At 42.5% G+C, this 144,179-nt stretch overlaps 2 protein-coding genes and 1 long non-coding RNA gene across 10 annotated transcripts; 1 reads left to right on the top strand and 2 right to left on the bottom strand.

The window, feature by feature from the left end:
- Nucleotides 1–18,168: 18,168 nt before the first annotated feature.
- Actr3 (actin related protein 3) lies at nucleotides 18,169–60,473 on the bottom strand. The gene is made up of 12 exons (XM_052201033.1): nucleotides 60,274–60,473; nucleotides 43,527–43,582; nucleotides 41,782–41,906; nucleotides 36,678–36,788; nucleotides 34,019–34,114; nucleotides 32,652–32,759; nucleotides 31,226–31,369; nucleotides 28,827–29,000; nucleotides 22,610–22,702; nucleotides 22,265–22,390; nucleotides 20,374–20,457; nucleotides 18,169–19,345 (listed from the first exon to the last, which is right to left on the bottom strand). The coding sequence occupies exons 1-12, from the start codon at nucleotides 60,315–60,317 to the stop codon at nucleotides 19,250–19,252; spliced, it is 1,257 nt and encodes a 418-aa protein (XP_052056993.1). The 5' UTR covers nucleotides 60,318–60,473; the 3' UTR covers nucleotides 18,169–19,249.
- On the bottom strand, nucleotides 60,271–97,813 carry LOC127697741 (uncharacterized). 7 transcript variants are annotated; one of them, XM_052201036.1, is made up of 7 exons: nucleotides 96,985–97,679; nucleotides 95,505–95,603; nucleotides 83,415–83,483; nucleotides 67,040–67,139; nucleotides 66,128–66,195; nucleotides 61,292–61,417; nucleotides 60,271–60,967 (listed from the first exon to the last, which is right to left on the bottom strand). In XM_052201036.1, the coding sequence occupies exons 4-7, from the start codon at nucleotides 67,099–67,101 to the stop codon at nucleotides 60,606–60,608; spliced, it is 618 nt and encodes a 205-aa protein (XP_052056996.1). In that variant the 5' UTR covers nucleotides 67,102–67,139; nucleotides 83,415–83,483; nucleotides 95,505–95,603; nucleotides 96,985–97,679; the 3' UTR covers nucleotides 60,271–60,605. The 7 variants fall into 7 exon arrangements, 6 of the variants coding, with proteins under 6 accessions (XP_052056996.1, XP_052056995.1, XP_052056994.1 ...); XM_052201035.1 differs by lacking the exon at nucleotides 66,128–66,195 and adding an exon at nucleotides 90,842–90,962; XR_007980522.1 differs by lacking the exon at nucleotides 66,128–66,195 and adding an exon at nucleotides 78,212–78,385 and having other exon boundaries at nucleotides 60,873–60,967.
- On the top strand, nucleotides 60,964–67,093 carry LOC127697742 (uncharacterized). 2 transcript variants are annotated; one of them, XR_007980523.1, is made up of 3 exons: nucleotides 60,964–61,131; nucleotides 64,336–64,467; nucleotides 64,671–67,093. It is a non-coding gene; the product is annotated as an uncharacterized LOC127697742 (long non-coding RNA). The 2 variants fall into 2 exon arrangements; XR_007980524.1 differs by lacking the exon at nucleotides 60,964–61,131 and adding an exon at nucleotides 61,274–61,364.
- Nucleotides 97,814–144,179: the final 46,366 nt, after the last annotated feature.

Here is a 144,179-nt window from a genome sequence, read left to right on the forward strand (position 1 = left end):
CTGAATGAACTTAATCTGGTAATTCCCTCACAGGCCTTCCCAGAGGCCTGTCCCTTCTGGGACGCTAGACCCTGTCAAGTGGTCAACCAAGATTAGAGCCACCCCAGACTCCACTCTCTAAACAACTTCTCCACCTGACAGTAAGAAGAAGACAACCTGCAACAAGCGTGCTTGAAGGTTCTGGTAAGGAAGAGTGCTAAGCCTCTGCCCAAGGGGAAGAACAAACTTTCTCAGATGGAAAGACGTCCCATGAGGCAGTGTCTGTAGGTCAGTCAGCAAGCTCTCAGTTAGCTCTGAGTATCTCCCTGGGACAGGATCTGTGGGGGGGGCAGACTCAGAAATGCAGATGCAGTAAAAGCACAGGCAGGGGCTGGGCATCACACCAACAGTTATATGGTAGGGAAAGAGAGGAAGCAGAGGGGGAAGAATGGCATGTGAAGGAAGCCAGTTGGCAGGAAGATTGGAGACTCCTTGAGGGCTCCCTTCAAGCGACATGTGTGAGAAAAGACAACAGTATACAAATTAGAAAGAAGGTGGGTGCTGTGTCAGTGACCCCAGAGGCTCACAAACCTCCTGGCTCAAGGCTTTGTAGCTCCTCGTCTTTCCCACCTCCCCATTTCACTTCCATTTTGGAATCACTCTGATAATTATCTCTAGTTCTTCCATTCTCCATATGTCCCTGGTGCAATTCTGTGTTTCCAGACAAGATAACCTGGAAATCCTGATGGGTGCTCTCATGCTGACAACCCTGGGACTCCAGGTTCACGCCCACTGCCTCCCTAATAAGTCACATTTTCCTCGGGGCTCCAATTCCTGTCCACTGCTATTTGTCCTCGAATTGGCAGCAAGGGAGCAAGGAGATACTTCAATTTCTTAACAAAGGGACTTGCACAAATTAGATGATACGTTTGGCATGTCTTTGGTGTCCAGGACAGACCAGAGGAGAAACGGAGCAAAGATGGCAGGCAGAATGCCATCTAAATTCAGCTGTGACAAGCAACTGGGGCTAAGCTGGGATGAAGATGAGTCGGTAGCACTGGGCTGGAATAATTAGTTAATAATAATTTATAGTATGAATTACTGTTTTCTATAATTAAGCAGCATGTATCTGTTTCTTGTCAAAGAATAGGAATGCACTATTTGAACAAACAGGGACTAGAAAGAGGGTTTAAATAAGAAAGAAGAGGAAGAGGAAATAAAGGTGTTACCGGGGAGGTGGTGTTCCCATCTCTGGATTAGTAGTCTTGCTAAACAGGGAATTTTAGAACAAACTAAGCTCAAGGATCATTTCGTTAAGAGTTTGAGAGAAAAACAACACCAGGGTAGCTGAGGAAAGGGAAGAGGAAGGAGTCGGATTCATGCCTTTTGAGTTCAACAAGCTGCTGCGAAAGTGCGTGTGTGCATGCTTGCATACGTGCGTATGTGCATGCGTGCGTACGCACAATTGGAGCAGGGATGTCAGTCAGAGAAACAGTGAGAAAGCCCCACACTGTCAGGGAAGATATAGTGGTTTGAATTAGAATGCCCCCATAGGCCCGTATGTTTGAATACTTGGTCCCCAACAAGGGGAACTCCTTGGGACCGATCAGGGGGTATGATCTTGTTGGAGGACGTGTGCCATGGAGGAGGTCTTAAAGGAATTTTACCATTCCCACTGGCTAGTGCTCTGTTCTCTCTCTCTCTCTCTCTCTCTCTCTCTCTCTCTCTCTCTCTCTCTCCAACCCCTGACTCCTTCCTGTGTGCATATGCAATGTGATCATTAGCTTCCTCCTCCTGCTCCCACCTCTTCTCTGCCAGTCGCCATATTTCACACCCGCAATGGAAACCATTCCTCTGAAGTAAACATTTTTCTTCCTTAAATGGTGTGGTGGTTTGAATTAGAATGGCCGCTAGAGGCTCCTGTTTGAACATTTGGTTCTCAGGCAGTTGCCCTACTTGAGAAGGAATAGGAGGTGTGGCCTAGTTGAAGTGGGCGTGGTCTTGTTGGAGGAAGTAACACACCTTCTCCACAAAGGGAGTAGGTTTTGGGCTTTTAGAATCTCAAGCCAGGCCCAGTGTCTCTCACTTCCTGCTGCTTGCCGATCTGCATGTAGAACTCTCAGCTATTTCTCCAAAACCATGTCTGCCTGCAGGCTGCTATGCTTCTTATTGTGATGAATGAAATCAGATTAAACCTCGGAAACTGTAAGCAATCCCCAGTTAAATGCTTTCTTTTATAAAAGTTGCCGTGGTCCCGGAGTCCTTTCACAACAGTAGTACGGTGACTAAGACAACCTCCTTTTGGTCATGGTGACTTGTCACAGCCACATAAAGGTGATTTATCATGGGACATCTGCAACAACACCTTGCCCACCAAACTCCGCTTGGAGTCCTCTGCCTCAGCTTCCCATTTGAAAACACCATGCTGAGAGCATGAGATTGTGGGATGTGAATATTCCTAGTGTCTCGGCAGCGAGCTGAGTAAGGGCTGGATCTCCTCTCCTCCTAGGAGCTCTTCATCCTGGTACCTACCCCACCTGAGTGAGCCCACCATGGACAACAGGCTGCCGTTGATGGAAGTTAGAAGCAAAAATAAAGTTAAGACCTCACAGAATCCACGGCCCAGGCATACTGCAGGCCAGGGGCAAACCCAGACAAGCTGGGGCCTTCTCAAGGTTGTTAGAATAGCAGGATGGTCCTCCCAAAGTCGTTAAGACATTCCAGAAACTAGCCGGCCAAAAAGATAAAAAGTAGCCTAAACAACCTCCGCTGAGTCATGGGCCATCTGGGCTCCCTCCCCTCACCCTTTCTTTTCTCCAGTAGTTTAATGTTAACTAGGCCCTCTGCTAACAAGATAAGTCTCCCACTCCCCTACGTTCTACTCTCCTACATTGCTGACGCACCTACTACCCGCTGAAGTAATTGTATGCCAATTACTCCCTTAATGTATAAATTGACTAATTATGTAAAGCGCGCGCACGCATGAAACCCCCTTGCCTTTTCCCATATAAACCCCTAGCTTTTGAGCCTCGGGCGGACCACTTTGTCTCTTGCACGAGACGTGTCGGGGTGTCGGCCCGGAGCTCTGCAATTAAACTGCCTCCTGTTTTTGCATCAAGCCGGTCTCTCACGTTTCCTTGGGTGTGCGCCGACCCGAGACTCGAGTGGGGTCTCCCCATTGGGGGGTCCTACACAGTCACATCTTGTCATCTTCTCTTTGTTTTCTTGCTCTCATGTATCTCAGGATGGCCTTGAACTTACTATGTAGCTAAGGTGACCTTGATTAATTGAATTTAGTAGTAGTAGTAATAGTAGTGGTGGTGGTGGTGGTGGTGATGTGTATATGCTTGTGGTTGAGAGACCGTGCACATGCCAGAGAGCACAAAAAAATGTCAGCAGACACTTTGGGGGACTCTGTTCTCTCCTTTGGCTGTGTGTCTCAGGGCATAAACTCAGGCATGCTCAGAAAGTGCCTTTATCTGCTGAGCCATCTTGCGAGCCTGAGGATAGGGTCAAACTCCCGGTCCTCCTGCCTCCACGCACCAAGTGATGGAATTACAGGCACCTATCATCACATCCAGTTGATGTGGTGCAAGAGATGGAATCTATGGCTTTATGCACGCTAGGAAAACAAGTCTCATCTTCATACGAAGGGACTGGGCAGGAAAAGGCACTTGTCACCAAGCCTAACAAACTGAATTCAGTTCCTGGGGTCCACATGCTAAAGGGAGAGAACTGACTCCCATGAGTTAATTGTCTTCTAACTTCCACATGTGTGTTGTGGTATGCACATAACCTAAGACACATGCACACACACACACACAAAGACACATATGCACACACACACATACACATATACACACCACACCACACACCATAAACACACGTGCCCACACAATAAACATAAATAAATAACCTTAATTGGGTGACACATACCAGGGATGCACAGTGAGACCCTCACTCAAAACTTTTTTAAAAGAGAGCATGGGTAGTTAAATTGCACCATGGCTAAAGGAACCTGTTGCTAAGGCTGGTGATGAGTTCAATTCCTGAGAGCCACTCGATGGAAGGAAGAGCTGACTCCGCAAGTTGTCTTCTGACCTCCCCGCCACACACACACACACACAGAATAATCCCACCCATCCCAGGGGCGCTCACCCATCCCAGCTTTCTGCCCCCCTGTCTATATCATGTCACTTAAGGCCCAGTCATTCCCACACATTCCAACACCATGGAAAGACAGTGTAACTAGGGGACCACCCTCAGATAAGCCTTTGTCCTATTCCTGCCCAGCCTAAAGCTGACCCTGGACACCGCTCACACTATCAGTCTCCTTGATATGAAATAAGTCACTTTCTCTCATGCCCCCCTCTTCTGCATAGGTGCTCTGGAAGTGTTTGCCGGTGTGTGGGGCTGCCTCCCCGCTCCCTGTCTTCCCCTCTTCTGCATAAGTGTTCTGCTGGTGTGTGGGGCTACCTTCCAGCTCCTCATCTTCCCCTCTGGAGTGACTCCTGTGGCACAGGCCCTGGAAACCCTCTGGTTTTTTCAATTGCCAGTTTAATTTGCCACCATCTGTCATTCTGTTTGCAGTTCTTGGAGACCGGGCATGTGACTCCTCCCAGGAGCTCAGCAGTGGACGGGTCCAACTGCAGCCAGATGCAGTCACATATTGTCGCCTACAGGGAGAAGGAAGGCTGAAGGTGGGAGGCCAGCAGAGGACCTCCGGTCTGCTCCATTTGTCCTGATGAGATTTCAGAAATGTATCTGTGAACATTTAGAGAAATGAGTAGCTTCCAGTGCAGCAAGCTCCCCAGAAGAAAATAGTCTCTAAGATGGACAGGACAGCTAAAGATGCTTGCTGACAAACCTGAGAGTCTGGGTTAGATCCCTGGGTCCCACTGTAGAAAGGGAGAACCAATCGCTGAAAGTTATCTGTTGACCTTCATACACATGCCATGGCGTGTGTGTGTGTGTGTGTGTGTTTATGTGTGCATGTGTGTGTATGTGTGTGTGTGCACACGTGCTCCTGTTTGAGATAAATGAGACTCCATCCAAAAGAACGAAATCTGAATTAAAACAACAAAAACTACCTGCCATACCATATTATGAGGGAGGAGAGAAGTCTCAGACCAATGGTTCCTACCTAAACTGTCAACAAACACATTCACGTGTCTATACTCCATGTGAATCTATCTAGGTCTGGGGCACTAGGAATAATGAGGACAGCTGCTCTTTAAGAGCTATGCGGACATCTATGTCTGCTTGTTAATTGCCATCACAAGAGTACGCCAACAAGACCAGTCACTATTCCATAAGGCAGAGCTTAAGTGGATTCAGGGGGTTATCAGAAAATTTTAAAAGGAGAGGACATGAAGGTGAGAATGGGGATACTTTGCCCACTTTGCAGGGAGGAATAGCAGAGTGGGAGAGGGAGCTGAGGATGTGTGTGTTTAAAATAAGTTGTATATGGGGCAAGGCATGAAATCGTCAAAAATAAATAAAACGTAAGAGAGAGGGGGGAGGGAGGGAGAGAGAGAAGGAGAAAGGGGGAGAGAGGGAGAGAGAGGGAGGGAGGGAGAGGGAGGGAAAGGGATGGGGGGAGGGGGATTGATTTCTAGTAATTCCAACTTTTCTGAACACCACTAGAACCTTGGACTACAGGCAATAAAAACACCGCAGTTTCACTGCCTCCCAACCGTGGTGCCTCCAAAAGTCACAGCCTAATTCTAGCACGGCATGCTTGCAAGCATCACGCTGACCATGAAGCCAACGTGATCTGCTGGGAGCTCCCTCTGCACTAAAGATGTAATTCTGAAAATGGATGCAAACAAGAATGCATTCAAAGCCTGGCATTTCCCAGTCTCTCTTCCCAAACAACCCAGCCAATGCTGATCTTAATTGTTAATGCCTTGTTCGGTCCCAAATTAATCTGATCAAAGGACTTGTCCCCAGTGTTTCTTATTAAAGTGGCTTAGTTTGATTCCTAACCTGGGGCTTGCTGCCAGTTGCCACAAAGGCAGTGTTGAGGTTACAGATTGAGTCCTGGCTCTTATAGAATGCTTTTGGCTGGAGGGTGGTGAGGACAGAGGCACAACTGGGTGCTGTCACCCACAGTAGCTTAAGAATTTCCTTCACCGGTTTTAAAGTATATTTTTGCTTATTTTAGTGTGCATGTGTATCTCAGGGAGTGATTAGAAGCCAGCTGTTAACTTGCAGGAGTCAATTCTCTCCTTTTACTTGGGTCTTAGTGATAGGATTCAGGTGGTCAGTTGTTGTGTTAGTTGGGGTTCTCTAGGGTAACAAAAATTATATAATATATATGGAATATATTATTCAGGCAGAACTTAATTATATGTAACTCTTGTTGTGGCCTTGTTAAAGTAGGTGTGTCACTGTGGGTGAGGGCTTAAGACCCTCATTCTAGCTGCCCAGAAGTCAGTATTCTGCTAGCAGCCTTCAGATGAAGATGTAAACCCTCAGCTCCTCCTGCACCGTGTCTGCTGGGACACTGCCATGCTGCCACCTTGATGACAATGGACTGAACCTCTGAACCTGTAAGCCAGCCCCATTTAAATGTTATCTTTGTAAGACTTGCATTGGTCATGGTGTCTATTCATAGCAGTAAAACCCTAATTAAAACAATTCTATATATATATGTCATATATATATATGATATATATGAAAGATTGTGTATATACAGTTTATATGTATGGCATATATTATTTATAAATGATATATACGTATATATCAGCTCTCCAGACTTCTTTGCATCCTTAGTTTTGACATAGAAAACAAATTAGAGGGCTGGAGAGATGGCTCAGGGGTTAAGAGCACTGACTGCTCTTCCAAAGGTCCTGAGTTCAAATCCCAGCAACCACATGGTGGCTCACAACCATCTGAAATGACACCTGATGCCCTCTTCTGGAGTGTCTGAAGACAGCTACAGTGTACTTATTATATATAATAAATAAATCTTTAAAAAACTGTTTTTCTGAAGGAGCTTTAAATAAAAGGAAAACAAATTAGATAACAAATATTGGATATATATATATATATATATATATATATATATATATATATATATATAAATGATTTACAGGTTATGGTCCAGCTAGTCCAACAATGGCTGCCTATGAAAGGAAGGTCCAAGAATCTAGGAGTCTTTCAGTCTATGAGGCTGGATGTCTCCACTGATCATCAGTATATACTGGAATCCCAAAGAAGCAGACTCTACTGTCAGTAAAGTAATGAACTCGCTAGTGAGGGCAAGCAGGCAAAGTACTAGGCTTCCTTCTTCCATATCCTTATACAGGTCCATCAGAAGATGTGGCCCAAATTAGATGTCTGTGTGGATTAAAGATGTGTCTTGTCAACACAAAGATCCAGATTAGAAGTAGGTCTTCCCGCTTCAATTTATTTAATTAAGCAAAAATCCCTCACAGGTGTGCCCAGCCATTTTGGGGTTTTCATTCCCTCCAGATGCAGTCAAGTTGACAGCTAAAGTATCCATCACCCTCTTGGTAGCACTTGCCCTGACCCACTGAGCCACCCCATGAGCCCATTTTTTTAAACATGTATTATCATTGCAGCGAACATCGGCACCCATGCCACGGTGTGCATGTGGAAATTAGAGGACGGACGTCTTGGGGTCAGCTTCTCCTTGCACCTTTACATCAGTTCCAGGGGTCGAACTCAAATCAAGAGGCTTAGTCCTTGCCCATCCCCCATAGTCATAGGCGCTTAAATATTTGGTCTCCAGTTCTCCAGTAGGTGGCGCTGTTTGAGAAGGCTTTAGGGGGTAACCTTGATGGCGAAAATATGTCACGGAGAGCAATCTTTTTAAATTAAATTTATTTATTCACTTTACATCCCAATATCATTCCCCCTCCTCCCAGTAACCCCCTCACACAAGTTCTTCCCCAAATCGAGACCCACTCCCCACCCAACCTCACCCCACCCCTGCCCCAGCACATCCAGTCCCTGCAGGACTAAATGCATCCTCGACTGAGAGCCATTTCTAGTTCACTCTCTACAGTTAGGATGTGAGCTCTCAGCTGCCTGCTCCTGCCACCACGCCTTCGCCCCTCCCTCCATCACGGACTCTAACGCTCTGGAACAAAAAATACAAACTTTTTCTTCTGTAAGTTTCTTCGGTCACAGTGTCTTATCACTGGAACAGAAAGAAACTAATTCCCATGGCAAGCACATTACTGCCTGAGCATCTGGCTCTCTCCCTTAACCTCTTAGGGACTTTGACTCAAATAAAACAGGCTGCTTGGGTTTTTAAATTTTTTTATAGAATTTTTTTTTAATTATGTGTATGAATGTGGGTCTGTGTGCAGTTCTACACACCAGAGTGTTGGTGGCAGTGGAATTTCAAGGAATCGGTGAGCCAGTTGACCTAAGTGCTGGGAATCGAACCTCGACCCTGCACAAGAGCAGCAGAGAAGTGCGTACCTTGAACCGTCTCTCCAGCCTCCTTTGCATTCTTGGTTTTTGATTCAGAAAACAAATTCAGTACAAGGCAGAATAAAACAGAGGTGGGGAGAGTTACATAGTATAGATTTTAAGCACGAGTGTTAGGACAAAGAAGACGCTTGGGAAGAAAAGATACACAGGAGAGCATGGTATGGGCTTCTCCCGGAGAGCCGGGCTTCTCCCGGAGAGCCGGGCTTCCTTAGCTTTACAACAGCTGTATGCAGGAGTTGGGGAGGACTTTCTTTCTGAGTTTGGCTTTTATTGCTTAACGTGATCACCTCCAGTGTCACTAATTCTCCTACAATGAGTCACTCTGTTCTCTATGAGTGCAAACAACTCCCTCGTGCATAGACACCACATTTTCTTTATCCACCCATCTGTTTGTGGGCATTTAAGCTTGTTCCGAGATCTCCCTGTTTGTGACTAGTGCTGAATTAAACTGGGAGGTGTAGGCATCTGTGTAGAAGCTTAGATTTCTTTGGGTGTATCATCAGGTTATATAGCTGGATCAGTAGCAGTTTTACCTTCTGTGGGATTATTTACCTTTTTATTTGTAGTGTATCATTCCATGCTTTCTTGCCCTTTACTGTTCTAATAAGAAATCCTATGCTATTCTGATATGCTTTAATTTTTTGTTTACTTGTGCATGTATACGTTCATGGTGTGTGTATGCATGTGCGTGGCGTAGTATGTATGTGTGTGACCAATGCCATGCATGTGGAGATGAGAGGACAACTTTCAGGAGCTGGTTCGCTCCTTTGGTTTACATGGTCAGTCAGTGAGTGCCCTTACTTGCCGAGCAATGATGTCACCAGCCCTTGATGACTTTACCCTGATGGATGAATTGGTGTTCCTAAAAATCTTTGATTTCTATTTTAGCGATCTCCATCATGATGTGTCCTGGACAGGCTCTTGTCTGGCCATGTCTACTTTGTGGCTTTAACGCCTCTTGGGTATGGAGTCAGCCTAGTTTTATTTGACATTAATCCTCTTGGTGAGTCATCTTCATCTGAGTTCGTGTTCCCACTATCCCTTGGGAAGGGAAGCTGACTGCAGTATCAGACTCAAGGATTTGATGGCAGTGCTGGCATTATCTGCAGCAGAGGACACCCGGGTACATCCCTGTGTCCTCAGTAAGGCTCAGACCGGTGGTAAACAGTGAAGCTTGGGGCTAAGGAGATGTCTCTAGGGTTAAGAACACTTGCTGCTCTTACAGAGGACCCAAGTTTGGTTCCCAGCGCCGACCCATGTAAGGTGTCTCACAACTACATATCACATATAACCAAAAAGATAATAAATATAATATAATATAATATAATAACTGATAATAATAAATATATGCATATAATAATATAATAGCTCCATAAAACTACATATAACACTAGCTCTAGAGAGGTGGTTCAACCTGTGGGTCACAATCCGTACGACAACCCACTATTTCTAAAAAATACTTATATTACAATGCATTAACAATACCAAAATTACAGTTTTGAAGCAGCATTGAAAACAATTTTATGGTTACGGTCACCATACTAGGAGGAACTGTATTAAAGGCTCACAGAGTTAAGAAGGTTGAGGACCAGTGATGTAGAGGGATCTGACAATTTCTCCTGGCCTCCACAGGCACATAACAAACTCACACACAGATGAACACCTGCATACACAGGAATAAACATACAAAAATCAGCCTTTAAAATGAGGTTTGTGGGGATACTTAAGCTAAAGGAATTAATAATTAAGTAGTAAACAAGAAGAACATGAAATGTCTAAGAGAGGTTAGAGGTGTGAGAAATAAGTGAGAAGGGATTATGGTTGTTAGGAGAGGAGAAAAAAGATAGTCATAAAAGCCGGCCCCGCCATCCCAGTTAGTGAGATGCTGGAGAAGATTCCCAGGGCTGGTGCGCACTAGGTCAGCACTCTGCCTACGGAGCTACCGCCCCAGTGCCAAAGGCTTACATTTAAAAACAAGTGAGTAGGGGCCTGGAGAGATGGCTCAGCAGTTAAGAGCATTCACTGACTGCTCTTCCAGAGGACCTGAGTTCAATTCCCAGTGACCACATGGTGGCTCACAACCATCTGCAGTGGGATCCTATGCCCTCTTCTGGTGTGTCTGAGGATAGTGACAGTCTACTCACATACGTTAAATAAATGAATCTTTTAAAAAAAATTAAAAAAAAAAAAAAGCAAGTAGATCTAAGAAATAAACTGGATATAAGACGGGATTCAGGCTCCAGAGACAGCTCGGTGGGCACAGCAGAGCTATGTGCACATGAGGACAGATCCTCAGCACCCGCATAAAACACCAGATGTGGCAGCATGTGCTTGTTAACACCAGCCTTGGCCATGACAACTGAGATGGCAACTGGGGGCTTGCCTGGCCAACTATTCTAGCCGAAACGGTCAGCCCTGGTTCAACAAGAGCCTCTGCCTCAAAAATTATGATGGACTTGAAAGAATTAACTCAGAAACTTAAAAAGGGTCAGGGGCTGGATTGCATTCCTCAGACCACAAGGGGGAAGGAGAGACTGACCTAGGGGTGAGGACACATTCCAAAGGACTGCCCATACTGACCACTGGCCATTTACCTCATCCCCAATCTGTTTAAAGATATTACAGTTCTGCCAATCACATTGTGCCTCATGGAGTCTGCCCTGGGGTCTGTATAAAAAGTCCTTGGCACGGATAATGGGGGTCACTCACTCTTCATATGCAGGGCGACCCTAGCATGCTAGTGTTTTTAATAAAAATCCTCATGCGTTTTGCATCGATTTTCCATCTCTGCATGGTCCACTTGGGGATCCGGTAGGTAAGACTGGCTGAGTCTTACAGACTCACTTGTGGTGGTGCTGGTAGGGTATGCTGAAGAGCTGGAGGCAGGGGGATCACAAGTTTGAGGCCAGCCTGGGGTATACATTTTTGCTAAGCATTGGGATACAAGTCTTTAATCCCAACACTCAAGAAGCAGAAGCAGGAGGCCAGCCTGGGCAACATGACAAGTTCCAGGCCAGTTACATAGGCCAGCTTCACAGGGAGACCCTGGCTTTAAAGATAATCACGGTGGAGAGCAGAGTCACTTAACATTGGCTCTTGACCTCCACATTCAAGCACAGGCAAACACACACACACACACACACACACACACACAAACACACATGCATGTACACACATATATAACCATGCACAAAACTTTTAAAAAGGTACAACCTCAGCAGCATTTCTTCCAAGTTGGGCTGTATTTCTCCCTTGGGTGTCTTTTTAGGCATCTAATTCAAGCAAGTACAAAGTACATATGTCCTTCCTGCTGAAGGGAGTTTCAGCATGGGGCTCTACTTTATAATAGTATTATTTATTTATGTATTTACATAACCAATTATAAAATAAGTGTCAATAGTATTATCGTTATTAATATAATTACTTTTACTTTGCTTACTGGGGGGAGGAGGGCACATCTGTGGAAATCAGAGGACAACTTACAGGAGTCAGTATTTGCCTTCCACTCGGTGGATTCCAGGGATTGAATTTCGGTTGCCAGCCTTGGTCATCGGGTTTGGTGCTATCTTTACAGGCTGAGCCAGCTCACTGGCCCTGGGATCCACTCTCCAGTGGAATCCCCGCCCCGCCCCCATCAGACACTGACTACCAACCCGTTAACTTTTGTCTCTTGAGTTTTGTGTTTTGCACTTTTTGTATGTCAATCTCTATGTGCCCCAGGCTCTAGTGAAGGGGTGTGGAAGGCCTGCCTGATTGCATTCACCTTTGCCCTAGACAGTGTTTCTGCAGCAGCTGGATTTGTGATGTTTCTGTTTTGTTTCCCGGTTTGGTTTTTGTTTGTTTGTTTGTTTGTTTGTTTGTCCATCCCCCACCCCTGCCACTCATTATGTGCTCACAATTCTGTGCAGTCTCTCACCCAGGCAGCAGGGGGAGCTGTTTCCCTGGCTAATCTCTCCAGGTGCTAGTGAACTGTCAAGCCTTATTCCTGGTTCACCTGCATAGCCTGCCCTGATCCACCAGCCTCCCCAACCACGGTGCAACTGGGATATTTTACATGCTTCCCTTGGGCTAAACTCAGTGGGTAAAGGCCTTTGCCCCAAAGCCTGGTAACCTGCTAGGGTCAGGGCGTGTATGCCACAGTGCACATGCGGAGGTCATGTAGAGGTCAGAGGGCAGCCTGCAGGACAGTTGTCTTCCTATTTTCGTGGGTTTAAGATGGACTCCTAGCCCTCAAACTTGCTCAGCACGGGACTTTACCTGCTGAGACATCTTGCTGGTACTACTTTTTTTTTTTTTCTTAAATGAGATCTTTCATTGAATCTGGAGTTCACTGGCTACACTGGCTGACCAGCAAACCCTTGGGATCCTCCTGTCTCTGCCTTCCCCAAGCTGGGGTTACAAGCATGGGCAGCAGTGCCCAGCTATTAAAAAATTCCTCGTGCGTTTTGCATCGATTTTCCATGTCTGCGTGGTCCACTGAGGTGTGGGGAGGTCCGGTAGGTAAGACTGGCCGAGTCTTACACTGTAACCGGTGTGCAGAGGATCAAAGCTGGGTCTTCACACTTGTATGGCAAGCACTTTACATACTGAGCCAGCATCTGAAACACTGTTAATTGATAATTAACCACTTTTTTTCCCACACTGAAAACCAAATGTAAACATACAGAAGTTTGAAAGACAAATTAAGATGGGATGAACGATGGCTTATTCACTTCCATATACTTTCAACTGCAGATGACACACTGTGTTTCCTTGAGGTGTGATCTGATGGTTTACAACCTCCTATGTTCATCTATAGAAATGCTACCGATGGAGACTCATAAGCACTTAGCACATATCAGAATGAACATATCTATCCATTGACATTCAGGTGACTGCAGACAGTGGAGCTATCAAGAGTTTGGATTGTACAGAGCCTCATTGCCTAAGGGTGATGTGTGCTTTATTAGACAGAGGTGGGATTCCAATGAAAAGGGTACCACACACCATCTGTCACCATCCAAGCTTGGAGACAGTGCCAGGAAAATAACTAAAGCAAATGCTTCTTGGGGCCAATGTAGGAAGTTATTTTTTCAACCTCTGTCTGCCCTATGCCCAACGCAGGCCAAGACCTAGACAAGAATTAAGTGGCAGGTATTTTTTTTACAGGAGAAAAGTGTCTACACACAAAACAGTGAAAGTGGAAAATAGCTTACAGGATAGGGAAAGCGTGTGTGTGTGTGTGTGTGTGTGTGTGTGTGTGTGTGTGCACGCGCGCGCGCACACATGTGTGTTATGCTACAAATATACACACCAGTATATTTAATGCTAAGTTTCCTATTTACCAAAATAGGAAAAAAAATGTTCATTGATCTCACACGTACAACTATGAAATAGTTTTTTAAAATAGTGGTTATTAATGTGAATGAGTTCTTGAAGTATTTCTGCAGGTTTAGTTAAGGGACAGGAGAGATGGCTCAGTGTTTAAGAGCACTGACTGCTCTTCCGAAGGTCCTGAGTTCAAGTCCCAGCAACCACATGGTGGCTCACAACCATTCATAATGAGATCTGACATCTCTCCTGGAGTGTCTGAAGACAGCTACAGAGTACTCACATATAATAAATAAATAAATAATAAATCTTTTTTAAAAAAGGAACTGGAGAGATGACTCAGCAATAAAGAGCTCCTATTCTTTTTGGGGGTGGGGAGGTAAGAGGGTGAATCTAATTACAAGAAAGAAGTAACACTATTTCAACGGCATCAAAGCAAGTACACCATGCCCCGAAAACTCAAGGTTAGAGAGCTGCCACATAGTACTGCCTACACTCCACGAAGGCAGGGTGCTTCCCCAAGTGGAACTAACATTTACCAGGCTTCCATTAGGAACTCACTCAGTAGAGTCATTGCTTATACAAAGGTGAATTTTCTTTTAATTATTTTTAATTACATATTGCATGCATGGACAACTCTAAGGACTTAGCTCCCCTCTTCTGCCAGGTTATGAGAGGGTCTCTCTGGTCAGTGCAGCTTCGCCACTCCCTCCAGGCTAGTTGGCAGACGGTCTTGATGGGGGAAGCTGAGTGGACAGACAACCCCCCTCAAGCAGTGCTTGTTGTTAATGTGGGTTCTGGAGATCACACTAGGACCATCATGCCTTCACACACACAAGCTCTTAACCACTGAGTCTTCTCTTTAGCCCTGACAAGGGGGGATTTTCCCCAAAGGAAAACAGACAACTACCACATGTGGCTTTCTCTGTAAATCCAATTTATAGAAAAGAACACTTTCAAACCAGCATCTTTCCGATTTTGTCTTTGTGTGGTTGGGGCTACTGAGGGCCTTTTATATTTATACTGGGGCTACTGAGGGTCTGGTCCTAGTCTAAGCATATTTTTGTGTTTCCTGCTCAATATTTTTTATTGCTTAAATGTGTATTCAAACATTTCGGCTCTAACATGTCAGCATTAAACAATCAGTCATTATAGAAAACGGAAAGGAAGCGTTGGGAGGGAGCCCTGTGCTTAACCCGCAGTGCCCCCTCAAGCAAAGGCCCTTTGTACCTCAGAACAAACAAAACGTTTTAATATTAACACACTGCAAGGGTCTGTTTGTGTTGGTCTGGAGGGGTCTAAACCAGAACAGAGAGCACAAGAGACAGCTATTCACAGAACTCAGCACGACTCTGGAATGTGTAGCTCATGATTCTGGGTAGGATAGGATTTTGTGAACAGTGTATAGTACTCATCAACATTCAGATGAAAAAAATTCTTCTAAGCATTATGTGTATGTTTTGAGCCTCCGTGTACATGAAATTAGAGGACCACTAACACGAGTTGGTTGTCTTCTTCAAACCAGGCTTGACACCAAGAGCCTTTTACTAGCTGAGCCATCTAAATAGTCCTAAATAGAAAATGTGCTTGGGCTGGAGAAGATGGCTCAGCAGTTAAAATACACAGGCCTTGCAGAGGAGCAGCTTGGTACCTAGCACCACGTCATATAACTTAAAAAACCAGAACACTTTAACACCAGCCACAGGGGCTTTGATACTTTTGGCTTTCATGGACACACACACACACACACACACACAACGAGGGAGAACCTTCTTAACAATCTTTAAATTGCAGATGGAAAATCCACATTGCTTTGTTCACTATCATGCATCCAGCATCTGGAAGAATGTCTGTCACCTTAGACATTCCAAATGCTAACCAATAAATCTCACTGTGTGTGACAAGAGTCTAACAACACTTTCATTTTCTCTGAAATCTTATATCCTTCAGGTAAGAGACATTACTCAGGTAACTGTGATTTCACTTGCTTTTGGGAACACAGTGGCTGGTAGAGGGAGGACTAGGCCCACCAGCTGGCAGAGGGAGGACTAGGCTCCCCACCAGCTGGCAGAGGGAGGACTAGGCTCACCAGCTGGCAGAGGGAGGACTAGGCTCACCAGCTGGCAGAGGGAGGACTAGGCTCAGCAGCAACAGCTGCCACTCCTACCTCCTGGCAGACTGTGAAGAAATTTCTTGTGAAATGGGTTGAAGCTACCCCAATGTAAAAACAAAATCCGAGTCACAGAGACAATGCAGTGAGTACGGGTGCTTGCCATCAGACGCAGGACAAGTTTGAATCCCTGGAGCACACATACAGCCAGATGCAGCAGTATCAGTACCAACAACACTCATTTGGAGTGGTGGGAAACAGTCCCTGGAAAAAGCTCTTGAGCTAGCCCAGAGTGGCAAAGATAGGTATTTGCCACTCTGGGCAAACTAGGTGAGGTTTCAAACTAGGTGAAGAGTGAGGATTAACATCTGAAGTTGTCCTCTGACCTCTTTGTGTGTACGTGCACACACAGAGGCCCTTGCACAGGCACCCCAGACTCATGCACACACACACAAACACGTATACATTATATAGACGGGAAATAAGAGTGCCAGAATCCTAACGGTTGAATGAAAAAGCAATGGGCTTACAAAGTAATTTATTTCCCACTCAGGCAAGACAAAAAGCATTTAACTCCATTTACTCACGCTTCCAGTTCCCCCAAGCAACGGCCAGCTTCAGTTTTATGGGAGGTAAGTACAAAAAGAAAGTGCTGCTCAGACCAAACGTCAACAAAAGATCTGTGGTGCTTCAGTGTTCGACAGTCATATAATTAAGAATCAATGGTGCCACAGCCTACGAAGCACGCATGTGTGTGAGCACGCCTTTGGTCCTCCTGGCTGGACAGAATGTGACCAGCTTCCTTGGATTCCTGCAGGTGGCCCTGCAGCCCCGCAACAGCGCCACGGACCTGTGAGCCAAACACTGTTCTGTCCTATACGTGCATTTTCCAGGGCATTTTATGAGTCTGACAGGAAATGAAGACAAGAGCTGAACTGTTTTCACCTGATAGTCTTGAAAAGGATAAAATTCAAGGCAGATTTTAAGAACATAAAGTACCAAATATGTGACCTATTTAAGGGCAGATATAACACAGAGAAGTTTTCTTAAAAAAAGGCTAGAAAGTGATACGTCAGAGATAACTTCTGAACAGGACTATTCTGCTATAGCCTCTAAGGTGAGGTCAGAACTCTTCCTAAGTCTTCATGCACAAAGCTTGGACCACAGTAGGGAGTCAAAATAGGCCTGTGGGAGCTGGTGAGATGATCAGGAAAGAAAAGCATCCACCGAAAGGCTGGTCCATCTGTAACCCCACCTTCAAGAAGGGCAAAGTGGAGACGGAACTGTTAGGGCTTGTTGGTGCTCAGGCTCAGAGAGAGACCCCGTTCAAAAAGAAGGGGTACAGAGTGCTTAGAGGCTAGCTAACGCCTCCTGGCATTCCTGCATGCAAACGGGCACAGGCGCTCATTCCGACGCACCTCAACCATGGCATAGCTTACTCCTCCAGACACAGACCCAAATGCATACTGGGAAACAACAGAGCCCCGATCTTCCTGTGTTCTCCAACAAGCCTAGGCCTGAAGCTTCTGAAAAGCTTTCTCATAAAGGGTTAATGGACATGATTTTTTAAATTTGTCATTCTAGATTATGCCCCCGCCACCCAAAGAGAGGATATGTAATTGTAAAGTTGGATTATTTTTGTATGTGACTAGTTTGCCTCAAAGTACTGTGTACACCCCTGCAGGTGTTCTGCCTGTTGTCCTCAAAGGCCAAGAGAGGGTGCCATGCTCCCTAGAACTGGCTGCTGGCCATCCAGCATGGGTGCGGGCAACTGCAAGACAAGTGCTCCTTGACTACACATTATTAGGCCAGAAATGATGACACCAGAGGGCAAGGGTGAGGAAGAAACCCACGCTCATACTTTTGGAATATGCTCATGAAACTCATAATCCAACTTCTTACAACCTGCCATTCTTAGATAAATAATAAAATTATAAATATCCTGATATACTCTACATAAGAATTAATGTTCAGTCCCCAAGTTTGTCTCTGTAGATTTATTGCAACAGGCCACAAAAGCTCTTTAAGGGCATGTAATGAAGGCATTCCTAATTCTATTGTGTTTTGTATATTATGGTGTTATTCCCGACAGTGCTGTTTCAAATGTTTCACAGTAATAATATATATCTCATTTGCTATTCTATAACTAACTGGAAAATCTTATGTTCACAAGAAATTCTCTACCACACACATGCCAGAGACTTAAACAAATGCCACTGTTTCTCCAGAAACAAGGATCCTATTGAACATGTAGACAGCCAATTGAACTCCACTGCATGAAGAAAAACCATCCGGAAGGGTAATTCAATTTTAATTTATTGTCATCACTTTTCTTCATGATCCAGATATTTGAAAATGCAAAGAAAACCAACTTTTCATGATATGTCAGGGACTGGCACTAAAAAAAATTCAGACTGCAAATGAGTTATACAAATGAAATATCAAATGGAGATCCAGTTATCAAAATGAAAGCACTCAACATATTAAAAGTTCACAATTATTTGTACAGAGCACATAAAAAAGTCAGCTTGCTATCCAACCGCTGTGCTTTTAAAGAGCTACTGCAGAATTTGAAGAAAATAGATGTATTAGTTAACTTATAAAGAGATCAAAGAGCCTGAAACAAGTAGTAAAAAGAAATTTTTGCCTTTATTAGAATGGCATTAGGCCTTAAATATGCCAATTTTGGTAATCACATTATTGTTTTAATAAGAAACGACTCTACAGAATTGCAATACTGGTCCAACAGTCTTGTCTTTCTTTTAAAGCAAGAAACAGAATGTAAGTAACCAGAAAGCAGGGCAGGCATCGGCTAACCCAGGAGACTAGCTTCTTAGATCCAAGCGTTTGCAGAGAGAACCATTGGGCTGGGGAGGGTGGAGCAGCTCGAGATAACTGGAACCCAGAGTGTGCGCCAAGTCCCAAGAGACTGCTGTTGAATTCATCTTTTCCTTGGTCACATTGTTTCCCTCCAATACTACAGTTTTTCTTTGACTTTTTTTTCCTCAAAGTATAAAAAAGTATGAAATATAAACACGCTCCGGCACGGCCCACTCGGCAGTGCCCATCAGGCATTACAGAGCTCTCTACACACCCACAGAGCCCAGCACACTGGGTAAGTCAATAATATACAAAATATCAGGGCACAGAAAGAACTAAAACCCATTTCTTTTTTGATACACATAAGATTCAAATACTCAACCTAAAGGAAAACAATCGTCTTGGCTCTCTTCTACATCTGCATGTTGACACATTCATTAAATATTCCTGTATGATCGTGTTTGGTTAAAAACCTCAGAACCATCCATTCAGACAAAAACAGGTCATCAGAAAGATTATCTCGTTTCCATCTCCCTAACCCCAATAAACAAGAAGTCAACTTTAGGACATGACTCCAAACACTGGATTGTGACGACAAATGCTAGGTCCAATTTCTTCATAATCCTTTTTGGTGTGGCATACTTGGTAGAACTCAGGCTGAAAGCAAAACAAACAATGCATTTTAGAGGTCAAATTCTATTTTGCGAAAGTCTGTAAAAGAGATACTTTAAAATGGGTGTTAAATAATACAATATTTATCAGTCAATTCATGGCTTTTAGACAAAGCTCAGAACTCTAGGAACGAAGATTAAAGTCTAGGATAGATAAATCTGCTGGAACTCCAGACCATTAATTCACATCCCACTGCTCACTGGACACCTGTCACTACGGAGTTATGACAGGCAGTCTGCTCTGCTGGGCATTTCCACTCGGGAAATCTAGCTTTAGATTGGGACAGGAATCTGAAGTATAGCAAGAACCTAAGGAAGCAGAAGGTCACACTATAAGTATGCCTGCGCCTGCCCTTTTTACCTGATGTATGACTACATTCTAAAGGGCAAATCTCTCTCTCTCTCTCTCTCTCTCTCTCTCTCTCTCTCTCTAACACACACACACACACCACCCCTACCCCTAATAACGCATTGCACCACAGCTGCAGATGACTAAATTGAGAGAAAAAACAATCTTTACTTGTTTTAAATGGTTTTATAACCAATGTTGCTAATCTAGTAATTTATATAAAAAGATTCTTTATTTTAATAGCCCATGCCCTAATACAACAGCATAAATATTTACTATACTAATTATATTAGAACATGTTCTAAGGGAGATCTAGAAAGAAGATTCTAGAATAATTCTCTTTATTCTGTTTCAAACACTATTCTTCCTATGCAATGAAACCTAATGTTTTCCTTGATATTTTTAGATATTTAAACAGAAATACCAATAGCCTTCTGGTGAATATTGTCTCTGCACATTTAAAGGAATTTTCTCTATAATAAATGTTAAAACACAGTATAATAAGCTCACTCTGAAGTATATAATGTCTAGTAAAGAAAAAGTAAAAAGAACAATAAAGTGAAATGACTTCCAAATATAAATACTATCTATGTGTACACACACACACACACTTTTCAGTTTTTTATTCTTCTAAAACATAAAAGTTCACAGGTAAATTTACGTACCGTGGAAGCCAGCATTGACCCGCCAAACCAGACTGCATACCGCTGCATGTGGTGTGTAATAACTTGTACATCAATAGGCTTGGGCTAAAAAGTGACAAAGTAACATCATTTCAACTGTAAATTCAAGTACCAATTTCTCAATCAATTAAGCTTAAATGCACATACACAAAAATAATAATTATAAAGTCCAAGGGACATGACTCAGAACCTGAGATTATAGTGGACGTGGACCACTGAGGAAGCAGAAGGAAGCAGATGACCACACTTCTCAGTACACACAGCATAGCACAGTTATTTGCCCTACCACACAGGAGTTGAGAGGCTCCAGACACAATGATACTTGTTTAAAGAAACAGAACCGCTATTACTTTGCCTTAATCTTACAATTTGAACACATGTATCAAATTATCACAGTGTACCCCATAAACCATGTATACTTAAATACTAAACATGCAAATCAAATACATAAAAGGAGACATGCATGGGGCAAAACTAGGGAAGGCAGAAACAAACTAACCATACTTCTGGCAACTATTCAGTGACAAACAGAAACAAGTTAACTAACTATACTTTTGGCAAAGACCTCAGCCACAACTATTTCAGGAAAACAAGAATGAATGTTAAAACTGCTGGTTGAAAAGTTTGATGAAGAACAGAACAGCTACACAGCCAACAGCTACACAGCCTGACAGGCCTCCACTAAGTTTCTACACAAGGGAATGCAAAGTTACCCGCTACACAGGAGAAAGTTGGCAGGAAGCACTACACCAAGTGGTTAAAGTTAATGCATCCTCTGATAAAACACAGTAAAACTGATATGATACCGCTTCTGTGATGTGACCGTCAAAGCACAAACTACACCCACCCACAAGGAACACCAAATAGACCCAAACCAAGACAAAGTACAGAAAATAAATAGCCTGCATTTTCAAATATGTTCAGGCTAGGTAGCACTGAGCAAACCGAAGCTTCCTAGAGTTCCTTAACTGGAGTAGGCAGGGCCACCAAGACAGCTCAGGTGTAAAAGGCATTTGTTATCAATCTGTGTTTGCCCGTAAGACCCACATGGTAAAAGGATCAAACCAACTCATTCAAGTTATCCTTTGATCTCAACATGTGGATGGATGCACATAGGCGCATGTATGTGTGCGTGCACACCAACCCAAATTATTACAAAAAAGAAGAGGACTGTATGTTCTTTGACTGAATAATATGCCATTGTTTTTTTATTTAATTCTGTTTTCCTTTGGCTTGACAGATCATTGTTAAATCAACTGGTGAACAATGTCTCAGGTCAACAGCCACACCTTGTTTGTATAATCAATGTATGAATTTCTCAAACCCAGAATTTAAACTTAGAAGTTATTTATTGTGTGTGTGGACAGTGTGTCGTGGTGTGCTTGAGGAGTTCAGAGGATAACTCCAAGAGCTGCTTCTCTCCTTTCACCTTTCCATGGATTTCAGGGATCAACCTCAAGTCACTCGGTGTGTACAACAAGCATCTTACCAGGCCCTAATACACAGATTTAAAACTAGGTCTGTGAAACACGAATCAGCTTTTCACATGGTGGAGTTATGTGTGTGTCAGGAGAAGTGGTTGGTTGAGGAGGAAAGCAAACATAAAAACCTATTGCATAAGCAGTCTGCCTGAGCTGTGAAGTTTCGTCATTACTCAACAGAGCTCAAAACAGATCAAAGTACCAAACAACAGACTGCATCCGTGATTCTCAGACAGTAGCCATCGTCCAGCAGAACACCTTGCATGTGTCTTAATGCTAAGTTGAGACGCTGGCAAAAATTCCGGTCTACACTGCAGTAACAGGGGGCCTCAGTCTACACTGCAGTAACAGGGAGCCTTCCACATTCCCTGTCAATGGTTGAGAAAACCAACCTTCAATCTACCACCGCTCAGCTCCTCGCTTAACTTCAGCCTGGCGTCTACAGTTCTCTTCAAATCTCTTTGCAAACGGCGTCCAAAGTCTCTGAACATGGTTGAACCACCAGAGAGGACAATGTTCTGTGTTGGTAGAAAAACAAAAAACAAGAAACCAAAAATTATGACCTTTATTTTAAAAGAGAAGCAATCTAAAGACAAATACACAAGAATTCAATTGTGTCCTTTCTAAGACACAATTCTCTAATATTCAACAATGAACAAGAATAAAGGCTTTAAAATATGCTATTAAGTATTATGAAAAGAAAACTTAAAACTCCAGTTTTTGTTGTAAACACTAACCTTGTAGAGAGGACGCCGGACATCAATGGGGCAATTCTGAATGACTTCATCTACAACTTCTGAGATAGGCTGTGTGAAATCTGGATTAGCAAACTGAAAAATAAGTAAATTTTATACATGAGATAAAGAATTGTTGTGCTAATATTTTGTAAGTGTATTGTTCAAGCTAGTAACAATCCAGCTGAGGAGTGAAGGGACCCTGGTGGTCAACATACTGGAGCTACTGAGGATAGCAGTCAGGTAAGATTCAATTAAAATAAGAAAGCCATGCCTGTACTCTGAGACAGTAGACCACACAATAAGAACTTCTGTGCACAGCTAAGAGAATACCTGAACAGGAAAACAATCTGGCAAGAAAGATTCAGAGAGCCACACACCGAAGATTCCCAAAGGGTCTATATATTTTATGAAAACTTCACCACAGTGAGAATGTGCTAGAGAGATGGATTAACAATATAAAGCATCTATTGTTTTTGCAGAGGACCTGGGTCTGTTTCCAAAACATACATGCTGGCTCCCGCCTTTAATTCCAGTTCTAGGGTATCCAATGCCCTCTTCTGAACTCCACAGACAATAGGCACATATGTGATACAGACATATATGCTTACAAAACACACAGAAAAGACCTATAAAAAGGTGAAAATAATGACCAACGGTCCACCAGTAATATGTTGCACACCCTGTCATAGATTCTGCATCTGCAAACTGACTTGTAACCCCCGTGTGAACAGGTGACACTTATTTCCACATACACAGGGCAGCAGCACTTTCAATCCAAGTGCACACATTCCTGGTTGAAGCTGAACAAGGTGGTACTATGACTATTTAGCTATCACATTATAAACAAATACATGTCCTTTTCAGTCATTTATGGTTAGTATTTTTCCTACTATGACTGGTGATCCTGATCACCATCTAAGGCACAGTGCTGATGTGCCTAGGAAGAAGTCTGGGGTGTGTGTATTAACCAACAAAGTGCCAGTTAGACAGCATCCTTCAGATCTAGATAGTGGTATGGATGGCAATTAGTTCAAACAGATGAACACATAGACCAGAGGTATGCAGACAGGATAGAAAACATAATGAGGAACTGATAGAAAGCTAACCTTTTTCTTCCCTTGGAGCAATAGTTCAGTATTCAGCACTTTATAATTTTCTCAAGAACTTTATCAACAGATGATCATAAAGAGTCAGTGATGTATTTAATATGACATATCATAGCCAAAGTAAAGCTATCTCTCTCTAATATGTGATGCTCAAAAGCAAACCCACACGCCCCATGTTTTCCCTGGAGAGCAGTCCCCAACAGTGCATTATAGGGAACAGAGAACAGAGCTCAGCTTGCCTAGCTCTAGACCTCATTTAAAGACAAGCTCACAGGCAGTCAGGGGCAGGCTGACTGTGAAAGAAACCAAAACAGAGCTTGAGGCCTACTATCCATGAAGGCATTTGTGACTACATACAATCTCTGTGGGCTTTAGACTGCAAACCCGGAAAAGGCCCTAGTTCTCAAAGCACTGTGCTTTAATAAGCCCCTGGCAATCCTCTAACTTCAGAACCTGGAACTGTTCTTAAGTTTTTTGTTTTTTTGTTTTGTTTTGTTTGTTCCTTTTTTTGTTTTGTTTTTTGGTTTTGGGGTTTTTTTTAAAAGCAAAATTTAATTTTCCCAAATCTATAAAGAAAGTAACAATATGACAGAAAAATCTTTTTTATTGCATTGATTTCTACAAAACCCTTCCACTGTTAAGGCAGAACTAATAAAGTCTTCATTGCCCTTTGTCTTCTCTAATATGTACCTAAAACAGTCTCTCTCTCTCTCTCCCCCCTTCCTCCCCCTCCCCCCATGCATATAGTTAACCTTTCCAATAACCCTGCTCATCTCATCTGCCGTACTGTGAGAGCCGTACTGTGAGAGAAGGCCAGAGCAGGGCTGTGCCCGCCACAGCTGTGTCTGCAGCCTTTGCACGGCACTCGCTCTCCTCACATCTGATTTTACTGAAGCACAATCTTTCTATGAAGCCTAGGCTGGCCCAGAATTTTCAGTAATCCTTCTACCTTCACCTACTGAGTGTTGGGATTACAGGTATGGACACAACTTCCGGTTTTCAGTTTTTAATCAGGCACAAAAGCAAAACTTTACAAAACTCTACATGTTCCTTCCTATACTCTATCCACCATGGAAACTGTGATACAGAAAGAAATGAAGTTTAACTTGGGCCTATCTGTTGGAATACAGGGCTTATCCAGTGCAATGCAGAATCCCCAAATGAAAATCAGAATAGTGGCCAAGTGGTTAAAGGTGTGTGTTGCTCTTGCAGAGGACCTGAGTTCAGTTCCCAGCACCTATGTTGGGAAGCTCACAATTGCCTTTAACTAGCTCCAGGAAGATTCAACCTCTAGAAGATCCAATTCTGCCCTTGGCAAGTACCTGCATTCAAGTGTACCCGCATACATCCATAAATATAAATTTAAAAAATTTAAGTATCTTGAGCTGAAGAGATAGCTCAACAGTTATGAGCGCTGGCTGTTCTTCCAGAGGAACCCCAGGACCCACATGCACAGCAGTTGACAAGCATCCGTGACTCCAGGTCTGGGTGGTCAAGGCCTCCTGCTTCCCATGGGCACAGAGCAGGGAAGTGGTACATAGACATGCATGCAGGCAAACACCCATATGCATAAGTAATAATGCAATTAAGGAAAAGGAAAACCAGGTTAATATAATAAGCAATGAATATTTTATAAAGAACAAACAAAACACTATTAAATAGGTTAGAAAAAAATATTACAAGTTCCTCAAAACTTGTTAATAAACTTAACAGTGGGTCCCCAATCAGCCCTTCCTTCGATTTCTTATTAGTCTACCTCTTCCCTGGTCAGGTATCAGCAGCACGCAGCTGTGGAGAATGTTCTCAGAGGTTATTAAAGGAGCTAGACTGAGCATATCAAATACATACAACACCCCATATCTGTCTCATAGTTAGAAATATATTCTAAATTTAAAGTATAAAATGGCTTTGAATTTTCCTTTAAAAAATTCAAAATTCCAAATACACTCCTTCAAAAAGAAACCAGTTCTTTCTAATATTTGTGGTGAACTTAGTTGTTGAAAAATAAACTTTCAACAGGATTTCTGCATCACACCCCGCCCTCAAAGCTCAGGGAACTATGGGAAAAAGAGGAGGCTGAAAGAGCAGGAGCCAGACGTGCTGACTGACTCCAAGGAAGCAGTGTCTTCCAGACATGACAGGAACAATACACAGGCAAAACCTAGAGACTGCGCAGCATACAAAAGATGCTCACAAGCTCAAATCGGACAAACAGCAGCACTGAGGAGGGTACACACCTTCCCACCCCTTAGCGAGGAACAGCAGTAACTGGTACCCACTGGGAAAATCAGCTGAGTTCCTGGGTATAGGGCAGGTTCCATGCCCAGGAGGTCAACCTAAAACTGACTTTAGACTTTTGTTTACTTTGTGCCTCACTGGTCTTGCTTTTTTTTTTTTTTTTTTTTTTTTGAGAGAAACACAGAGACACAGACAGAGAGGGAGGAGAGAGAGGGAGAGGGAGACGGGGAGGGAGACAGGAAGAGGGAGACGGAGAGAGGGAGACGGGAAGGGGGATAGGAAGAGGGAGACGGGAAGGGGGATAGGAAGAGGGAGAGGGAGGGGGATAGGAAGAGGGAGAGGGAGGGGGATAGGAAGAGGGAGACAGGGAGGGAGAGGGAGAGGGAGAGAACAGCTCCAGCATGAGGTTGAGCTGGTAGGAAGCTGGGGAGGGGAGGGAAAAGAATTATGATCAAAATATTCTGTAAAAATTCCTTAATAAAAAAAACAAAGTAAATCCTCTCATCTTTCAGATATTTTATCATCAGTATTCAAATCTTGGATAGGTTAAACATTCAATCATTCATCTAGTCCAAATTAGAAAAATGAATGAATACTTCAATTGACAGGGAAACTAGAACACAGAATCTCAAATATTCACTTGGGAAGTGGCACACTTTCTACAAAACACACACACATACACACATACACACACACACACACACACACACACACAAAAGCAAGCTCTATTCTGGGAAACTACTGTGAACTAACTAACTACACTCATCTAATTTTCTCTCACCATATTAAAACCACTGTAAAGAGAGTTTTTGATTGAAAAAAACAGAGACAACCCAAAGCTACGGCAGCTAAAGAATGTGCAGACCCTCCTTACACTTACGTCACCAGTGACGTCAAACAAGAATGACACTGATAATGAACCTTTCCCACAAAGAACTAACTACAGCTGGGAGCTTAAAACTAAGGCAGGAGGAGACAGGGCACACAGTCCCATAGTCAGCCCCAAGTCTCCATAGGAGCCCATCAAATGCTCTCTCCTCATCAAGACTTCTAGTTAATGTATTCTTAAGAATCAACTCTTCGTCAAAAAACAGCTTTCTGAGCTATTTTTATCCTCCCTAAAAATAATGAAGGCCCACAACGGGTGTCAGAAGTTCCTAAATGAACTGTTACAGGGTGGGCACACAGCTCAAGAGCACAGAAGAACTGACTGACTGACTCACATGCTAGAACTATCAGGGTAGAGGGAGTGCACAGGGACAAGAGCAGGAAAGAGGCAGTTCTCTTCCACAGCTCAAAGTCAATTCAAAAATGCCTAAAACATTTTTGTGTCTGTGGGAGGGCACGGGGTGGAGTAAGAGAGGGCAATGGATCAAGGTTGCAAATCCCTAGAACTCCAGCTCTGCTGTTTGCTTTGGTTTGGTGGAACCCAAGATGGCCTCAAATTCTTGAGCCTTAGCATCAGGAGTGACAAGGTCACGGAACTGCAGCACCATGGGCCGTGGGCAGAGGCTCATCTGCTCTGGTCTCATTACTTATTCTGACTGCCACTCCACTTTCCCTTGACAGAATCTAAATTACTCAAGTTACTGATTCCTCATATTCTTATCCCTCTCACATCTACATATTTACCAAATCATAAAACCCTCATTTTGCTTCTCCTCCTTTCTCCATGACAGACATTTATTCACCTGAAAAACTACAACAAACTCATCTGCTTCCAACCCAATGCATATCACTGTTCTGATACAAAACCACAGGTGTATGTGTTACATCCACATTTCCATGCTACATTTCCACATACTTTGAATTCTTGAACATGTAAGATAGTTACCCACCCAACTTTTGGGCTGACTGCATATGTTAATCCCTCTCAGAAGTGTCCTGGTTCTCCCATGAAGACTTGTGCTGTTTCTCTAAACTCAACAGATATGTCCAACTGTTAAAGCAAACTACTCTCATTTAACTACTTTTCTTATTCTCTAAACTCAAAAGAATAAGATTAAATATTCTTTCAGTTTTTGATAGTCAATACTTAATCTGAAACCATGAAAGTCATAGCCAATATTAAGTGTAAAAAAAAAAAAGCAATTATTGAAAATAACTGTTCTTGATGCTGAATAACCACTGCAGGCACTGAATATTAAAATTCTAGTAAAGTTAAATTCTTACTTTCAAGTTACCTGAAGAATGTGTTTTAAAGATTGCCAAAGCATCTATTGTATTATGCTATGGCAGTCTTTGTGCTCATTAGATTCAGTAGAGGCAGGAGCTTTCTGGAATCATTCCCAGGGTTAGCTGTTATAAACTTGAAAAGCTGCCCTCTGCCTTGCTCTTTAGGACCTCGGCTCTCCCAAGTGCATAAAGATTAAAGAGGCAAGATATGTACAGATAAATCGGGCAGTGGTGGCGCACGCTTTTGATCCCAGCACTTGGGCGGCAGAGGCAGGTGGATTTCTGAGTTGAGGCCAGCCTAGTCTACAGAGTGAGTTCCAGGACAGCCAGGGCTATACAGAGAAACCCTGTCTCGAAAAAACAAATCCAAAAATCAAATAAACAAACAAACAAACAAATAAAAGGATGCTTTAGCAGAAGCCTTTTCTGGGGGGAAGGGGGGCAGGGGGGCGTGGAGTCAGGAGGTAGGTTACAAATCATGCACTATGGTGCTTTAGGGCACTAAAGAAAGTTTCTCAAAGTGATTCTCTCTGAATTTCTTCTGACTTTCTACTGCATATTTCAAAGTGATCCGTTTAAAATAAAACAAAAAATAAAAACAACAACAACAACAAAAAATACCAAAAAAAAACCCCACCAAACCCCAAACTACAAACAAAAAACAAACAAAAAAAAAAACACCAACTACCAAGCATTACCTCTGGATGGAAAAAAATCTCGGGTCCCAGGAATCGCTCGTAGCCAACGTCAATGGAGAACTCTTTCTTTGAGATGGCGTTGACTCCGGTGTACTGTTTGATCCACTTTGACCCATCCGTGTCATACTTGTTAAACTCTTTTACTAAATCTGGGCAGACATAACTGTAACGTTCCTGAAAAGCAAATAAATAAAAGTATTTTTTCCTCTTTTTAGGTAAAGTTAAAAAAGAAAAAACTGCATAGTGTATCAGTCAAACAATCAAATGAAAAAGATAAAATTAAGTAATTTTGATAGATGAAATTTTAATACTAGAATATCATATTGTGTGGTACAAATTTTTGACCCCATCTATCAATACAGCTAAATTTGGTCCTAACTATTTTAATGTTATTTTATAAAAACATGTACTAAAGTCTTTAACATCTACCAACATCTACAATCTCAGTAACAGAATAGAATATTCTAGAAAGGAAAAATCAGAAACCACAAATACAAAAAGAATATCTATTCCAACACAAATTAACACAGATCCCTTATGCCTATTTAGAACAAAACTAATTCTGATCAAGGAAATGAGTAAAGAAATAAATATAGAAATGTAAAATACTCTACTCTTGCCTGAAAGTCTGAATTAACACCCATGATTACCTGTATGCCACTGTTTCTCTCTATCAATTTTTGAGTAATATGCACAATGTCCTGTAATTCTGAATAGCAAGGACCCTTTTCAAAGTAGCCACAATTATTATTACACATAACAAAAATACATATATTTATATATAATGCTGTCATGATGTGGCATTATGGTGTTTTACACATTTTAATCCAGAGCACTGGGGAGGCAGAGGTAGGAGGATCTTCTGTGAGTTGGAGGCCAGCCAGTGCTACATAGTGAGACCCTGTTTCAATACCCCTGCCTTTAAAGGGAAGATGTAAAAAAAAGGACAATCTCATTATCTTACACACTGTCTTTTAGGGTTTTACTGCTGTGAACAGACACCATGACCAAGGCAACTCTTATAAGGACAACATTTAATTGGGGCTGGCTTACAGGTTCAGGGGTTCAGTCTATTATTATCAAAGCAGGAGCATGGTAGCATCCAGGCAGGCATGGTGCAGGAGGGGCTCAATGTTCTACATCTTCATCTGAAGGCTGCTAGCAGAAGACTCTCTTACAGGCAGCTGGGATGAGGGTATTAAAGCCCACACTGACAGTGACTCACTTGAACAAGGATACACCTTCTAATCGTGCCATTCCCTGGGCCAAGCATATACAAACCATCACACACATCAATTTCCAAATCTTGGGGGTGGAAATTTCATTAAGAGAAGTTTTTTAAAGATCTTCAGCCTGAGCAGTCTTCGTTGGAATAAATCTAAATTCTCAGTGGCCTTTTGTTTGCTTTGTTTTAATGTTATAGATCTCCCAGAGAAATTAAAATAGCATTAATTAAATTTTTATGTATTTAGTAGTTTGGACGGGTGTTTTGTGGTTGTTTTTGTCTATATGAGATCGAGAATCTCTCTATAGCACTGGCTATCCTAGAACTTACTATGTAAACTAAGCTGTCCTCAAAATCAGAGCTCTGCCTCTGTTCCCAAGTGCTGGGATAAAGGTGTAAGCCTGGCTCCATATATTTAGTTTTTAGATTATCAACTTAAGATAAAGTTCGGAAAGCATTTAGTAGTTTCTTTAATATACAGTAAATAGTCAATGCATCTTCATGCCTAAGCTTGAAAGAACAAAGACATCTCCACAAATGCCATACAAAGAGATGCAAATAAACGAGTTATTTTTGCAAAGGCAGATTTACATATTCAAAGCATGAAAAACACAGAAATTTTTCAGCTTTGTTGATAAATAACAAATTCCAAAAGCAATATAAAAATAAGGAAAATATTTTGACTGCATACATCACACAAATGATATAAGAGAAAGCATATATTGTCAAAACCTAATCAAATACCTCACATACCTATCACTGTTTCTGTCATGTTCCACATCACTTGAGTAACATCCTCCATCTATATTGCAGAGTTCAACAAGCCAATTATGTCAAAACAATTTTAGCAACAGAAAACAATTCGGATTAAGATAAGGACTTCAGAGTAAACTGAGATGTACTAATTTCTGGGTAAAATAAATCTTTACTTCTAATAAAAGGAGTAATCACAAAAGTGTATGCTTAAACACTCCGAGGCTACTAGCCCTCTCAATGTGAGAGAACTGACAGAACATGCAAAAGGCAGGTGACCACCAACCATTATTTGTGAGAAATAGAAAACAACCTACAGGGATAGCTCTGCTGAGAGGATTTGGGTGTGGAGCCTTCCTCGCCATCACAGTTAAGCATGTGAGAACCTGCAGATGGCCCGCCCACAGTGGGTGCAGCTTACCTTCACTGCTTTCGCAGTTTCCAAGGACTGCTCAGGAGGGATTCCTACTTCTCGGTCTCGCAGCAGTTGCTGAATAAAATATGTTATATCTCTTCCTGCGATTGGAATGTGTTTAATACAGCTGCCAATAACATATCCTTCAGCCTAGACACAAGGAGAAAGGTGTCAAATTTACTTTAGTATTCCCAGGATAGTAAGATGCTTAGTGGGGAAAGCACTTGCTTTGAGTCCTGAAAACCAGAGTTTAATCCCTATAATCTATAAAGGTGGAAGGAGAGAACCAACTCCACTCACATGCTCAGGCACAAGCATTCTCACCTCATTCCCATATAATAATGTTTTAATATTATATTTCTAAAAAATAATTGACTAAAAAAAATTAAGATCCATTTCTTAGTCAGACATGACACGATAGCTAAAGTCCCAGCATCTAAAAGGCTGTGGCAGGTTTCGAGGTGTCCTCATCTACTATTGCCTCGAGACAGTGCCTCTAACTGAACCAGCAACTTGCTGTTTTTTAGCTAGGCCACTGAGTTCTTAAAACTACACCATGTCTCTGCTTCTCACTGCTGTGATTAGGCATGTACAGCTATGACCTGCTTTTCATGTGCGTACTAGAAATCTGAATACAGATATTCATACAGAAGAGAGCAAACTCTCTTACCCACCAAGTCTTCTTCAGCCCCACAACAATTATTTTAGATACCACAAAGGGGAAAAAAAAAAAGAGCTATCAAGTAAATTACACTAAGCTATAAAATGCTAGGAAGATATTAAAGACACCCAAAGGCTAAACAAAGGAGGATATATCTACACAGTAAACTAGGACTTGGCAATACAAAGAAGCATATATGCTATAATATGGACAATTTCAAAAACATAAGTCTAAGTGAATACAGCCTATCACAAAGACCAGAGTATATAATTCCCATTTTTATGAAGTTGCTGGACAGGCAAACCATTCACACAGAAAGCCTCTAGCTGATAGATTTCATGTACACCATACTTGGAAGCTGTCATGTGCTATTTGAGCTCACTAAAAACTTTCCTTCTGTGTGTCATTTTCCTCCTACATGACCCATGATGCCACTGAGATTGCCAGCACAGATTATTCTGCCCCTTTCCTAGGTCTTTAAGTGAAGTCAAACTGAGGTTGATTACGCCTTATGTACTGCTCTCAGCTCTGTGACCTTTACCGGTTACAAACATAACTATTATTTGGGGCATAGCATGATAAGGAGCTGGCATTTGCCTCCCTTTAGCACTGTTGATGCTCTTTAAGATTTTCGAGATCCTCATGCAGCCCATGGCCCATGATGGTAGCCCAGGAAGAGCTAGAGTCTTGTAAAGGTCTCTCTCATCAGTTCCTACCATTTACCTCCCGGTGTACTAGTTCACATTCTCTTTAGCAATTTTCTCTACTTACGACAGGAATGACATGAGTGACACCGTCTCCACTGTCTATTACTGTACCCGTCAGCGTCCGCTCTCCTACTTGTCTTGAGGTCCAGGATGCAGCTAAAGCAAGAACAGCCTAAAAGGTAAGATAGATAAAAATAAACTGTTAAAGAATTACTAGGAGTAAACGTCTATAGAAGTAACCTGCAATGAAACTACACACTTTCTACGGTTCATGGGTTTCTTACTGCATCAGGATACTTAGAAAGTTCAGAGTTTAAAAGGAACATTCTGCTCCTAGAGCCACAAGCAGGAGTGATACAAACATATATGTAACATGCATGACACTACCTACCCAAGCTTAAATATCATTACCCAGGCAACCACAAACTACCAAGATGTCCTATCATCACTATGAGCAGCAGGCACTACTCTTAAAAACTCAAAACTCAAAAGGTAAAGTTCCTAAATGCAATCTGCAGTCAGCACTGGATACAAGTACCTTAACTGAAAAGGCCATACACACTTCCAGATACCACGAGTTAACTAGAAAACCGGTAACAGACAATACCGCTTTCCTAGCAAGAATCTCACCATGGCTAATTCAAAACAAACCTTTCCAGGGTGGGGGTGGGGGTGAGGGTAGGAGTAACTTTTGTAAACTAAATATAATTTTTTAAAAAAGCTAATTTCTTAAAATCAAAATATACGCGTAACTAAAAACTGATGATAAAACTGACTTTGTCCACTTGCAATGTAACACTAAAAGGAACCACGGGGTATTTAGTCTACCATCCTCCTTTAAAAAAACACAAAACAAAAATCCCCCAACAATCATGTGGCTTCAGCCTCCTGAGAGTGCAGCCATGGCTCATCACCCGTTTTAACAGCAATGACCAAAACAGAAAAAAGAAAAAGGAAACAACCATCATTTCAATAATATAGTAACTGTTTACCACCACACAATATTTTTTAAAGGTTTTACAATGAAGAGTTTTAATGTTAAAAGAAAAAAAAAAAGAAAGAAGAAATTCTTTTTGAGATTTCATTTTAAAATGTACTCTCTGGTAAAAACTGTCTTGTGATCATTTTCTACAAGTCTTTTATAAACAATTAGGATTCCAAACTAGAACATGTATATATTAATATACCAGGTTACAGAAATCTTACTGACTGCTGCACACAGGAAAGAACAGATACTAAACGAGCGAATGAGAAGCACCGAGGAAGTCAGGCAAAGCACAGCATGACTGTGTCTAAGTTACCACCTCAGGAAGCATGGTATGATCTGAATTATGCTAAAGCTCTCTAAGCAAAGAGCTCTGCATGGCTTAGGAGAAAACGAAGCCTGGATAGAATGTAAACGTCACGCGTAACTACGCATAAGACACTCACCTGCACAGCAATGTACAAGCCTGGAACATTGAAGGACTCAAACATTATCTCAGCAGTGTATTCCCTGTTTTCTGGAGTATTCAGCGGAGGTTCAGTCTATTGAATTGAATGATAATTTAAATTGGCAATATTAGATCACTTCAAACTTTATAGGCAATTTCTAAAGGGGAAATAATTTATAAAATAATTTGAAAGGCACTAAAATTTATAGGTAGAAAGCCACAAAGACTATAGGAAAACTATAGAGTAAAAACAGACCACATATATAAAAATAACATGTTCTCAGTGTCTGTATGTGCGTCTGTTTTTGCTTTTCGCTCCCTGTTTGTTTTGTCCCATGCTGGCTTGTTTATATTATAATGAGAGAGAAATGAATGGGTATGGATTTGGGTGGGAAAGTCATGAAGATCTGTGAGGAACTGGGGGGGGGGGGAAAGGAACTGTAATCAGAACACATTTATTATAATTTTTAGTATAATTGAAATTTTTATTTAATGGATACAAAAATGTGGTATATATACACAAAGGAGTACTATTCAGCCATTAGAAACAATGAATTCATGAAATTCTTAGACAAATGGATGGAGTTGGAGAACATCATACTAAGTGAGGTAACCCAGTCTCAAAAGATCAATCATGGTATGCACTCACTGATAAGTGGATATTAACCTAGAAACTTGGAATACCCAAGACATAGTCCACATATTAAATGATGTCCAAAAAGAACGGAGGAGTGGCCCCTGGTTCTGGAAAGTCTCAGTGCAGCAGTATAGGGGAATACCAGAACAGGGAAGTGGGAAGGACTAGATGGAGGAACAGGGGGAAGGGAAAAGGGCTTATGGGACTTTCGGGGAGTGGGGACCCAGAAAAGGGGAAATCATTTGAAATGTAAATAAAGAATACACCGAATTAAAAAAAAAAGTGTTCAATATCATTACAAGTCACCAGGAAATGCAAATTAAGACCAAATCAAGAACCATAATGACTAAAATTAAAAAAGAGTAACAGGCTAGAATGCAGGAGCAATTCGATTACAATGTTGGATGAAGAGTCACTGTAGGCCAGAGTTCTACACCAATTAAGCATTTGCCCTGCAGCAGAGCAAGCCCACAAAAGAGATGAGATTACTTGTCTCTAAATAAATGAATGTTCAAAGAGCCAGACTGCCATATGCAACTTCACGTTATCAATTTTACTCCAGCACATCTTGTATGAATTCATCAGTGTAAAACAACTATAGGCAAGATTAATCTCATTTGTGAAAATAAAATAGAATGAAACATTGGTTACTTGTAGGGAATGAGGAGCATAAATTGACTAGAAAAGGTATAGAGAATGTGTTATTTACACAACTACAACTGTTAAAACTAAAGGTGGGCCAATCACCTAATTCTGAAAAACTACTTTACAGGGACACATCTATACTTACTCACTACATTATGCATGGTCTCTGGCTATTTCTCCTCTACAGCAGAGCTGGATAACTCTAACAGAGCCTGCTATGCTCTCATTTGGCTTCCTTAGTGTCTGCCTGTCTGTCTACCTAGGTAGTTAGCTATCTAAACTATCTATCCCACCTACCTACTGGCCTACCTACCTACCTACCACTATCTGGCCCTTTCTCTTTTGTCACACCTGGTCAAAATACATAGAATGATTTAGCTTTTTGATTTTTTTTTATAATAAATAAACTTTATATGAAAAAGAATATGAACAAATAATGAAATGTTTGATGAAGGACATACTAAGTATTTAGGCATGAACTGATTCTCATCTCTACATAGATCATTTTGATGTGACTAAAAAACAAAATAGATTAACAGATGGATAAACCAATATATGCCAAAACAATTATGCTAAATGTAATTATACTGAAATGTTAATTATTACACTTAGGTTTTGGCATATAGGTGTCCACAGTAAGGTTCTTTTCACTTTACAGTCCAGCTACAAATGGTATTCACAATGTGCCACAATGAAACACTGAACACTAGGGTAGCAAAAACTCATACTCAAGTAAAAAAGAAGACATAAAAGACAGTCAATTTTTGTTGTGAGAAGATAAAAATGGAAAAAATAGGAAATGTTCACTTATTCTACTAAGAAGTTAGAAGTCCTTATCAAATAGTTTTAAAAAACAAGTAAGAGATGTCACTTCCCAGAGATGCTCTATCTCACTAGGCATAGGCTCAGAAGCAACAGAGCCAAAAAACTGTAGATGTACGCCTCAGAAATTTAGCTGAAACAAAACTTTCTTCCCTCACATTATTTTGTCAGTGACAAAATAAAACCCATTATTTACAGGTGTCAGCTTAACGATTACATATTAATTATCAAAAGCATTTACGAGATTACACTTTAGTGCTTGGCCACATTGCTACTCTACCTGCAGGCAGCCTTTAGAATGACCTAGTTTTATAGAACAAAGTCTTTTGGACAAGACAACTTAAATGATAAAATATGCTTGCTAATTATACCAGAAACATTAAAATGTTCTTCAAAAATTTTCCTAGTAGGCTGGGCATCGAGGCATAGGCCTGCTAACCCAGCATTTGGGAAGGTAAGAGAGAATGATACTGAGTTTAAAGCTATCCTGGGCTTGCTTACAAATGCCATCTAGAAAAGGGAGAGTCCCCAATAAATCATAATGTATACTTACCAAAAGAAAGTAATGATCTTCAGGTTCTGCCCTTAAATACTTAAAAATCACTTGCTCCATAAACCTTTCCATTAAGTCCCAGTCTTCAACTATACCATGGCGGATTGGCCACTATTAAAACAAAATTCACAAATTAACTCTTATTAACGTCAAAAATTTGAACCAGAGATACAAAACCAGCTCATTAGTAGCTTAGTGTATTTCTTCGTGACACAAGGTCATTCTCAGGCTACACATGCTTAAGTAGAAATATACACATACTTAGAAGAATGAAATTGTTACAATGTATATTCAGGTGGTTGAAACATAAGATGAATATGTTAAATGTTAAGCTTTATCCTAATTTCGTTAATCTTTAATTATTAGCTCATTAACTGATATCTGATGTATATCTAACATAATACACACTTGGTATGCAGATATGGTGGCACACACTCACTGTTTTAGATGCTGAGGAGGCTGAAGCAGGAGGACTGCTTGAGCTCACAACTTTGAGGGTACTCTGGGCAACAGTGAAATGTCACCTCAAAATAGTAATAACAGCAAATCAGTAAGTAAAACATTGTTAAATATACAATATTTAATGTTTAATATCTAGAATAATAATTGAAGATTTAGGATTTAATTTAGAAGACTATATAGGTTTGTGTTGAATCAAGGAATTCTGGGTTATTAGTAAATCCACAAGTAGTCTGTGAGGCTTACAATTCACAAGGATTGTGATACAATGATACACACCACACTATGTGCTAGCCTATATCTAATTTTCAACATCAGAGTGTGCTGCACTCCTTCGTGACAATATTTCTTTGAAAAATTGGATTGCCAGCTATTGCTATGTAAAAACCAAAGACTGTACACACACTCCCAAATCCACTTTTAAAGGAAAACATGGAAATAGCAATATCTAACCCAAGGTACTGTTACCAGCTGTGCAGGCAAAGCACACGAATGGGAGCTGTTAGCCATGAAGGAAAAGTAATTCCCTTCCAGTTGCTGACTTCCATGTGGCTACTATGGTGCCTGGACCTTGCTAGCTACCTACTTAATAAACAACTGTCACATACATTCTTTCTCAAAACTTAGGTGTCACTGTGAAAATGTTACTAAAATTATATGAAAGGCATCAAGAAAGCTCCTGATTCTCTGTGACAGATTACCTTTCACACATTCAACACCTAAGCAGCAATGAAGGGATAACTTGTCCACAGTGAGTAAGCTGAGTACCCTCGGTTGCAATACTTTTAGAAGGCATGTGCAGTGGTTTCAATATTCTTGACCCATAGGAAGTGACACTATTAGGGCACGTGAGCTTTTTGGAATAGGTATGGTCTTGTTGGAGGACACATGTTGAGGAGTTTTGAGGGCTCCTAGTGCTCAGGCTCCACCCAGTGTGGAATCAGCCTCCTCCTGGTTCCCTTTGGATCAAGATGTAGAACTCTTGGCTCCTCCAGTACCTTGTCTACTGCATGCTGCCATGCTTCCCACAGTGATGATAATGGACTGAATGTCTGAAAGTGTTTGTCTTTAGAAGAGACAGTTGCCTTGGTCATGGAGTATCCTCATAGCAATAGAAACCCAACCTAAGACAGCACATTATTGTGTTTTGCAAAAGAACCTCACCTTGTCTAGGCCATCAACACTAACCACTCTGCTCATGTGACACTCCATAGTGCTGACTCTTCAATGTTCTGACCACACCAATCTCAGCTTTCCCTGGGTGCCCTTCCCTTGGGCAGCAGGCAATGCCCAGTATCTTTTACAGATAAAGGTGAACTCAAAAGAGGAACTGAATCTACTTCACCAAATCTGTAAACTTCTACTATAAGTGTTAGGAATACTCCCTGTATTTATGTATACATAGTTATTTCTCAGTGTGATATGTGCATGTGAATGCAGTGCCTGAGAGTTCAGGAAAAAAAGTATCTTGTTCCCTGGGGCTGGAGTGCCAGGCAGTCATGAGCAGAGGGCCCTATGAAAGAACCAACCATGTGCACTCATAGCCACCGACCCATTTCTCTATTCTCTAGCTCCCACGCCCTCCAATCTGTCATCTACAATGCACTCCTCCAGCTTTCTCCAAGACCATGTTATATGCCCCTTTCAGTTTCCTTTCCTTTCGTTTCCTTTCCTTCTCTTTCTCTTTCTCTCTTTCTCTCTCTCTCTTTCTCTCTCTCTCTCTCTCTTTTTATTTTATTTTATTTTATTTTATTTTATTTTATTTTATTTTATTTTATTTTATTTTATTTTAGACAGAAAACTCATTCTGTAGACCAGGCTGGTCTCAAACTTAGAAATCCACCTGCCTCTGCCTCCCAAGTGCTGGTATTAAAGGTGTGCACCACCACCGCCTGGCTCCCTTTCAGTTTTCTAAGCAGAATTTAGCAGTAAATGTCTCTTCCATCTTATTCTGTCTCTTATCCTTTCATCTCTCCCTCCCCAAGTCACAGGCTAGCCTCAAGAAATAGGATCCTGTGTGTTACTCTTTCCTGATCTACCATTCACAAAGCTACATTCATCCAGCTCCACTATACTTCTAAAATAGTGCCTCAGCAGATAACTTATTGGATATCCCATGCAGTGTACCTCTGTTCCTCTTCACTCAAGCCTCATTAGTGCACCTGCCAGGTCTCTCTCCCGCTCTAGACTCCCCTAGGTGACAGCATTCACTGCCCAAAGTAACTGATACCTCCTTTATCTCTTCCTTATCCATCTTGTTTTCTGAGCTCCAAAGCCTGCAAACTAGACTGTCTGGCAGCATGTGAGCTGCCTCATAGGTACTTCAAATTTACTATATATTCTCAAAGAATAAACTTTAGCATACTTCTGACTTAGATTTTTACATTTCTATGACAATAAAAAATAAACAAGAAATGGTGCATCATGGCAAATGTATAATAAAAATGCAATCAAGAGATCAGAATATAGGAAATGTAATAGTTAATTTTCCCCCATAAGTAAATAACCAAGAAAGCAGGATAAAATACATACACAGAAAGCAGGAAGCTATAGGGCAGAAGACTAAATGAGACTTAACTACTAAATCCAGTGCAAAGTCCTTATTTTAACCATGACCCAAACATTTACCAATTAGCAAACACTCAGAGAAATGTACTAAGCTCTGACAAAAACCACAAGATGCTGTTTAACAGGCAAGTACTTTTAAGCAAATGACTAGAAAATAATTGGGGAATGGAATAACAACGTAAGGTTAGTTATAAGTTTGTAATTGCCAAAGCTGAGTGACAGGCATGTGTGGGGTCAATAGATTTTTCCTCTATTTTTATTCATTTATTTTATTGTTGTTTTGAGACAAAGTCTCACTATGCAATCCTGACGGGCCTGGTACTTGCTATATACACTAGGATGGCTTCAAACTCATAAAGATCCTGTGCCTCTGCCTCTGCCTCTGGCTTTACACACCTTTAATCCTAGCCCTTTACTCTACTTTTAGCTTTGAATTTTTCTGTAACATTTCAATGTACACATGTGAATGAACACACACATACACACACACACACACACACACACACACACACACACACACACTCACTCACTCACTCACTCACATACACTTTTTGACTCTCTTTATCCCTACTAGCATTTACCTTAGTCTAGTGGTTCTCAGGCTATCAATTATTAATCCCTTGGGGGTTGAGTATCAGATATCCTGCATATTAGGTATTTACATTACAATTCCTAACCGTAGAAACGAATTATAAGGTTGGGTATCATCACAACATGAGGAACTGTATCAAAGGGTCTTAGCATTAAAAAGGTTGAGAACTTCAGTCTTGGCCCAAATCACAAACATCCCCTTGCTATGTATCATTATTTCAGAAATATACATGCCTCCCTCAAATAATTTCTCTTCACTATTTGAGTAATACAACAATTTCTTCATAGCCATTCTCTAAACAAGGTCCACAATAATCCTTAAGTATTAATAGCTCCACTGTATCCATAAATAACTAAATTACAGAAAGTTACACCACTGAGTAATACCACAGAACTAAGAAGAAGCACAGCCAAACTTCAAGTGCAAGCAGAACTTATTAACACTGTTGACCCAGGGTACCCACGAATGTTACCTGTGGGTAGAATGGCTCTCATGAAGCCCCTGGACTTCAGACATACAAGCTATGCTGCTCCCTGTCTTTCATAAGCCTTATGTACTGGCTTCTGCCTAATGGCTGTCTGCACATCTTGCCTAATTCTAGACTCAGCTCAAGAATTTATCCCTCAAAGACTGCTAAATCCCCAACTAGACTAACAACTTCTGTGGCATACAACTACAACATTCTGCCCTGCTTTCTTTTCCTTTTACTCACTTTATAATGTATCTCTGGGAAAGAAGTTGTTTCTTGCTACTTTCTTTTCAGAACAAAGCAAAACTGCAATGTTTTATTTTTACATATTATTCATTTAAAATTACAAAGGAAGAAAAGAAAGGAGGAAATGAAAGCTTAGAAGTGTTTATTATCCAAGAAGGCTAGAGCAGTGGCTGTGAGCAGACTCAGGAAGACCTGTGTTCCGATTCGCCCTTACCTGGTGCAATCAGCCACATAGATTCCCAGTTGCACAAGGAAGACTGCTTGCTTTCCTGCATAAGTTGTATTTCAATGAAGAGACAGACAGAAAGGCCAGGAAGGAAAGAGAAAGAACAATATTCCCACGTAGCTTAGAAGAAATGAAAATCTGATCAAAGAAGGAAATCTCTCTAGATGTAGCAATGTGGAGATGAAAGAACACTCAATCCCTACTGAGGGCCCTGAGAGGCAATGGGCGCACTGAAAATGAAATCCACCCACTTCAATGTGTTAAAGCTGGAGGGAAAGGAAAAATGTTTATGGTTAGGAAGATGAGAGCAGAGTGAGATATGATTTAATCCTGGCTTTAAGCACCTTTAATCCTAGCGCTCGAGAGGCAGAAGCAGGCAAATCTCTGAGTTCAAGATCAGCCTGGTCTACACAGCCAGTTCCAGGTGAGTACCTGTCTCAAACATTTTAAAGCAAAAAAACAGAAAACTCAATGCGAGAGAGCAACAAGTCCACAACAGAGTGAAACAGGCCACCGACTGACTGGAGCCCTCTTAGAAACATACCTTTGTTGCATATGTGGGCTTTTCTATTGCTTCGTCACCAATGAAGAAGTCTAGGTCATCCACGCCTTTCATCACCCTCCTCTGGGCCTGATCACCCACTTTTGCGGACTCTTTAATGGCAATACCTTTGAAGTAAGTTAATAGGACATCTTAAAAGTTTCAGCTCTGCGAATGGAACAACTTTTAACTTGCCTTCTTCAATTGTAAAATATTACTACAAACAACAAATAAGCATGATCCAGAACACTTAAACTGCCAACTAATGAACAAAAGCTGAAGACAAATGCCTTCCATACACTGTCACCTCAGCTTCATCTCAGGGACAGGGCCTCAAGTATAAATCCCCAAAAATGTATTACTATGGGATTGTTTCAGCTCTATTTCCAAAAACTATTAAGTCCATTTTGATTCTAATTATGTGGATGCATGTGTGTTACTAGGGTCTCACGTGTATCAGGTATACACTTCAAGCAAGCTACATGCCCAGCCTTTTTACATTTTTTACTTTTGAGACACAACTCACTAAGTTATCCAGCCAGTCTCAAACTTGGAACCTGCCTCCCTTAGCGTCCCAAGCAATAAGAATTGCAGTCTTTTGCTACCAACCCTTAGCTTAGCTCCAAATCCTGTATTGCCAGAATGATGGCTCAGTGGGTAAAAGCACTTGGTCCACGAGTCTCCTATTCCCAGAACCCACATGATGGAAGGAGAGAGCTGACTTGTAAGAAAGTCATTCTGACTTCTACATGCATGTTATGATAACCATGCAACCATACTCAGTATAGACACAATAAGTTAAAAATAAAGTTGTAATCTTATAAAGTCAATATAAAGTTTGATGGATAATCATGAGAGTATACAGTTCACCCAGAGAACTCACATTTGGTTCTCAACACACTGATTAGTTTACAACTGCAGTAACTCCAGCTCTAGGGGATTGGATACTCTCCTGTGTCTCATACACCCATATGGTACTCATATATACACATGGCAGATACTCTCATACATACATGGATAAAAGTAAAAACATTGTTTAAAAAAAACTACTATGTAGTCTAAATAGGTTTTAATTCTGTGAATTCAAGTTAAGCATCTTCACTCATTATAATTATGTAAACAGCCTTAAGATGATAGAAATCAAAAATACAAAAATAATACATCTTTACTAATAAAAATACCTCTAACATAAATCTACTAAAACTGTTACAACCAGCAGAAGGTTAAGAGAAGCAGAAAAGAACAAAAGTTACCAAAGACAATGTTACAAGCGCAGTATGCTTATAAGGATATCAGACAACAGTGAGGCTACTGAGTCAAGGACCACCGCTCTTCACTGTGAGATATTGGAATTTGCATCAGATGTCTCTAGGCTAGGTCTTGCCAACAGTAATGGCATCCTCCAGCCAAAGGATGGTCACATTAACTGAATTACAGGTACTATAGTTGAGCTACTTAATAACCAGTTACAGACACACACAGGTCAGCAATATCCTCAAAGCAGAAACTATTTAATTATCAATTCACTACTGGGTTTTGTTTTGTTTTCCTTCAAGAGATATTTAGCAGATTTGGTAAAGATCTGAAATGGATAGTTAAGAGTTGGAAATAAGGTTTCATTTACAGGCAATCATGTTTCTAAATGTCTGATTCTGATATAATAGCATGCTTGATGACTTATTTTACTTTGATAGTGAAATGAGGAAGACCTTTATATCAGTTCATCCATGGAGTAAAAAAATACTTACATGATGGGATGATAAACTGTGGTTCTGTATTTCCAGCATATCCTAGTTTTGTATATCTGCAAAATAAAAATTTCATAAAATTTCACTAATCTCAATATGTATTCTGCAATTTTTGTTAAAAAGTTAGAGTTTGTTGTACATACATATTGAAAAGTTTAGTTCATTCAGCATCTCTGCCTTGAAAACTATCAAAATCACTTGCTAGGCAATGGTGGCGCACACCTTTAATCCCAGCACTCAAGAGGCAGAGGCAGGCAGATCTCTGTGAGTTTGAGGCCAGCCTGACTACAGAGCAAGTTGAAGGAATGCCAGGGCTGTAACACAGAGAAACTATCAAAATCCCATATGTCAATAGTTCTGTTCCTGCTGTATTGTAGACCAAACCGTGGGGCTCTGCAAAAACTAGGCAAATGCTCCATTACTAAGCTACAAATGCCCACAACTGTCTAAAAAAATATATATTATGTATGTATGAATGCATGTATACATGCATAAGTGTACACCATATGCATAGAAGCACCATAAGTATGGAAGTCAGGGGATATCTTTCGAGAGTTGGGTCTCTTTTCTATCATGTAGGTGTCAAAGATCATGATGCTTGACAGCAAGAGCCTTTACTCACACACTCTGCCTTTGTAAGTTTACTCATTTACTGTGTGTACACAAGCCACTCCATGCACGTGGAGGCCAGAGAATAACCTTTGGCGCTAGGCTCTCTCTCTTTCACCATATGGATTTAGAGATAGAAGTCTACAGGTAATCAGGTTTGGCAGCAAGCACCTGTACTCATTGAGCCATCCCACTAACCACTACTACTTCAATCAACTAATAATACAGGACTATTCTACATGTGTGAAACAACATGCAAGAAAACCTCTATAACCTTGTTTGTAATGGTAAGAGAGTGGAAATGTCCAAAGGGAAACTAGCAAAATACACTCAGTTTACACGATGACTGCTGTGGCCCTTTTACATACTGATTGGAACACTTTCAGATGCACTAGGGTAACTGAACAAAGCAAGGTAGAGAACAACAAGCAAAGTGTACTAGATCTACACAAAAGTGAAATAAACACAAGGGAGAAGAATAAAAATATATGAATTACATTTGATAACCTAGACACAAATTATTTCTAAAATGTATGACGTAAGGAATTTTGGTTGCATATATGGGAGTAAAGCAAGTAGGATATAGAAGTGAGATGATTTTTTTAAAATTATATATCATGTCACATCACTTGAGTGTTAAACTATTAAAGTGATTTTTTTAATGTCTTGATTCAGTATATTCACCTATACTACTAAAACGATAAAAACTATTAAAATATTAGTAAAAATTCTAATAATAAGAAATAGTAATGAAGCTTTGACAACATGCTAAGAGCTACTTATAAGACAGATGTGCACACTGTTAACTACAAGTAAGCTTTAGAGAGTCAGTCACAACACTGTATTATTCCATATGCAAACTTACTAAAATACATAGAAGATAATTTGCTATGATATTACTAGACTCTGATAACATCTGCAGAAAACTTTTCAAATATGAAAAAAGCATTTCTTTTGGGATGGTCCACCCCAAGACTAAGTTCAAAAACCTGAGTATGCCAAACACATCCAACCAATAACTATTACAAGAAACACAGACAGTCCAAAATATGATTTTGCTGTCACCTAAACCTTCAAATATTTCCCGCTGTTTATGCATTTCTTTTTTTAAAAGTAAAACTCTCAAACACAATATTGTTCCTTTAAGGAGATGTCTAAGAACCCCTCCCAGCTGCTCTGATGCAGTTAGCCTCTGGAGCCAAAGAATGCTGACAGCTTCTGAAGAGCTCAGCTCAGTTCATGCCACTAGCCTGCCTCTATCAACCCTGCTTTGACCACATATGCTGACTGACCTCCAGCTCTCAACACAACCGCTACATCCCTACTCATCCTGCAAACTTCAGGTTATGTCCCAACTGCCTCTGGCGAAACTTAGACAACTTCTCCAGACAACCAATTGCCTCTATCTTTTTAATAATCTCTGACTGTAAGAAAGTTAACTTGGGCTCTCACAAGGGTTAAACAAGATAGCATGGTAAAGTATTTATTTACCACAGTACCTGAACAGCACACACAGAATCCCTGAAAATTCTACTTTCACACATTCTCTCTCCACCCTGTCCACTCCTTACACCATCTTAAATCACATATGGACCTTAGGTTTTAAATGTATACAATTATGACAAACCTACCATTTTATAAGCCAACTGAAACTCTTTATATTTGATACACTTTCACAACAAAGTAGTATTTTATTCTTCCAATTCAAAATGTATTACTAATATCAAATCTTTATGTGGGGGGGGGGGGGAGGGTGCAGGGAGATCCGGAGTAAAACAAAACTGCCAAAATAGCTGGAAGTGAGCATTTCTGAACTGCCCACAGGTCTGCACACAGTAATCTGAAGTGCTCACGTACATAAAAAGCACCACAGACTGATGAACATGTTCCTCCCACGGGGATCCCATCAGAAATAAGATTACAACATTAAATTTGAACATTACCATAAGAATCCAGGTTATTAATAAGTTGCCTAATGCAATGGCTCTCAACCTTCCTAATGCTGTGATCCTTTGATACAGTTTTTCATGTTGTGCTGACCTCAACCATAAAATTATCTTTGCTGATATTCATAAGTGTAACTTTGTTGCTGTTACGGATCGTAATGAGTATCTGACGTGCAGGATATCTGGTCTGCGATCCAGTGAGAGTCAGCAGCACCGGTTGAAAAGCACTGCACTAATGGAAGAGGGCAATGGAATGGAGTTCATGGTATGGCATGGACAACCTGTGTAACACAGATAGCCTCATATTGGATGGGCCTGAAACCCTCAAACAGGATGTCCTTCCTTCAAGTTTGGACAGGTTTCCTGATTCTTTATTCTGGATACTCCTACAAAGTAGAAGAGAAGAATCTCTACAAATCACTGCCTAACCCAAAATCTTCAAGTGATAATCTACTGCCTACAAGGTAAGAATACGAATTTGTTTCGATTTCTCTCAGATTACTCAATTGTAAAATGGTTAATAAAAAAAGTAGGGGCTGAAGAGATGAGTCAACTGTTGAGAGCACAGGCTGTTCTTCTAGTGACCTGGGTTTGCTTCTCAGCAACCATGTGGCAACTTACAAGTATCCAACTTCTCTTTGGGCCTTGGAGGGCACCAGGCTCACATGTGGTACATAGACATACATACAGACAAAATACCCATAACGATAGATAGATAGATAGATAGATAGATAGATAGATAGATAGATAGATAGATAGATAGATAGATACGTTTTTAAAAACCAGATTGAGAGCCGGGCGGTGGTGGCGCACGCCTGTAATCCCAGCACTCTGGGAGGCAGAGGCAGGCGGATTTCTGAGTTCAAGGCCAGCCTGGTCTACAGAGTGAGTTCCAGGACAGCCAGGGCTATAGTCTCGAAAAACCCTGTCTCAAAAAAACCAAATCCAAAAAAACAAAAAATAACAATAACAACAAAAACAGGAAAAAAAAAAAAAAAAACCCCGGATTGAATCCTCTCATTCCTTGAGCTGAGCAGTATATATAATCAGCTGTACATTCAGTCCTGTGCAAACTCCTCATAGGAAAAACCAAGAGACAATCCCAAAGTATGATAAAGACTGGCCACAAACCTTGCTTTTATGAAGTAAAAAATACTCTTGTATCTTGTAACAAGAATCACCAGAAACATGAAAATTCCAAGGACATGTTGAAACTGGTTAGGCATTTTTTTTTTTAAAAAAAGTATCATATATATATATATATATAAAGACCACTGAAGAAACATAACAGCACAATGACATTGATAAAGAATCAGGAAACCTGAATGGAATTGGGGGAAGGGGGGTGGTATTAGAAAAAGAGAAAGATTTGAGCCTAGTTAACCAACTTTTAGCATGTTCACTAGGTAATACAATCACCAGCCAGTTGGGGGTATTTTCCTCACTCCGAACTCACTAGCAATTTTATTTAATATAGTAGTTTGTGCTTTTTTTGCTTTCAAAAGCATCTCATAACAAATAACATACTTGAAAATACCAATAGATTTTAAATATGAAACCACTTAAAGGAGTATGGATCACACTTTAAAACAAACTGGATAAAATGAGCTGTGTTAAAAGCCAAACAATAATAAACATATTAATACTCTGAACACAGCAGATGACTCAGAAGGACAGAGCGTAAGTGGTGGGATGGGCATTCGACCCCTGCTCCACTTATCCCCACATAAACTTGTGAAGGCTGAGAATGAACCTCAGTGGTAGTGGATTTATACAATATGAACCACACCTTGAGTTCAATCTCCAGTATTACAGAGAGGGTTAGGAAAGGAGTCTAAGATGACACTAGTTTTCTTTCAGCATTCTCCAACTTTAAAGCAGACTGCACAACACAACAAACACAAGGTCATAGTACCTTAGAATAGAATGTATTCACCCCACTGAGTCTGTGAAACCCATTTTCTAAAATTTCTTAGCAGCTAAAAGCCTACAAAAAACCTGCTTCTATCCTTACATAGCAAGATATATTGTACACAATTTTACAATATGGTTATCCAGCTGAAGTCAAAGATGCCTCCAGATTAATCGCAATATACCCTGCTGTTAAAAAGATCATCTTTCACTTTCTCTTTATTCTATAACCAAACTCAAAAAGTAGAATCCACAGTTAAGAACTTGAGAGTAGGTCCTTGGTCAGGTAAAGGCTCAACAGAGGCCTCAACAAAGAAAAAGTGAGGGGGGAAGGGGCAGTGTATTGGGTGGAAAGGCATATACGTGGAGGCAGGGGATGGGAGGAGGGGTTGGGGGTCTTTGGGAGGGGGAAATTGGGAAAAAGTTTACCATGGCAATGTAAATGAACATGATATTCAATCAAAAAAAAAAAAAAGATACCCCAGTGTGGGGAAATCGAGGCCGGTAGGTGGGAGTGGGTTAGGTGGAGGGGCAGGGGGTGGGAGGATGGGTTGGGGGTTTTCTAGGAGGGGGGAAACCAGGAATGGGTGTAGCATTTGAAATGTAAATGTAGAATATATTCAAAAAAAAAAGAACTTTAGAGTAAGAATGCCATAGCTAATTCACAGGAGAGTTTGAAGCAAATGTTAGCTGGAAAAATAAATTACAACTACTTTAGCAAGCTCTTCTAATTCTACAACTCCAAGCCTTTTCTCTCCGCAAGTAAATGTTCAACCTTACACAAAAAAACCTGGTAGAACTTAGGATCAAAAGGACACTGTGACAGGAGAACAATGGCCCACTCCTGGAAGCTTAGTGTGGGGAGGCTGGTGCAGAAGGTTCTTAAATTGAGGCCAACTTGACGATCAGAACTAGTCTCAGGCTAACCCATATTACCCTAGCAAGGACCCTGCCACCAAATTAAATAAATAAATAGGTAGGTAGGTAGGTAGGTAGGTAGGTAGGTAGATAGATAGATAGAGATAGATAGATAGATAGATAGATAGATAGATAGATAGATAAGAGGTGCTTCTACCATTTGAAGTCTAGATCCTGATCCTACACACATGAATAATGATTGACTATAAGATCACAGAAACAGACTTCTAATCTTCTAATATCTAAGTTCACAAGGCTCCATAAAATTAAAAATAACAACAGACTTCACTTCACTTTCTAAGAATTAGTGAATTTCCTTCCCAAATGACTTGTCCTCTGTAGACCTCCTTACATGCTATTAGGACCTAGGCCTTAATATTTTACCCACATGCCTCTATCCATTCCTGAAATAATCTCTTCCAAATTCCCAATCCATAAGGCAATTCTTGTCCATCATCATAAACATCACAGATCACATTAGTAAATACTTCCTCCATGAAAACCAATCACAAAAGACCACAAATTTTATGCTTCTATTTTTTGTGAAATCCCAAAGTTTGACAAATCCATAAAGTCAGAAAGTGAATCAGAAAGACTCTGCCAAGTGTTGAGGGAAGAAAGAATGAACTGTTAGTGAGCCTAGAATGAGGAAAATGCTCCCAACTGACTGATGACTGTATTACCTGGTGAACATGCTAAAAACTACTCAAGTGTTTTTACACATCACACCTAACATGTCTGATCTCTGCTAAGAAGTTTATACTGGAGATGAGCCTGGGTATATGATGAGTTAGCATATGGAAAGCTACAACAGTGCCTGGCACACAAAATGCACTGTATGTTTACTCTTATTTCCTTATCTTTTCTGCTGTAGGGAGTGTTATAATTTTTTTTTCCTTCCAGAAAAAGTTCTAATTTCCAATCTTAGTTGGCAGGAACCACTTGTGAGAATTAAGTCTTGGTAGCAGAGGAAAGGGATACTAACTCACCACACATCAGGTGCAAACTCTACAATCCACGCTCTAACTCCAGCTAGTCTGATCAGAACTTGGCATCCTGAGTGCAGCAAGGGCTCAGCTTAGGTCTCATGCTGTTTCTGCAGCACATCTTTGTCTGGACTCTCCTGTGTTCCTGCACTCAATAATCTCTTTTCTTTCACAGTTCTTGGAGTAATTTTGTTAATGTTACTGTATCCAAAATGCCTACAGGAAATATACTAAGGTATATTTCTTTTGATTGTTCTCAGTCTTCCTAGCAATTTTAAAACCTATCCCCCCCTTTTAAAAGCTCAATCTTCTTTTGTTTTTACAAATGGTTTTCAGTACTGAAATGGAACCTGACACAATGTGAGCAGGGTTGTTCACACGTACTGACAAGGACAGCCACAGGATAAAAGAATTCAGCATTAAAAGACAATTTTCCAAAATCTAAATAGCTGATTAGGTTGCCTTTTAAAGGTGTTCTAGAGACAATAAACATTTCAGTCATTACTAATTATTTGCTGTTGTCACTACCCTTTTATTATAAAGGAAAATTACAAAGACTTTTGAACAGTAAACATTCATGTCCTTATTAGAACTTCCTGTGCTTTTTAGATAAAATGGCCCCAAATGTCATGTGCTCCAGAGATAACCATCTATCTAACCCTACTACTCAATAAACAGTTTCATTTTAACTACACAATCAACTACACAATCATTATTTCAGAACCACAAAACAATGCCTCAGAGTCTAGTTAACTTTTCTTTCTCTAAAGAAATTTATTTTCCTAAATTCGATTATTTATCTTACTATATTTTGTATGGTTGCTAACAATAAAGGACTGATAGGATCTCAGGTGTCCCAAGCTAGCCTTAAACTCACTATACTGCCAAGGATGACCTTGTACTCCTAATCCTCCTTCCTCCTCCAGTGCTGGGGTTACAAGTATGCTCCACCTCACACTCAGTTCCTTTTCAATGCACAGGAGATACTCACTTTCAAACTCAAACTGCAAAAACAGAGTCACTTTCCTTTTGACATTTAACTACTAACAAATTATTTTCTTAACTGATCTAAAATTAATCTGCAATTGTCAACATGTCCATTAGATACAATATTTATCCTCAGAATGACATGAACTACACACAATTCCTCATTTAACTTGCATTGTAATTGGTCACTATAACCTTTCTACACATTCCATGTTTATACTGGTAAGCATAATGATATTGTGCACAGTGTAAAGATTATCCTTGCATTATTCAAATGCTGATTTCTCTGCCCCCATATCTTGTTGCAATCAGGACATGGCATTGTAATGCTTATTCTAAATATCTGCTGTTTTGAAGTTTGTATAAACATTGCTTCCCGCTTATTTTCTGATTTGTTAATAAAAGCTGATCAACCAATGGCTGGGCAGAAGAGAGAATAGGGCTGGATTTCTGCCAGCCAGGAGGAGAGACAGGTGGATGAGAGGATTCACCAAGAGGAAGGGGTCTGGAGAGACATCACTGAAAAAACACCTGAACCCCTCAAGTCCAGAGAGCCAGACCAATACTAAAATGTAAGTACCTTGGAGATTTTGGCTGGGAGTTAGCCAGATTAGTTGAATGGATTAAAATACATTATTAACTGCCCAGTTATGCCAGTTGCCATAAAGCTTGATTAAATAAATCTTATAGTCTCAGTCTCATTCACTTAACCAGGAATAGAGAAAAATCATCAACATTAAAATACTAAATTTAGTAGTTCTAAAGATATTTTTTAAAAGATGGATGCTTAAGAATAATTCCAATTAAAACTGGATTAAAATTTTAACCACGTACTGAATACAGTATATTCTGGAGCAGTTTCTGGAAGGACTGCATCTTGGGGATCAAACTCTAGATCAACAAATAGGTTCTCAACATATAGGTCATGACCCCTTTGGAGATCAAAGGACACTTTCACAGGGGTCACATATCAGCAGCTATCTTGCATATCAGATATTTACAATTCATAACAGTAGTAAAATTACAGTTATGAAGTAGCAATGAAGTAATTTTATGGTCAGGTCACTACCACAACGAGGGAACTGTATTAAAGAGAGGCATCATTAGTAAAGTTGAGATCACTGCTCTAGATCTAAATACCTCAGGATCCTTACCTTTAAAATGTAAATACACATAATGTATCTATTTCTATAAGGTTTCTGAAAGAGGAACAGCTATCTCAAAAAAAAAACAGTCTTACAAAGGACCTTGAAATGGCAGATCTCCACAACCCATTCAACATCTGGGGTTACTTGAATGAAGGAGGACTTTGCTAACAGGAGGTGTGACCTTGTTGGAGGAGGTGTGTCACTGGGGGCAGGTCTAAGGTTTCACCACACCCACTCACAGAAATGCACACTTGCTCTCCCCACTACACATTCTCCAGTGCAGTGCTCAGCTCTATAATTCTATGTGAATCATTAGGTACTTCATTTAAATCTTAAAAATAAAAAAATTCATTACAATTTGTCTTGGTCGGGGTTTCTATCCCTGCACAAAACATCACAACCAAGAAGTAATTCATCTTACACTTCCACATTGCTGTTCATCACCAAAGGAAGTCAGGACAGTAACTCACACAGGGCAGGAACTTGGAGGCTGGAGTTGATCAGGAGCCATGGAGGGGTGCTGCATACTGGCTTCCTCCCCCTGGCTTATTCAGCTTGCTTTCTTATACAACCCAGGACCACCAGCCAACAGATGGCACTACCCACAACAGGATAGGCCTTTCCCCTCTTGATCCCTAATTGAGAAAATGCCTTGCAGTTGGATCTCATGGGGGCATTTCCTCAAGGGAGGCTGCTTTCTCTGTGATAACTCCAGCTTGTGTCAAGCTGACACACAAAACCATCACTTAATGTACACAATTTCACTTAATTTATGAAAGTAACACAAAGTAAATAAATTATTTTAAAAGATGCTTATAAGACACCTTATACTTACTTAAAATAATTTCTAAACTTAAATAAGCAAGTACCTGTTCTCTGGCTTAGACTAATACTAAAAGCGTAGTTTACATTTTCAAAGTTTAAAATCAAGCCCAAATGTAAGGTCTTTGTATCCTAAATCCCTCCTCTTAAAAACCCTTTGTTCATACTTAACACTGGGGTAATGCAGAGTGTTGTAGCTTGTTAGAAGTGGAAACTGAAATAAATTATCTTTTTAAAAGAAATCAAAAGCGTTTAGGAAGAAAATGGAGGTCTGATCAGCACATCTCTATATGTTCAGGTACCTGGGTAAAGAAGACACGGTACACAAGCTCACTGCCACTCCTTTACTGGTTTCAAGGAACTGGTATGAAAAGCTAATAAGCTGAAATTAGCGCAATGGATTGAGAACCATTTGGAACTGTTTCAAAAAAAAAACTGAAACAAGAAGAAAAAAATCATTAAAATTTCACAAAATGCCTCTTGAGAACATAAGAATGTCATCTGTCTTTTTTGTTCCAGTGATTATTATGAAATGTCTTTTTTGTGCCTTAGGATGTAAAGGCCCACATAGTTACACAACAACCAAATACAAGGTATATTCATCACTTTTTTTTCTAAAGAACCAAATTTATAACAGTAACATCACCTATCTTGCACTGCCTAACTCATGAATATTTAAGGGCCTGGTGAGTGAGAGTGCATTTTGTAGTGTTGTTAGCATTTAACTGTTTGTTCTTGCATCTTTATACATATAGCTATTATATACAGGTAATGTCATTAAAACCCTAACAAGTTCCAATAGAATTACACACACTGAATGCTTTTATTAACTAGAGGAATTCTGTGGAGGGAATGTTGCTGGAAGCTACAATTTAGCCATTCCACACTTCTGCCTCCAGGCTAACATTTTAACCCTTGTCACAGACTGGGGAGCGAGCGGGATTTAGCACAACTGTAAAGCTATTCCCCTCCTGTTAGAAACAGGACTTAATAGAATGATGACTCACAAGCCACATGTGCTGGCTCCCTCGCGCCCATCATGACATTCCAGAAGCTGTTTCACACTGCGTATTAAAGAAGTACCGATGCTCAACGTCTCTGTACTTTTCTCTTTCAATTCTCCTTTCATTAGCTTCGGTTTACAAAATGCTACCCCAACTTCACAATGTCTCTCTGACTTAAGGAATTGCCTATATTTCTCATTCCTCAAGACCATGTCCAGCTACAGATAGCGTTACAAATACAACTATTCCAATTTTGCTGGGTTTTTTGTTGTGGGTTTTTTTTTTTTTCAACATTTACTTGGTGTGCACCACTAAGGCTAGGTACAAGTGCCTTCACCTACAGAACCATCTCTCTGTCTCCAAACTTAAAGATTCCTAAAATTAATTCCTAGACAGAAGAGATTGTCTAGTAGATAGAGGCTCTTGCTGCCAAGCCTGTATTTTTTCAAAATTGTCCTATATTTTTGGGGTCTATATCCACACCCCCCAAAAATAAAACAAGTTTTGTTAAAAGCAAAAATCTAACTTCTATACTGACCTAATCACTCAAGGTCACAATCTTGAAATCCTCACTCTTCTATCTACAATCCTAATTCCAAACCCTAGCAGTACATCCTTCCATCCTCTTAAAGAAGCAAAAACCACTCTGACTGCAAAACTACAGCAGGCAGGCCAAGGTCTGTGTGAGATAAGAAAATAAACACGAAACATAATGTTCTTTTTCTTTAAAACCCTTTAATTCAAAAAAAAAAAAAAGAAAGAAAGAGAAAGAGAGAGAGGGAGCTAACTGATGATTATAATTTGCAACAAACCATGATAAAAATAAATAAGGTAGAAAATTACAATTGCTAAATCATGTGAGAAAAATAAGACCTCCGGGACTCCAAGTGTCCAAAGTACTTCTATGTCAAAGGTTCTTTTATGGCAGAACTTGAATTAAATTTGAAACACTTGACCAAGAGTCCGTGCAAGCCATATAGAAACAACATGCACTGTGAAAGGGAAGTTACAGACAAAGCAGTAGTCTTATGCTTCTACCTTCCACTCCGTCCCTATTACCAGCAGACTGCTGCAAAACTGTGCACTACTATAGAATATCCACCAACAAAGCTGGTGTTGAGGAGGCTGCTTAAGCGTCATGTAGGAAACAGGGCATACTGCCTCATACTTGCAATCCCCACTCTAGGAGACTGAGATAGGAAGATTGTCTTGAGTTTAGCCACATGGTAAGCTCCAGCCTGGCTGAGCTTTAGTAAGAACTGATCTCAACAAACAAGAATAGAATCATCTATGAAGCCCACGGGAACACATAGTGATAGTCCAATTCTTAAGACTCCACGCACTGTGTATAGAGAACCTCTGATGCAGTTTTAAAAAAACATACTAACTAGGTGTGGCAGTGCAAGTCCAGCATGTTAGTGTTTGTTCAAGAGGTGAAGACAGAAGTGCAAGGCCACCCTGGGCTACATAGAACTCAGTATCAAAAAAATAAAATAAAGAACAAAACAAAGCCATCTTCCTAATTCCTGTTCACATTCATCCACTCTTAATAACTGGAGCAGATTCAGGACAGATCAGAGTTGCTGCTATACACCAAGTCCTGTTCCTCTGTCTACCTCTCCCAGATGCAGTTCCACTGCATTCTACTCAGGAAACCTGCCTTTCAGTATTATTCTCCTCCTCCTTCAGAATTTGGATTCCCTATATTCCCTATAAAGTAGAATTCTTTTGCAACCAAAGTTTTGCTGAAATATAAAACCTGGTACACAGTAGGTATTGGATAAACATTAGTTCACAGTGCAAACTATAAACTCACATTTTGTTATCAAACAGCCCAAAACTCATAAACGAGGCAAGCAGCCACTCTTCCCACCAACACTATGCACAGACATACTTTTCCTTCCTTTGTTTTGTAAAATACTCTCCTATGCAGCTACCCAGCTTCTTAAAAAGAAGGCTCAAATCTGACATTCATTACAGCTTGCTTGACTTCTAGACCACAACCGCTGCTTTCCTTGAAACCTGGAAAACAGCTCTTACTATCTGAAAAGTACCCATTTAACATTTGATTAACTGCCAGTATTAGCTGGTTGTGGTGGCTCACAACAGTAAACTCAGCACTCAGGAAACTGAGAGCAGAGACTCACTATAAGTTCAAGGACAGCCTGAGTTGCTTATTTCCACTACTTGGCACTACAATGCACATTTGACAAGAGAAGGTGTGTGGACAGAGGGGTACATTGTGGGACACTCTATAACACACTAGGGCTGTTACTACAAGATATTTTCTATGCTTTGTTTTGTTTATTTTGTTTGTTTGTGGGTTTTTTCTTATTTTTGAGGGAAGGCTGCAAGGGTAGAGAGCAGACACAAGGGGACCAGAGAAGAGTGGGACTGGGATGCAAGATATGAAACTCACCCTTAAATTTTTTTAAATTAGGATTAAAATGCATGAAGGCAGAATGTATTAGACATTTTTACTATTATTCCAAGAGCGGCTGGCCTACTGGGAAGTATAAAGTAAACTTTAACCATCCTCAAGTAACTAGTGAATAAATCAATCCCTCTCCAACCCAAAACACTGAAATTATCAAAAATTTCAGTGGTCGGTCCTCCAGGCTCCAAGTTACTGTACACCAGGGAAGTGGTATAACCTGGAACTTAAGTTTCTTGTCTACATACTACCAACAACAGTGCTCCAGGGGAAGGGAAGGGGAGGAGCTGATGCACAGCTCTCACCACAGAGGTTGCACACAGCTCTCACGAAATGTTATTTCCTGAAAAACCTCAGGTTTTTTTTTTTTTTTTGAACAAGGAAACAGTTTAAAAATTCAAATCTTTGGGGAAAAAAACCTCAAGAAAGACAAAAATTTTCAAAAATTTCACTGGTAATTCAATCAAATTCATATGGCTAGGATTATTTTTGCAATATTACTGTAAGCAAGAACTAAGTTGGATTAATTTTACTAACAGATGATGAAAAAGTTCTCTGAAATGGGGCTCAAGGAACCCCACAGGCCTAAATATATAGAACTACCCCACCACCTAACTAAAAAAAAGTTGTCACAAGTCAATAAGATTAGAACAAGTTAAAATCCTGGTCATCAGGTTCACCAGTAGCCAGCCTTTCCCCTCTGATTTTGAAAATAAAAATTCTAAACTGTGTTTAACAATAAACCTGCAAAGGCAGCATATGTATCAACCTGACCCTGGCAGACAGTAATGACACTAGCAGGAGAGGGAGGCTTAAGAACTGGCTTCTCAACAGCAGCATGTCTGATACTCCAAACACACACAAGTCATCAGTAATAAGAATTTTAATGAAATTTTGTTATCAAGATCGTATGAATGCTCCTGCCTTTTAGACTTTATAACTCATTATGAAGAGAAGCCAAGCAAGAAAGTCAAAATTCTCAAGTATGCCTTCATTCATCCCTGGCTTCCCACTACTCTCAAACTCATCCCTGTCTTTAACTTCTAGGACCTGGCCACAGGATGAATTATAAAGATCTATTTTCACCGAAGCCAACAAAATTATTTGTGCTTTACAGTTGGAAGACTCCTTTAAAAAATTAATTAGATCTGAGAAATCCTGTAATTTATTTAAATATATTCAAGACTTGTAAAATAAGACTGCATATTAACCTGTTATTTAATCAGTGGAAATATTAAAGCTCAAAGCTGTTTCTGAGTAAAAAACAAAATACATAAAGAGAGAAAAGAAAAACCCATAATGCACTGTTGGAGAAAAGAGGGAAACAGGCAAAATGAAACTCTTAGGACAACTTTATTACAGAAGCAGTACATCCTTCTAAAGCTTTAAGACTTGCTTTTCTCATGTCTGCTCTTCAGCCTGGTAGACTGGGGTCTGAGGCAGGGCCTTGTGTATGCTAATAAGGCATGTTCCTCTTAGCTACATTCCCAAGCCCTACAGTTTGTTTTGAAGCAACCAGCCCTCTGAGCAAGAATTTCATTCTACAATACTCTGCTAAGAAAGGTACACTGACCTGATACAGATATGTAGTATTTCTTAATTCATTGGGTATTTGAAAAATACTTCATGACCTGAACCTAGATTATGATGAATTCATGCTGTAGGATTCTTAAAGTTCTAGAATTAAATCTCACGTGTCCTAACATTTACAGCTTGTAAGACCACCCTCAAGTTTAACACACTACCACTTTTTGCCTAAATTCTTTAATGAAATGGGCTGAACAACCTGTAAATGGTTCACTTACTCTAAAAGAGTAATTGTAGTGAGACCAAAGAGGTAAATGCATTGTGGGGATGTCACACAAACTAAAAGCGCACCTTTTGCATTTAGGAAACAGTTATTTTAGATGTAAAACTCCCCGCTAGCCATTCTTGGACATGCTATTTATCTTGGGCATTGAGAGAGAACTTTCCTAATAAAGCTCAAGGTGTGACTTTCAAACTGCTGTCTTGAATAGCCAACTAGGGGGGAAAACACACACACACACACACACACACTCTTCAGAAGCAAAAATAAAGAAAACTCCAAATTCGGAAAGTCAGACTGTGAGCAAAGGTAAAAATACTAAAGAGAAAGTGATTTCAATCATTTTCCTCCATATCATAAATGAATGTCCAGTTGACCTCTCCTTTAAGGTGAGAGCAACATAATAATGTAATGATTTAGTAACTGAGATATTAGACAGAAATAGCCGAGGTATAAGTTGTACCACTTCTCCTGGTCACTCCAAATGTGTCTGTAATTCAAGGTTGCCCTTTCAGAAAAAAAGGTCACTTAAGGACAGTTAAGTTCAATGAGATACCAAATGCAGTTTGGGTTATTCAAATATAACCCAAACTGCATTTCCAAAGAGGAAAACAGGAACATAAAAAGAATAAAGACAAGTCCTCCTTAAGCTGCTGTGGCATTGTTTACAGGGTGGCCCAGGACTATGTGGCTTTACCCAGTGATCTCTACAGCTTGAAAGTGCTGCATAGGACTGTCACCTCAATACAATACACTGGAAAAGTCCTATTCACTCCGGCCAATTTGAGTTTTTAAAAGGCTCTAACATCCAACTACTCATCAACTAAACTATGAAAGGATAAACACACACACACACACACACACACTTCAGGGAGGTGAGACTGGATTAAAAGAAAACCTAACTATAATAAGGTGTCAACTAAGAAAATACATAGAAATTCCAAGATTAAACTAGTGTTTTCCAAGAAAAAAAAAATTAAGTTTTCTGTTGTTTCCGGCTGCCTGACAGAATTAGAAATAAAGTCAGGAGAGTAAAGATTGGAGGGATTTGCACAGACTAGCTAGTGTTGAGGAGAAGGGCATCTTTTAAATAACTGTGGTAGGATGAATAAGAGGGAAAAGGTTGGCAACTGTCCTCAATAGCACTGATGCGAGATCAACCAGGCCTCTTCCTCCACCAAGTATTTCAACGTAGAACATAAAAAATGTCCAGTCTTCTCCGGAGCTCACTACAGTGCAAGTTGCAACTCTTGACAAGGTTTCATTAATACAAAGCCCCACTACTTCCAAGTCATTTTAGTCAACCACACTGCCATCAGAAACAGTTACTTTAAATCAAACACAGTCCTTTATACCTCCTTTCAAGCTTTCAAGGCACAGTCACAAAACGAACGTGAGCGTTTAGGTTCCAGGGTGCGTCCCTTCTCTTCCTTCTATCTCCCTCCGTGGACTCCAGAACATTTTTTTTTTAGCTCAAACATACTGATACCTAGCACTCATAATCTACTCTTTATGCAACCTGCTTAATTTTGAAAGTTCTAATAAGACGGGCTAACGTTGGAGACGAAAAACTACCTTATAAGGCTATAAAAGACGGAAAGCAGGAAGCGGCTTTGACAAAACTAAGGAAGTTGCAGCGCGCTTGCTCACTAAGGGACTTTTTTTGAGGCAAGAGCAATAACCCCATGAGATCCTGCTCGCTGGAACCGACTTGGTTCAATGGGGAGTGGGAGACGGCTAAGAATGGGTGTGGGCGGAAAACAGGCGGCGCGTGGGTCCTCTGCAAAAGCCCCCATTCTAGCTTCCCATTTTCACAGCCCGGTTCTCCGCTCTCCCCACCCACACGCCCTAGAGATTGAGGGTTGTCACCGCGATCTTGCAAAACCCGCAAGGAGCGCTTCTCTTTTTTCCCCCCTGCTCCTATGTCTGGAGGTCCCCAGTGAGTGCCCCGGTTCGCCGGCAGGGACGGGAGAGAAGGGAGAGGAAAGCCAGGTGGGCCAGACGGCCTTCTCGGAAAGGAAGGGCCTGAAAAGCTCTCCGTCCCAGGAGGTTGGGGCGACCCAAGCAGGGAGGCTCCCGGCACCACCCCTCGCCGGTCTGGCCGGCTCGCCCCATTCATCTCCCTTCTCCGGCAGTCCCCAGCCTCGGTTTCCCCACCCAGAAGACCCGCCGTACCCCGTGCCACAGTCCACCACACAGGCCGGCAGCCGTCCCGCCATCTTCCTCCTCGCCCGCCGCTGCCGTCCGTTCCGTGCTGCTGAGAGGCCGGGGATAGAGACGTGAGCAAGCTGACCATGCACTGGCCTGGGCCGCCCTCGGTCCTGAGGGAGGAAGGGAGGGAGCTGTGGGAAGCCCGAGCAGTAGCGAGTGAGCAGTAGGCTAGTACTTCCGCAAGCCCAGCAGGCTGGCCGGCCGGCAGGCTGTCCCCGCCCTGCCCCGCCGCGGCCTCCTCCTCCACCCCTCCGCTCTTGGCCCTCCTCCTCCTCCTCCTCACTCCCGCCCCCACCCTACAACTTCTTCCCCTCACACTGCCTTTCCGCGGGTAGCCAAGATGGCCGCCGCTGCCGACGCCCCGGCCAGGCCAGGCCCCAGGCCGCGATCGCTCCCACTTCCGGTTCCGGGTGGGAGGGGCGAGTGCGCGCGCGCGCGCGCGCGCGCGCGCCGTTGCGTATGGCCGCCCGGCCTGGGCTCCCTTCCGGAGAGCCAGAAACTCCACTTTGGGTTTTCAGATAGCTAGAAACCCAGAAGCTAAACTGAGCTTGAAGGGTTTCTGATGCGGCTGCACATGCGCGGCGGCGTGCAGCTGTGGGTCGCGGCTCCGCTTCCGACTTGCGAAAATTCCACTTCGCATTTTCTGGTCGGTGAAAGCCTAGAAGTCGAGCAGCTATTTAGTTATGAGGCTGGCTTTTGGTGGTGGTGGGTGTGAGCGTGTTTCTTCTTTACTAACTTGAGGAATGAACAGAAGGCTTCCTACTGTGGGGTGAGGGGCTAATTGGAAACGTGGACAGCGGCATGTCCCCACTATCGATATAGGTGAGCAGTCAGAAGAGGGATGAACAAAGGTTTGTGCCCTGAGATTTTTGTCAGTTAGACTATTACATTGTAGCTTGCAAACTCCCCAAAATGGTGAGCCTCTGCTTTTAAGAAAGGCAAGGATCCAAGACGTTAGGTTAAACAATAACGACAAACCCACCTTCTTCAGGGTTTTGGGATTCCTGTATGTCTTCAAGAAAAAGAAGTGTTGGCTCAGTGACACGGTTTAGCAGGTAAAGGTGCTTGCACTCACTAACCTGAGTTTGATTCCTGGAGATTCCACATGCTGGAAGGAATGAAAAGACCCTCACAAGTTGCTCTTTAATTTTGCACACATCCTCTCATAAGAAAATGTAAAACAAAAATAAAAAAGCAAGCTCCCCAGAGGTTGTGCTCTGCATAGCCTGCTCAATTGGCCTTTATTTGGGTTTGGGGGTGATGATAAACTTCTTCCAAGAGTAGTGAGATTGTCTCAGACCTTTAGGAAAGGCCAGCGTCCCAGAGGTTGTGTTCTACATAATAGACTCTGCAGGTGGCCTCTATTCTAGTTGGAGTGATAATGAATTTCCTTCTATGTAGTACTATTAGCTTGATACCATCTTTTTCTAGTGGTAAAATGAAAAGAAAAATATATGAGGGTTTTTTTGTTTTTTGTTTTTCTTTGCAGACTTAAAAAGCAATACTTTTAAAGCTTGAATACATCAGAGTGACATAGAAAACTTAAAGTACATTGCTGGGTCATATCCCAGGGGATTATGCAAAATCAATGTGCAGTAGAACCTGATAATTTACTTTCTCATCAGCAGGAACCTGGAAAGTTAATAGCTTTCCTTCCCAACAGACTTGTCTTTTATTTATACTTTAGTAATTCCATGCATGTAAACATGAGTGAATTTACCCAGAACCATCTCTCTAGCTCCCCTGGATATCCCAAGGTATCCCTCCTCCTCCTCCTCTTCCCTTCATGCCCCCTCTGGTTTTCTTTTCATTTATTTATTTATTTATTTATTTATTTATTTATTTATTTATTTATTTTTGTAATCCACTGAATGCAATCAGTTTGGCCTGTTGAAATGCTGTCTAATCTTGGCTTGATCTTCAAGTAACCAACCATAACTGCAAAATCTGTGTCATGTCCTGAAGACCGCATCTTCTTCTTCTATTTTCCCCACCCCCTCTGCCTGCCATGATGCTCCCTGTGCTTTGTGGAGCGGTGAGGGTCCACATAGATGGACCATCTAAGGCTGAGCGTTCAGTCAGTTACCCTCAGCACTCTGACTAGGTTTGTGTCTGCTTTAACTGCTAACCAGTGCAGAGAGAAACTTCTCTAGCCAAGGTTAAGGGCAGTGCCAGTCTGTGTAGAAATATCAGTGTTTAGAAGGTAGTGTTACAACAGGCCCATTGATCAGGGCAACAAGTTTCCCTATACAGCCTGTGACCTAAGCCATGAGGCTTTGGGGCAGGTTTAGCATACTAGGCCTAAACTCCCTTCAGAAGAGCAGGCCTCAGTTCTCATCCTAAAGTGTTTGGTCACCCTATAACCTCTGTGCCATACTCACTGGAGGGCATATTTTGAACAGGCTAATCTAGGTTTGCTTATATAAAACCATAATAATACATTAAGGAAGAATGCATTATTTAATGCAGAATATTATGTTATCAGATGGTAAGCTGACCTGAGGGGTAAAATACAGAGTTTTCTCTTATTGTTAGTCATTTGACAGAAAAGTACTTCTCACCTGCTCTGTATGGGAGAGACAATAGTGGGGCAAAGAATAGATAAGGGGATTGATCTCAGAGTTCTGCCCAGGAATAGAGAAACAAATTGTATTAAGAGCCACAGAAAAGTGCTGAGAACTGTGAGAAATGGGTGAAGGGTTGGAAACCAGCAGGGCAGTCATACTTGAACAAAGTAAGTGGTTAGGCCACAGAGAGTAAGAAACAGGAAGGAAGGGAGAGAGGGCCCAAGAAGAGAAGGTGCAGGTACCCTGGCCCTGACCTGAAGCAGTCCTGGGCGAGGGGAGTCTGACTTCTTCCTTTCAGTGGTTAAAATGATGACAGCCAAAGAGGGTGTGATGAAAAATGAACCCTGAGGAAGAGGGTGGTGCAGAAGTCTGTAGAGACCGCTAAGCATCGCAAGTTTATCCCAAAGCAACTTGGAACTTATCAAAAGAACTAGGGGGAAAAAGGTTTTGGCTGGGAGAAATGAACTTTCTGGAAAGAATAGCATCTTACTTGGAACCTTCTGGAAGGCCGGATAACTAATTAGAACTTCACTGACTGTGAGAGGTTGGAGGTCCAGAGCCTAGTTACAATTTACTTGGGGGCTATCTTTAGCTCCCTATATAACTATTTCTTTGCCCATGCCTGGGGTGTCCTGACATGCTGTAACTAACAGATAAATCCTTTTAGAATATATTGACTTAATAGATCACTGGTTTCCATCAACCAAAAAAGGCTATCGATGTCACTGAGATATCATCTGAGGCCTAACAGATATTTCCTCCACTTTGCTGTAAGCCACACCCCTTTGTTTCCATCAATGTATTAAAAAAAATCGTAATTTATGACTTACTTTGTTCTGTTACTATAAAAACATCCTGAGACTGTTACTACCTTGCAACAAATTTAATGGTAATTGAAGTCTCTATTTCTAGGCCATACTTCTATTTGGCTCCAAAATAAACTCTCTTTTATGCCTTCTGAGGTGAGGGTTGTATTTCTTGACTTGACATATGCTTTGTTCAGAGCTGATACGGTGGCATCCCGGGTGGATACACTGTGTGCTCTAATCCAGAGGTAGAAAGCAGTGAGTGAGCCAGGCGTGGTGGCACATGCCTGTAATCCCAGCACTTGGGAGGCAGAGGCAGGCGGATTTCTGAGTTCGAGGCCAGCCTGGCCTACAGAGTGAGTTCCAGGACAGCCAGGGCTACACAGAGAAACCCTGTCTCAAAAAAACCAAAATCCAAAAAAACAAAAACAAAAAAAGAAAAAAGAAAAGAAAGCGGTGAGGGAGCAGCCTTCCTGTGGGAGCTGGTGTGCACTGAAGGGCGGCAGCTTCAGTTAACGTGTGGAGAATAGTCACGGCTGCTCCTTCTGAACAGCCCTAAGGGAAAGGCGTGAGATGTCCTCACAGCAGTCAAGCAAGAAGAGTGAGTCTTCTCTCAGATGCCTTGTGGCTGTTTCCCCCTCCCCTCATTTTAGAAGACGCTAAACAGTTTTCCCATGACTGCTTTTGAAGTGGCACGGAATGGACAGAGAGACCACTTTGGTCAGAACATCAAGCTGTGGCTCGGTGCAAGCAGATAGGTGGTTTTCAGACCTGCTTACCTAAAGGTAAGTTAAGTCAGACTGAAAAAAAATCCTACCAAAGTTCTTCTAAGCGTGGCATAAAGAGACTTCGAAATGACACCAAGCACAGCTCAGACCGGAGGTCCCTAAGAACACGCTCCAATATTCTGATCTTGGGCAATTGCCAGGAAGAAGTTACCGCAAAGGCCAGAAGCTTTTTAGTGTTTGTTGTTTGTTTGTTTATGCAGGGTCTAATGGAGACCATACTGTGTAGCCAAGGATTACCTTGAATCTATGATCTTCCTTGACTCCACTTCACCACTGCTGCGACTACAGGTGTGTGCCACGATGCTCCATTTATGTGACGGATTATGGAGGATTAAATCCAGGCTTCGTGCCTGATTGGCAAGCACTCTGCCAACTGGACTACATCCCAACCCAAGGATCAGAAACTTCCAGTTCTGGTTTGGTTTGTGATGGGTGATGTGGGCCACCAGAAAGATGTGGCAACGCACAGCGCCCACACCCAACAGAAGGCAGTAACTGAACCGTTGCTATGTGGGAATGCAAGCCTGATGTTACCAGAGCCTTCCTCCCAAGAGAAATTTGAAATCTGTGTTTCTTTGTGAAGCGCTATTGTTTGAGTATATCCTCCAAAGTAGATGTGTTGGAAGCTAAACCCCAGGTATATGGAAAGACAGAACTGTTAAGGTATGCTTTGAGGGCTCTGCCTTCATGAATGATTTATACTGTTGTCTTTGAATGGGTTTCAATTTTTCATTTTAAAGATTTATCTATTCATTCATTTTTTATTTATTTTATGTGTGTATATATATATCAATGTATGTGTACCACATGAGGTACTCACAGAGGCCAGAAGAAGTTGGCAGATTCCCTGGAACTGAAATTACAGGCAGTTATGAACCACCCATTATGAGGGCTGGGAACTGAACTTGGCTCCTCTGCAAGAGCAGCAAGTGCTTTTTAGCCACTAAGCTATCTCTCCAGCCCTCCCTTTTATTTTCAATACAATTTATTTGATCATATCTACCCCCAATTCCGCGCACCTCTCCTCCCAGGCACCGCTACTTTCTACTTCAGAGGCCTCTGGGGTTTAGTTGTATGTGACCTCCACATATGAAAAAACGTTGGCAGGAAGTGGGGAAGGGCAGCAAGATGCTTCAGCAAGGAGAGGCACATCGGACAAGCCTGATCACCTCAGTTAGATCCCTGAAACCCACACAAGGTTTAACTGATAACCAGAAGGAGATAACTGATTTCCACATATGTGTTTACACACACACATGTATACACAGCACATATACCCATTCATTCACACACACACACACACACACACACACACACACACACAGAGTGTGTAAAATAAATGTAAAAACTTCAAAGACATGAAGAAACTGCTAATGTTCTGTTTCATATAGCTAAGCTTGTCCTGTGCCTGCAAAGGCAGTAACTGTTGGAAACATCTGGAAGCTCCCAGCGTTTGTTGGAGAATGTTATACTTGTTTTTCATCCTCTGTTGACCCAAACATTTTGCTTGCTTAGGATCTCCTCTACTTCCTGTTTGCTGCTAGCAAAGTTGGTCAGCCTGTGTGCTGCTGGTTGGCCCAGCCTCCCTCAGCTACACAGAGAACTTCCCAGACACTTCCTGCCAAACCATTTCTGACCACCTTGTTTACATACGCACCCCTTCTGCCCACGCTTCTCCAAAGATAGAGACAGAGGGCATCAGTCAAAAGATCTTGCAGAGACAACCTGTTAGAAGCAGAAAGAAAACCAAGGGGGGCTAATGGGGTTAACTTGATAAGTCTGGGTCGATTGCTCACTCAAGACACCCCAATTTCCTGTTAGCTCAGATCGACCACATGCTTAGCTCTTAGTAATTCCCAAGTCTGCTTGCTTCCCTACACTTCAAGGATCTGTGTTTCTTGCGACCTCTCCTAAGTCCCCTCTGATTTAAGTTAACTGCAGCTGGTTCCCACAGTCTGCACCAATTTAAGAACTGTAAGTGATACGGAAATCCAATGGAAAGATTTGACTCCTTGAACAGTTAAATTTCACTGACTAGAAATCTTTTTAAGTTAAAAGTAGAAGAAAAATGTGTGTGTGTGTACCAGAGATTGACACTGTTATCTTCTATTACTCTCACTTTTTGAGACAGTCTGTCAGTGAGCCTAGATCTCACAGATTCTGTTACACTGACTGTCCCGGAAGCTCCAAGGACCCCCTCCCCTTTCCACTTCTCCAATGCTGGAGTAAGGGGATTGTAGGTGTTAGCACCTACACTCAGTCTTTTATTAGGGGTGCTGGGGATCCAAACTCAGGCTACCATCATGCTCATGCAGCTGGCACTGTCCTGACTGCCTGTCCCTAGCCCAGGAAACCGATGTTTTAAAGAAAATGTAGCTGAAGTCACAGGAAAGTAGACACATTAAATACTGTGTGAGAGCACTCACATCTTCTTAGAAATTACCACACGTTATTCATTAAAACTTATTGAGGGAGGGGGTTGGAGAGATGATGGATCGGCAGTTAAGTGTGCTAGCTGTTCTTCCAGAGGACCCAGGTTGGGTTCCCAGCACCCCACATGGTGACTTACAACAGCCTGCAGCTCCAGTTCTGGAGGACTCTCTTCTGGCTTTGTATACACCGAACATGCATGAGCCGCACAGCACACAAGCAGGCAAAACAGCCATATACTAAATAAAAACAAAATGCAAAAAGTTATTGACTAAAAAAAAAAAAAAAAAACCCAAGTACTTAAAATTGGGGCTGCAGACATGTATATATACAGCCATGTGAGGACTGGACTACATGAGACCTTGCCTCATGCTCTTCGGGTATGGTATTTAGAAATCCCATTTTGGTGAATCTAGAAGAGATGAAAATGCCGGCAAAGGGAGCAGCTGTGTGGCTCGGCTGGTAAAAGCTAGTATCTCTGAGGCCTTGGGTTCCATGCCCTGTGCTACAAAAAACTGGGTGTGATGTCACACATTGGAATTCGAGAGGTCAAGGCAGCATGATGAGAGCTCAAGGTCATCCTCAGCTACTGAAAAGAAAAATGAGAAAAAATAACGACAAAGACAAGACATTTTGAGTTTGGCAAATTAAAAAATAAAAAATAAAAAAATGTCCAAGTTTAACCTCTGTTCCAAGTACCACTGTGAGCAGGTGCCCTCGTGAGGATTTCTGTTGCTGTGAAGAGACACCATGACCATAGCAACTCTTATAAAGGAAAGCATTTAGTTGGGCCTCTCTTATAGTTCCCAAGGCTTAGCCCATTATCATCATGGCGGGAGGCATGGCAGCATGCAGGCAGATGTGATGCTGGTGTAGGAGCCAAGTGTCAACAACTGGATTGGCGGGCAGCAAGAAAAAACTGCTTCCCTGCCATTGGCTTGAGCATTTGAAACCTCAAAATCTGGCCCTCAGTGGCACCTTTCCTCCAACAAGGCCAGACCTACTCTAGCAAGGCCAACAGCCTAATAGTGCCATTCACTATGGGCCTCTCAAACATATGAGTGTGAGGGCCATTCCTATCCAAACCACCACACCAGATAAACCTCAGGGCCTCTCTTGTATCAGAAGGAAATAAGGCTGGGTCTTGAGGGACAGTTAGCCATCTCTTCCGTTCATTAACCCACAGGGAGGAAGCACTGAGATTAGTAGTTAGGCTTCGATAGTTAGATTTTGTTCTGGTGCCGATGAACCCAGAAACATACCACTTGCCTTAGTTAGCTTTAACCGTCAATTGAACACAGCCTAGAGTCCTCTGAGAGGGAAGCCTAGATCGAAAAATTACATAGATAAATAGCCTATATGGAGATTATCTTGATGGTTGATTGATGCAGAGGAGCCCAGCCCACTGTTGGTGGGTACCATTCAGTAGGCACACAGCCCTGGGCTGCATAAGGCATTTGCTAAGCACAAGCCTGTGCAAAAAAGTAATGTTCCTCCGTGGTTCCTGCTGTAATAACTTGCTGTGAATGGGTGATACTAAGTGGTATAGAAAGCCTGCCTTTGAGTTCATGCCTTGAGTTTCTACCCTGGATTTCCTCAATGATGGACTCTGGCCTGGGAGTTTAAGCTGAAACAAATCCTTTTTTTTTTTTTCCTCAGTTGTTTTGGGTCAGTGTTTTATCACAGCAATAGAAGGGAAACCAGGACACTGCTTTCTGCAAACTCCCCTACAGATGGGTGTAACCAGTAAGCTGTAGCCAATAAGATGTAAGTAAAACCATTTGCGTGGAACTTAAGGAAAAAAAATCTGTGAAGAGTCATTTAGGAGAAAGTCATTTTGCTTTAGAACCTGTACTTCTTACCTGGAGGCAGATAAGGGGACTTGACACCTTCAGCCATCAGAGATGTGAGTTGACTGTGCTGACTAGTTTTATGTCACATTGGCACAAGCTAGAGTCACCAGAGAGGAGGGATTCTCAATTGAGAACATGCCTTCATAGGATCTGGCTGTAGACAATAGGACATTTTCTTAATTGGTGATTTATAGGGTGATTATGGGGTCCAGTCCATTATGGATGATGCCAGCCCAGAGCTGATAGTCCTGAATTCTATAAGAAAGGAGACTCAGCAAACTACAGGGAACAAGCCAGTGAGCAGTTTCCCTCCACGGTCTCTGCATCAGCTCCTGCTTCCAGGTTCCTGCCCTGTTTGAGTTCTTTCCCTCACTGCTTTTCATGATAAACTACTATGTGGAACTGTTAGCAAAATGATTTTTCTTTTCAAGTTGTTTTTCCGTCATGGTGTTTTATCACAGCAAGAGTAGCCATTATTGAGACACAGACTGTGGGACTGGAAGGCACTCCTAAGAAAGGTAATTAGAAAGAATGCAGTTCCTTCATGACCATGAAATGCCTTACTAGCCCTGAATTACCTACCTCCAATGTTATATGGGAAAAATTTTGAACCCCTAGTATTTAAACCACTGTTGTATGAAATTTGGGTTACATGCAACTGAATATGATTGATAGTGCCACAATAAAGATAAATTAAAAACCCCACTTGTTCCTAAGGAATATTAGATATAAACTCAAATGTCATGAGTGGTAAATATTGAAAGATGATCAGTGAAAGAATATATAATAGGGAATACAGGAATCATGTTGGCTTGGCATTTAATTCTAAACCTCATAATCCCAAATATTTTTTGTACATGGAATGGGTAGTTCTTTTTGATACAGGGAAGCATGTGCCCCAAGGCTTCCTGTGAACTTGATATGTATTATGGTTGAGATTGGCCTTAGACTCCTGATATGTCCAGCCCCTGCCACCCAAGTATTGGATTACCTATTTATGCCACTCAAACCTGACCAGATATTAGATTTGCATGAATTTAGACTTGAAGTATTCTGATCTTGCCATGATCCATATTAGAGCATATAGCATTTGAGATTGGGCCTTTGGGCACAATTGAATTGGGAAGCCCACACAACATTAATAATGCTATCACCATATAGCTACATGGAATAAGATACCTTAGGGTTTCTGCGTTAAAAATCTCCCAGTATTCAGCAAATAACATTTTCCAAGCTGTACCTACAACATAGGCCATCGTATTATGAACTTGTATTTTCAGCACGAGCTAATATTTGGCAAAATGCACAAAGAAGAACTGGGGATAGAGAAGAGAGAAAGGACAGGTGGGATCTTTATGAGGATATATATCTGTGGTATTAGCATAAAAATAATATAGAAGATTCACACCAAGCAATGGAAGCTTAGAAGGTTAGGATTAGAGGGAGAGATTATTCAATTTTTCATTATTGTATTACATGATTTTAAAGTCAGTATGTGTTCATTTTTTAACAATCTAATTGGGGGTTGATTGATGAAACACTAAGAAAAAGCTACACAAATGCAAAGCCCATGAAATTGTACTATATAAACACTGGATATATTTAGGATAATTGTGTTGAGCAAGCTTGATTTGATTTAGAAGAAATCCATTAATATATTTTTAATTTTTAAAAATACTCTAAGCTATTCTTCTAGATGTATTTTCATTTCTGATTATGCATATGAGTATGTTTTCTGGGTTTGTACATGTGAGTCCAGTCCCTGCAGAAGCCAGAAAAGTGTAGAGGTGGAGTTATAGGTGAGCTGCCCAACTCTGGTCCTGGGAACTGAATTTGGGTCCTTTACAAGAGTAGCAAGTTCTCTTAACTGCTGAGCCATCTCGCCAGCCCAGGCTATTAACATTAGTACATATTAGTATCCAGAGTAGAAAGTACAGATTTGAAAGAGAAAACACAAACAGTAAGTTGTAATGACTTTCTTTAGTTGTAAGTGACTTGAACATAAATATAAATATTTATAAATATGGCAGTCTTGACATTTGGTAGGTAAAAATGCCCTAAAATACCTATAATAATTTTAAGATATTTTATTTAATTAATTTATTTTAATAACTTTAATTTAAATAAAATTAGGGGCTGGGAAGATGGTTCACTGGTTTAAGGCACTTGCTGTTCCTGCAGAAGAGGTGACTTCTGTACTGATGTTAGGTAGCTCATAATTACCTATAACTCCAGCTCCAAGTACTTCAATACTTTCTTCTGGCTTCTACAGACACCTGTATGCACACACACACACACACACACACACACACACTGAAAAAATTTAAATAAAGAAAGTATATCATTAGTTTTTTGAGATTCCACCATGGCCTATTTTTTTGACTTACTGAAGCCTAAAGCAACAGCACCATAAGGCAGAGAGACCCCACCCCACCCCAAAAGTGGCTATCTCAACATTTTTATTCCATGTAATACTTTCTGCCATTCTTACCAACTACTACTCCTTGTTTTGAAGTGGGTCAGATTTTTAAATTTCCATTGCTTTTCCTCCACCTCTGTCTTAGGTTGTTATCTTCAAAACATACTAGTGAAGAACATTCAACTCAGCTGTGAAGAGCTTTCCTAGCATGCCCAGGGATTAGGGTTTCATCACACACTATAAATATAAAAACCATACAGCTTGATGTGACCATGATCAAAGTGTGCTCCGTAGTGTATAAAATTGTCTCCGTGGAGCCCACTGGGATATAAAGTCAGTCGTACTGAGAATTAAAAAAAAAAAAAAAAAAAAAAAAGGAAGCTATAAGACATTCAGACTTCTCTTGCTTCTGGTATAACAAGCAGGACTAAATGTGAGTACTGTTTTTTTTTCTGGTACGCCTATTTTCATCTTTTGGTAACTTGACATCTTGTAGCGATCCTAACATTTCAGGAACAATTAGTGATGAAACTAATCATAGTAATATGATGAATTTAACTCTCCTTTGGGGTTTAACCAACATAGTTTATCAAACTGTCTCCTACTTATTTATTTTTAATTTCAACTTTTAATTTCTGCTGAGCCTAGTCTCTGATGCAGTCTGCACCACGATAGTATTCATATTCAAGGAATGAAAATCCTTTTATGTCAGCTGATCGCTTTTACAGTGTATCAGCTGGATATTCTAGAATATTCCACAGAACAGTAGTTTTGTAGAAGGGACAGCATGTGCAAATGAGGAACTGATTATCAAGAGTACTAAGAGTACCGAGTGGCTGAAGCTCATGTAATGAACAAGTGAAGGTCTGTGACTTAACTTTATAGCATCAGAACCCACACTGGAATTCCCTATACTGCTTCTGGAAAACACCAAACTCAGCAGTTGTATAAAGTCTGGTTGTATATAAGTCTTGTCTTAGTGGACATGATATATTTAATAGTAAGTGAGGAAAAAAAAAACCCATAGAACATCTAAAGAATAAAAAAGAATGCTGAGGAGGTGGCTCAGCAGATGAGGACCTGAGTCAGGATCCCTGAGATGAACCAGGCAAATGTGACAGCTGCCTGTCATCCCAGCACTTGGGAAGGAGAGATGGAGCCCTCAGACCAAGTCAGTTAGCTAGACAAGTTAGGTTCAATTCCAATTCAGAGACCCTGCCTAAACAGAGTGGGGTGTGGTCAAGAATGACACTTCACAGCCTCATGCACACCACTCAGGTATAAACATGCTGAACTTAATTTTTTAAAAAGGAATAATTTTCTTTTGAGGACATGGAGCTCAAACAAGTATAAATTCTGGTAGAAACACAGGATGCAGGATAGCTGGATAGAAACAAAGGCTCAAAGGTAGTTTCAGAACCTGACCTTTTCTTTTGGTTTGTGTCTTAGTCACTGTCCCAATCGCTGTGAAGAGACCAAGGCAACTTTTATATTTATCAAAAAGTGGGAAAAAAAGCATTTAATTGGAGGCTTGCTTATAGTTTCAGAGGATGTGTTATCGTGATGGCAGAAGGCATAGCAGGCATGGTGCTGAAGAAGTAGCTGAGAGCTACATCCTGATTCACACACAGGGAGGTGGGTGGAATGGGCCTGGCATGGGCTTTTGAAACCTAAGGTCCATCCTCAGTGACACACTTCCTCCAACAAGGCCACGTCTCCTGATCCTTCTAATCCTTTCTAATAGTGCTACTTCTGAGTGGCACTATTTAAATATATGAGCTTATAAGGAGCATCCTTATTCAAACGCTACAGTTTGTTGTTTGTTTGTTTGTTTGTTTGTTTGTTGGCAGGATCTCAGTAACCCAGGCTGGCTTTGGACTTGCTGTGTAACAAAGGATGATCTTAAACTTCTTCTCCTCCTACTTCTACCTCATAAGTGCTGGGATCACAAGCATGCACCTCCAGGTCTGGTTTATTTGGTGCAGGGGAATAGAGCTCATGACCTGGTGCCTGCTAGGCAAGCACTATACCAACTGGGCCACATCCCCAGGCCACAGATGCCATCTTTCTCCTGGCTTTGTTTGCCTTGTTGATTTGTCTCTCTGATAGCCTTACCCATACTGACAACCATGGGCCAACTTCTACCAGGTAATCAGCCCTGACTGTGAAGGGTACACATGTTTTTCAGTACTCCAACAGAGACGCAGGATGAACTCTTGGCCAACTTGGAAGAAATATCCTTCTTGAGCCCCATATTGTAGCTTCACTTGGCCAAGCTTGAGTCTAAATAGCATCCCTACCACTCTTCCCACCCAAATGAACCATGTGTTTAGAAAAGGAGGGTCAGCCGGGCGGTGGTGGCGCACGCCTGTAATCCCAGCACTCTGGGGGCAGAGGCAGGCAGATTTCTGAGTTCGAGGCCAGCCTGGTCTACAGAGTGAGTTCCAGGACAGCCAGGGCTACACAGAGAAACCCTGTCTCAAAAAAACCAAATCAGAAAGAAAGAAAGAAAGAAAGAAGGAAGGAAGGAAGGAAGGAAGGAAGGAAGGAAGGAAGGAAGGAAGGAAGGAAGGAAAGAAAGAAAGAAAGAAAGAAAGAAAGAAAGAAAGAAAGAAAGAAAGAAAGAAAGAAAGAAAGAAAGAAAGAAAAGGAGGGTCATAAAAGTAAAAACAAATGTTTACTATCAAAAGAAAAATAATGAAAAGCAAGTAAATACAGAAGAAATTGTTTGTTGCTATGATAAAAGCAACTCGAGGAGAAAAGGGTTGACTTTGGCTCACAGTTCAGCTCATCATGGTATGGAATCTAAGAAAGCTTGAAGCAGCGGGTTACATGGTGTCCTTAATCAGGAACAGGGAACAATGATGCTCCTGTTTAGTCAGCTATAGTCAGGGATTGCATCCCCTGCCCCCCCCCCCCCCACGGGGTGGAGGACCCATTCACAGCTCAATGCATCTTTACACTCCATTAACCTATTACAATTCCCACTCCATTAACATATTATAATAATCCCTCACAGGCATGCCCAGAAACCCTACCAGAAGCTTGTCTCCTAAGTAATTCCAGGTTCTATCAAGTTAACAACAATTCAACCATCGTAGGAGTCCATAAACATTTATTTCATTTCAAGGAGCTGGAGAGATGGATCAGTGGTTAAGAACAGCTCACAATTGACTCCATCCGTAGCCCCAGCAGATCCTGTGTACTCTTGGATTCTGAGGACATGTGCACTCATGCAGTCCCATGCTCAAACACAAACACATAATCAAAGATAAAAAAACTAAATCTGTAACTAAAATTCTATTTCAGTTTATATGCTACAGTAAAATAGTACAATTAAATGTTGATTTCTTGCATAGTGGTTGAGGCTTCATAATATTTTTATTAGAAAAAAACATAAAATTAAAAAAGGTCTACTTTGGGGAAAAATAAAAATGTACTCTGTGTATATTTTATATGGCTGATCCTTAAATGAATGCCAAAGCAAATGGAAAATAAAAACATTGGACATCTCCCAAACATTACATTAATCTAAATGTTTAATGAGTCCATCAACCCCACACGGAGGAAAAGCAACAATTATATTTATGGAGAAGCATTTGTGTATTTCAGGTTCCCTGTCAACTCTATGCTGATGAGCTTGTGCTAGCTAGACTCACTAGATTCTACTAGAAACTTTCTAAGCATTCAGTTCAAGAGGAACCACTTCTTACATAGCCAATGCCTGGCCTTAGTATAACAAGCTCTCTGCTCATTCATGTATTTATGTGATGTGCCAGCTATGAATCAGGAACAAGGGTGGGTACTACAATTAAGAACATGAGTAATTTACAGCCCCACCCCAAAGGAGTCAAAGTTCAGCCAGAGAAACAGAGGGATAGAGACACAGGAACATAGTGAGAGGAGATTTACATAGGGCTGAGAAGTAGAGGCCCCTCCGATGAGAGATAGGAGAACATCAAAGGAGACTTAGGGCAAGCTTCCGAGGTGGATAGGAAGAAGGGTAGTTCCCGAGCACTGCAGAATGACACAGTTGATGAGTTACAAGTCTGACTATGTAGGGTGTGTACCAAGGAAGAATCATATGAAAGACCTTGTTTGAGTTTCACACTGTGGCTCCAAAACCCCGCTTTCTAACTATACTAGGCTGCCAATACCAAGCCATCTGGAGAAACTGTTAACACAGATTGGCCACACCCACTTCTGGAAATTTTGTTTCAGAAAGAATTGATGTTTAAAGGAAATTCCCAATTGAGACCTGCACAAGCTTGGGCCTGTCAACATCCCATCTTGGATCAGGGTGGGACTCTAAAGGTCCTGCCCCTCCCTGAGGATCTATATAAGTTGATGGTTGTTGGGGGAAGGGACAGACATTTTCTCCAGAGGGGTAGCTATTGGTAAAATGCTCCTTCCCCTATAAACAGTCCCTCTTACACATTGTCCTTTAGATAAGTCTTGTTTGGCACCATCCTCCGACTTGAACATAAGACAAATTTTGTGTCTGCTTACATAGGATCATTACAGAGACTCCTTGACTATTGATGTTCCCTTAAGAAGGAAGGGTTAGGTGGTCATTTGACCCTCATCTGAGGGTCCAGCCACTCCTCCCACCATCTGTATGAAATTTTGCCCTAATTGCATATGGCTTTGGAGTCTTAGAAGGGGCTGAGGAGATGAGGTAGAGTGCACCATCTATGCAGCTATGGGAAGCCACCACCCACCAGTGAGCCTGCTCTGGGATCGCCCTCAGTCCTGTCAACAACCTCTAATTCATGTTTTGTAAGTCAGCCCAATAAATTCATTAACTTTCCAGGGTACATTTTGGTAGGCTCAAGCTTTGGTTTGTCATTTGGGACCCCACCGGAAGGGATAGACATTGCTTGGTCCTGAACCAGGGGATAAGAGTCTTACACAGGAACTTGCCTAAGTGAAACTCCTTGGGTCACGTTGAAAGACATGAAAGTAGAAGGGGGACTCATTGGAAAGAAGATGGAGATCAGCTTGAATGGGGAGACATGGAAGGGGAATGGGGTGGGTGGGTACGATCAAAGCATACTATGTAGATGTGTGATATGAAATATAATGAAACCTATTATCCATAATTCATATATACTAATAACAACCTTAAAGGACTTTCACTATCGATTCAGAGGTACATCCAGGTTTGGGGTTTACACAATGTGTAGGCAGTGAGGATCTGTAGAAGATTCTGGCAATGTGGATAGAATATTTTAAAAGCAGAGCCCTTTGCTAATGGAAAGTTGCATAGGAACAGCTCAACACAGGACACAGGGAGACCCAGTAGGAGAGTGCTTTCCTAGAACCCCAGAGAGGGTGAGCATCAGCACCACAGCAGACACTGGGGAGAAGGGGCGGGGCAAGTGTGGAGAGAGGTATAATCCACAAGAGTAAGTGACTTCTTTAAAATGGGAAGAGTCCCTGAGCTGGGAGTGAGCAGAAAGCCGGGAGCTGGACAGCAGGAAGATGTAGCTAAAAGTAGACTTGGGTCTGGAGTTTGCTCTAGGTTAGAGCCTGAGACTTGGGTTTGCCAGATCTGGGAATCAGGAGGCTGGAGACTGCTGACCTCTACCCCGGGACATCCCTGCTTTGACCTACTTCTGGCACACTTCTGCTAGTCACTGCCCACAGCCCTCTAGCTGGATCTTCCTCTCTGCTTTTAATGCCTTCTGAAGTGAGAGACCACAGCTCATCTTTGTGCTTTTGGAGTCTAGGATAGTGTGTGCACATACTTGATGTGCAGTAACAGTGTCTAGGTGACTGAATTGCATTAATTAACTAGATAATTATAGCCACAACAACCTCATTAGATCTCAGTAGGCTTTTGGCCTCATTTTGTGATGATAATTATATAAATTTGTATTTCCATAATTCTACAAGCTTTTATTATTTCCATTTCTGAAGGAGCAAAGATGAAGCAAAATACAATTCTTTCTTCTAAACATTAATTATTGCAGATGTCTGTAATTAGCAGTAGTAAGTATCTCCTACATGTTCTAATTCAGGTCTCACCAAAAAAATTGTTTGCTATGTGAACTTACACACTATCCACAGACACACTGACACACATACACACATGTTCATTCACTCACATATTCATACCCACTAGACACACAAATACACATTCTATATACTCACATCACACTATACATATATACATACACACATGGATGTACACACACTATATCTACACATACCACACAGACACATGCACACATACAAATGTATACACACACACACACACACACCAGAGATATGCACACACATAAACATGCACACACTTGCCTTAAAGATTAATTTTAGCCAGGCAGTGGTGGCATATGCCTTTAATCCCAGCACTTGGGAGACAGAGGCAGGCAGATTTCTGAGTTAGAGGCCAGCCTGGTCTAAAGAGTGAGTTCTTTAGAAGCCACTACTACACAGAGAAACCCTGTCTCAAAAAAACAAAACAAAACAAAACAAAAAAAATATTTTTAAAACTTTCAACTGAATTAAAGACAAGGAACAGCTTTCCATTTAACTATCCATATAAACTTTTTTTCCACACCAGACAGATGTGCTTTATTTAAAAAGAAAGAAACAAACAAAAAACCCCACAGCAACAAAACCCTTTAATAGGAAGATCTGACTAAGTCTTATATTATCTCAAGCTCCTGGATAACTTTGAGGAAAGCCCATATAAGCTTTTTATGATCAAGGGAAAATATCATTTTGTAGCACAACTATTCTTGTTTTATTACATTTATCTATTGTGGGAGATAGAGAAGTGTGTGCATACTGCAGCTCACTTGAGGGCAAGAACAAAGGACAGCTGAAATTTCTGGAGTCCTTTTCTCCTTCCACCATACTGGTCCTGGGGACTGAACTAAAGCTTGGTGACAAATGTCTTACAAATTGAGCCATCGCACCTACCCAGGGAGATTGTCTTTACAGTGTTAAGATAATTTCTGAAATATATAGTTGTCTTTTTTCCATACAGTGATACATTGAGTAAATAAAAGAACCCCAAAGTGGTCCCTACCTCAGATGATGAGCTCACAGCATGGGGAAGACCACGTAAGGAACATTTGTAAGCTAATCCCCGAGCCTACACTTTTCCTTCTGTCTGTAGATTTGATGATCTCTTCTTTGATATTTTCCTATTATCTTTGCCTTTTCTGGAGATAAGTGCTTTGGAGTACTAGACAGGAACAGCCTATTAATAGAGATAGAAAATCAACAGAATATTCAAATAACTCTGAAGTCCAGCATAATCTCCCCTCTTGAGAAACAAGATACGAATACACGGGTAACAGCAGCCATTACAAAATGCAGTTCCCAAACAGATGCAGGAGTGAGCTGTGCACAACAACTAATTAGCTGCACTGCAGAGATGACTCTGTGGGGAAGAAACCTGAGCTCAGAATCCCAGCACCGAGGGTGGTAGGGCCATGGTCACTCCATCACTGGAGGCAGAGACTGGAGAATCCCTGGGGCTCGCCAGGCAGCCAGGTTAGCTGAGTCAGAGAGCCCCAGGTTCCATGCATGAGCCTGCCTCAAAAGAAAAGGGGACTGAGGAAGGCACCTGACACTGACCTCTGGCCTCCAGACTTGTACACATGGGTGTGCACTCTAGTGTGTGCACACAGGTGATCAGAAGAAAAACAAGATGGGAGATGTGCTGGCAATAGCAAGAAAATAGTCCATTGGGGGTTCTCATGCTTACATTGTAAGCCAGTTACCTAGAATGAGTTTCTACCTTTGGGTAGTGAACTCTTACTTACTCTCCCCCCCTCCCCCTTGCTCATTTTTTAATTTCCCCATGTCTTGGTGCGGTCTAATCACCCTGAAAGTCCAGTTTTCTCTGATCATCAGGAGAATATTTTATAGTCTCTCTACTCATAATTTGTAATTATACTGATGCTGTATATATAGACCAATGTCTAGTTATGACTCTTAATTCTTTAATTTTCTTTTCCAGATTTATTTTTTTTGTGTGTATCCAAGTGTTTTCCCTGCATGCATGTTTGTGAACCTCTTGTGTGCCTCATGCCCATGAAGGTCAGAAGAGAGAGTCACATCTGGAGCCACAGACAGCTGTGAGCCGCCATGTGGATGCTGGGAACTGATTGGCTCCCTCTATAAGCAGCCAGTGGTCTCAATCACTGGGCCAGCTCCGTAGCGTCCATCCGGGGACCCTCTTGCAACACCTTTATAACTTCATTAAATGGTTCAAGCAGACTACCTGAGAAAGATTCTGATCTCTGACAGTGTTGCCCGTGGTCAGGGCACGGGTCAGGCGTTCCCAGGTTCTTGGCCTTCTGTGCAAAGGATTGAAAACAGGACTCACATAACGTTTGAAAAAGTAGTAAGAAAATTGCATTCATAGTGACCAGAAAGTACAGACCAGAAAGGGAAATACTGTCATGACTCAGTGAGTCACCTGACTGAGCATGTTGAAGGGTCCCAATTACTTCTCTTTATGGAGTTCAACAAAAGGGAGAACTGCACACTAAGGGATGGAGCTCGGCTCCGTCTCTATTTTGGTTGATAGATGAGATCACACATACATTTTCCTATTTGATTATCCTTTCCCATAGTAGGCTGGATTTTAATCATGTGCATACCCAATTATGCATCGACATAAGATAAAAGGGGGTTCTCCCTAAAAGGTTCCCACAGTTTTACCTTGTTGCCCATGCACCTAAAACCAATTCAGGTTGGGTCAGCTGTTAGGTTTTTTTTTTTTTTTTTTCTGTTGGTTATGTTGATAATACACTCAATTAGAAACTGTCCCAATTCCATTTTTGCTAGGGGTAGAGACAACTATCTTATTGTTTAGAGATGTGAGTCTATGTAGCCAGATTCAGGTGCTTGCCTGCCTCAACAGGACCCCATCCACACGCTGGGACAATACCTAGCAAGATGTAGGCAAAGAGCAAAATAATTACCATGACCCAGAAGGGTTCCTGAAGGTACCACCGCCAGATACAGTCACTAAGGAACACGCTATTGAAATGAGTACAAAGGGGCGCTTATTTTTTTCCCCAAGCCTTGCTCATTAAGTTCTTATCTTCATTCTTTCGCAATCCCCCTTCAGTAGGGGAGCCATAGGGGATGCAGAAACCTGTATGAAGAATGATGCCCACGCAGAGCCTAAAATAACTCCAAGTGGCTTTGCTTGCACAGAGGGAATAAAGGCCAACCATCACAAGGATTGTATTTGAATGCATTCAACATCACAGACCCCCTGGAGACCCCTGAGGCTCTCCCTAGGAAACCTGCTCTCTCTGTTGCCATAACAGGACCTTTCCTGATGCAAAGGCGTTTAATAAGCCAAATAATGTAATAATTTACACAAGGAGTTAAGCTTATTATATGGAAAAGTCCAGGGTGGTTAGCAATGTCTAAATGGCCTATGAGCAATTGTCCTTGGAGATAGGCTTTAGGAAAAACAAAAAACCTGGTATTGGAATGCAGCGAAGCTGGGTAAGTGCTTGCACACAGCAATGGATTTGATCCCCAGCCCCAGATAACCAGGCATAATGCTACATGCCTATAATCCCTGAACTCAGACTCAATAGATGCAGAAGGTCAAGGTCATTCTCTGCTATAGAGCAACATATATGTTATAGATTACATACATATATAGAGATGGCTTATCACTAGTGGGGCTTGCTGTGTAACCTTGCTGACCTAAATACAACCCTGGAACCACATAAAGCTGGAAGTGAAGAACTGACTCCACAGAGATGTCCTCTGACCTTCACATACGTGCCGTAGTGCAACTGTATCTCTCTCTGTGTGTGTGTGTGTGTGTGTGTGTGTGTGTGTGTGCTCACACACACTAGTAATTAAAAAGAAAAAACTCAAACAGGGCATCATGGCACTCCCCCTTAATCCCAGCACTCGGGAGGCAGAGGCAGGCAGATCTCTGTGAGTTCGAGGCCAGCCAGGTCTACAGATTGAGTCCAGGACAGCCAGGACTACACAGAGAAACGTAGTCTCACCCGTAAGCCGTATGCACACAATCAAACTTCTGTGCTGCACGGAACATTGAGCCTGCTGTTTCATGATCTTGGGTAGAACTGGTCTTTCCATGCCTGATTTCTCAGAAAATGCTTTTCTGGTTTCTTAGAAACTGGATTAAAACTAGAAGCCATGAATAAAAGTTAAAGATTTAAAAAAAAAATCTTTGCTTGTTTTTACTTCCTTTTCTGAGACAGGATCTTGCTATGTGGCCCAGCTGACCTTGAACTCATGATACTCCTGACTCAACCTCTAAAGTGCTGAGATGACAGGTGTGTGCCACTACACCTACTATTTCCTTTTGCTTTGAGTTTGCTGCTGTTCCTTGGTTGGTTTTAGCTGTGTACAAATCAAGCCCAGGGCCTTATACCTACTAGATATGCGCTCTGCCACTGAGGCACAGTGCTCAGCCCTTAGCTTTATTCGCTAACAAGAGGCATACCATGCTGTTGTTGTCTGTTAGTACACCTATGTATTTATGTACTTATTTAATTTTGTGTGTGTGTGTGTGTGTGTGTGTGTAGGTTTGAGGATGACTTATGAGGTTGAGTCTTAGATGGGTCCCTAGGACTTGAACTTAGGTCATCAGGCTTGGCAGCAAGCTCCTACACTCACTGAGCCATCTCACTCAGTCTTTGCCCCAAATGTTTGTTTACTCCGTATGCTGTGACAAAAACACCACAAGACGGATGGCTTAAAAGGCAGAAATTTGTTGCTTCAATCTGGGAGTCCAGAAGTCTTAATCTGGGCACAGGCAGATTCATTCTTCTTGAGGGTCATGAGGCAGAATCTGATGCCCAGGCGTCTGTGTGTTGCAGTCTGAGCCCGGACACTGCTGCTGTGCACCCTCACAGGCACAGGTCTGAGTCCACGGGGCACCCACTGAGATTTCCAAGTTCTTCATCTTCTACATGCATCTGTATACATGTGTGTGAGAGTGTGTGTGGAATCCTGAGGTCGGTGTTGTGAATCTTTATCTGTCACTCTCCCACCTTATACACTGAGGCAGAGTCTCAACCAACCTCAAGTCACCCCTGAGATCCCCGCCTCTGCCTCCCAAGGCTGCAGTTACAGCTGAGCCGTAATTGTCCGTAAGCCCACCTGACGTTTACACAGGTTCTGAGGTTTTGAACTCTGGACTTTGTGTTTGCATAGCAGACACTTTAACCATTGAACCAACTTCCCAAACCCCACCCCTGATTACCAGATTCTCATGTAAAGTAACAAATAATAGTGGATAGTGATAGAAACGGACAAGAAGGAAAACAAATCAAAACAAACAAAAAACTGCCCCCATAATGCAAGTGGGCCAGAGAGCTTGGGCAGGTCAGAGGCTCAAAAGCACCAGATATCAAAGGTTTTTGGGTCATTTTCCTAGCACCTGCCCTTGCCCGAACTGTGCCTGCTCGCACATGCTCTGTTTAGTGAAAGAAGCCCTAGTGGGCGGGGTCTCCAGCCTCTCTGCCAAGTGGTTTCTCTCCAGGTTAACTTGATGCTTCTCTTTCGTCCAACCCACCTCAGTTTCATGAAAATTTAAAGTAAAGGATCTAAGAAAGTCACAAGCAGTGATGCTTTTCCCATACTTGGGTGGACACATCAGATGGGCAGGTTACAGAAAGTGGGAGTGTTTCTGCTCTAGGCCTCAGATGCTATCTGACCGCATTCTGGTTGGTTGGAGTGCTTGTACATTTCAAAGTATTTACCTGGTGGTCACAAAACTATTAGGCCAAGCAGAGGCGTGCACAATAAAGAGCAGATAAAGACTGGCCAAGGACTTGGAACATTCCAACCTCTCCACAGTCTCTTCAGGCCTAATCAGCCTACGGGCGAGGCAATGTGTCTTCCAGGAATTTTCATCCACAGTCATTACCAGGCATCATTCTGTGCGGCCATTCCACTATCTGACTCTCCTCCCAGTTTTAAAGCCCTTCGTGGTGATGCATGCCTGTAAGCCTGGCTTCAGGAGGCATCAGCATTCCAGCTGTTGGTGGTCTAGCCTGGGCACCATGAAACATCTGTTGTTGTTTTCCTTAATCCCCCTTTATAGGTGAAGACCCACCTGACTAGCTTATTCAAATGTAATCACCTCTGTAAATATCATCAAGTAAGGCCATGTTTGGAGGTATTGGTTAGAGGGGTAGTATTTCAGTGAATCATATTAGAAGGGGGAGGAAAGAAATTCTACCCATACCAGTCATTTATACAAATTAGCTCACCATCTGTTTCTCTGCCTGCTGTCCATGGCCGCCCACACACTTCTCCCCCACGATGTCCCTTGGCAGAACCTGTGGCCAGAAAAATGTCTGGTCAGCTCCTTCCCTCTGAGACATCAGTGACGGGGGCTGTCTCTGTCTATTTATAGTCTCTCCAAAGAAAATGAAGTAATGGCAAAATAGAAAAAAAAAACAACCATAGTTTGTTGTCGCTTTTAAAAATAACAAAGTTTAAAAAGTCATGCTGTTCACCCATTCTTAAAACAAAAAGAAAACATAAAAAATGTGAATATGCTTTGAGTAAATATTTGTTAGGCAACCTTTGATTTTTTTTTTTTCTTTCTCGTGGTAAATAAAATAGAAACTTGCTGGGGATGTAGCCAAGTTGGTAGTGTGCTCAGCAGGCACAAAGCCCGTGCTCAGTCCCCAGCGCTGCGTACAGCTGTGTAGTAACAAACAGCTGTGATCCCAGCACTTTCAAGGCGGAGGCTGGAGGATCAGAAGTTCAAGACTATCCTTGGCTACCTAGTGAGTCTGAGGCTTTCGTGTGTGTGTGTGTGTGTGTGTGTGTGTGTGTGTGTGTGTGTGTATGTGTGTGTGTATGTGTGTGTGTATGTGTGTGTATGTGTGTGTGTAAATGTCTGTATGTGTGTGTGTATGTGCATGTCTCTGTGTGTGTGTGTGTGTGTGTACATGTCTGTGTGTGTGTATATGCATGTCTCTGTGTGTGCGTATGTGTGTATATATGTGTGTGTGTATGTGTGTGTATGTGTGTGTATGTGTGTGTATGTATGTGTGTGTATGTATGTGTGTGCATGTCTGTATGTGTGGGTGTGCATGTCTGTGTGTGTGTATGCATGTCTCTCTCTGTGTGTGTATGTGTGTGTGTGTGTGTGTGTGTGTGTGTGTGTAAATTTCTGATGAGTAGCAGCAGTGAATATCAGGTCTTAATGGTGAGTGTAGGCATTCCTCTTCCTCTTTGGGCCCTAAACTCTTTCCACTCACTCCGTGTTGAGCATTTAGTTCTGTGGCTCTTTACTCCCGGTTTCTTCCTCTTCTCCTCCACACTTCGAGCCTGTGGGAGGCTGGTCAGTCCTCAGCACTGTTGTTACCTCAGCTTTGAAGCTAACCTCCTCATTTGGTCTACTTTGCCAATCATCTTCTGTGAAGCCATCAAGACTCTCCTGAATTTGTCACTTCAGCCTAATGTCTGGCCATGATATACTGTAGTCTCTCTTCCCTGGGACAGAGGGGGGGATGGGAAGGGGGCGGGGACACAATAATGGAGGGGGTGGGGTGGGGCTAGAAGGCATTGTATTTGAAAGTGCCAAAGCTCTGTCAACTGGGTATAGTCCTGCTGGCCAGTATCCCTGCACCTAGGAAGCTGAGGCAGGAGGAGTGAGAATTCTAGGCCAACTTGGGCTTCATAATAATAATCTGTTTCTCCAAAATGTAAGAGAGGGCAGAGGGAGGTAGAGGGGGAAAGGAGACAGAAGGGATGGAAAAGGCTTCTCTTAAATGCTTTCCGATTTCTGATTTCAAAATCTATTTTGACATGCAAAGAAAGAAAATCAAGACTCAAACTGGGGAGCCGGCTCCTCGATTGAGCAGGCCAACCAAGCCTGGGATGGAGAGAGAATCCCTCACAGTACTTTTGAAAGCAAGCTTCCTAGCTGAGCTGCCGACAGCTTCAGTGAGAGATCCCGTGTCAAGGGACTAAGGCAGAGAGCGTGAGAGCAGGAAATTTGTCCTTTGCAGGCATCTGTACACGGATGTGCATGTGCTCAGAAGCACGGAATCAATTCCATTCTTAAGGCAACGAAGGGGAGGGAACTAGCTGTGTGAAGAGTGGGAGGAGAGGGTAGGCATAACCAGAGAGAGGCAGACCAGTCCTGCTGAGCACATTTGATGCTCTTCTGCTCCGTAGCTCCTCAAGTCATCCCCAAAGCTGACTATGCCTGAGAAAATGTCAAGAGAGCTCCTTGAAACCCAGAGAGCTTGCTCTCTTTGAATAGCCTTAAATCTCACATAGCACAGGCTGGCCTGGAACTCACTACAGTGCTGGCGATGGGCTCGAACTTCTGGTTCCCATGTCTCCAGATCCCACGTGGTAGGATCCTAGGTATCTGTACCCACCAGGTCTGAGTAAGAATCTTACCCTTGACTGATGGATACCTTATGTTACTGAATCCTTGTGAACAAGTCCAGGCCAAGGTGAGACTATACTTTTAGAAACTAGAAATGTTTTAGGAATGCAAAACAGAAATGACTTTTTCCACTAAGATTTGAATGACAACCTGGAAAATTAGAGTTGGAAAAACTAAAATCCATTGACAAGGTCACACTAGGCTGGTTTGAAGTTTGCTATCCCCTCATCTCAGCCTCCTTAGTGGTGGGTTGGCAGATATGTGGTACCACACATAACTAAAGCAGTTAACTTTCTTTCTTTTAATGAAAATAATTTATTTCATTGCCAGTTTGGGTGATTTTTAACATATATATCATATATATGATATATATTTTTAAAAGATATATATCTTCTGGTTTGCTTTCTATTGCTAATCAAATATCAAGACCAAAGGCAATTTATTGAGAAAAGGTTTCTTTCACTTACACACCTTGATCACAGTCCATTATGAAGGGAAGTCAGGATAGGAATCTGAAGGAAACTGTAGCAGAGGCCATGGGAGAGTGCTGCTTGGTGGCTTACTGGTGGATTTCTCAGTTTGCTTTCTTCCTGTCCAGGGATGGCATATCCCACAATAGGCTGAGAGCTTCCACATTAATCATCAGTTAAGAAAATGTCCCACAGGCCACTTGTGATGGTTTGAGTAGGTATGGCCTCCATAAACTTAAGTGTTTGAATCTTGGCCCTTGGGGAGTGGCACTGTTAAGAGGTATGGCCTTGTTGGAGTAGGGGTGGCCTCATTGGAGGAAGTGTGTAGTTGTGGAGGTGCTTTGAGTTTATATACTCAAGCTGTGCCTATAGTTTTCTTCTGCAGGCAGATCAAGATGTAGAACTCTCAGCTTCTCCTGTACCATGTCTGCCTGGATGCTGCCATGCTCCCTGCCATGATGATAATGGACTAAACTTCTGAAACGGTAAGTCAGCCCCAATTAAATGTTTTCTAAGAGTTGCCTTGGTCGTGGTGTCTGTTCACAGCAATGGATATCCTAATTAAAACATCATGTGAGTTGGTAATATTTTTTCCAGTTGAGGTTCCCATCTTTTCAGAGATTCTTGATTCTATCAAGCTGACAAAGAAACTAACCAGCACAGAGTGTGTATTTGTGGGTGCATGCAGTAAGTGTGGGTACAGGGAGAGATCAGAGGCTTCAGATTCCTGAAGCTGGAGTTCCAGGCAGTTGTGAGTCACTCAACGTGGGCGCTGGGTTCTGAACTCTGGTCCTCTACAAGAGCAACCAGTGCTTTTAGGCACTGGGACATCTCTTCAGTCCCAAGAGGTTGTTTGTTTGTTTTGTTGTTGTTTTTGTCATTGCACCGCCCTCCGACCATCCTGTGATTGTATGTGTATGTATGTGTGTGTGCGTGTATGCATGTGCACGAACAGCACATGTCTGTAGAGGCCAGAGGACAATCTCAGCTTGTATTTCCAGGTGCCATCCACCTTGTTTTTGGAAGGTCTCACCAGCTATGTCTCATCTGGCTGGCCAATGAACCAACCCCAGGGCTCCTCCAGGCTCTGCCTCTCCACCACTGACGTTACAAGTATGTGCTATCATGCCCAAGTTTTTAAAAATGGGCTTAAGGATAAAACATGTGTCCCCATGCTTGCATAGAAGGTACTTTACTGACTGAGAAAATCCAACTACTTATTTAGTGTTTAATAGTGGTAGTGCTTGGGGTGAAGAGATCTGTCAGTGGTTAAGAGCACTGGTCTCTCTTCTAGAGGACCTAGGTTCAATTCCCAGCACTGACATGGCAGCTCACAGCTGTCTGTAAGTCCAGTTCTAGTGGATCTGACACCTTTACACAAACATGCACATAAAATTAAAAGAAATGAATCACAAAAAATAATGGTAGGCCTAACAACTGACTTGCAATTTTTTTTGATAATTTTAAGAGTTACCTCTTAAAAACTCATGTGACCTCAGTGATCTGGAGGCATGACTTCTTCCAGCAGAGGCTTAACCTCTTAAAGAAGAGAAATCTAGAACATTGTTTTTAACCTGAAATATTCTCAAAAACAACCTAAGAATAGTCCCTGTATCTACCACAGATATCACAGAAATTAGAAGTAATAGAGGCAAAGAGACCACAGCCCAGGGATACTGCAGCGGAAGCTTACCAAGCCAGCAGAGAACTGGAGTCACTGTCATAATGTCAACAGTGATTGCATGGCTTTGTGGTGATTATCAGCAATGCGATCCACAGGGCGGTCGAAGAATCCAGTGGGGTAATGAGTACACACTCAGCTGCTATAACAATTATTATTGCAACTGTGTAAAAACCTCAGGTGAGGGCTCAGTGGGTAAAGGCATCTGACCTGTAAGCTTGGTGACCTGAGTTGGGTCGGTGGAACAAGAGAATCAGCTCTGGAAAGTAGACCACACCCCCAAGGGTTTAACTCAGTCGGTAGGGTGCTCGTGAAGCCCTTTGCTCCTTCCCCACACTGCATAAACCAGGCACAGCACTGCATGCCTATAATCCCACCACTAGGGAGATGGAGACAGGAGGGTCAGACACTCGTGAGGTCTTCCTCTGATGCACAGTGAGCCTGAGGCCAGCCTGGGATGATACGTGGAAGCCCCGTCTCCAAAGACAAAGCAGATTTTACAGTGGCATAGCAGATCAGAGTCAGTCAAAAGCTGGTACCATCTAAATTGTGACGGGAAGGAAGGCATTGAGGACATGTGTAATTAGAGACATTTTAAGCCGTCTAGTGGGAGTAACGGCAAATGGTTCTGTATTTGGAATCATAGTGGGAACACCTCCGGTGGTGAGGTTGGGATAAGAGAATAAGAAAGAATAAAGGAGGCAGACACAATGTGGACAGACATGCAGGGGAAGTATTCCAGCAGACACCTTAAAGGATAAAGCCGTCCTAGGCAAAAGGAATTGTAAAATGATGCTTCAAAGTAGCCCAGTGACTAATGTCACACAGGAAAGAAAAAGAGCGAGAGGGTGTGGGGAGCAGTTTTTCAGAGCATGAAGAACTGAGGTGGAGACAGCTTGAATACCTGCCAAAGATAAAGCACAAACTTCTCTCTCTCTCTCCTTTCTCTCTCCCCTCTCTTCCTTCCTTTCTTCCTCCCTTCCCTCCTCTCTCTCTTCCTTACTTCCTTTCTTCCTCCCTTCCCTCCTCTCTCTCTCTTCCCTCCCTTCCTCCCTCCCTTCCTCCCTCCCTCCCTCCCTCCCTCCCTCCCTTCCTTCCTTCCTTCCTTCCTTCCTTCCTTCCTTCCTTCCTTCCTTCCTTCCTTCCTTCCTTCCCTTTTCCTTAGGTAAAAATATTTCACTGGAATGACATCTCCAGGCATGCTGAATATTTGGTTTGGATTATTCGCTTTTAGCATGCTTGCTGTCCATTTTCCTGAAACTACCTAAACAGCGCCCTGCAGTCTCATCCCTCTGAGAGAATTCCTCTCCCAGAGGCTACCGTGTTGTTCTCCCTGGATCCTGCCAGACAGAAAATAAACAAGAGGCATGGGTTGCTTCTTCAGCAAGGAGTAACTCTTGAAACCTCTCCGGCTAGAAGAGGCAGCAGAAACTTGACAACTTCAACTCTGGGCTTTCCTTTCTGGCTCTGAGCAGCGGGGCACTTGTCCTCTTAAGTACTCTCAGATGCACAGCTCTCCAGAATTCTACTGACAACCCGCACAGAGGGAACCTCTTAAAGCATGAGTTTTATTTACTGCTCTGCCTACATCCAAACCAGTAACACAAGTGACAGAGTTATCTACTCCTCCTCTTCCTCCCTTCTCTTCCTCTGCCGCCTCTTTCTTTCCTTTCTTCTTCTCCCTCTCCTTCCCCCCTTCTCCTCTTTCTGCCCTCCCTTTCCTCCTCTGTTCAGGGACAGAGTCACAAGTATCTGTGATGCTCTGGTGTGTGCTCTGTAATGGAGAATGACCTTGAACTCCTGCCTTTAACCCTATCTTAGCACTCAGCTTTTTGTATCTTCAAATTATTCAACAGAGTAACACCCTAAGACCTAGAAAAAGCCCACCTTTCAATACTTGTCTGGTCCTCTATGTCACAGACAGATATACAGATCATTCACTAGTAATAGGGGACACACTATGGCCTACAAACGCTATTTTAGGGCACCAAAGTCTATCAATTATTTTTAAACTTAATTAAATTAATTTATTATTTGTGAATGTGCATGCGTATGCATGTGTGTTCATGTATGAGAGACACAGGACAGCTTGCAGGAATTGGTTCTCTTCTAGTATGCATGCCTAAAGGATTAAAACCATGCTACCTTTCTTGGTGGCAGGTGCCTTTACCTGCTTAGATATCACATGGGCCCTATTTTATTTATTATCGTCGGTCTTGTTGTTGTTGTTGAAGAAAATGTGTGTCCTGGTGTGCATGTGGGAGTCAGATGCCAACATTATAAAATCAGTCAGTTCTCTCCTATCTTTATGTGGGTTCTGAGGATCAAACTTGAGTTGTCTGGCTTTCAAGGCAACTGTCCTTACCCGGTGAGCCATCTCAATGGCCCAGACATGGCTATAAATGCAGACCCTTGACCTTGGCCCTCATATTTACTGAGTAACATCTGTGGTGTCCTGTTGAATGATAATTTCCCCTTATTTTTACTTGCTAACATTTTAAGTACAGTGGAGTCCCTGCTGTGTAGTCGGCAGTGTGAATGAGTCTAGGAGTCACCACAGAAGAGGAGACAGTCTGGCAATGGCTGAAGTAGAAATGGACTGACCTAGGCAGACGAGATGGCTCAGCAGGTAAAAGTGGTTACTGCCAAACCTGCTGACCTGAGCTCAAGTCCCAGAACCCACAGGGTGGAAATAAAGAACCAACTCCTCTGGGTTATTGACTCAACTCCACATGTACTCTGATACACACACATGTACACACACACACACACACACCACACTTTTTTAAAGTAGAAATCTTCAATCTCTAGCACAGCATAAACCATGGGATGACACCACCTGTTACTCCATCACTTGGGAAGGAAAGGCAGAAGGATCTGAAGGCCAAGGCCACATAGTTTAAGGCAGGATGAGACCTAATGGTGGGGGAAGGGGCAGTAGAATAGCCAAATACGTTGCAAACAGTCTACAAGAGACCCACTTTTAGGTGAGCCCTACTACAGAGAATCACCATGCCTCCCAATAGTGCCACCATAATAATAATGCCATCTGTCCAGACACGTGCTGAAACAGGAAGCCTGTTAGCACTCAAGCTGATACCACAGTTCCCTTTTGGGCTGGTCACAAGGTACCTGCATGGTATAACCTCAGGATGACTTGATCATACACAGAAGACCACCCCGATTCTGCAGCGAGTCACACAACCACAGATCCAGACATGTCCAGCAGGCTGTCATTAGCACATTTGTCTTTCTAGTATGAGACAGAGACAGGAAGCACATTAGTGGTAATGTCACCCAACAAAGATTCCTGCACTGAACCAAGGGCTAATTCCAGTAACCCCTGCCCCCCAGATGCTGAAATTAAGTAGCAGAGGTTTACCTATACATCATTTCATTCCCACTGTTGGGTAGTTGGCCAGTACTAATGAAATTGTAGGTCATGTTGTCTTTATTTATAGGCTACCGAAGCACTTTGTGTGCTATAATGCATCATAACTACACAGAGCATCATCACAGCTAGATAAGAAACAGCGTGTGTGGGAAAGAGTAAGTCTTCCCATGCAGCTCACACCCATTCTGTCCTCCTTAGCTATGGTCACTTTTGGATGCAGCTTGTCTTCTTGTTGCCTGGTGTCACTGAGAAGCTACCTGGGTAGTAAGCCAGAAATAAAAAAGCACATGCTCCCCCTCATACATGGGTTCTAGCCTATATTATATGCATATAGATACATAAGCAGGTGTAAGTGTGGTTCGTATAACATTTAGGAGACCACGAGAGGGTAATATTAGGTGGTGAGAGTAAAGGTATTATTAATTTCTAATTCCAACCTCATCGTAGCCCCTGTCCCACATGGTTGAGTAACATCTATGAAACTGCTAGGGAAAGTGTGAAATCCTAAGCAAAGCCTGCTGGTTTCAGCACAGACATTCTGACTGTCTAGACAGTTCACCCAGTGGGGACAGACATGGCTCCTGTTGCTCTTGCACAAGACGCAGGTTCAGTTTCCAGCACCCACCTGGAAGCTGACACCAGTCTGTAGCTCCAGTTTAAATGGAACTAATGCCATCTTCTGATCCTGAAGGGTACTGCATGGCCCACATAGATACATGCAGGCAAAACCACTTTTACAAATACAATAAATCTAAAACAATGAAGTTCACTGATGAAGAGAGTTTGGGACTGGGCAAGTGTGCACATGCTGTTATTATCTGTAGATTAATATTAAGTAATTTTATGTTAAATTTTTCTTACTTTAAAATTAAGATGTGTGAAAAAAAGAGCTGTTCATGTCAAAGCTGAGCTGGGCAACTGGGTGAGGCTATAATCAATACCCCACAATACTTTTCATTAGTACCCCATGATGCTGAAAACTCCCACTCCGCTTACAGCAGCCACGTCACTTAGACTTGAAGTTGCTGTGACAGACCTAGAAACACTTTAAAAAGAGGAGGGATATATTTGGCTGACAGCTTCAGAGGTGGCCTCATGGTGGCCAAAAGGGAGAGAGTGAGAGACCCAGGAAGGGGCCAGGACAAGATCCTACACACTTCTCCCATCAGATCCCTAGCAATGATCATTTCTACCCCTTCCCAAAGTGGACATAAGGACTTGAGTCCATGATCAGATGCACACTGAGAATGTCAGAGCCATTACAGTCTGGCCACCTCTCAGTGGGTGGACCCACTTGCTGTTGACTGAGCCTCTACCTTGTGAACTTCCTCATATTCAATCCATGGTGGCTGCTCAGATAAGAGTAGGAATCTAGGGCCCATCGCCAAGGCTCAAGGAACATTAGAGAAGGGAAGGTGGAACAAATGTGAGAGCTAGAGGATAGGATGGGGGAGTGGGGAAGTATGGGGTGGAGGATGGGGTGAGGGAGTGGGGGAGGATGGGGTGGAGGAGTGATGAGTATGGGGTGGAGGATGGGGTGAGGGAGTGGGGGAGGATGGAGTGGAGGAGTGATGAGGATGGGGTGGAGGAATGGGGGAGGATGGGGTGAGGGAGCAGGGGATGATGGGATGGAAAATAGGGTGGAGGAGTCAGGGAGGATGGAGTGGATGATGGGGTGAAGGAGTGGTGAAGATGGGGTAGAGGAGTGGGGTAGGGGAGGGTGGAGGATGGGGTGGAGGAGTGGTAAGGATGGGGTAGAGGATAGGGTGGAGGTGTGGGGGAGGGGAAGGTGGAGGATGGGGTGGAGGAGTGGTGGAGCATGGGGCAGAGAATGAGGTGGTGCACACCTCTGATCCAAGCACCAGAAGAGCAACAACAGGCTCACTGGCCAGCCAGTCTAGTTGGTGACCTCCAGGCAAAGGACAGGCTCAACTCTGGCAACAAGATAGCAAGCTCCTAAGCAATGACATCCAAGGCTGACCTCAGCCTCTGTGTGCCTGTGAGTTCCTGCACACAGAAAAGCACACCAGAGAGGCTGTCTGCTGTGCACACATGTTAATTCCTACACACACAAAAGCACACCAGAGAGGCCATCTGCTATGCACACATGTGAATTCCTGCACACACAAAAGCACACCAGAGAGGCTGTCTGGCACAACAGCACTTGAGAACAAGTCTAATGGGTGAATTGTGTCAATTGGTGGAAGTATCAGCTTTTAAATGTGGTATGCTAGAGTGTATACTATACTGTAGTATATATTGTAGTATTGTGTTGAGGTGGGAGAGAAAGAGAAAGAGAGTATAAAATTGTGAGTATCTGTAAAGAAACAAAAAATATTAGTTTATGGTATGTCATGGTTAAATTTTTGTCTATTTGAAACAAACTTAGATACCTGGGAAGAGAGAATCTCTCTTGAGGAATTGCCTACAACTGATTGGCAACCACAGTTGAATTACTGTGGGCACACTGGTAAGTCCTTTTCTTGATTAATGTGGGAGAGCCCAGCTCACTGTGGGCAGTGCCATCCCTAGGTAAGCATTCCTGGGTCCTATAGGAAACCAGGGTAAGAAAGCAGTGGGGAGCAAGCCAGTAAGCAGCATTCTTCTGTGGTTTCTGTTCTAGTTCCTGCCTCCAGGCTCCTGTCCTGAGTTCTTGCCTTTTCCCTAGAAATGAAACTATCTGGAGGAATTAGGGGCCTTTGGGCAGAGGAAGTGTAAAGGGGGGAAGGGGGAAGTATGGGAGGAACATACATAGAGTATGCTCACATGCTTGTGAAAGGTTCCTGTGTAACATAATGCTGTGTACAAGGAACATGCATGATGAAATGTTACAAAGCAAATGATTAAAAATCCAAACAGCAGCATGGATGAGCTCTCAGGAAGACTGCGCTAAGCGAAAGAAGCCAGATATGAATGACTCCACATAAAACACTTAGCACCATCTTAGAAATACAGATGTTTGGATTTATGTCTTTGTGGAGTGAAATTTGTCATCGCATCCTCCTGTACTTTCTTCTGGGGGCTCTCATCCCTGCTTCTCTACTGAGTACCTGTGTTTAAAATAAATGTTTGACAGAGGGAAGGGAATTCATGAGCGCCCCACCCCTCCTGGAGCAGCCACAGGCAGTTAATGGCGGCCGGGAGGTAGAAGTGCACCTTCTTCAGGATGGAAGCCACTGGTAAGCGGCACATGCTTCTATAAATAGCCCTTCGCTCACACTGTTGTAAGCAACCCTAATTAAACTCATATGGGTCACCAAAAATGAATAAAAAGCCATTCAAGGAGAGGGTCACTGGTTGAGAAGAGAAAGGGGATCAGTGGGAGTGGGAGGGGACAGAAGAGGATAATGGGGAAATATGGTCAAGATACGTTATATACACATATGGCAATGTCACAGTGTACCCGCTATGCATGATTTATATATGCTAATATAAGTGGATGTTTGATGCTGTGCTGCAATTTCTGTAAAATTGTGTGTGTGTGTGTGTGTGTGTGTGTGTATGGGTGGTAAGTGTTCCACAGCACACATGTGAAGGTTGGAGGGTGACTTGAAGTCATCAGCTCTCTCCTTCCACCATGCGGGTCCCAGGACTCAAACTTAGGTCATTAGAATTGGCAGCATCAGCTCTCCTCCTGAGCCATCTTGCCATCCTGAGCAGTGAGTGCTTGGGTTATTTGTCCTAGCTTAAAATTCTTCATTCAGACGGTGGGGGCCATATGCTAACCCTGACCCCTGCTTCCTCACCCTGAGTGTGATCACTAGAGCAGACCGAAAGCTTAGCTTCTGGTCCTCACCTCTCACCCATGCATGTACCAAGGCGATGCCCGTTTCCTGCTCAGACCTGGGTTTCTTGCACAGAGAGCCCAGTCTGAGCTCTGTGTTGGTCTTCCTAACCCTCCATCTCAGCTCCCGAAGCTCCTCCTAAGCCGGAGGCTCTCCTAGAGCTTTCGCTCTACTCTTTGTGACTTTGTGAGCCAGCTCTAGGAGCCCTTGCTTTCTTAGCAGCAACATTAAAAGAGTGAGAGAGAAAAATAAAAGAAACAGAATAAAGAAAGGGAGAAAACAGAAAAGAAGAAAAATAAAGAATTTGGAAGTACGTGCTGCCCAATTTCAAGGTGCTTTAATTTTCCTGGGGGAAAAAAAGTCAATATGTAATGTGTTTGGAAGCCATGGTTTATGTCCAAAAGGACAGAATCTTTGGCTTTGCTTGTGTGTGTGTGTGTGTGTGTGTGTGCAAGCATCTGAGAGAGGGAGAAGGAGGGGGAGAGAGAGGCAAGGAGGGAGGGAGGAAGAGAGGAAGGGAGAGGAGGATGGAGAGGGAGAATAGCAGAATGCAGAATCTTGTGCTCTAGTGAGCATGGTGACAGCCTGCCCTCAGGCGTTGCTCCTCACCAATCACCTTGTTTGAAGCAGGGTTTCTTTGAGGAATTCTGCTTTATGCTGCAGGCTTATGGGCCCTCACGCTCCCAAGTATTCTCTGGCTTCTGCCTCCCATTTTCTGATGGAAAGAGTGGTATTACAGACACACGTTACTGAGTCTGACTTTACCTGTTTTATGGGGATCTGAACTCAGGCCCTCATGCTTGTCCAGCAAGCTCTTTACCAACTGAGCCGCTCCTTCAACTCTCGTTTTATTTTCTATAGTGGGGTCTTAGTCTGTAGCCTCTGGTGGCCTCAGACTTACTAGGTAGCCCAAGCTGGCTTGAAACTTGAGGCAATCCCTTCAAGTTTACAGATTTATAGGTGTGAGTTACCATGTGTGATAGTTATTACAGTTGTCAACTTGACTATGTCTGACATGAACTACAATCCAGAAATGCAGACCACACCTGGGATCTAGATCGTGATGTTAGAAGGCACAGGCTTTTGGTCTGGATCTTGTGGCACAGTGGCCATGAAAAGCTTAGGCCCAGACAGGGTGGTACACACATGCCTTTGATCCCAGGAGACAGGCAAGCAGATCTTTTGAGTTGAAGACCAGCCTGGGACAGTGCAAGTTCCAAGTCAAGAATATCTTATGTTAACCTTTAATCTGGACCACACACTCTGCTGGAGGCACATAAGGACACTGGAAGAAGGAAGGCTCACTCATCTTTGCCTACTTGCACTTACTTGCCAGCACGTCCGCTGGAACCTACCTCTTCAGGATTCCAGCTTATGCAGAAGACCAGCTGAGACACCCAGCCTCCTGGGACTGAGCAACACAGCAGCCCATTGTTGGGTTAATTGGACTCTAAGTCATTCCAATAATTTCGCTTAATATATTGAGACATTCCATAAGTTTTGTGACTCTAGAGAACCCTGACATTAATTCACCATGCCGATCCTAAAAGTGTAGAATATTGAGAAAGAAAGATCAGGACTGAGTTAATAAAGTTGATTTTAATATTGTGGTAAAGATTGTGGTGAAAGTTAAATAGAATAACAATGAGCCTGGTGGCCATCAATGGATCAGCAATTCTGTTATTTTTAAGAAGGATAAGAATAGATATGTGTATTTGAAGATCTGAGAGGTAGATGTGTGTCCGTCCCTATATCACTTTCTGATCTTGCCTGAACAGATGAACAGACTATCTGACTTTTCCTCTTAGGCAGGGCCTCATATGACCCAAACTGGTCTTGAACTTGCTATGTAGCCAAGGATGACCTTGAACTATAGATCATCCTGCCTCTTATGCATGCATTACTATGCTCAGTGTATGCTGGCTGGGAGTGGAACTCAAGGCTTCATGTATGCTAGGCAAACACTCTGCTAAGCTACAATGCTGGACCTTTCTCATTTACAAAGGAAAGTCATTATTTGTATTAGTCGGGGTTTTCTAGAGGCACAGAACATATGGGTAGTTTCTATACAGCTAGGGAATTTGTCGATGACTTACAGCTTATAGTCCAACTCCCCAACAATGGTCAGCAGCAGCTGTGGATGGAAGTCCAAGGATCTAGCAGTTGCTCAGTCCCATGAGGCAAGCAGGCAGGGAAGAGTGAGTGAATCTTCCTTCTTCCAATATCCTTACGTAGGTCTCCAGCAGAGGGTGTGGTCCAGATTAAAGGTGTGTGCCACAGTGTCTTTCATCCCAGATGACCCTGAACTCGGAGATCTCTTTGTCTTAATCTTCTGGAATTCAAAGGCACTATGCTTCAAGATCTCCATGCCAAGGTCCAGGTCAGAAACATGTATCTCTGAGCCTCCAGATTAGGATCATAGGTGAGCCTTCCATTTCTGGATTGTAGTTCATTCCAGATATAGTCAAGCTGACAACCAGGAATAGCCACTACATTTTTAAAATTTGTTCCATTGCTTGTTTGTGACTGTACCTTACTATGTAGTCCATGACAGCCCCAAACTCACTCTCTTCTATTCTTAGTCTTCAGAGGGCTGGGATTATAGGTCTGTGCCACCACGCCCAGCCTGGTGTGCAAATGGTTTTGTGTTGTTGTTTCTTTTTGTCTCTGTTTCTCTTTCTCTCTCTTGGTCTCCATCCCCTCCTCTCTCTGTCTCTGCCCCACTCCCAATCCCTTGAACTATTGATATCTTACAAAGACAGCAATAAAACAATTTTGGAAGTGAAAGAAGACACTTACATGAAACATGGAGCTGAGAGATACAGATCGTATTAAACAGAACAGGAAGCAAAGATGATTATTACAGAAGTTACAAGAACTGAAGCGAGCTTCCTAAAACATCAATAGGGGAACTAAAAGTAGCGAGCCATCCTTCGTGGTGAAGGGGTGGGGATGTAAGGGAACTGAACTCTCCTCTTAACAGACCAGGAAGGAAGTCTTGACCAGATAACACCTCATCTCGATAAATAAAGAAGTGGCAATTGAGTAGATGTATTGCCAGTGATAGTGAATCAACCCCCTGGATAGATTAAACACCGGAGAGGGTAAAAAGTCAGACTTCGCTCCTAGGTTTAAGGAGAAGTGTGGATTGAAGGCAGGAGGGAGCTGCAGTACCCTACCTTTCACAGTGAGCTCTTCAACGCCAAGCTTTTGCTTATGTTTGAAGCAAGGTTGGCAGATTTCTGAGTCGGAGGCCAGCCTGGTCTACAGAGTGAATTCCAGGACAGCCAGGGCTACACAGAGAAACCCTGTCTCGAAAAACCAAATCAAACAAAACAAAACAAAAAAACTGTAAAAAAAAAAAAAAAGAGTGCTGGGGATATGCATCAGTAGGTAAAGTGCTTGCAACACAGCTTGAGTTTGATCCCCCAGAACCCATGTGTGTGTGTGTGTGTGTGTGTGTGTGTGCCAGCATTGGTCAGCTAGCTGAATAAAGGCACTTGCCAACCCTGATAACCCGAGTTCAATCCCCAGGACACACATAGAAGAAGGGGCGACCCAGCTCCTCCAACTTGTCCTCTGACCTCCTTACTTGCCCCGGGGCATACAGTCCCCCCACATAATGAATAAATAAAAATGTAATAATACAAAAAGCCAGGTGAGGTGTTGCACTCTTACGGTCCCAGCACTGGGGAGACAGAGATGGGAGGACCGCTGGGGCAGGCTGGCTAGCCAGTGCAATGAAATTGGTCTACTTAGATTTCGTGAGTGACCGTGTCTCAAAAGCTAAGGTGGACAGTGGTTGAGACAGAACCATCAAGGTCAGCCTCTGGTCAGCCTCTGGTCAGCACACACATGCACACATACGAAAAAAGAAGGAAAGAAAAAAAGTGAGGATGTGGTTGGTGGCAGAGCACCTGCCCAGCACATCTGAGCTCTGGCTCTGTCCCCAGCACCATAGAGGGGAATATGTTTTTCCTATGGTGTAGTAGACCAATCGGACCTAAGACACCATGAGTATGCAGTGTTCTGATGAAGTTACCGGTCCCTTTTTGAGCTGCGTTGCATGCTGACTGATAAATTGTTTTCTCCTTTTCTGTATCCTGTGATTAACCTATCTGCTTTCCTTTCTGTTTCTTTTCACTCAGTGTTTTCACTTTGCAAACATTGTAGAGATGATTTCTCCCCAAACTTGAAGATGATACACTCACGTGGGGAACACTTCTTTCTGATAGACTGTTAGGTGAAGCAGGGTAGCTCTCCAAAATCAACTGGGTGTAAAGTATAACTGAGAAAAATACACCAAGAGGGGAATGGGGACTGGGGATTGTGAAGTAACTGCTGTGGGTTAACACTGTTTGCTTGGGAAATGGCAGCCTGAGGAAGTCAGCTCTGGCCTCCTCCCGTGCAGGTCCTGGGAGTTGAACTCAGGCCATCAGGCTCCGAAGCAAGCACCTGTGCACACTGAGCCATCGTGAAACACTTCAGTCTTTCTTACTTAGTTAATCCTTCCTTCATTCATTCAGTTTATTATGGTGCTGGGAATAAAAACCCAGTGCCTCCTGCATTACCGGGTCAGCTCTTCCTTAGTAGCCTACACCACCCCCAGCTCCAGTCTGTCTTCTCAATTGCCAAATCAACACTCTCTCTTTTCTCACAGGCTCTGAACTGTAAAATTGTTCACAGTTCAATCCTAGACGGTTCAGTGGGTAAAACTCTCATCGCACAAACAAGAGGGACAGTGTCAGATCCCCGGAGCCCACAAAAAAATCTGTGCCCAGTATTTTCAATACCACAATTCCAGTTCTCCCACAGCAAGGTGGGAAGTAGAAACCAGTGAATTCCTAGGAGTTCCCCGGCTACCCAAACTTGGTGTGTGTAGAGGCAAACAACAGGAAACACTGTCTCAAAGTGGGAGGCAGAGACTGACACCTTAAGTCATCTTCTGACCTCCACATGCAATCAAACATGCACACACACAGGCACCCACGCAGACACACACACAGGCACACACACAGGCACCCACACTCACACCTACATTTCTGTGAACGTTCTTCTTTAGTAGCTTTGTCATTTATTTTTTTATTCTTGTGCTGGGAGTCCATCAAACCTGGGACCTCAGGTAGCCAAGCAAACAAACACACTTTAGCACTAAGCTATGCCCCCTAGCCCTTTAATTTCCTTTTTTATTATGATAGACATGCACTGATGTATCACAAAGTGCTGTAATTCCAGCACTTTGGCAGCTGAGCCGGAGGATTGCCACAAGTTCAAAGTTAATATAGTCTATGGAATAAGTTCCAGGCCAGATTCAGTTGCAGATTCTTTTAAGACTCTGTCTCAAAAGAAAATAAAAAAGACTAAAAAAAAAAAAAAAAAAAAAAACAGTCTCAAATAAAATGTTTATGCTGGGTCCTGGAGAGATGGTTCAGAGGCTAAGAGCGCTGGCTGCTCTTCCAGAGGACCAGGATCAATTCTCAGCACGCACATGACAGTTCACAACTGTCTTGTTTAATCCAGTTTCAGGGGCTCTAACACCCTCACATGCAGACAGAATACCAGTGAACATAAGAATTAAAAAATAATAATAATAAGGAATCTTTAAAACAATTAGAAAGATGTTTATGCTGCTTATCAGAGTTATATTTGCCTGTAATCTGGGATGCTGAGGCTGGAGGATCTCAAGTTCAAAAACAATCTGAGCTAGTGAGTTTTAGACTGTCCTAGGTGTTATAGAGAGACCTTGCTAATAAATAAATAGATAAATAAATAAAGTTGAATGCTTGATGTTTCCGAATACTTGCTTGGTCTATGGTAATCAGGTTGTTGTGAAAATTAATTGTATTTCATAATTTACCAGGCTTGAGGAACACACATGGGTGTGTATACTCATCATAGTGGTCTCTCTAGCAACCCTGTCGGTCCTGATGATTTATTGTCTACTTCTAAACAGTGTCCTGCTGTTAGTTTTTATATCTGGCAGGACAAATAGTATCTTCTTGCAAGACCTTTTAAATAAATAATGAACAAATGCTAAGTTATTTGCTTAAATGCTCATATCAGTTAAATTTGGAGAACTACTCCCACCCCACCCCCATCACTTAAGTTTGATTGCTTAGTCATTTTATTGAACAGATTTTTATTGAGCAGGAAGTATATGCCAGAGAGGGTTCTGGCTTCCAAGTATCTAGAAGACAGGGAAATATGAAAGTCCATGCAGAACTGACACACATTTAACATTTCTTGTGTGTGGGGTCTTTCACCAATCTGGAATTTGTAGAGCAGGCTAGACTGGCTGAGAACAAACCCTGGGGATCCTCCTGTCTCTACCCGCTGAGCAATGAGATTCTGATCACATACTACCACACCCAGATTTTGTGTGTGTGTGTGTGTGTGTGTGTGTGTTTGTGTGTGTAGGTTCTAGGAATGGAAATACAGTCTTTGTGTGCCAGTGAGATGGCTCAGTAGGTAAAAGCACCTGTTGCAAGGTTTGATGACCTGAGTTCAGTTCCCGAGAGCCACTTATTAGGAGGGAGCAGATTCAGTAAGCTGTCCTCTACCCTCCACACACAGGCCTTCTCCTTCATGTGTCCCTTCAAATTTTATAGGAAAGAATAAAACCTATTTTCAGAAGGAGTAAAGTCTGTGTGCTTTTGCTATTCATTTTCAAATGCATGCACTTCAACATCTCTGCTTCAAGCAAGAAGTAAATTTTAAATATTATTGCAACATACTCAGAATTGGAATTTTCTATACTCATAATTTCTTTTCCTTGCACATTTTTTTTTAAAAAAACTCTACAGTTTTGTTTCTCTTTTTTTATGCAAATCCATTTTTCTACTTCTATATTCATGATGTAAAAACTCCTTTGGTGAGAGAATGCCTTAATAAGGAAATTAGAACTTTGGGAACAAAACAAGTTTATGAAAACCAAGGCCACCATTAAACTGGGAAAATCCACACATTTTATTCAAACATTATATTAAAATAAAACACTAGTTACATATTTTGCTACTAAAATTAGTAATTAATGTCCACTTGGCATTTCTTTCTTTGGGGGAACTTACTAGAACTTCTGCATTTGAGTTTCATCTGGAAGCATGTTGACTTTTATTTTGACACATGGTTCTCAGTGTTAAGTGTACTCCTCCTGTTCATCATTATCACTACATTATTGATTTTATGAACTGAGGGTTAGTTGGCCTGTACAGTCTTCCCTAAGAACAATTCAAAGAGATTGGGCAGTCTTGCCAGAATCGTTATTAGGATTGTTAGGGTCAGAGCCTGCCCCCTGGGCAGCCCTGACAGTCTATACTCAGGTCACCATGCATCCTCAGGCCTGTCACTGGGAAGCAGAGAAAGGGGACTTACTCAATGTGGCCTCATTGGGAAGAGGAACAAAGAGGTCCAGAGACCCGAGTTCATCTTCCAGTTCTCGGCATAGGTTTCCTTTTAAATAGAGGGAAAGAAGAATGCATAGCTAAACAGATGGATAAGGTGGTGACCCATCAGTACCTCAGCTCCAGTTTGTTTTTGTTTGCAAGATGATGTAACAAATTGTCAAAACAGCATGAAATCTCCTTCCAGGAGACAAGTTCCTCTTCCAGCTGGCACCAGGTCTTCCATTCTCCCAGCATGAGATTCCCTGAGAATTTTTAATTTCTTGGGAACATTTGTCTCACTAGCCTGGTAGCCAAAGAGAGGCGTACAAGTGTACGCCTAATGTCTGACTATTGGAATTAGACATAACATGGGTTCAGAAAGTGCAGATATCTTAACTCAGCTTTTGCTTTTGTAGGATGTATGATCTTGGACCCACAAGTTCAATACTCTTAACTTGGTTTTGTTATTGGTCAACGGATGATAATACATTAAAGTCCTTGACTTTGTTCATTTCACACTGCTAGAACAAAACCCCATGGACTGGGTGATTTATAAGGAGCAGAAATTTGTCTTTTATAGTTCTGAGACTTGTAAATCCAAGATCAAGGTACCCTTAGGTTTGGCACTGGAGAAGGGACTGGCTTTTCAAGATGAAATCTAGAATGCTGCATCTCCAAAGAGGAGGGATGCTGTTCCTTCTTATGAGCAGAAGACCAACTCCAGTAAGCCCTGTTATATTAATATTAATCCAGAGCAGCCTTAGGGATTAAGCAGTCAACACATGAAATTAGAGAGGACAAAAAATTCAGACTAAGGGCTGGGAATGCAGCTCAATTGGCAGAGCACAGCAAACATGCACAAAGACATGGGTTTAAACTCTGGTGCTCAATAAGCCAGCAATGGTGGCTCAGGCCTCAAAGATTATCTTGCAGCAGTGGTGGCTCAGGCCTCGAAGATCATCTTCCAGCAGTGGTGGCTCATGCCTCTAAGGCCATCATTTTGGAGGTGAAAGCTGGAGACGCAGAAGTTCAAGGTCATCCTCAGGCTACATAGTGAGTTGGAGGCCAGTCTAGTTTAGAGATGAGAAAGTCAAAAGGAGGAAGGAAGGAATGAAGGAAGGAAGGAAAGAAGGAAAGAAGGAAGGAAGGGAGAGAGGAAGGAGGGAAGAAGGGAAAGAAGGAAAGGAGGGAAAGAGGAAGGGAGGGAGAAAGAAGAAGAGGAAGGAAGAAAGGGAGGGAGGGAGGGAAGAAGAGGAGAAGGAAGGAAGGAAAGAAGGGAGGGGAGGAAGGGAGGAAAGGAGGAAGGAAGGAAAGAAGATTCAAATTGCAGCAACTCATTTCATAGGGTTGTGAAGAAATTAAAAGAACTAGAACATGTACTATTAGTAGCTCAGTGTTTGGCAATAATATCTATGAAATAAACTAATGTCACTACGGAACTATTTATTAAGGTCATCTGAACTGAGAATGATAGCACACACCTGTGATCCCAGCACTCAGGCGTCAGAGGCAGGAGGATTTTTAAGGTCAGGCAGGGCTATAGAGTGAAAACTTATTTAAAAAAGAAAGAAAGAAAGAGAAAGAAAGAAAGAAAGAAAGAAAGAAAGAAAGAAAGAAAGAAAGAAAGAAAGAAAGAAAGAAAGATAGAAAGAAAGATAGAAAGAAAGAAAGAAAGAAGGAAAGAAGGAAAGAAGAAAAAGAAAACACCACCACCAACAACAAAAAAGGTGACTATTAAAAAACCAGTGGTTTATTCAGTTGATGGGTTAGGAGTAGTGTGAGGACATTTGTGGAAATAAAAGATTGTAGAAATGGTAGAATCCTCTTGGGATCTGGAAAAGTGAGTGAGTCAGATCTCTTGGAAACTGAAAGATGTGGGGGAACTAGAAGCTATCAGGGAAGAGTCACTGTTCTGAGCGGGAATTGTCTCTTCCCCCCACAACATTAAGCTGGCTGGCAACCCCCACTCTTCCGATGGGTTACCTCTGGCCTTTGTTCCTTGGAACAATAAGGTGCCTTCACCTTGACTACCTACATTGCCTCAAGGCGGTTTCACCTGAGACCCAACAGAGACCTCCCAGACTGGAAACAGGCGACCTGCTGAGATCTGGAGCCGAAGACTTCTTGGCCTGCCCTTTGATGTGACCAGCCTCTGGGAGGGGTTGGGTTATTCCCCTAAGACTATAAATCTTGACATAGAAATATTAAAGTTAGTCTTGACTGGCACTGTTGCCTTGACCCAGTCTCTCCTTTCGCCCCCTTCCCATCACCCTCAGAATTCTTTTCCAGGTAACCCGGTTGGTATGTGGCCGCTGGCGGCCTACAAGTTGATGGGTTAGGAGTAGTGTGAGGACATTTGTGGAAATAAAAGATTGTAGAAATGGTAGAATCCTCTGGGATCTGGAAAAGTGAGTGAGTCAGATCTCTTGGAAACTGAAAGATGTGGGGGAACTAGAAGCTATCAGAGAAGAGTCACTGTTCTGAGCGACAGACTCCCTTCTTTATTGAGCTTAGGGATGTCATAACTGGTGGCCAGACAGTGACCTCCATGCCTGCTACTAATGAGTGTTCTGCTTTCCAGGGCTCACCTCTGATCTCAGCTCACTGGTGGCTTCTGCTCACTCACGTGCATTAGTACTTAACTCTTCCTAACGCCGAAGTGCACACTATAAGTTCCACACCACATCTCTAGGACATGGCTCCTGTTTGTCTCTGTAGCATCTCTATTTGTATAGAGGTTCTATGCTAAGCCATCTCAATTTTATCCACCTGAAAATGATTCACTCTTAGGTTACCTGTATGCTCTTGTATGCCAGTCAGTTAATATGAAGAAACTAGGTATTGAGAGTTTAAAAACAAGGGGGGGGGGGCAGGAGGGAGAGATCATGACATGTACAGCATAGATCTCACAGCTACCTGTGCTGGTGCATGTTAATTCCTGCATTTAATTTTAAACTTTCCAACTAAGAATTACAAGTAATGTGTTTGTGCTGTTTATAAATTAATAAGTCTAAGATAGTTTCTTATTGTGCCCAATGTAGTCTGATGCTCGATAGCCAAGGTCTTTGTTTTGTTGCTAACTCTCAACAGGGCTTGTTTTAAGTCCAAGAAGTCACCACTCTCAGCCTCTTACTAAGTAGCTCCTCCCTTTGAGAGCTACTTCATTCTCCTGGCCTGGAAGTGACTCTCAGAGGCTTTGCCTTCTACTGTGGGGATGATGTCAAGATCTCCCAGGGTCACCTCTTTTGGTTAATCCCAACTGGAGTTAAGCTGCATACCACTTGTGGTGGTCTGATTGAGAAATGTTCCTCATAGCCCCAGGTATTTGAACACTTGGTTCCCAGTTGATGGTGCTTGTTAGTGGGGTCATGGAGTCTTTAGGAGGTGCAGCCTGGATGGAGGAAGTGATGCACTGGCCTTTGAGAGGTCATAGCCTTGCCCACTCCCAGTTTGTTCTTTCTTTTTGTTGTTGTTTAGATTTATTTATTTTATTCATATTTGTAGTTGAAGATGTGATCTCTTAGCTTCTTGATCTAGCTGCTTGCTGTAATCCGCCCCACCTCCCCAACCCCTGACACTCCCCATGACTGCCCCTCTGGAAACCTAAGCCAAAATAAAACTTTTTTCCATCAATTGTCCTGACTATGATGTTTTGTCTCATCATTGAAAAGTAACTGCCACACCATCTAACCTGCAATTTGGGTGGGGTAAAACACCACAGAGCAGAGAGGACTTGAGGTTCTCTTAAAATTATGACTACCATAGGCAAAGACCCTGTCCTGGCTTAATGTCTGTTTCTGTGATAAAACACTGGCTAAAAGCATCTTGGGAAAAATGATTTATTATGTCTTACAGGTTGGAGTCCATTATCAAGGGAAGCCAAGGCTGGGGCGATCAAGAAAGGAAATGGGAGGTAGGGACAGAAGCAGAAGCCATGGAGAAGTGCTGTGCGTGGGCTTGCCCCCTTGGCTTCTGGGCCTGCTCTCTAGGACCAGCCGCCTAGGAATGGCACCACCCACGGTGGGCTGGGTCCTCCCACATCAATCAACACTCAAGAATATGCCTATAGACTTGGCTACGGGTCAACTTGATAGAAGCATTATTTCTAATTGAAGTTCCCTCTTCCCAGATGACCCTGATTTGTACTTGTGCCAAGTTAGCAAAAAGCTAATGAGCACAGACTCACTAATGTCTCCGTTTTACTGGTGTAGCACAATGAGGCACAATCCTACAGCTTGGAAGGAGCAGAGCTGGTATTTGGGCTCTCCTATCTACCATATTGTATATCCTTAGCAACATCCACATTTCCACTAAATTAATGTTTTTCTCTCCACTCAGCTCTTTTGATGATGGCTACTAACACTAATGTTTGCTATCTGTCCCTACACTGTTGACCAGTGAGATATTTCCCATAAGTAAATTTATCTAGTCTTCACAGGTGTCTGTTCTTGTTGTTTTGAGTCCTGTGTTTTTGAGACAGGGTTTCATGTAGCCCAGGCTGCCCTCAGACTCACCAAGTAGTTGAGGATGTCCTTGAACTTCCAATCCTCGTATCTATACCTTCTGAGTTGGCGAATCACACAACATGAGCCACCCTGCTGGTTTATGTAAGGCTGGAGATGGCCCTTGTTCATGCTTGGTAAGCATTTTATTTAGAACTATGTTGGCAGCCCCAAGTTTTTTAGCCTATAGCCACCAAAGGAACCAGAGCCCATCCACATTTTTCTTTTCTCTGCATTGAGATCTGGACTTAATTTTATTCATATTTTTGTTAATTTTTAATATTTTCATTGGTGCATATTCATTGCGTAGTAAGTGGTAGGACACAATCACACAAGCATTATAGTAAAAGGACATTACAGTATACAGGTATGTCATATACTTTGAAAACTTCAGCTTTTAAAATAACTGCTTTGAAACCCCTGGGATAGTTGTCGGAGGCGGCCTCAGCTTTGAAGGGCTGCTTGGATCTCAAACCCAGCACTGCTTCTTGACTGGAAGTAACCTTTGGTGAGCTGGGGAATTTTCCTGAGTCTCCAGTTCCTTATCAGTCTACGGCAGAAAATGATGCCAAGGCTGGAGGTGGCAATGCCCTTGAGGCCATTGCTACACTCACAACAGGAGTTAGTAGTTACTCGTGACACATTTGTTGAGTGAATACCTTATGTGGAAACCAGAGCACAGCAGTACTTGCTTAGTAAAAGGAAGTGACCCCAAGCTTTCCCCCAAACTTTCTTTTTCGAATTAATCCTCATGCTCAATTGTGATATTTCCATTTCAATGTTCAGAAAGACATGAACTTGGAGGATGTCTAAAGCTGGGTTAGGGAGGGGCCCAGTGAGATGACTCAGCTGGAAAGAGGGACTGCTGTGGCAGTCCAAGGATCAGGACTTTGGTGTCTGGGACCAACCTCATATTCACTTCTGTAATCCCAGCACACCTGTCATGAGATGGGAGGCAGAGATAAGAGTTAGCTGGAAGTAGGCTGTGCAGCAGGAGAAACTAGAAAGGCCCTGACTCAAAACGACGTGGACGGAAGGAATCAACTCCTGATGAATTGTCTGTCTCTGTCTCTTTCTCTTTCTCTGTCTCTGTCTCTCTGTCTTTCTGGCCCTGTCTTTCTCTGTCTCTCTGTCTCTCTCTGTCTCTGTCTCTCTCTCTCTCTCTCACACACACACACACATTTGTGTGTACACAAACTAAGTGATAAACACATCTTTTAAAAGATCTTGGTAGGAAAACATTTGAGAGGACTTTATTTTGCCCCTACACATATTACAGCCATCCCAAGGAAAATATATCCACATATTAATTGTTCGAATAGAAAACCACTTTTGGTGTTAATGTTCTTCTACCAGAACGGGGGTTTATTTTGACATCATATGTATAATTGCACTTTCCCCTCCCCCGAGCATATATTCCTAACCCTGTCCAATTTTCCATCTAATTGATGTTTTCCTTTCCACGAAGCACAGTGTTCTCAAGGGTGCAACCCACTTCTCTTGTAGAGACGTCCTGTCTTCTCCAGCAGCTGCCTCGCCCTCTGTTATCCAAACCTGTTATCATGTGCAGAACCATGATGATTAATTTATTTAAGTTCTTTGTCTTATCTCACTGGGAAAAAGCTCTGGTTACCACTTCTCCTTTCTAAGTCCAGCTCACACAAAGTACTATTGTATGCAGCTGGACAATGACCTTTTAACTCTTTGCTGCCTGAAACCTTCTCTTTTGATAGCTATTTGTTCTTTTTTGCCTGGGTCTTGGGAGATGGCTCAGTTAGTAATGTGCTTGCTACACAAACTCCTGAGTTTAGTTCCCTCAGCAAATGAGGAAAAGTCAGATGTGGCTGGATGTGACTGTGACCCCAGCTCAGAAAAGGCTGAGATGGAAGGACCCATGAACTGCTGTTCCAGATTTAGAGAGAGACCCTGTTTCAGAAAAATAGCTTATGCTCTAAGATCAAGAATTGACAAATGGGACCTCTTAAAATTACAAAGTTTCTGAAAGGCAAAGGACACCATCAAAAGGACAAAACAGCAACCAACAAACTGGGAAAAGATCTTCACCAATCCTACATCCGATAGAGGGCTAATATCCAATATATACAAAGAACTCAAGAAGCTAGACCCCAGGGAACCAAATAACCCTATTAAAAATGGGGGTACAGACCTAAACAAAGAATTTTCACCTGAAGAAATTCAGATGGCCGAGACGCACCTTAAAAAATGCTCAACATCATTAGCCATTAGGGAAATGCAAATCAAAACAACCCTGAGATTTCACCTCACACCAGTCAGAATGGCTAATGTTAAAAACTCAGGAGACAGCAGGTGTTGGCGAGGATGTGGAGAAAGAGGACCACTCCTTTACTGCTGGTGGGATTGTAAGATGGTACAACCACTATGGAAATCAGTCTGGCAGTTCCTAAGAAAACTGGACATGACACTTCCGGAGGACCCTGCTATACCTCTCCTGGGCATATACCCAGAGGATTCCCCAGCATGCAATAAGGACACATGCTCCACTATGTTCATAGCAGCCTTATTTATAATAGCCAGAAGCTGGAAAGAACCCAAATATCCCTCAATGGAGGAATGGATACAGAAAACGTGGTATATATACACAATGGAGTACTATTCAGCAATTAAAAACAACGAATTCATGTTTTTTTAGGCAAATGGATGGAACTGGGAAATATCATCCTAAGCAAGGTAATGCAATCATAAAAGAATACACATGGAATGCAATCATTGATAAGTGGTTATTAATTAGCCCTGAAGCTCTGAATACTGAAGATACAATTAGCAAATCAAATGATTCCCATGAAGGAGGAAGAAGAGGGCCCTAATCCTGGAAAGGCTTGATCTAGCATTATAGGGGAGTACCAGGACAGAGAAAAGGGAGGGGGAAAGATAGGAGAATGGATGGAGAGAGGAGAACTTATGGGACATATGGGGAGGGGGAACTGGGAAAGGGGAAAGCTTTTGGATTGTAAACAAAGAATATAGAAAATAAAAAAAAATATATATATATAAAGAAGTTCTAAAAGAAGACACTTGTAGTCAGCCTCTAGACTCCACATACATATAACAAACTGCACACAATGCACACATGCATATCCCCACAGGCACATAGGAGCACACATACTCATACACACATACAAACACAAACACACACACACACACACACACACACACACACACACACACACGCATGCACACGCGCACACACACACACGTGTACACAAATAGACACACATGCAAACTCATCCAGCCTCCACATTTTTTTTCAACCTTCACTATAAATAAGTCTCCACAGTAAAATAAATGGTGGCTAAGAAGCAAGTTTCCCTTTCTGTAACAAATCCCCAATGGGTGACTCCTTTTCAAGGCTCTAAGCTCTGATCAAGGCCTGATGTTCTCAGGTTCTAACTTCCTTAGCCCAGTACTTAACCCTGGGCTGAACTGTACCTCAGAGACATGGCTGCTCTATTAATTTAACTCAAGTACTTAATCTTGTAATTTGACTCAAGTACATAACCTTGTGCTGAAGTGCACCAGGGAGACTCTTATTTCTCTTCTATGAATCTGAGTCAGGACTTGGTTTGTGTCTCCACTCACTGTTATCTGACAAACAGATTGTTTAGTTCATTTGCAATAACTAAATCAGTACTTAAATCTAACTTTTAAGATACTAAGTGAGGTAACCCAGACTCAAAAGGTGAATCATGGTATGCACTCACTAATAAGTGGTTATTAACCTAGAAAACTGGAATACCCAAAACATAATCCACACATCAAATGAGATACAAGAAGAAAGCAGGAGTGGTCCCTGGTTCTGGAAAGACTCAGTGAAACAGTATTCGGCAAAACCAGAACGGGGAACTGGGAAGGGGTGGGAGGGAGGACAGGGGAAGAGAAGGGGGCTTATGGGACTTTCGGGGAGTGGGGGGGGGGCTAGAAAAGGGGAAATCATTTGAAATGTAAATAAATTATATCGAATAAAAAAAATTAAAAAAAAGATGTTTCCAATTTTATCTTTATTTTTGTATAAGTCTGCTTGCTGGTCTATATATGCACCACATGTGTGAGTGTAGATGGAAACCAAAAGAGGAGGTTGAATCCCATAGCTGAAGTTACCAAGAAAGAAAAGAAAGAAAGAAAGAAAGAAAGAAAGAAAGAAAGAAAGAAAGAAAGAAAGGAAGGAAGGAAGGAAGGAAGGGAGAAAGAAAGACAGAAAAGGATGGAAGGAAGAAAGGAAGGGAGGAAGGAAGGAAAGAAGAAAGAAAGAAAGAAAGAAAGAAAGAAAGAAAGAAAGAAAGAAAGAAAGAAAGAAAGAAAGAAAGAAAGAAAGAAAGAAAGAGTATGCATAGATATGTCCTGACTCAGTCAACAAGCCTGTTACATTGTGATGCTTGGTACTCTTTGGATTTCAAATGCTATGCTTGAAGGAAGCATATATAGAACAGTAGCCACACAGAAACAGAGAAAAGCTGTACACAGTTGGAATGCTAGCCTACAAAACTGGACTACAGGTCACTTGCTCTCAGCAGGGTTAGAGCCAAGAAAGTCCTTGGCCAGGATATACCCAAGAATGGTGACTCCTGGGCACGAATCTCCCTCACTGGTCTAGTAACAAATCCCCAGTCATCTGTCACTTAGCAGCACTGGCAGAGAGTAAGTGTGATGCTGGGACAGAATGCAGTGTGAAGTGGATATCAGACCATCTACTGTGCCTAGGAATGTGCCTTGGCTCATTCGGGAGACAGCTTCAAACTAAGACAGCCTCCAGATGAGTGAGCCTGACTCAGAGGAGGTGGAGTTGAACTGAGGACTCACAGGAAGCCCTTAGAAACTCCTTGGTCGCTGGGCAGTGGTGACCTGTAATCCCAGCACTCTGGGAGGCAGAGGCAGGTGGATTTCTGAGTTTGAGGCCAGCCTGGTCTACAGAGTGAGTTCCAGGACAGCCAGGGCTACACAGAGAAACCCTGTCTCAAAAAAACCAAATCAAAAAAAAAAAAAAAAAAAAAGAACACTTGCCTTCATTTGGGCCGGGCAGTGGTGGAATCCCAGCACTTGGGAGGCAGAGGCAGGCAGATTTCTGAGTTCGAGGCCAGCCTGGTCTACAGAGTGAGTTCCAGGACAGCCAGGGCTACACAGAGAAAACCCTGTCTTGAAAAACCAAACATAAATAAATAAATAAATAAATAAATAAATAAATAAATAAATAAAAATAAATAATAAAAAAAAGAAACTCCTTGGCCACAGAAATACCTTCCCCTACCCACCTCACTCTTCTAACGTGATCACTGGATCTGGCAAATCACAGGACCACATAGCCAGCTCCTGCAGAGTCTCTAAAAACAGCCAGAAATCTGGAGTTTTATGTGTCACCTCTGGTTTTCTTTCCTTCTCTCTTGTTCTCTTCCTTCTTCAATGGTTTATTTCATCTTGAATTATTTGTATGGGCGTATATATGTGTGTGGGTGCCCACTGAGGCCAGAAGAAGCTGTGTGCCCCTGTGGGTGCCAAGCATCAAAGTGGGGTCCTCCGCAAGAGCTTCCAAATGCGGATTCATCCCTCTAGCTCTTACGTGACGTCTCTGGACTTCAGTGTTGATTCCAAGTTCAGAACAGTAAAAGTCAACCGCACATTCACATCTACAAGACCATTCCAGCTATCAGTTAATGATCAAACTCTTGCAAATCCAATTTCCTTGAATGTATGCCCTTGCTGATTAAAAAAATAATAATAATCTGAATGTGCACTCTGGTAAGTAATTTATAAATTCTACACATATGCTCAAAACCTGTATGTCCTCCTTTAGGAACTCTGAATGGATGTCCCACATTTCTCTGGGACAACCATGGGTGTGTTGTCAGTGGAAGTTTGAGGCAGGAAGACCTTAACAATAGTAGGTCAAACAGTCATCATCATCTGCTGCCATCACATGCCCGTAGTTGCCTGGTACACTAGGTGTGGATTGCTTATAAAAGGACTGCCTGCCACCCCAGCTCTGTCTCTGTCTATCTCTATGTCTCTCTCTCTCTCTTTCTCTGTTCCTATGGTCTCTTTCCCTTTCTGCCCTTAGAGCCCATTCTCTCTGTTTCTGCCCATACTACTCCCCCAGGCCCCATTCCCCACCCAGTCAGTCACCCCAGCTCTGCCCTCAGGGCTCACTAGCCACCTCTACCCTTTCCTGCATCCTACTCCTCTCCTTTCCCCAGTAACACCCCTTTATAGGAGACCTGTTGCATGACAGAGTACTCAGAGCCATCTCTCAGCAAGGGCCTGCTCGGTACTCCCTTGCCACTTTATATTCCATCCCAGTCTTCCTGCTTGCTCGCCCTGCCCTGCCCTGCCCCACCCTGCCCCGCCCTGACACTCACTCTCAGTTCCTATCACCAAAGCGCTGTTATAAAGAGTGCAGTCTCTTTCTGTGGCACAATTACAGGCTATTTCCTCCCTTGCCATTTTTTCGAAAGAGGTACCACTTTCAGAATAGTGCTATTATTTACTACATTTTTTTTTAAATCAAGGGTTTTATAGCCAAGGCTGGCCTCAACTCACTATGTAGCTGAGGATGACCTTGCACTTCTGATCCTCCTGCCTGCATTTCCCCAGTGCTAGGATTACAGGGTGAGGCACCATCCCTAATTCATGCGGTGCTGAGGATGGAACCCAGGGGTTTACTCATGCTAACCAAGCACTGTGCCAGCTAAGCCACATTCCCAGCCTTGCTTTATTTATTTAACATTTGAATGTGTGTATGTGTGTATGTGGGTGTGGGAGATATGGGGACAAAAGAATATGGTGCCCACATCACAGTCAGAGGAGAACTTCACTTGTCAGGTGCCTTTTGACTTTTGTTTGAGACAGGATCTTTTATTGGCCTGGAGTTATTCCATGCTGGCAGATTAGCTAGCCCTCTAGCTTCCAGGCATCTGCTGATCTCTGCCAGGACCTTGTGACACTGGGCTGTCAGGCTTGCCACTGAGTCTGGGTCCTGAGAACTGAACCCAGATCCTCAGGCTTTTGAGGCTAGCACTTCACCAGCTGAGAGATTCCAAAACCCTAACAGTTTGTAAGTATCATCATCATTCAGATAAAGGCTTTAGGAAGGTATCTTGTAGTATTTGCCTCTGATAATATTCAGGAGTGATTTCCTAGGGGCTGGAGAGATGGCTCAGCAGTTAAGATTACTACCTGCTCTCCTTCCAGAGGACCCAAGTTTGATTCTAGCACCCACAGTAACTCACCATCATCTGTAACTGCAGTCTAAGGCCCTCTTCTGGCCTCCACAGACACTACCTGCATGCGGGAAAAATTAAATTAAAGGGGTGATTAGGAGGCTTTGATTTATGAACCAGGCCTGTTAGCTGTGAGCATAACCGTAGAGGAATCAGGGTGGGCTGGTGAATAGAAGACACATCTGCTGGCAGAGCCTGTCACCACAGACAAGCCCTGTTTCCCAGAGAGGATCCTTCAATGTCCAGCCTGGAGTGTGAGGGTAACCTGAACCCACAGATGGGAAAGGCAGGCTCAAACCTGGGCTTGGGCTGTCTCGGCTGTGAATCTGTGTAGATTAATTTCATCTGTTTTTAGAGCAGTTCTCTCAATTTCGATAGTGTTCTTGTGTTTAGTCATCCTTTGTCTCCAATTCTGAGAATAAACCACTACTCTTTTGCCAAATTTAAAAAAAAAAACAAAAAACGAAAAACAAAAAACCAACACTCCTCTGCGTGTTATATGTGGATAAGGAGAGACATCCAGACAGCTGCCTCTTTCTACAGAAGGCTCTGTAGAGCTACAGTGTTCAAATCCAGAGAAACTTGGTAGCTGTTCCTCCGCCATCCATAGACATGAACAGACTCCTAAGGGGACCCTAAATGTGTCAATGTCATTAGTGATCCTCAAAGAGATGAGAATGAAAATCCAGTTCAGATTGATTTCTTTGGCCTGGATCAGACTTTGAAGTCTAATGCCAAGCAGTTCATTGTGGACATATTAGAACATAGTACAATTTGGGAAGAGGTCTCCAGATAACAATCCTTCCAATTCCAGGTGCACAATAAAGCTTAAGGTGTGACTGCATAGAAACTTCTTTACAAAGTACGTGTGACCAAGGGGTGGGTGGTGGTGTGGAGTGGGAGGGTGAGGTAGGAAGGTGTGTTTCTGTAGCTTAGTCTCTGACCAAGATGGCATAGAGGTCATCAGGCTATTAGTACATGTGACATCTCCTCTAAGGATGGGTAGCCGTCTGGGGAGGGAAGAGTCTGGGATAATCCTTCTGGGGGATTTGGGGGAGGTCTGTCTCTACAACAAAAGGTTGGTGAGGTATACCTCTGTAGATAGCAAATCGGTCACCAGGTTGTTAACAAAATCCACTCTCAGCCTTCTGGGCAGGAAAACAAGTATTTTATCTCTCCACTAAGAAGAGGCCCCTGTGTGTTTAACATTCCTGGTTTCCTTAGTGATCTGTAGGTGAAAGGACCTTTGTGCTCCCATCGGGCCCATACTGAGATGATGTCTGAATTTGTAACTAACAGACTCCCAGGTGCCAGGATCTCATGCATGGGGATGTGAGTTTATGGTTTTCCATGGTTTTCCAGCTTTCAGATCGCCTTCTATATTTATGACATTCAATCCCTAAAATATCCCTCCATTGAGTGGTTTAAATGGGGTTTCCCAAAGCTGAGAACATGGAAGTGCCTATATAATCTCCTATTTTTACACAGCTCTTGGCTTTCGTTTTCTATTTATGTGGAGCGTGTTAATGGTTTCATAATGGAATCCAACTTATAATTTATTTGTTATTTGATATTTGATATATCCAAAACTGAACAGATGGCCACATTTACAGTGGTCCTAAAATAACACTTTGCAGAGCTGGAGAGACTGCTCGGTGGATCAGGGTGCTTGCTGTGCAGTCTTGAGGGTCAGAGTCCAGATCCAGCTGCCTCGAAACAAGCCAGATGTTCAGTGTACACCTGGTGCTCCAGGGGCAGACAGGACCTGACTGGAGCTGGATCACTTCCAGCCCAGTAGAGACAGGGTTAGCTTAGGTTCAGGAAGGGACTCCACTCCAGAGGAATAGGCAAATAGGAACAGAAAAGGACCCCTGATGCCCTCCTCTGAGCTCTAAGCATGCAGACACACACACACACACACACACACACACACACACTCAAAGGGTAGCTGGGAAGCCATTCAATACAGGTCCACGGAGAGAGACATAAGACAGGACTCACATGCCTGGGAAGATTCCTTGCAAGCATCTATGCGCCCTTGCTAAAATGCAGATTGCATACCAGCCTTAATAAGAAAATTCTTCAGCCTGCACAGACTTGTGGGAGAGGCTTAGTCATGCATAATCTCACACTCTGATCCACCAAGGTAAGGAACAGTACACGAACCAGCTGATTACAGTTTTAATTCCATACAGCAGCGCAAACCTGGAAAACTCAGGTGCTCACAAATCGTTATCAAGTTAGTCACCTTCCCCCATTGCATGGGAAACATAGTAGGGGTTCTGAAAACCAGTTTCTCCAGCAGTTTGTTTAACTAATTAGATAAAATCACACCTCAGGTTGGTGTCTATCATTCGGTAAGTCAGTGTTACTCTGTAAGGCAGCGGATTTTCCCAGAGTTCTACTCTTCTGTAGCTCTTGGGTGGCAGAGTTTGGGGGAAGCCTGGCTTCTGCACCTAAAGTAACCCTAACAACACAACACTGTACTGTAATGCTGCCAAGGAAAAATAATGAGGGAGGTGCGTGCTGTGGGCATTTCTAGCTCCATCTGGAGGGTCTCCTTGTACTCTGTCTGAATCTGTGATCTGCCTCTCTGCACTAATAAGGAGGGCGAGGGAAATGTAGGTCAGTGGTCTACAGAAGGCGGTAAGGAGGATGAAAAGTCCAGAGAGCGACTGACTGCACTGCCTCAGGAACTTGCGTTCTCTCTGGAAGCCATGCTGTGTGAGCAGACTCAGCTGCTCTGGACACAAAAATCAAAGAAAGCAAAGGTAACTGTATACGATGGGTGTGCTCCCTTGCTTCCCTGCAAATAAGCTTTGACTGCATGTGCCTTAAAACTTTACTCTGGGTCCTAAATATACACATTTTTCTTTTCTTTTGAGATAGGGTCTCATGTAGCCCAGGCTAGCCTTGAACTTGCTATGCCAATAAGGATGTCTTTGAACTTCTGATCCTCCTCCCTCAAACCCCTGAGTGCTGAGATCACATGTGTGTGTCACTATGCCTGGTGTGCTTTCTAGTTTTATGTCAACTTGACACAAGCTAGAGTCACCTGAAATGAAGAAACCTCAATGGAGATAATGTACTGTTGACAAGCCTGTAAGACATTTTCTTAATTACTTATTGATGGTGGAGGACATCAACATTTTGGGTGGAATATTTCTTACAGAGAATTTTAATTTGCTTTGCTTTGTGATGTTGTTGTTGTTGATGATGATGGTGGTGGTGGTGGTGGTGGTGGTGGTGGTGGTGGTAGTGGTGGTGGTGGTGTGTGTGTGTGTGTGTGAGAGAGACATGCCATGGCATATTTGAGGAAGTCAGAGAACTCTGGAAAGAGTTGGCTTTCTCCTTCTACCCTGTGGGTTAGGATCAAAGTCAAACTTGACAATAGTCACTTTTACCTACCAGCCTTTCTTACTGAAAAATTTATAAGACAAAACTAAACTCTGATTAGTTTTAGTCTTTTTTTTTCTGGTTTAGGTATTTTGTAATATATAATTATGTGTGTTATATAGTTTATATGATACAGACATATATATATATATACATAACATGTATACATACATATATAACATTCATATTCATAATATATGTGATTATATGTGTCCATATATATATATAAAATGTTCAATGATTTGACTCTTTCTTTTCACCAATTCTGTATCATTCCCTGATTTTTTTAAGTGCCCAGAGCTTCACCCAGTCCCTCTGTGCTGCCCTTAGGAACAGCCCTGTGTACCCCTTAGCTTTACGCTGGTAGATAACACTCTGTGGCTTCCACTTCCCTCCTGACTTCCCTCCTCAGGTTTTCCACCTTATGTTTTAGCGTTCCAATGTTAATGGGGCTCAGAGCTAATTTTACCATGCCCCTCTGCTCACTCGAGTCTGTTGTTCCTAACTCACCCTACATCATCGATTTCTCAAACAGGGGTGCTCGGAAACTGAGACCCTCCAGCAGGTGACTGTTTCCTTCACAGTGGTGGCCTTTGCTCTGATTCCAGAGCCTGAGGAGGACCAGGTGTGCAGGTGACAGGAGTAATGGCACTCGGGAAACACTTCCTAAATGACTGTATGACTTCGACCTCTCCGTCCACAGCCCTCCCAGCCACTTAGCCCTGGAACATTCTCCCCATCCACTGACTTCCTTCTGTGTCTGATGTGACTAATTCTTTTGGCTCCTAACAAGGCACAGCGGCAGGAAGCCCAGTGTATTTGAAAGTTAAACTGTAACTGATTCCATGAAGGTGTGAGGGAGCCTGTATGAGAGGTCAAATACTTTCCAGTGAACAAGAACAAACAGACTATTACCGTGTGTATGTGTGTGTGTGTGTGTGTGTGTGTATGTGTTTGTGTGTATGTGTGTGTATGTGTTTGTGTGTGTGTCTGTATATATTTGTGTGTATGTTGTATGACTTTGTGTGCATGGTATGGTATAGTGTGTATGTATCTGTATGTGTGATGTGTGTGTGTGTGTGTGTGTGTATATATATATATATAATCTGTAGGTGTAGTGTAGGGTATGTGTATCTGTGTATCTCTGCGGTGTACAATCCATTATGGAACTTACTGATGGAAGGCTGTTTCTAGGTACGAAGAAGACCAATTGGGTCTCTACAATTTGTGAAATGGTCTAAGATTTGACTCTGCAGGTAAAGGTGCTTGCTGCCAAGGTTGACCTGAACCTTGGATCCCCTGGAACCATTTAATGGAAGGAGATAATTAATAATTGTCTCCTGCAAGTTGTCCTCTAACTCCCACATGTCCACCCTCCCACGTGAATGAATAAGTAAGTACAATTAAAACTGTGAGTGGCTGAGTGGTTAAGAGAGGGCACTGTTCTTGCACGGGACCTGGCTTTGGTTCCTAACACCTACACGGCAACTTACAACTATCTGTAAATACAGGTCCAGGGCATCTAGTGCCCTTCCTGGCCTTCATACACACTAGGTGTGCACAGACACGGTGCATGTACATACATACTCACATAAGTAAAAACTTTTTAAGGCTTAAAAGGCTTTAAAGAGCCAGGTGGTGGTGGCGCACGCCTTTAATCCCAGCACGTGGGAGGCAGAGGCAGGTGGATTTCTGAGTTCGAGGCCAGCCTGGTCTACAGAGTGAGTTCCAGGACAGCCAGGGCTACACAGAGAAACCCTGTCTCGAAAAAACGAAACAAAACAAAACAATAAAAAAAAGGTTTTAAAGAGCATCTCAGTGGCCCCTTTATCCCCGGTATTTAACAAAGGTACCACTTCTGAATTCCCTGTGTCCCCAGCCCAGCCTTGGTGAGTGTGTCTTATAGGGCTCAGTCAGGGGTGCTCTCTGCTTTAAAAGCAAGAACAAAAAAGGTTCTGATCATGCTTGCTACCCATGCACCAAGCTTTGCAGTAGGACACCTGGATCAGAGTCCCCCTCCCTTCCCAGTTCACACGAAAATTTCACACACACACACACACAATATGTGTAGTATGGTTGTGAATACCTGTATACCTGTGTGTGGTGTATATGTTTATGTATGTGTGTTGTATATGTGTGTCCATATGTGTATATTTATTTGTGTGTGTGTGCATGTTTTGTGTACCATGCAGGCATTACCTATCTGAAACATAAATAGAACTGAAGACAATGCATTGAGTTAGCCGATCCCAAATCAGTAGGAGAACGTGAACATTTGTTTGACATGAGTGCTAACAGATGGAGAGGGAGCTTGTGCTGAACAATTCCCCAAATATAGATATAATGTGATTTTTAAAAAATTCTTCCAAAGGCAGAAGAACCACGGGCAGGAAATTGGAGAAGATCAGACAAATGTGAAATGTTCAGAAATCTGCTTCCTTTTGTCTTAAAGGTTATCCTTTTCAGAGTCAGTACCCTCCTGTGTAGCTCAGGCTGACCCCAAACTCATGATCCTCTCCCTCAGCCTCCCAAATGTGGGGATTAGAGATTTGCCACCATGCATGTTTTTTTTTTGTTGTTGTTTGTTTGATTGATTTGTTTTGTTTTGTTTTTGAGACAGGGTTTCTCTGTGTAGTCCTGGCTGTCCTGGAACTCACTCTGTAGACCAGGCTGGCCTCGAACTCAGAAATCCACCTGCCTCTGCCTCCCACGTGCTGGGATTAAAGGCGTGCGCCACCACCGCCCAGCTACCATGCTTGTTTTCAAGTTGTCTTTTATAGTTGTTTCTTTATGACATGTAATAATCTGTAAGGAGGCAGGGCGTATGCCGAGACCCATTGAGGTCAGTTTGTGAGGTTTCCTCCTTTCACCATGTCGTGGCCTGAGGCTTGAACTCATGTCAGGCTCCCTGGTGAGCGCCTTTACCTTCTGAGCCATCTCACTAGCCCGAAGGTTACTTTTCTGTGGTGTGAGGGCAGTGCCAATATTAATTACTTTGGTAAAACTTGAGACTGTGATTCCCCTTAAATTTGACTTCATCTCTTCTGTTGGGGGATGTGTTTTGTGCACTGTGATTTCAATTGCTGATTTCTGAAACCAGAGATCTGCTTTCAGTCTTGACTTTGGTATTGTCATTATTATGAAGCATTTCCTGACTCGGTATCTTGTAATCCGCTGGTCTCCTTCATCTCCGACGCTCCTATTGGTCAAATTAAGAGCTGAACAGCCAATAGCGGGGCAGGAGAGCAAAAGGCGGGACTTCCGTGCCCAGACAGGAAAAGAGTTTCAGGTGGGACCTGGGTGTCGCCATCCCGACATGCATGGAGAGGAGGTGCTACAGCAAGTCTATGATGGCGGGTAAGAGGCTATGTGGCTGGGAAGTAGGCTGGCAAGTAGTGCAGGCCAGATTGTACGGTTAGAATAGACCAGAATCTGCCATTGCTTCTCGGCCTTTTGGCTAAGATCAAGTGTGGATCAGAATCTGCCTGAAGCTTATTAATGAGTATAAAGAGCTCCAATTCATTATTCCTAAGCAAGGGCAGGCATAGGAAAGCCTGTACTTTTATGCTTTTCAGTTGCTAATGAAACTGTATCCAAATGGAGTGAATGACAGAGAAATTCGGGAGGGGCTGTATCTGGTGACCACCCTCATGGGGGCGGAGTCTCAGGTAGGTCAGAGGTCAGGGCAGATCCAGGACTGGAAGCATATGTGAAACCTAGCACACCCCTCATGATCACCCACCTACACAGCACCCATGACGGCGCGGACAGGCCAATATGTTCATGTTCTGCTTCATGGAGTCTTTGGTGTGTAAATACGGAGACAAACCTTTGAGATTCACTATGAAGAAAGCATTTGGATTCAGAACGGTTTGCGTTCAAATTACAGTGCCAACAACCGTCTCTCCAGCTTACATGAAACATAACAGCTGGACAAGAATCCTAAGAGAAGGCAGAAAAAGGAAGAGGATTGATACCATCCAGGTGCTCTGCTCTTTATCATCTCTGAAATGACTTTACCTCTGAGTATCTCACGGGACTGGGTAGGGGACTGAATTTCACATTTCTCTTGAGAGGAAATAAACCATATTTAAACCCAACCCTAACATATATATATTGCACCTTAAATTGAAAAGTAGCTCTCAGGAAGATTGGTGACACTTATATGTATCTATGTATATGTGTATATATGTATGTGTATATGTATAGATGTATATGTGTATATGTGTATGTGTATGTATATGTGCATATGTGTATATGTGTCTGTGAGTATATGTGTATATGTGTATGTGCATATATGTACATGTGTGTATATGTGTATGTATATATGTATATACAAGTGCAGTAAGCCCATACCCTCTATGTACATCTTGCAGAATAACAAGGAATATCTCCTGGATGCAGTGGGGCATGTCCATCATCCCAGCATTCAGAGGCTGATGCAGGAAACCTGCCAATCATGGTGATGTACTAAGACTTTGTCTCAAAACAGAGGAGGAGCAGGAAGGGGAAGGGAAGAAGGAAGAGAAAGGAAGAAAGAATCGGTGGGGGAGGAGGCTGAGAGCAGAGAGAGGGCGGTAACTGTAGTCTCACTCTTGTAGGAGTACAGAGGCTGTACTCGTTAAGTGTCTCCGTGTGACAGAAAGCACAAGCCAATGAGATAATGAGATGATGGCGAGGCATGGGCCTGACACACCCAGTGAAACTCACTCAGGATCGTTTTCACAGTACAGCCTATGAGTTGCTATAAGGCTGATGCAGTGTAGGTAGGTACTAAGGCAGCCTTGGATCCAGAAAAGCAATTCCAGTCTAAGCTGCTTCCCCATGGCGGTACAGCAACTGCACGGGCTTCCAGGTTGGAGAGGAAAATCAGGTCCAACAGGCCTTCTTGGAGACAGGTGTGGAACAGCATGACATCTTTATGCCCGATGATGACATTGTATAAACAGCTCAGGCTGGGGCTAGAATGCTGACCAGCATTCAGAAAGCTGTGGTTTCACAGCCACTGGAGGGTGTGTGTGTGTGTGTGTGTGTGTGTGACACAACTGGAATCTTTGCATTTGGGAAATGGAGGCAGGAGGATCAGATCACCTTGGGCTACATATTGAATTTGAGGCCAGTCTGGGCAACATGCTAGGTAAACTAACTTGACTTGAAATCTTACATTCTCCCTACATCTTGTCTGAAAAATCAGAAGTTAACTGTATGCGTCCCTGAGACTTGGGAAGAAGCAAACCTAATCCATATGATCCGTTTATTTCCATCTATAGTATTCTCGAATAGTCTGATGATGATGATGATGATGATGATGATTGTGGATTTGTCCTAGACTATCACAAATAACCTAGAAAAAAAAAAGCCATTCATCATGAAGTCAAGTGGGCTGGTGACCTGAACCCTGCTTTGAGGAGCAAGCCATCAGAAAAGGCTGTATGGAAAATCTGGGGTTGAGGGTGCATGCACAGTCTCAGCACTTGGCATTCTGGGTCAGGACAACTGCTAACAAGTTCAAGGCCAGCCTGATCTACACAATCGATCAAAGGCTAGTCACAGTTGCAGAGAAGCACTGTTTCAAAATGGAAGAAGGCTCCTGCTAAAAGGGAAGGGCTCTGGAGTCAGAAGTATGGAGTTCCAATATAGCTTGGGATCAGCCAGATGCTGCCTCAACAGGCGAAGGCAGTTGCAGCCAAGCCAGAGCCCACAAAGAAGAAAGAGAAAACTGACTTCTGCAGGCAGTCCCCTGGTCTCCACATATGAGTGCACACCAAATAAATAAACTCTGCTGTAATAAATTCCAGCTGGAAAAAAATATATCAGCATTGGCGACTGTGCGATTTAGTTGTATGCCAACTTGACACAAGCTAAAGTGATCTGCAAGGAGGAATTGAAAAATGCCTCTGTAAGATCTAGATGTGAGGCATTTTTTATTTTAGTTTGCAGTTCTGAGCAACAGTACATCCTAGCAGGGAAGTCACAGTGGTAGGAGCTTGTGGAGACTAGTCACATGACATCCATGATCAGGAAAAGAGAACAGTGACTACTTGTCTGCCTGCACTCAGTTGACTTTCTCACTCACACAGTTCATGCTCTCCTGCTTAGGGGATGGAGCCTCCCACAGCAGGTGAGTCCTCCCACTAATCAAGACAATCACCTACAGACATGCCTACCAGGCCAAACAAATCTAGGGAATCCTTTATTAAGTCTCCCTTCCCAGGTGATTCTATATAGGTTAACTTAATTAAAACTAAGCATCATAACTCTCTGCCTTTGTTGAGATGAAGTCTTATCTGAAAATGGAGCCAGCAAGCCCCATCTATTCTGTTCTGGCCCTTTAGAGCTCTGGGGCTGAGGTTACAGAAACATTTGGCCATGCCTGGATGTTTCTGCTGGTGCTTGGGATTTGAACTTGGGGCCTCAATGTTTGCGCAGCAAGTGCTATTACTCACTGCACCATCTCCCTGCCCCCGCTCCCCCACGCCCATCCTATCCACCTTCCTGCCTTTCTCATGGTGGATATAAAGTCCTTAGGCACAATGAGTGTATCCACCTGGTTGTTCCCCCCTCTTAATCTCTTTTCTTGCCAATCAGAATGGATGAGAGCTTATTGACATTTTATAGGCACAACTCCAAGAAACATCCTCTGGAGCTAGATTTTAGCTGAAGAAGACACATCTGTAAAGATCTGTCTGCTGGAGTCTTTAGGCAGTTGTGGCTTCCACTGGCATTTAATATTCATTGTTCTTTGCACTCCAACTACAGGCTTGTCATTTTTTAGGAAGACTTAGCAAAAACATTCTATGAATATTTATTTGTCTTACCATAGAATATATTTACTATTTGGCTTGAAAGTTTGAGTTTTGTGTTTCTTATATAAATTATGAATTAAAAAACTTCTCTCCTTGCTCTCAGGCCAGATGTAGTTCATGTATTATGTAGAAGATATCATAAAAGTCAGCACTGTTTGTCTTAGAGTTTGATGCAGCATAGGAATAACATAGAATTAAACATGGAGCTGTACGGTCTTCAGTGTGTCTTAGTGGCAGGGCACTTGCCCAGCATGCAGAAGGCCCTCAGTTCAATCCTCAATATCACAAGAACAAAGTAAAACCAACAAAGAATAGAGCTACGGGGGGGCGTTCATAAGTCATCAGAACCTATGGATAGATTGTGTTTCAATGAAAGAGGGAAGTAAGTTTTCTGATGGGATTAAGACTTTCTAACGAGTTGACCTCAAGAAAAGAAGATGACCTGGGGATGGCAAAAGAATCATGAGTTCAAGGCCAGTCTTGGCTACACACAGTTTGAGACCAGCCTGGTCTACATGGGATTCCATCTGAATGAAGAAAGAAGGGATAGAGGGATGGAAAGAAGGATGGATAAAGGAAGGGGGAAAGAAGAAAGAAGGAAGGGTAGAAGGGAGGGAAGGAGGAAATGAAGGGGGAAAGAATGAAAGAAGAAGGGAAGAAAGAGGAGGAATTAAGCAAGAGAGGGAGAGAGAATGGGGGAGTAATTACAGGGAGGAAAGAATACACACAGATTTATCTGTAATCGTCGGTGTGAGCGTGACTGCTTGGGGCAAGGTAGCACTGTCTCCGAGGTTGCACGGTCTAGTTGCGGCTTGGTGGCTTTGCATGGGTTCTGGAATGAAAGGCATTAGACACTATTTAATATAGCCACACCCTGCAGCAATTAATATCTCAATTTAAAAAGGAATGAACGAGGGTATTGTTCCATTGTAGAGTGTGATCACCTAACATGTGCATAGCCCCCAGGCCCTGGACATAATCTCCTGTATGCCAACACAGGATCTGTGAATACAGAGGAGCCGACAGTTCAGACTGTTGCTCACACTTGTCACTAACTGACCAAGCTAGGCTTTCTTGCTTGATTTGTACCCATAGTATATGGCTTTTAGCAATCAGTACTTCTTTATATATGCACATGTAAAATGTAAAAGTGAAGAAGAGATGTTAGCCTTCAGGGAAGGGATATTGAGCATTTAGTTCAAAGTGCAGATGCCAGGTAGGTTTTGTGAATGAAGTTTGATAAGTTGGGCCTTTGCATAGGATGGTTGTTTTTCATTTAAAATCTGCATTTATGTTTTATTTATTTATTTATTTATTTTGTGTGTGTATGTGTGTGTGTGTGTGTGTTAGTTTGGATATGCATGTGTGACATAGTATGTGTGTGTGTGTGTGTGTGTGAGGGCAGAGGACAACTTGCAGGAAGTAGTTCTCTCCTTCCACTACGTGGGTCTCAGGGTCTGAATTCAGGCTTGGCAGCAAGCACCTTTACCTGCTGGGCCACCTTGTCAACTGGGATTTCTTTTAATAATTGTATACACACATACAATGTATTATGATTGTCTTTTTGACCCCATCCCCCTCTCTCATCCCTCTCCACTTTTGATGACTCTCCTCAGTTACTTTTCTTCCACTTCCATGGCTTTCCTCACCTGTCTTGTCCTGATAGCCACAGCTGTGGAGGAGTACTTCCATGCCATCTATGGAAGACAACACTTCGCAGCACTCTTCCCCACCTCCCAGCTCCTCCAGCCTTCCTGCACCTTCTTCTGTGATGTTCCTTGGGCCATGGAGGGCATGATATAGATGTGCCATTTATGGTGGTGATGTAGTGCCCTGAAAATGTTGTCAGTTTCTCTTGCCCATACTCTTTTCAATCATGACTGGATCCATTATGGATGTTTTCCCTTTGTGTTCTGTGAGAGTTGTAGTTCCCAAGTTTATCAACACCTCCCATGTACCAAACTGAGCCAAGCACCAGCTTCTAAGGTCTTTACTTACAGTACTCCCAGGATGCGGCCTGGCTACTGTTTCTCCCTCTGTCCAATGATTTCCTCATCTGTCTTTCACATTACTTCTGAGACCCCTGAATGGACATCTCTCTTTCCCTGTGTGTGATGCATATATGTGTGTGATGTGTGTGCTCTCATGTGCTCATGGTCATCACATGTCTTCTCTTTTGAACAGCATATTAATAACTAAAATTTGCGAGTAATTCAAAGAAATAACAAGATAATGAACAGAAAATAGACCAGAGAAATAGACAGCTTTCCAAAGATGAAGTATAAATGGCTGGTGAATATATGAGAAACTCTCCAACCTCACTGGCCCTGGGGGGTTGGGGGGTAGCAAATCAAGCCAACAATGAGATTCTATCTCAACCCAGTCAGAAAATAACCAGTGATTCTGAGGATGTCGGCAAAGAGACCCTTAACCACAGCTGATGAGGAACTAGTCCAGCCACTGTGCAAGTCAGTGTGGAGCTTTCTAAAACCCTGACACTACCTTGCTCCATGTGACCCAGCTGTACCAAGTCAACACACGCCAGAGATGCTTACACTTCCAAGTTTATCACAGTCCTAGTCACATCAGCTAAGTTAAGGTACAAAGCTAGGTGTCCAACAAAAGAGTGGATAGGAGAACGAGGAAGAATGCAGTCTCTGTCACTGTCTGCCATATTACCTTTAGGTGAAATCTCTCATTAAACATGGAGCTACCCTGGTTCCAGCAAACGCCAACAAACCTGCTGTCTCTATCCCTCATGGTGCCCGGTCACAGGTGTGCACACAGTCAGGATGAGCTTTTTATTCAGGTGTTGGGGTTTGAACTCGAGTCCTTATGCTTGCTCAGTAAGCACTCATACTCTCCAGCACTCTTACTCAATGATCTATCTTCTTAAACCAGCAGTACCTCCACTGGGTGGGTCACATATGAGATATGTTACATATCTGATATTGACACTATGAATCACAAAAATAGAAAAACTACAGTTATGAGGTAGAAACAGAATAACTTTAGGTTTGGTGGCTCACCACAACATAAGGAACTGTCTGAAAGAGTCACAGCTTTAGGAAAGATGAAAACCATTGTCTTAACCCTTTTCTTACTTTTCTATAAACTTGTGAAATATCTATAGCCACAACCTCCAGGAGAAAGCCATACATTGCTGAGTTTCACATCTATCCTTCCAGCCCAATTCTCTTTGTTTCTAAATCTCAGATGTCTGTATTTGTTGGGAACCCTCAATGATTTCATAAATACCTCAGTCTTAGCTTTCAATATTAGAGTTCACATGCAAACAGTTTATAGCACTAAAGGGTGAGAAAAGATAGAGGGGAAAGTCAGCAGAGAGTGTACTGATGTTAGGTGACTGAGAGCATGGAGCTCTGTCACCCTGAAGACATCCTGAGAAACTGGGTGGGACATGTCTCAGAATGAGGGAGAACAGGAATGCTAGGATCCACATAGATCAGTCCTGGTCCCTCACTGTTGGTTGACATTCTTGGGGTTACTAGTTTTCAGTTCCATATCTAAAGCCAAGTTCACTCTAGAGGCTCAAGAGTGACCTTAGTATGAGAGATAGGGAAAGGACTTTGCATGTAGATAAAATCTGTAGGCAGATTTATCTTCAGTAGTTGGTCAAAGGGGTTGTATGTGAGTGAGTCACAGATAGTTATCTACCATATACTTAAGTCAGACCAAGTTCAAGATCTTTACCACTCATCTTCTTGGGCTTCCTGCCTCAATAAAGATGTCTCTACCATAGCATACAAACCACAGATTTGAGTGACCACAATGTTGTAGAATATTCATCTCCTTTTCACATCATCTACATCATCCTGCTAACTGGACCTTCATAACTTTCCTCAAAGCCATGCATCCATTCGTCCACAGCTCCCTGCTGGTGTTTCGACACTTGCCTCCTGATTTTGTCTTTCCTGATTTACTCACAAAAAATAAACAACAGTGTAAACAAGAGGCTTCTAGAACAATGAATTTGATCATTCTATTTCTGTTACAAATCATGTTTTTCATTGCTATGACAAAATACCCAAGCAAATCAACTTAAGAGGAAAAGGACTTATTTGGGCTCATAGTTGCAGAGTGATTTCCATTCAAATTTAGATGGATCCATTTGCTTCAAGCCTGAGCCAAAGCTTCATAGTGGTGAAGACAATTGAAAGACGGGGCTTCTCCTTGTCATTTTATGGGATTCAAGAAGCAGAGAGTGTGGAGAAGGAAGCACACATATGCTCTATAAAGGCATGACCACAGTGACCTACATCTTTCAGCTCAGGCTTGTCTTTCTAAGTCTCTACCCTCTTTCAGTAATAACATTAAATTATGCATTTATCAATTCATTGATTGGTAAAGTCTGTTCTGATGTCATTCCTGTTGCTTGATCAAACACCCCCAACAAAAAAGCAACTTAGGGGAGAAAGGGCTTATTTTAGCTCATCCTTTGAGGTGATAGTCCATTATTGAAGGGAAGTCAAAGTGAAAGGAACTTGAAATAGCTATGTGTATCACATCCATAGTCAAGGCAGAGAGAATGATGACAGGCATACTTGCTTGCTTGTGTTTGGCTAAACTGCTCTATTTTTATGTAATTTAGAATCTCCTGCCTAGGGAATGGTGCCACCATCAGTGGGCTGGACCTTGACATCAATTCACTTAAGCCAAACCCAACCCAATGTAGACAATCCCTCACTGAAACTAAAATCAACCCAATTGATTCTATGTTGTATCAATTTGATAGCTAATCATCACAAAGTTAAATCCCTCAGAATTCAGTCATTTATGGAAGATATCTAAGCCTGCTTCTTATAAGTGAACCTTCAGGGGAAACACTTCATATCCAAATCATAATATAACCTCATATTATGTAAAAACGTCATTGGCTGGCATGCTACTTTAGGGTAGAAAAGTGTTCACATTGCAAGCATGAAGACTTGAGTTTGATCCCCAAAGAACTAATATATATATTAAAAAAAACCTTGGGTGTGGTTTACATACTGGTAAATACCAGAGCCAGAACTGTAAAGACAGGCAGATCCCTGGAACTTTCTGGGCACCTAGCCTACTTGGTGCTAGAGGCCAAGGAAAGGGCCTGCCTCAAAAATAAGGTAGATATTCCTGATACATAACCCAAGTTGTCCTCTGGCCTCCGTGTGTGTGTGTGTGTGTGTGTGTGTGTGTGTCTGTACATACATACATATATATGTATCTATGCAGAGATATATATGCATATATGTATCTGTCTTCCAATTTTGCCCACATTTGTTTTGTACTCTAAATCCTCCAAAAAGCACTGCCCTTTCTCCCAGTTTTTTGACTTTATTCATTCTTTTACTCTGGTTAAGACTTAACACTTCCTGAAATTACAATTATAAGTCACCTATTTAATGATGTCTTTCTTCCTTTAATGCTGGAGAGATGGCTTAGAGATTAAGATGTTTGTTACTCTTCCAGAAGACACAAGTTCAGTTCCCAGTACCTATACCACACTGCTAACAATAACATGTAACTCCGGCTCCAAGGAATCTAATGCCCTCTTCTGGCATCCATGGTATCACATTCACCTGCACATGCCCCTCCCCCATACATATATGCACATAAATAAGAAGACATACATCAGTTTTTTAAAAGGAAAACTCCTGCCTCCACAGCAGCACACCAAGGTGTTCTCACTGTAGTCTTTCTCCATTGAATGGTGACCTGCTTACGCATCCTGATTGCCTTCCTTGCTCAACCATCTCAACCTTCCTAATGTGGTGGCTCCCAACCATAAAACTATTTTTGTTGTTACTTCATAACTGTCATTTTGCTACTTTTATAAATCATAATGTAAACATCTGTGTTTTCTAATGGTCTTAGGTGACCCCAGTGACAGGGTTGAAATTCACTCTCCTAAACTGAGAACTTGATCTGGTACCTGGTCAGAACAGCCCTTTTCAGTACAGAGAGATATTGGCACATATATGGAACCTTCATATTTGTTGAACAGATATATCCTATTCATGATTTTTCCCCCTTGAGATAGTGTCTCTTGTAACTGAGACTCCTAGTTAGCTTTAACTGTCCACTTGACATGGCCTAGAACTATGTGCAGAGTCTCAGTTGAGTAATTAACTGTCTTGATCAGGTTTGTTTGTAGACAGTCTGACTGTGGGGGACTATCTTATTAACTGAGTGAGGCATGGGTGCTAGGTCCACTATGGGCAGCACCATTCCCTGGTCAGAATGTTCTATCACAGCAACAGGAAGGAAGCTAGCACATTGAAGACTGACTTTGAATTCCTGGTTCTCTTGCCTCCAGTTCCTAAGCACTGTACTCACAGGCATTCAGCACAGCAGCAAACTTTACATAGTGCTGGGGATGGAACCCTAGACTTCATGAACACCAGGCGAGCATGCTACCCACTGAGCCACATCTCCGGCACCCACTGCAATGGAACTAGGAAAATGGACTACTCGATTTTAGGGTAAAGGAAACAAGCATTTAAATTAGTCTGGCTGGTGGTGACTTTTCCTCAAATGCCTAAAGCTGGAGTTCAAAGCACTGGTACTGTGAAGAAGAAAGGCCTCCGTCAGAGTCAGCACAAACCCATCAGTCAAAACAGCCCAGCACCAGGAGAAAATATGGTGTCAATAGACTTTCCTCACACCTACCGCTGCAGGCGTTTGTCACTGCTCTGAAGAGTGTCCAAGAAGATATAATTCCCAGAATATCAAACCAGGGATCTTTCCAGGGCCTTTCTTAACCCAGTACAGTTGCTCTATTCATCTTGCTCGTAATGATTTTTTTTCCTTTCCTCAAAGCACTCAATTTATTTTCCAGCACTGACATGTAATCCAGAAATAATAGAGAGTGGTATAGTATAACTCAGAACCCAAAAGGGGAAAGCGCCAACACCCAGAAAGAAAAGCTTGGAATTAAGTATTCCTCAAAATAGTTCTCAGGAAAGCAGGGGGCATGAAAAGGGCTATTCAATTTTAGAGGACATTTCTTCTCTCCGTTATAACTTTGGTACCCCATGGGAAGAGTGGAGTCTGAATACACCCCTCTGGCATAGTTGTTGTAATTACAGGCTAGCATTTTCGTCTAGCAGTTGCTTTTAGTAATACTTTCTGGAGAGAAAAAAAGTCCTATTTAGAAATGCTAAAAGTTTAATTGATTTCTTGTGTGTGTATATATACATACCTATGTGTGCCAGTGAATGTGGGCATGTGTGTGTGTGTGAATGTGTGTGTGTATGTGTGTCTATGTGTATGTATATGTGTGTATGTGTGTATATGTGTATGTATGTGTGTATGTGTGTATGTGTGTATATGTGTGTGTATGTGTGTATATGTGTGTGCATATGTGTGATGTGTGTGCATGTGTGTGTGTTTGTGTACATATGTGTATATATGTATATGTGTGTATATGTGTGTGTGTGTGTGTGTGTGTGTGTGTGTGTGTAGGCCAAAGGAAGACAATGTTGGATGTCTTCCTTGATTTCCCTCTACCTGTCTTTTTTTTGTTCTATGTTGTTATTGTATTTATTTATGTATGGGTATGTAGGGATGTGCAGACCATGGCACCCTAATGGAAGTCAAATGACAACTTTCAGGAGTCATTTCCCTCCTTCGACCATGTGGGCCTCAGGGATCAAACTCAGATCATTGAACTTAGCAGTAAGTACCTTTATCTGCTGAGCCATCTCACCAGTCCAAACTGTCGACCTCTTGTGTGTGTCCAGTTCTTAAGTGGTCTGGAACTCAGAATCACAGGATCTTGTAGCAACAAGGGCAACGATGCAGATATGATATGTGGGGGCATCCTAAAGTTTCCCATGCTGGACGTGTTGTCTCTGGTATGATGGAGAGAGGCAGTGGGACCTTCAGGAGGTAGGATGTACTGGGAAGTCCCCAGGCCCTTGGTGGAGCCATCTTCAGAAGAGATTTGCCTCACTCCAGCTGGGCTCCTGTGCTCTCCTGAGAGTGAATTGTTATTAAGCACACCTGACCCCTGACTGCTGAAAACAGTTTATATATATATATATATATATATATATATATATATATATATATATATATATATATATATATAAACAACACTTTTATTTCTTTTTTTTTTTTCATTTTTTAGGTAATTACAGTTTTTCTGAAATTATCCTAGAAAAGGAAACTTTGGAAGAAGGCACCTCAGAAGAGAATACAGGTTGTAGTTAGCTTCATGCAGGGACATGTGTGAAGTCTTTCTCAGGCTTGTGCATCTACCGTGAGGAGGATGTCAGGACCTTATTAGGAGCCGAATCACTGGGCCGGGGGTGGGGCCTGCCCAATGCTGGACTTTCAGCCTTTACAATCATGAACTAAATGAACCTCTTGTCTTCGTATTTAGCATGTCTGAGGTATTTTATTATAGTGCTACAAAGAGGAGTAACCTTCCAAAATGCTACTGGCTGAGACAGCAAATGTCACTCAGTTATTGGCGATCAGGTCCAGTGCCACATGCTGTGCCTCTGTTGACACAGAGGGAGTTTACACACATTAATTCAGGACTGGGAATGGCTCCAGTGTTTCTAAACACAAACATGATGAATGACCTGAATTCAGACATTCAATACTCACATACAAAGATGGATGCATAGGTGTGCCAGAAATGCCAGTGCTGGAAGCTTGGAGGCAGGAGGATCCCTGGGACTCACTGGTCAGATAGTCTATTAACTAGCAAGTGTTTCAGGATCGGTAGGAGAATATATCTAAAAACTATACTAAGACATAGCAAGCAAGTCAGTGTTAGTTGGTAGATGTCAGTAGAGAGATAAGTAAAGAGCCAGTGAAATGGTTCAGCGAGAAGAGATGCTGCCGTCAAGCCTTTAGGTTTGGACTTGATCCTCCTGGACCCATATGGTGGAAGCAGAGAACCAACTCCCAAAAGTTGTCCTCTGACCATGCCTATGGGCTTCGGTGTGTGTGCGGGAGTACAAAGTTTTGTTATTGTTTCTTCTCTTCTACTCTCTCTCTCTCTCTCTCTGTATGTGTGTGTGCGCGCGCTCGTGTGCGTGTGTGTGTGTGTGTGTGTGTGTGTTTGTGTGTGTGTGTGTGTGCACGCGTGCGCGTGCGTGTGCGTGTGTGTGTGTGTTTTTGTGTGTGTGTGTGTGTGCTTTAAGAATCAGATGCCGGAGGCAGGGGATGAACCAGATATAGAATGTGTGACACTAAATGCTGAACTTCATGTAGATTTCAGAATAGAAATTGTACAGAATTGCCTTGAAATTCATGGTGAAGAGAGAGCTGAGTTGCTGTGGAAATGGGATTCCACCAAGGCTAGGTGGTTAGAAGAGGAGAAGCGTTATTAGTGGCATCTTAGAAAAAAAAATACGACTGACCTTGTGACTCTCATGCGGGAATGTGGAGATGAGTAACAAGCGTGTGTTTGACTTCCAAGGCCATAAAATGCCTCTGCCCATTGCAAAACAGGAACCCAGACAGACACACACACACACACACACACACACAAGTGCACAGAGAAATACACAGATGTACAGACACACAGATACATAAGCACATGGACAGATACACATACACACATATACACACACAAACACACACACTGGCATACATACATAGACACAGAGATGTACAGATGTGCACAGACACACACATAGAGATACATAAACAGACATACGCAGCTGCACACACACACACACAAACACACACTGGCATACATACACAGACAGAGATACACAGACGTACACAGATACACACATACGCACAGACACATATAGAGACACAAATATACAAAGACATATACACACTTAGAGAAAGAAAACCAGGACACATAGGCAGACAAGTGAGGTAGGCAGGCAGGCAGGAAGGGATGCATCTCCTTTTAACAGATTTATAAGCTATGTAACAGAGTCGTTTTTGTTCAAATGCCTTTCTCATGTGTAACACCTAAGAGCCACCAGCTCCTCATGGGAGGGAGGAGGGAGAGTTGGGTGTTACATCTTCAGTTGTAGCTATGTTCATGAATCTCAGGGAAAAGATGTTTGTAATTATTTAGTTTGGGTGACAGTTCTGCCACGGCTGATCCTGAGTCATCACCCAGAAGGAACAGTCAGGAGAGCTGTACTGGAGACTTCTTATTGAAAATTACTTTATTTCTGTTCATTGTCTTTATACCCCTCCCCTACCTGAGGGGAGGGGGAGATGAGTGGGTCTGGGACTGGGGTTCAAGATGTGAAACTCACAAAGAATCAGAAGACAGGCTTTCTCCCTGGCCTGGAACTCATCAAGGAAGCTGACTGGCCAGGAGGCTCCAAGGATCTGCCTGCCTCGCCTTTCTATGGGTACAAGAGTGTACCATTAACTTACTTGTCTATGTTTATTTTTTTTTAAGGCACAATCTCCTTAGCACATGGTCCTGGCTAGTACATAGTCCTGGCCAGCCTGGAGCTCACAGACGCTGCCAGCCTCTGCCTCTGCCCCCCAAATGCTGTGACAACATGTGCAGCCACACCATGCCCAGCCCAAGGGTAAAGTATTTGGACCTATTTTTAGAAGATAATTTTGGTTTTCCTGAGGTTCTTCAAACTCAAAAATATTCTCCTATTACAAAAGGAAGTATCAGTATTTTATTGAACATTAGTAGATGGCTATAAATGGACGGAATGGATATAATTTCCTTTTGTTTGTTCCTTTTCTGTGGGTTTTTGTTTTTTTGTTTTGTGTTTTGTTTTTTTTTTTTGAGGCAGGGTCTTTCTACATAGAATGATAGTTCTCTGTAGTTGGGACTGTGTCTAGCACACAAGAGATCCTGAGGTTGATCCTAGTAAAGGGAGGAACCGAGAAGAGAGATGAGATAACTTTGCATTTGGGTATAAATTACAAATTGTATTAAATGATTTTTATTTTTGAGAGAGAGAAAGACTGGAAAATCTTTTAGCCAGAGAATCACACAGAAGAAAAGCTTCCCTCTTTAATGTTTTTGATACTTTAAATTTTAGGTCAGAGAGCTGGGGATGTAGGTCAGTAGGTCAGAAGTGCTGGCCTGACATGTATGAATTTTCTGGTTTCTGTTCCAGAACAATATAAACTGGGCAATGCTGGCACAGGAGCTGAACATGAAGGATCAGAAACTCAAGACCACCCTCAACCTCGCAGCAGCTTGAGCTTGAACAGATGATGTCTCAACAAAGAAACAAATTGAAAAGCACAACAAAAACTTAGACTTAGCTGAAATGTTAATCTATTTTAATAATCCTTTTGGGATTAGACACAGACTTCATTGTAATGAATTCTAATGCAATTTTAAAATGAAGGTGGTATTAGTGCCAACAACTCGTCAATGATGTTATTTTTTTGAGATTTATTGATTTTTATTTTATGTGTATGGGTGTTTTGCCTGATTGTATATATTGTGGAGAGATAGATGGAAGTGAAGAATTACGGCAGAGTCAGGGTTAGAAACCCAGCTGAGTTGAGAGAGGCAGGAAGGACAGAGACAGAGGGAGAAGAGACACAGAGAGAAACAGACAAACAAGGAGTTCTTGAACAAAAAGATCTAAGATGAGGAAGAGGGAGGGATGGGTGTAGACACTCTCAGTGCTGAGTCATCCCAAGGGGACACTTGTCTCTAGTGTTCTTCCCCTTCCTTGAAGAGATAGCAGCAGAAGATGCCTCAAGGGTCCTCTGTGTAGCAGGAAGACAGGAAGACCGGAGGGAAGCTGAGGAGCAGAAAGAAGGCTGAAGGGTCCTCTGCACAGCAGATAGAAATCTAGGCATAAAGCCTGAGGCTAGGGATGTGAGTGGGGAAGACAGGAAGAGCGGAGGGAAGCTGAGGAGCATGATTCTTGTGTGGAGAGCAGCTGGCCTTGTGAGCTTAGGCACACCAGCTTTGCTCCACAACATCCCTTCTAACATTTACTTATTTGTGCATGTGTACACCTGTGTATATGTATGTGTAGACCTATGTGCAAGAGGTCACAGGACAGCCTGCAGGAGCCAGTTCTTTCCTTCAACTTGGTGGATCCGAGGGATTGAACTCAGGTCATCAGGCTTGGTGGCAATGCCTTTACCCTCTGAGCCATCTCTCGGGCAACAGATATGTTCTTATAATTGACTAAGAAACACACCAGATAGTTACATACCAGGAGGCACTCGCTAACATTGTGGGCACTGTACATGTAGGTGAAATACATGCTCTCTGGGACAGTGGCAAGTGCCAGCAAGCAAGAAAAATAAGGTAAGGGAAGGAAGGAGAGTGTGGGTGTGACAACAGCTGGGGCCAAGGGCAGGCAAAGGTGGCCCTGCTGGAAGGATGGGTTCAGAGAATTGAGCCCTGGAGATTACTGAGAGAAAGGCTAACCTTGGATGGGGGATAGGCTTGTCTATGGTCCAGCCTGTGTGGTGTGTCGGAAGGAGGCTCATCTGGGGTGGTGACAGCAAAGGAAAGGCTGGAGGTCATGTGGTTGTAGAGAGCTTGAGAAGTCTCAGGTCCTACAGATCTGTGTAGCTTCTGCCTGAGTATTTTGAACACATTAATGGCATCATCTGAGTAGAGCTGCTCACCTTAGAGCATACGGGGCTCAGAGCACACAGGGCTGAAGGCAGGAGGCTGCTGTGAGGACCACAGAGAGGCTGTTGGCTTGGTCCAGGAAGGAAGGGCTGAGAGGAAAGCAGGAGTTACATCTGAGATACATTTAAAAAATACATTATTTGAACCTGGCTGTGGTGGCATATGCCTTTAATCTCAGCACTCAAGAGGCAGAGGCAGACAGATCTCTGAGTTTGAGACCAGCCTGGTTTACAGAGTGAGTTCCAGGACAGCCAGGGCTACACAGAGAAACTCTTGTCTAGGAAAAAACCAACACACACACACACACACACACACACACACACACACACACACACACACATACTCTGTGTGTGTGTGTGTGTGTGTGTGTGTGTGTGTATAATTTGTTAAATTTATTTACTGATTTATTGATGTATGGGCATGTATGCACGTGTGTGTTCAGGCCATGGTGCACCTATAGAGACTAGAGCATAGGGTTGGGTTTTCTCCGTTCACCATATGGATCCCTGAGATGGAACTCAGTTTGTCAGACTTAATAGCAACAGCCTTTATCTGCTAAATCATCCCACTGCCCCCAGGATCCATTTTATAAAATGGAGGCTATTTTCTTTCTTGTTTTCCTTCCTTCCTTCCTTCCTTCCTTCCTTCCTTCCTTCCTTCCTTCCTTCCTTCCTTCCTTCCTTCCTTCTTTTCTTTCTTAAAAAGATTTATGTATGCATGTATGTATATGAGTACACTATAGCTGTCTTCAGACACACCAGGAGAATGCATCAGACTCCCTTACAGATGGTTGTGAGCCACCATGAACCCAGGGCCTCTGGAAGAGCAGTTAGTGCTCGTAACTGCTGAGCCATCTCTCCAGCTCTGGGGTCCATTTTTAATGCATGCCAATTTTCCTCCGCTGATTCTAAACACATCTTTCTCCTCTTCACACTTCAAACTGTAGCTGTTTTATGTGTTTCTTGAGGTTTTTTTTTTTCTTTTTTATTTGGTTTTTGAGACAGGAACTTGTATGACTCAGGAAGGCATCAAAACTTTGGACTTACTAAGTAACTGAAGATGGTCCTGAACTCTTGATTCTCAGCTTTGCAGAGCTGGGGTTGAAGGCATGCCCTGCCACCCACACACAGCTACATTTTGAAACACCTCTGATTTGTAAAATGTGGCGTATTTGTGATGTTATCTACTTCACAGAGATTATAACCTACAATTATCCCAGGGAAGATACAGCCTACAGAATGGGACAGAAATCTTTGCTGACTATACATTGAACAGCAGATTAATAACTAAAATTTGCAAGTAATGCAAAGAAATAACAAGATATTGAACAGAAAATAGATCAGAGAAATAGACAGCTTTCCAAAGATGAAGTATAAATGGCTGGTGAATATATGAGAAACTGTCCAACCTCACTGGCTATCGGGGGCGGGGAGGGGTGGAAGCAAATCAAGCCAACAATGAGATTCCATCTCAACCCAGTCAGAAAATAACCAGCGATGCTGAGGATGTGGGCAAAGGGACCCTTAACCACAGCTGATGTGGAACTAGTCCAGTCACTGTGCAAGTCAATGTGGAGCTTTCTAAAACCCTGACACTACCTTGCTCCACGTGACTCAGCTGTACCAAGTCAACGCACCCCAGAGATGCTTACACTTCCGAGTTTATCGCAGTCCTAGTCACATCAGCTAAGTTAAGGTACAAAGCTAGGTGTCCAACAAAAGAGTGGATAGGAGAGGAAGAACGAGGAAGAATGCAGTCGTGTCATCTGCAAGAAAATGGGTGCAGCTGGTGATGTCATATCCAGTGAATGATGTCAGACTCAACAGGAGCGTAGCATTTCTCTCACTTGGGGTTACGAGATTTTATATAGATACACTCGTCTATGTATACACACGTGGAACTGTAAGCAGAACTGTCTATGGTAGCAAGGGGGGCTATAAGGAGTGGAGACCAAGGGAGGGCACGGGGGTAGAGAGGGAAGCTCTATATTTGATCTAAAATGTTCTTATGAAACTTAGTCCTGTACATAGTGAACATGCACCAGGGAGAAAATAATACACTTATTAAAAAGCACTCAGGGTGGGCACAGCCTGTTTCAGTCGGACATGTCACTTAATATTGTGCCCTCTGAACACAGTGAATATAGGCTTGGCACTGAAGGCTCTGCAATACTTGTAAGAGTTGGGTTTTATTAAATCAGATCTGACTAGCCAGCTACAGTTTCTTCTCCTGTCCAATGTACACAATTACAGCTCATATCTGCTAAAGATCGTTTGGGGACCTGGAAGAGTACATTTATAGAAGTCATGCAAGCATGGATGGTGCTTACTGTGTGAGTGACCAGTAAAGGTTTGCCGTTTGATAAAGGTGACTAACAGTGTAAGTGCTCTTCTGAATACGTGTGTGTGTGTGTGTGTGTGTGTGTGTGTGTGTGCGTGAGAGAGAGAGAGAGGGTGTGTGTGTGTGTGTGTGTGTGTGAGAAGAGAGAGAGAGAGAGAGAGAGAGAGAGAGAGAGAGAGAGAGAGAGAGAGAGAGAGAGAGAGAGATATGTGTGGGGTCTGGTGTGTGTGTGGTGTGTATGTGTATGTGTATGGTCTCAACCTGAATGTGGACTATACCTTAAAAGAACAGAAGAAGACAGCTAGATTTTGCCTGCCTGCCCTCATTCCTCCTGGAAACTTCATCTATCCCATTGCTGTGACCATTTATATGTTCACTAAAGGTAGAACCACCTTCTGTGGGATGCCAATGTGTACTGAAGACCAGGAGCTGTTCAGGAATCATCCAGGTCTTTAGCCCCAGACTGGACGGCTGAGGCATCCAACCTCATGGGATGAGTGACCAGAGACTCTCCAGTTTATGATAGCTATCGTTAGACTACTTAGACCACAGCCTGTAAACCAACCTAATAAATCTATCAGCTCTGCTTCCTTAGAGACACTGACTAAAACACTCTTTGAACTCTAGCATTGCCAATTCAGCAAGACTAGAAGGCTAGCAAGCTCCAGGACTCCATCTTGTTTTTGTCCCTCCGAGCTGGGATTACAGATGAGTGCCACCAGGCCTAGCTTTCTTAGGACTACACACAGGTTCTCAGGCTAACATGCCCAGCTCTTTAGTGATTAAGCCATCTCCTAAGCCCCTCATTGTTAAATTATTATTAATAATAGTATGTTTTGATCCCATGTGGAGATGACATCTGTCTTCAGAGCTTATAGTGGAGTCTGTCCCTTCACAAAACCTTTTAGTATGTTCAATGAGAAAGAAAGGGGGTGCAGAGGGGGACAAGAGGAGGTAACCCCCGTTTCATTTTTCTTCTCTTGGTAACAAAGTGCTGAGATACCTGGGGTTAGTTGAAGATTTTAAATAGAGGATTCCAGTGACCCCAAAGCTGTCCACAAATTTTACTTCTAATAGCTTCTGAAAAATGACTGCCAAGAGTCATACCTCTTGGTGTCAATTCAGGCAGTGTGTCCAGTTTACATTAGCATGCTTCGTGTAATTGTACTGATCTCACCTTATGGGGTCTTGGTCTGCTCTGCTATGGTGATGATAAGTGAACTGTTCAGTTGTTTGTTGGGAATTTTTCCGGCATCAATATATTCTTTAAAAAAAGATTAAAAAAATAATGTACATATGTATGTGTCTTATGTGGGTCTGGGCATGTGTGAATGAGGGTTCCAGAAGGTGAGATCAGGTTCCCTAGAAAGGGCGGTTTTAAGATGCCAAAAGTGGATGCTGGGAACTGAGCACAGGTCCTCTACAGTGTGTTTTCTCAGCTACAGTAGAAACTAGGAAGCCCTCCTGTCTCCAGTCTCCTAGGAGTTAGAGTTATATAGGCACATGGGACACCTGGCTTGTCACATGGGTGCATGGGCTCCTGGCTTATTAAATGGGTACACGGGGCACCTGGCTTGTCACATGGGTAGATAAAACACCTGGCTTGTCACATGGGTACACAGGACTTCTGGCTTGTCACAAGGGTAAATGGGGCTCCTGGCTTGTTATATGAATGCATGGGACACCTGGCTTGTCACATGGGCATTGGGATACGAACTCTGGTCCTCATGATTACATAAGACGTGCTCTTAACCACTAAGCTATCTCCATAGTCCCTGCTCTCTCCCTTTTACAACTGTTGGATCCCATGACACTCTGTGCTTCTGGTTTTCTTATTTCACTATCCATTTTCTTGAGTAATGGCTGGAGATTTCCAAACACACACATCCAAAGCCAGCCTCCCTCAAGCTCGCAACCCGTACTTCTAAATCCTACAGCCTCCAAATGGGCCAATCAGCAGCAAACGCCTCACTGTATTGTACAGTATCATTTTTCAAGGAAATGAATATATTCTCCAAAGCCCTCTGCTATACACTTTGCCTGCTGTACCCCCTCCTTTACCTTTGTTTTCTACCCCTTCCCATAAACCAGGCTCCAGCAGACGTGTCCCTCCACGATTGACTTTCACCTAGTAACTTTCCTCTGAAGTAATTATTAGACTAAGAGTCAATCACTCACATGTGTGATTATCTGTTTACTGTTACTCTTGCTCCTTTGATGTCTGAGATCCTTGAGGCCGGAGATTAACTGTGCTGTTTTGAACATCCTCAGGTTCCCGCTGGGCACTGTGCATATACCAGAGCTTAATAAGTAATCTTTAAAGAAGAAAAGAACCAAAGGACTATATATTCTCCGTTGTTTGCTTGCTCGAGACAGTTTCTCTGTGTAACAGAGTCCTGGCTGTTACACTCACTTTGTAGACAAGAGTGACTTGAATTCATACATATGAACCCACCTCTACCTCCCAAATGCTGGGATCAAAGGCATGTACCACCTCACCCAGCTAGAAATTCTAAGTCATCTTAAAATGATTTATTTTTCTTTATTTATATGTATTGTGGGTGTGCTTGAGCCTTTGATTGCAGATGACTATGGAGACCAGCAGAGGGAGCCAAACCCATTGGGTCAGAACAGGCAATTGCAAGCCACCCAACAGGATTCTGGGAACTAAGCTCAGGTCTGTGGATCATCTCTCCAGCCCTAATATGCATAATTTTAAAAGGATTTATATTTTTGTGTGTGCAAATGTTTGTGCATATGTGTGTGCATGCTTGTGTGTGTGCATGCATGATTGCACTTATGGCAACTACAAGATGGCTATTGAAGGTCCTCTGTCACTCTTGGCCTCTCTGAGGCAGGCTCTTGGCACAGCTAGGCTGAAAGCCAGTGGACCCCAACATCTTTCTGTCTCTGCCTCCCTTAGAGCTAGAATTATAGGTATTCGAGTGAATACTGCCTTGTTATGTGGGTGCTCGAATCCAAACTCTGCTTCTCATGATTTTGCAGCAAGTGCTTTTAGTTGCTGAGCCATCTCTCCAGCCCTGCTGTGCCACCTTTAACCATCCCATACCATCTTTACATGGATGAAACACAATGTAGTGTCTTCATGTTTTATCTTTATATCTCCAAGTTGTTTTGTGTTTTACTATGGTAAAAGATTCTAAAATGAACATACTCATGGCTTCTCTGTGTGTCTGTGTGTGTGTGTGTGCATGCATGTCCAGGTGCATGTATGTGCATGTGGCTTCTGTGTGTATGTGTGTGTGTGTGTGTATGTTTGTGTGTATGTGTGTCCAGGTGTATGTAAGTGCATGTGGAGGCCAGAGAACAACCTTTGGGAATCAGGTGCCATCTGCCATAATAATAATAGTAACAACAACAATAATAATAATAACATGCATTATTATGTCAGATGGTATAATATATAATTATATATTATTATATACAATGTGTTATATATAATATTATAATGTATAATATACAATGTATTATATATAATATGATAGTAATTATAATTATTATTATTTAGAATGAGTCCCTTATTGACCTGGAATACCCCAAGTAGGTTGGACTTGCTGAGCGTCTCAGGAATCTACCTGTCTGCCTCACCAGTGCTGGGAATACAGGAATATTCCCAGTGCATGCCAACACTCCTGAGTTTTCTCTTTCTTTTGCTCCTCTTTCCTCTTTCTTTCTTTCTTCCATTCTTCCTTCCTCTCTCTCTCTCTTTCTTCCTTCCTTCTTTTCTTTCTTTCTTTTTCTGGGTGCTTTGACCAAACTCAGTTCCTCAGTTTGCCAGACAAGTGATTTCCCCGACTGAGCCGGCCCAGTCATGTTGTGTCTTTTACTTGGTTTGTATCCCTAGACAGACCTGAAATTAATGGCTATTTAGAAGAGTTCATATTATTAAAATATGTCAGCTTTCCATGACTATCACAAATTGCCTCACGTAAAACTTGGAGGGGAAAAGATTTATTTTGGATCACAGTTTCAAAGGTTTCACTCCAAGCCTTTGGTTTGAGGCCAGGAACTTGGCTGTGAATGTTGACAGAACCCAAGGCTTTAAGAAGGGCGATGTGGCCATTGTGCTGACCCAGTAGCAACTCGGTTCTGGGTTCACCAACACTGTGAGTGTAGAGCCTGTGCCTTGTTGGTCTCCTGGAGCCCTTTCCATGCTATCCCTTAGGCCAGCAATACTTGTAATGCTCTCTCTGGGCCACGGCGTGGCGCTAGTGGGATGGGGTAGCAGGGGGAATGAATTCATCTAAAAAATGTGCAGAAGAGCCAGGCTGTGCCTCCTGTGACCCCTACCTGAGCCAGGAGAGAAGGACGAATGTAGGATTGGGAAATCTCTGACTTATCACAAGAGGGCAGTAACATCCATCCCTACGCACTGGCACTGTGTTGACCGTAGAACTGTCAGCCCTGCCCAGGAACCAGGAAACAGCCAGCTAGGGTAGGAGCTTAGTGCTTCGGCTTCGGGCCAAAGTTCCAGTGTAGATAACCTTTGGCTCTTGTTCTGACTTGCCTTCCCAATATCCTTAACCACCCTGACTCCTCTTCGTGTATTGAGCATTTCTGTTCCAGGGTGCCAGCTACTCAGCTGTCTCTGCAGACAAACCCTCCGCCCTCCACCGCCCCTTCTCACTGCTGCTGCAGCCGTCCCCGTCACTGTCGAGCCCACCCATGTGTCCATAGACAGCAGCTGATAAATATCAGCAATGCCATCACCTCGAGGAAGCCAGGAAGCGGAGATGATGGGGGAGCAGGGGGCTGAGAACAAGTTATTACAATCCGTCAGGGTATATCCTCGAGGCCATGGTCATTTTAAGTATCAGTTCTCACTATCTCATCAGATTATAAACCCAAGTCAGTAGATTCCTCCGTTGACGACATCAGAGCTTTCATGGTTCAGTTAGTCACGTCCTCCCTAACTCATCAGCTGGCAACCAACCAAGGGTTAGCACATGGCTTTGGGGGATAAATTTAGATCTAAACTGGACCAGCATGGTGGTTAGTACACGTGTTTAATTCCAACACTTGGGATATA

This window comes from Apodemus sylvaticus, chromosome 12, assembly GCF_947179515.1.
Source record: "Apodemus sylvaticus chromosome 12, mApoSyl1.1, whole genome shotgun sequence".
NCBI lineage: Eukaryota > Metazoa > Chordata > Mammalia > Rodentia > Muridae > Apodemus > Apodemus sylvaticus.

Excerpts from the sequence above, each read along its gene's own strand:
- Actr3 (XM_052201033.1), bottom strand. The coding sequence starts at position 60,317 with ATGGCGGGACGGCTGCCGGCCTGTGTGGTGGACTGTGGCACGGG. Across the intron at positions 29,001-31,225 it reads AAACTGCGAAAGCAGTGAAG|GAACGTTACAGTTATGTCTG; the intron begins GTAAGCTGCACC and ends TTTGCTTTTCAG. Across the intron at positions 22,703-28,826 it reads AGATTTTTTTCCATCCAGAG|TTTGCTAATCCAGATTTCAC; the intron begins GTAATGCTTGGT and ends CTTATTTTTCAG.
- LOC127697741 (XM_052201034.1), bottom strand. Across the intron at positions 67,140-83,414 it reads AGCAGGCAGAGAAACAGATG|TATATGGCTGTTTTGCCTGC; the intron begins GTGAGCTAATTT and ends GTTTTTATTTAG. Across the intron at positions 60,968-61,291 it reads ATCCCAAAACCCTGAAGAAG|GCTTTCACCGACCAGAAAAT; the intron begins GTGGGTTTGTCG and ends CTCGACTTCTAG.